General features: G+C 41.4%; 2 protein-coding genes across 6 annotated transcripts; one reads left to right on the top strand and one right to left on the bottom strand.

The window, feature by feature from the left end:
* Window positions 1-37,769: 37,769 nt before the first annotated feature.
* On the bottom strand, window positions 37,770-47,997 carry LOC105493943 (A-kinase anchoring protein 4). 4 transcript variants are annotated; one of them, XM_011761978.2, is made up of 6 exons: window positions 47,824-47,997; window positions 45,611-45,706; window positions 44,495-44,545; window positions 43,768-43,947; window positions 39,266-41,398; window positions 37,770-38,098 (listed from the first exon to the last, which is right to left on the bottom strand). In XM_011761978.2, exons 1-6 carry the CDS (start codon window positions 47,848-47,850, stop codon window positions 37,943-37,945), a joined length of 2,643 nt encoding a protein of 880 aa, XP_011760280.1. In that variant the 5' UTR covers window positions 47,851-47,997; the 3' UTR covers window positions 37,770-37,942. The 4 variants fall into 4 exon arrangements, with proteins under 4 accessions (XP_011760280.1, XP_011760282.1, XP_070945359.1 ...); XM_011761980.2 differs by having other exon boundaries at window positions 43,846-43,947; window positions 47,824-47,993; XM_071089258.1 differs by lacking the exon at window positions 47,824-47,997 and adding an exon at window positions 47,190-47,346.
* Window positions 47,998-51,586: 3,589 nt separating this feature from the next.
* Window positions 51,587-138,405, top strand: LOC105493944 (cyclin B3). 2 transcript variants are annotated; one of them, XM_011761989.3, is made up of 13 exons: window positions 51,587-51,886; window positions 73,950-74,023; window positions 74,534-74,666; window positions 78,008-78,115; window positions 82,158-82,288; window positions 87,377-90,299; window positions 91,344-91,439; window positions 92,662-92,754; window positions 125,872-126,009; window positions 133,178-133,333; window positions 134,156-134,305; window positions 137,733-137,863; window positions 138,099-138,405. In XM_011761989.3, exons 3-13 carry the CDS (start codon window positions 74,571-74,573, stop codon window positions 138,166-138,168), a joined length of 4,092 nt encoding a protein of 1,363 aa, XP_011760291.2. In that variant the 5' UTR covers window positions 51,587-51,886; window positions 73,950-74,023; window positions 74,534-74,570; the 3' UTR covers window positions 138,169-138,405. The 2 variants fall into 2 exon arrangements, with proteins under 2 accessions (XP_011760291.2, XP_011760284.2); XM_011761982.3 differs by having other exon boundaries at window positions 91,341-91,439.
* Window positions 138,406-144,179: the final 5,774 nt, after the last annotated feature.

Below are 144,179 nucleotides of genomic sequence, written 5' to 3'. Positions count from 1 at the left end.
GTGCTAGGAACAGCCACACAATGATCTCTAGAGATCACAATCTGGGGGATGAAACGGACAAGTAAACAGGCAACTTCAATACAATGTTAGAAGTGCTAAAATAGAGAAGCATACGTGGCCACGGAAACACAGAGAAGGATCCAATGGCGTCAAACTCTTGTTATGGGAGGTTTTCCATCAGAAAAAAAACCTAAATAGCATATTCCTGGGATTTTACATGGGTCTTTAATTTCAGGTGCTTAAGCAATATAAAGATGACTCACAGGCATTTTCAGACATAGGTCCCATGAGGTTCTGGAAGTTGCCCAATGTTGCACAGCCTCCATGAGGCATACCTCATTGGAAACCATATTCTGTTGTATGGCTGACTTCTGGGGGTCCTCAGTTTCTTCATCTGTAAAATGGGGATGATGACTACTCTGATTTCATTTGATCTGAGGACCAAACAATGTAATATCTTCATCAAGGCTCTTCTGGTTGCTAGCAACAGAAACCTACTTGAGCTAGCTTAGTTAATAGGAAGGCTTATTATAGGATATAAGGAGTTTCATGGAACACAAGGTCAGTAAGTGTAGCCATGTTTCAGGAGGGACTAAAGCCATGAACTGGAAACTCACCAGGAATCAAGGCACTTCTGTTTCTTTTAATCACCCTCTCAGTCCATGTGTTCTTTTATCTATCCATATCCACTCCAGTCTCTTCACGATCCTGATTTCTCTACTTTTCCATGACCTTGACCAAATACAGCTTCTCCACAGCTATTGGATTTATAAGTCCTGGGTTTAAGTGACCAAAAGTGGCTGACTGGCATCTCTGAATCCAATTCTAAATTTTCAGGTTGGAATCTGCTTGTCCCAATTTAGATGAGGGATGCTGTGTGGTTCAATCAGTTTCACCCGGGAGTCAGGGTTGCAACACAGCTGCCAGGAACCCACCCCTGTGGCTGGTGGCTGGGAGAGATCCGGTTCTTAGAGTAGGGGGATTAGGGGCTTGGCAGACCCCCCAAAGCAGATAATGTATGCTTTCAGTTTTGCAAAATATTTTGCAAATATTGCATGACAAAAGAAATAGTGGAGGATCCCAATAATGGCCATCTATTTTTTTCTGCCTGCCTGCTACCTGTTCTTTTTTTCTGGTAATAGATTTTATTCTTTGGGCTATGAGTGGTAGACACATGATCCACGCTGGATTCATCATAGTACCTCATACCCTGGCCAAGCTCACTACGCTTGTTCCATTTAGAATCATTTTGGAATCCTTCTCCCTCTCCATAATCTGGCCATCGAACTCCTCCCACCCTTTTAGGCTTTACCTCAGGTTTAGTAATGTTTATAGTCGATCCTACACAGTTGCAAGGATTTTATGTTCTTTACCGATTTTGAGCCACATATCCCTAATGAGATATACAGGGAAATCTTTTGGGAGGCCTCTGAGTCACCACCTGGGGACATAATCCTTTCCCAGAAGTTTCATAGCTGACCTCCCTTTATACTTTACTGACCGGACCTGGGATCAATCACTGTGAGGGGGAAGAACATTGCTGTAACTGTTGTAAACTGATTTTGGCCCATCTAGTGCTGACTCACCTCCTGAGATCAAGAGATCTCTGTCAAACACTTGATCAATGTTGGGCTGCTGTTAGCAAGAAAATAGGAGAAGGAAATAGGGCCAGTGTGGTGGCTTATGCCTGTAATCTCAGCACTTTGGGAGGCCCAGGTGGGAGGATTATTTGAGCCCAGGAATTTAAGACCAGCCTGGCCCACATAGTGAGACCCCATCTCTACTTACAAAAAAAAAAAAAAGATAGAAGAACGCTTGCTAAAAGTGTCCCTTCCAGACTGACCTCTCGGAAGACATGGGCTACTTGTGGTTTACTCTGTCTGCTATCGGTTTCCTTCCACTTGCAGCCCTTCTCACACAGCCTCTAATTTCCTTCTTCTGTCCTCCTCCTGTTGCATGCTTCAGGGGAATTCATGACTTCTACCCTATTCCGTAGAAGGAGAACATGTCTGAGACCCTGCAGCTCTGGTTATAAGGAATGGGTGTAGGAAAGGGTAAATGACTACTTTCAAGTCTCTTTGTACATGACCTACCTATCTTATTGCAAGAAGATCTAGGTAGTATCTGTCTGACACACTTGGCCCCGTAGCATAGGGTAGCAGAAGGACTCCAGGAGCAGCTCTCTTGCATTCCAACTCTTGTGTCAATAGTTGTAGTAACTTTGTACAAGTAACGTTAACTCTCTGTGCCTCAATTCATCAGGTTTGTTTGTTTGTTTGTCTGTTTTGAGACAGGGCCTCACTTTGTTACCCAGGCTAGAAAGCAATGTCAAGATCCTGGTTCACTGCAGCATCGACTTCCTGGGCTCAAGCAACCCTTTCACCTCAGCACCCCCAAATACCCATATAGCTGGGACTACAAATATGTGCCACGGCAGGCTTTTTTTTTTAAAGAGACAGAGTTTCATCATGTTACCCAGCCTGGTCTCGAACTCCTGAGCCCAAGCAATCCTCTCGCCTCGGCCTCCTAAGGTGCTGGGATTACAGGCATGAGCCACTGCACCCGGCCTAATTAATCTGTGTTAGCAAGTATAATAATGCTATATACCTACCTCACTGAGTTGTGAAGACTGCAATGAGACAGTAAATACAAAACCCTTAGTATAGTGCTTGCATATAGTAAGTACTCACTAAATATCATCACTTATTGGAGTAACTATTATTCATTCTGCTGGAAAAGTCTGGAAGGAAGCAATACTTGTGCCCAAATGGTGGATGCCAGAGGATTTAAAAATTTTCTTCCTTATACTGTTCTGTATTTTCCAAATGTCCTACAAGGAGCATGTACTGCTCATACAACCAGAATGTAACACAAGATATTTCATTTAAAATCTACATTTAAACTCTCACGTAAACGTGTGAAACTCAAGAATGGTCTTATTAAATTAGGACATCTGAGACTATCAAAAAGAATGTACCTGTTACTGCCTATCAGCACAACTGCAGCGTAGACCAGTGACTATGCCTCTTAGATTCCACTGAAGCACGGGAATGCCTCAGCTTGTATTTCACGGGATTCCTCAGACCAAGTGACGAAATGCTGGATGGCAAAATATTTTGCAAAACTGAAAGCATATAGAAATGGAGAAGATAATGATAATTAGGTTCAGATTCTTTGAATTTAGCTAGGCCAAAGAGGACTGAGGATGGTAACCACTGAGCTTTTGGAATGGGCAGGACTGGGTCTAGAGTTATCAGGCTGGAGGCTGGTTGGGCATTTTGAGACACAGTGCCGTACTGTGTAGAGCAAGGCCGAGGCTTGGATAGATGGTGGAAATAGTGGGCCTGACCTGAAGGCATAGGGCAGGTAGAAGGAAAGAAACTAGCATTTGTTAGGCACCTGGGACTGCCAGTTACTTTACATAAAATCTCAGGGAAGACCAGACGCAATGGCTCATGCCTGTAATCCCAGCACTTTGGGAGGCTGAGGCGGGTGGATCACCTGAGGTCAGGAGATGGAGACCAGCCTGGGCAACATGGTGAAACCCCGTCTCTACTAAAAATACAAAAATTAGATGGGCATGGTGGTGGGTGCCTGTTGTCCCAGCTACTTGGGAAGCTGAGGCAGGAGAATTGTTTGAAACCGGGAGGCGGAGATTCCAGTGAGCCAAGATCATGCCACTGCACTCCAGCCTAGGCAACAGAGTGAGACTCTGTCTCAAAAAAAAAAAAAAAAAAAAAGAAAAATCTCCGGAAACTTAATCCTCACCTCCATGACGAATGTCAGAGGGACTTTCTATCACTGGAGTATGGCCTTAGGACTTTAGCCCAAGTCATCAACCATTTTCTCACTCTTCTTGCCTAAGATGCCGCTTACCATGGTTTTCTCACATGGAAATTCCATTAAACAACTATCCTGATATTCATTCCATCTCCTTTCTAAGGTAAGTAGGTGGTATTCTTGGGGTTTTTAATGATTGGCCCACTCACAGGAGAGCCTTGGAAAAATAGAAGCAGCATTCTTCCCACTTGGGGAGAATTTGGTGAGAGCCAGGCAGAGGATCAGGGATCAACTCAGAGGCCGGAATAAGGTTGCAAGAGGGTCCCAGTTCCAGCATGCTGCTGGAGTATTGAGTGGAAAAACCAAGGCAAAAGACTAGGTCTTTGTAGCAAGTTGATACCTGGGGTCTGGTGAGAACTGCGGAAGAAATGAAGCCAATGTGAATGGTTACAACTGGAGGCCAGTGTCAGTTTGACTAGGAACGACTGAAGTAAGAAGAAAGAGGTAAGGGATGACAAAAAGTCTTTTTAGGCTGTGTGCGGCATTTCACGCTTTAAATCTCAGCACTTCGGGAGGCCGAGGCCGGTGGATTGCTTGAGCTCACAAGTTCAAGAGCAGCCTGGGCCACATGGAAAGCCCCATCTCACAAGACATACGAAAATTAGCTGACCATGGTGGTGGGCACCCTTAGTCCCAGCTACTCAGGAGGCTGAGATGGGAGGACAGCTTGAGCCCGGGAGGCATAGGTTGTAGTGAGCTGAGATCGTGCCACTGCCCTCCAGTCTGTGTTACAAAGCCAGACCTTACCTCAAAAAAAAAAAAAAAAAAAAGAGATCACCACCAACAAAATCTTTTCAGTAGCCTTACACATGGATTTCATATAAATAATCAAGAGTAACAGATACAAACACAACGGGCTGCACAAGTCTCAAGCTGAGAGCCAGGAAGAACTTAACTGTCCTCTTCCATCAGCAACAGCATCTACCTGATCTACAGAATCTACCTGCTACTATCGGCTATTAAACAGCTGTTTTTCCCTTCACCTTGCCAACCCCATGCCCTTCATATCCTGGAGAAAAGGATAGGGTATGTCCATTTGTCTTGACATGGGACAACAGGAAGTGCCATGTGTGGAGTCACAGTCTTATAGGCCACTCCCAGCGAATGTAGCTCTCAGCTCCCAGCTGTGCTCTGCTGCCCTAGGAGTGGGGATGCAGGTGAGAACTGCTGTCTTCCTCTGGGACAGGCCTCCTGCCTCTCTTCATCCTCAACTCTCTTCTTAGCCTTGTTCCCTCTGGACTTGAGGCTCTACATAGGCAGACAGGACAATGCTGGGCTTTCAGGATCTCGTACATTGGATTCCTGAGGGAGAGGTCTTGAGAAGGGGATCCACAGGCCAGCCCCAGTTGGTGGGCCTGGATGCTGGCATGTGAGCATCTGGACATCTTTTAGTTCTGCTGCTGGGGGCTCACAGTGCAGGAAGGGTGTGTGATCCAGTCGGGCTACTCTCTGCCTCCAGGCCATGAGCTTGATCACATGGCCAGATGGAAAGCCCCCAAATGATTGGGTGTCCTGTGCAGGAACTCTAAAGAGGGAGATGAGAAAGACACAAAGAACTCCTCTTAGTTCTGAGCTCAAAGATGTCCGACTGTACTACAGCATGTAGGCCAATCTTGAGTGACCAACACTTTGTGACCATACCCTTGAGAGGTAGAATGGGATGGAGGTAATCAGTGCAGTGATTGATGCATTGTATCAGCTGCTGGTTCATCAAAAAGGGCTCCTTGTCCTCATCCCTGCTACTGAAGTAAAGTGGACCTAGGAATACAGATAGTACTTGCCACCCTGGCTGGGCAGGAATGCCTCTCCCTGGTAGGTGAGATGAGGTTGTACAGGTGAGACAGCAGGTCTCAGGGCTCCCAGTTGTGCAGGAATAATGCTAGGACTGGGTAGCTCCTCAGGATGGACTAGAGTTTCTGGGGGGGAAGGAAGAGAAGCAGGTGGCTGTTAAGGATGAGGGAGATCATCAACCTACAATCCCATCGAATCTTCAGATTCAATTCAAGTCTTGGCCTCAGCTTTCCAAAGTCTCAAAGGTTCTATTCCAGGAGAGTGACTTGTTTAAATTGTGACAAGAACCAGAGAGCCTAGGTTCAAGTCTGGCCTGAACCGCTCACTAGCTAGGTAACCTTGAGCAAGGGGTTTTAACTTCTCTGGACCTGAGTCTCCTCAAAATGTAAAACTGGGAAGATAATCTCTACCTTAATATGGGCATTACATGAGAAAGGGCAGGAAAAGTGCCCAGGACAGAGATTGGCACACTGGAGACATTCAACAAGCAGATTACTACTATTATTACTGAAAGGAAGGCCATATACCTTAGCTAAGCTTTCAGGTCCCTCCATTACATGGCCGTTCCCTCTGCTTCAGCCTTATCTCCCACTTCTTTGTGGGGGCTTTCAGCTCCAATCCTGTGGGATCCTTTAGTCTCCCGGCCCATTCACGGTTCCACTTCTGTGCCTTTGATTGTGCTCTTCCCCAGCTTAAATTGCTATTTCCCCTCCTCTTTACCTAAGCAAATCCATCCCACCCTTCACATTCCCTCCCACCCAGAGAGGTGGAGCTGCAGGGCACCAGAGGGAGGTGAGCAGAGAGGAGTGAGGAATGGCAGCCAGCTGCCCCTCCGATGCATTGCAGAGTTCATCCTGGCTCTTGCAAAGGAAGTGGAAAAACAAGCCCTGATGGAGATGGGCATGGAGCAGAGGTGGGATAGTGGTGCAGGAAAACACCACTGGGAAGTTGTTTTTGAGAACTCTTGGACTTTAGACTAACACAAAGTGGGAAGGGATTGCAAGCTTGTTCAGTTAACGAGCCCATCCTCCCAAAAAGAATGTAAGTTCTCAGAGCCAAACTTGTGACAGCGTCAAGATCTATAGAAATGGAGAGCTTCTGAACCATAGAGTGAAGCCAAGTGGAGTTATATTTTACAGAAACTTGCTTGTAAATACTTCAAGAAAGAGAATTTAATGGGATGCATACACCACACATTTTCTGTCTTATATATATATAAATATACATTTACATTATATATAAAGATTATATTATTATATAGTATTTAATATATTAAGATGATATTATATATTATATAATATATAATGTAATGTATAAATATTATAATATGATATAATGTATTATATGTGATATATAATTATAATAGAAAATTATATATAAGTGTCATAACATATTATAGTATATTAATAATATAGTCTAGTATAAGATGATAGCTTATTATATTATTTATGATATATAATACATACATATTATAATATATTAATTACATAATATAGGATATCTATAATATTTTATAAATAATAGCATATAATATTATACATAATATACATTATATATACACTAACCAGTTATATTTATATCCTTGTTATACCTAAGCCTTGTTATCCAAGGCTTCTAGGGTGTTAACACTAACCAGATATCTGGTTAACATCCAAAATATCTTAATTAGGAATACACACTCCATGTGTTATTTCTTTGAAGAAGCCCATACTTCAGTGGGCTGCCACCAACACCAGAGGTTGTGAAATAGAATAAGGAAAATCACAAGTGATTTTTCCTTGGTGAAATGAATTATGCTCAACTGATGATGTTCAAGACATGTGGACTGGTTAGAAATATAATACAGACACTCCACATGTATATGCATAGACTACAAGAATTTAACCAGCCTACTAGATGGATTCCTCGTGGTTTAAGTTTCCCAAGCAGTCCAGTGTTCAGAGGCTTACTGCATGATGGTTGCCTTAATCCTACCACTAAAATACGTCACATGCATAGTGCTATCAGGGCATCTAAAGGGACAGAGACCTGGGATTTCATGAACTTATAGAAAAGGCCATATATTTGTAAGTGCTTGCTCTCTCCTTCACACTATATCTGGTCTGTCAGCGAGTCCTAATGTTCTACCTTCGAAATATTTATCCAGAATCAACCCACTTTGACCATGCCCATGGCCATTGCTCTGCTGCAAGCCTCCATGAATCACCTTTAACTGGATGATTGCAAGAGCCTGCCAACTGGTCTCCTTGTTCTACCTTTGACTCCTTTTAGTGTGTCTCTCCATAGAGCAGCCAGAGTGTTCCTTTTAAAGCATATGTCATGTAAGTTGACAAGTCACATCACTCCTCCACTCACAACCCTCTGATGGTTTCCTGTTTCATTTATTAGAAAAGTTGAAATGCTAACACTGGATTCCAAGACCCTCACTGATCTGGTGACCCTCACTGCTCTGTTGCTCCCTCACCTGCTGATTTCCATTGTTAGCCTTACTTTTTCCATTACTCGTCTTTTCCTGTGCAGTTCTCTCTGGCCACACTGGCCTCCTCACTGTCCCTCAAGTATTCATCTTTTCAAATTATGTGGATAGGTAGGTTATTTATCCACAGATTTCACTTCAGGATAACAAACGGGTGTTACAAAATATTTACTTTCAAAACACATTATTGAGTTTGATGGATCACTGTCCATCACAGTTTGGATCGTGTTTAAGTATCACTATCTTGGAGTTTCTTTCCTTTACAATCCTCCCTTCTTCTTCATGAGGCTATATCCTGGCCTCTATTTCTCTGCATTTCACTGCTGACACTCTCTATTTTATGGCTTAGGTTTCCCTAAAGATTTATGGATAGTCTGTGGTAGCCAGTTGTATTAGTTTGTTCTCACATTGCTATAAAGAAGCACCTTGGACTGGGTAACTTATAAAGAAAAGAGATTTAGTTGACTCACAGTTCTTCAGGCTGTTCAGGAAGCACGGCTAGAGAGACCTCAGGAAACTTACAATCATAGAAAGTGAAGGAGAAGCAGGCACATGAGACAGGGGAAGAGAGAGTGAAGCGCGAGGTGCTACACACTTCTAAACAACCAGATCTCATGAGAACTCACTATCACAAAAACAGCAAGGAGGAAATCCACCCTCATGATCCAATCACCTCCCACCAGGCCCCTCCTTCAACACTGGGGATTACAATTCGACATGAGATTCGGGTGGGGACACAAATCCTAAACTGTATCGCTAGCCTCCAAGATGGCCCCCAATAATTTCTGCCTCCCGGTATTCATACTATTGTGTATCCCTCTTCCATACTGTATAGAGTAGACCTGTGTAACCAATAGTATATTGTGGAAGTGATGGAGTGTGACTTCTAAAACTAGGTCATAAAAGACATTATGGTTTCTGTCTGTCTTTCCCTCTCGGACTACTCTTTCTGTGGAAAGCCTGCTGCCATGTGATGAGGACACTTAAGCAGCCCTGTGGAGACGTTCATGTTATGAGGAACCGAGGCCTCCTGCCAACATACAGCACCAATTTGTCAGCCATATGAGGGCGCTACCTTGGTAATGTATATTTCAGCTCCAGTCCTGCCTTCAGAGGATGACAAACCCCTCTGACATTGTCGCTACAATCCCATAAGAAACGGAGCCAGCATCACCTAGTTAAGCTATCACTTAGTTAAGTATCAGAATCACCTAGTTAAGTATCCCCAGATTCCTGACCAGCTTGAACTGTGTATGATAATAAATATATCTATGTTTTTTGAGACAGAGTCTCACTCTGTTGCCTGGGCTGCAGTGCAGTGGCATGATCACGGCTTCATGTAGCCTCAAAATCCCGGGCTTAAGTGATCCTTCCATCTCAGCTGATGTGGACCCTTATGATCAGGTAAGTTATTGTTTTTGTTTGTTTGTTTGTTTCTAGAGATGAGGTCTCTCTTGTTACCCAGGCTGGTCTTGAACTCCTGGGCTCAAGCAGTCCCCCTGCCACTGCCTCCCAAAGTGCTGGGATTATAGATGTGAACCATGGTTCCCAGCCAATAATAAATTTTTGTTGCTATTTTAAGCCACTGAGTTATGGAATATTTTCCCAATGGTGATTGACCTTTTTATGTGTTTCCTAGACTGTCAGTCTCTTCTGAATAGAGTGTAAGCTCTAGAGGGTGGAAAGCTTGTCTGTTTTGTATCCCCAGAGTGTAGAACAATGCCTGGGCCATAGCAGCTACCCAATAAATATCAATTGAATGGATAACTTACCTTTGTCCACAGAGATATCAATATTGAAAAGGAAAATATAAGATCATCATTATTTGCTAAAAATATCAGTATTTACATTAACAATTCAAGATAATTAACCAAGAAGCTATTAGAACCAATGAAGATAATTCAGCAAAGCAGCAAAATACAAGAGCAACATACAAAGAAATGGTTTTATAAATCAGCAATAATATGCTAGAAAATGTAATAGATAAAAATTCCAGTCACATTAACTTCCAGAACTCTAAATTGTTTAGGGAAAGAAACATAACAGTGAAAGTACAAAATCTAGATGAAGAAAAATATAAAACTTTACTGAAGTACATAAAAGAATATCTGAATGAAGTGATAGCTATGTTATAATCCAGCATGGTAACACTCAATATTGTAAAAATGTCAACTAATTTGAAGATCTATAGATTTAATCCCAATAAAAATCCTAATAATATTTTAATTGAACCCAACAGAGTAATCCTAAAAACCACCTGGCAGAGAAAATATTCAAACTAGTTGAAATGATTTTGAAAAAAGAACAGTGGGAGGAAACTCACCCTACCAGATACCAAAACCTAGCATAGAAGTATAGCAATTACAATGATGTGACAATGGAACAAACTCGACAAATAGATCAATGGATCAGAATGGAGTCCAAAATAGATCCAAATATGCATGGGAATCTAGTTTTTGACGAAGGAAAAAGGATGAATTATTCAATAAATTGTATGAGGATAACAGGTTATCCATTTTCAAAAAGGAAAGACAGATCTTCACAATTTTCATAAAAGTAAATTTTAGATAGATTAAAGGCCTACCTAAAATTTTAGATAGATTAAAATTTTAGATAGATTAAAGATAAACATAAAATATGAAATTGTATAAGTACAAAAGTAAATATGGGAGAGGGTTTTAATCCTTGATATAGGGTAGGCATAAAATATACCGATACAGGTAAATAATTTTGACTGCATCAAAAAAGCTAGGTATCTATAAGATAAAAACATGAAAAGAGAAGTATCTCATAATGGCCCAAAACCATCAGATTACCTAATATTTGTTTTTTTCAGACAGGGTTTCACTCTGTCACCCATGCTGGAGTGCTGTGGCACGATCTCAGCTCACTGCAACCTCTGCCTCCTGGGCTCAAGAGATCCTCCCACCTCAGCCGCTAGAGTAGCTGGGACTACAGGCGTGCACCACCATGCCCAGTGAATTTTTGCATTTTGTTTTTTCTAGAGACGGGGTTTTGCCGTGTTGCCCAGGCTGGTCTCGAACTCATGGGCACAAGCGACAGTCCACCTTGGCCTCCCAAAATGCTGCAATTACGGGCGTTGGGCACTGCCCCAGCCTCCTAATATTTGTCTTTAACGAGTTGAATATTAAAGAGAAATTTTGACAGATTTTGTTTTCTTTTGTGCTTTTAAGAAATGAAGAAACAACCTTTACCTTATAATTTAATAGACTTTATTTTTGAGAGCAGTTTTAGGTTTACAGAACAATTGAATGGAAGGTACAGAGATTTCTCATATTGCCTTAAGATTTTAGACAGCAATGCCCGTGTATTTTGGGGCTACTTGAAAATTACAGTATCTGTGTTCATGAAGAAAGAATCTTGTACAACAATTAATAAACAATTGTGGGGATTTTCAGAATGGCTGAGTGAGGAGCTTGGAAAATATTTTCCCTCCAAAAAACAACAATAAAACTAGGGAACGTGATCAAATACAACATTAGAGATGTGATTTAATGCATACAACAAATTGAGAAGCACTTATTCAAGAAAAACCATGAAGCCTTGGTTTGAACGGTGGGAGTCTGGCAAACATCACAGCTGATCTGAGGTTTCTCTACAGGCTGGGGAAAGCAACAGACTAACAGACTATTGAGAAATTTAACAAGGAGATCTGGGGAACAAGACAGGCATAGTGGGTTTTCACATATCCCTGGTGGTCTGTAAATCTATGTGCTTGCACAAGGTAGCACACTTGCTCAGGGGAGACAGGGAGGGCTCTAGCATCTACTGATTCCATGCTGAACATGAGGTCTTGCACATAAAGAAAACAAAAGCTTGGGTAGTTTTGTAAACTGCCTGAACTTTGAACACATTTACCAAACCACGCACAAAGCAATGGTAGAAGTCCTAGACGCTAAAAATGCTTAAGCACAACTTCTGATTAATCATAGGCTGACCATTAAGCTATGCTGACTCAGTGGTAATCCCTAGAAAGCCAGGCTTAAGCATATATATATTTTTTAAATGAGTGGACATCAGCAGCTACATACTGTAGACAATATAGACTCTACAAAATGAGTCCAAGCAAGCCACCAAATGAACAAACAGAAATGACAACCACTGGGGGCAGAAATCAGAATCCAGAATCCAGAGTTTGTACAATATATTATCTAAAATATCCAATTTTCAACCCAATATGAGATTTACAAAGAAATAGGAAATCGCTAACGATATGCAGGGGCAAAAGCAGGCAATAGAAGCTACCTTGGGAGGATCCAGATGTTGACTTAGCCAACAGAGATTTCAAAGCAGCTAATTTAAATATGTTTTAAAAACTACTAGAAACTATGTTTAAACAAAGTATGATGACAATGTCTCATCAAATAGAGAACATCAATAAAGAAGTAGAAATTATACATATATGTAATTTACAAATAAAGTATAAAGAAGTAGAAATTGTATATATAATATATATAATTTCAATTATAAAGAAGTGGAAATTATATATATAATTTAAAACACTACTATGGATTAATTATATATAAATTATATATGATATATAATTACATATATATGAATTGTATAAATATGTTCATATTCACAACATATAATTTACATTTAATTATATATCATATAAAATTTATATATAAAAATATATATGCAATTAATCCATACTAGAGCATTTTAAGTTAAGATGCATATTGCAATGCCTGTGGGAAAAACTCAGGAAAGCAACTTCAAAAATAGAGTAAGAAAAACAACAACAAAGGAATTAAAATGTAAAACTATAAAATATGTGTTTTGCACACAAGAAGACAGTAATGAAGGAACAGAGGAACAAAACAGACATGAGGTATGTTAAAAACAAATAGCAAAACTACAGAAGTAAACTCATCCATAGCAATAATTCCATTAAATTAATGAAATCAAATGACAGAGCTAGGTCGCTGTGGTTCTCAGAATCCTAAGATGGCCCCCAATATTCCTGTCCCGGGTATACACCTCTTGTACAGTTTCCTCCTCTTGACTGGAGGCACAACCTGTGAACATGATGGAAAACTACTTCCATAATTAGGTTACTCTGAATGGCAAAGGTGAAGGTATTCTGCCACTATAATTAAGGTTTCTAATCAGTTGACTTTGGGCTAACAAAAAGGAAGGTTATCCTGGGCAGGCCTGGCCCAGTCAGGTGAGTCCTTAGAAAAGAGAGTCTCGTGTTGAGGAAGTAAGCTACCATTTGTGAGAGGGCCTATGGAGGGAGCCACATGACTGGAGCCCCTGTTGGGAATGGCCTCTAAGAGCTGAGGGCAGTCCCCGGTAGACAGCTAGTAAGAAAACAGGGCTATCAGTCCTACAACTGCCAGGAAGTAAATTGTGCCAACAACTGGTGAGCACGGAAGAAGATTTCAAGCCTCAGCTGAGATCACAGCCCCAGTCAATGCTTTGACTTTAGCCTGGTGAGACCCTGAGCAGAGACCCAGGTTGATGGACTGGATGTTGTGTTTATGTTCCCCCACAAATTCATATGTTGAAACCCTAATCCCCATGTGATGGTATAAGAAGGTGGGGCTGTTGGAAGGTAATTGCTCATGGGGGTAGAGCCTTCATGAATGGGGTTTGTGCCCTTATAAAAGAAACCCCAGAAAACTAGAGTCTTACCCTCTTTCTGCCAAGTGAGAATATACTGAGAAGGCAGCAAGTCTGTAACCCAGAAGGGGGTCCTCCCCAGAAGCTGACCATGCTGGCACCCTGTGGTCAGGCTTCCCGGCCTCCAGAACTGTGAGCAGTAAATTTCTGTTGTTTAAGGCCTCAAATCTATGGTAATTTGTTACAGCACCCTGATCTGACTGAGATACTCAGTTAACTTGTACCCGGAGTCTTGACCACAGAAACTGTGAGATAATAAATGGGTGTTGTTTTGACCTGCTAAGTTTGTGGTCATTTGTTATGCAGAATAGAAAACAATACAGCCTTGAATTCAGGTCTTTCCTGTAGTTAATTCATACCCTGAGCTACTCTGCTCTATATCACCATTCAGAAATTGGCTGTTCATGTACCACAAAGGCCTAGTAGACACTTTTTGTTTAGCTTGGAAAGTATGTTAAAACGTTTTTTAAAAAATTAGCTGTCTTGGGAGGCCGAGGTGGGAGGATTGCATGAGCTTAGGAGTTCAAGACCAGTATGGGCAATATAGGGAGAACCAGTCCATAAAACAAAACAAAACAAAAAAAATAAACAAAAAATAGCTGCCTATATCTAAATGTCAGAGGATTTCACATACAAATTCAAATTTCTGGCTTTCCTAAAAAAAACTGGCAGACATGGCATCATTGGCCCATATTACCACCTAGGAAGAACTGGCTGGAGGTGAAAAGTCCCTGCCTTGTTGAGACAGGGTCTGAGCCCTGTAATTCAGCACAAGCCAGCTCCACCCTATAAGCTTCATTTATTTAGGTGACCCACATGGCTGCAGTTAGGCATTTGAGTATGTAAGTCCTGATATCTAACTTCAAAGTTGATCGCTGCTTGCCTCAGTTTTGTTTCTAGTGCAGTCACTGTTTCTATTCACTCTCTTCCTGAAACAATGCTACAAGAGTTTAGACCATAAATCCTTTGGGAATGGGTGCCCGGATCAGAGTTGGATATTAATTTGGGAAAGAAAATAAACTTTGGTATTACGAAAGCAGAGGCAGGGAAACTCTTCCTTTCACTAATTTCTTATTAGTGCAAGATTTTAGTTTGGTAAAAAAAAAATCTGCATTCTTTTGGCCTTCGAGGTATAGAAGTTGAAACAAGCAGCATGCTATGTTTTGTTTTCCTTTTTTACCATGGAACATGAGGGGAGAAAATGCTGTGAAGCCTCAAAAGGAAGGCTCCATTGAGGTTGTGTAGTACAAAGAATGAATAGTTAAGTTTTTAAAATTGATGCAAATTAATATAAAATATAAAGCAATTTTTGGAAAATGATATAAATAATGCCAATCGTATCCACTCGTGTAAAAGAGAACGTTTTTCTTTTACTCACAACACTTGTGATACTGAATATGTAGGAATTTTCCGCACACCAACTAATTCTCCAACATTCTGGACACCAACTGGGTATCCTACAATTCTTTTCTGACACTACCCGGTGTTAGCTCAGACCCCACAGGTTAAGGACTCAGTGCAACAAGACTGCCCTCACTTCACATGCCAATCACAAGTTCCAGGTTGTCACCTGTACTTTTGACCTATAAATAAGGGGTTCCCACAAGCCGCTACTCATGTTTGATACTTTGCTAGAATATCTCACAAAATTTAGGGGAATATTTACTTACATTTATCAGTTTATTGTAAAGGATATTACAAAGGATACATCTCTCACTCCAATCACTCAGGAAATTCCAAGGGTTTTAGAAACTCTGTGCCAACAACCAAGGATGAAGACCAACTATATATTTACAATTATATCACAATGTCACAGGCCACTCCCTGGTCTTTAAACATGGATCCCTTACAGCAAAACAATCATATCTCTCAGAGAATTTGTAACTTCCTAATGGGCTCTCTTTGCCCACTGCCCAGATAGAGCCAATTTATTAAGACAGGGGAATTGCAATAGAGAAAGAGTTTAATTACATAGAGCCTGTTAAACAGGAGACCAGAATTATATTACTCAAATCAGTCTCTGAAAATTTGGAGACTAGAGTTTTTCAAGGGTAGTCCGTGGGAGGGAAGAGTAGCTTGGGAATGAGTGCTGCTGATTGGTTGTGGATGTAAGCATAAAGATGTGCAAAATGGTTCTCAAGTTCACACTAAGTCTATTGCTGGGTGTGGCCACAGGACCAATTGGCAGTTTAGGGTGGAGCCATCTGCAGTCAGAAATGCAAAAACCTGAAAAGACATCTCAAAAGGCCAATCTTAGGTTCTACAATAGTGGTGTTGTCTGCAGGAGTAATTGGAGACGTTGAAAATCTTGTAGCTAATTTATTAGTCCTATAAAACCAGTGTTATCACCAGCCAAGAAGTTAAACTGTAAACTAAGTTTCTTCCAAAGTTACTTCAACCTATGCTCAGGAATGAACAAGGGCTGCTTGGAGGTTAGACGCAAGATGGACTGAGTTAAGTTCAGTCTCTGTCACAGTCATACTTTTCTCACTGTTATAATTTTTGCAAAGACAGTTTCCCATTTACATTTGGGGTAGCATTTATAGAACAGACATAGCACTAGTACCAGCACCCATATGCCTAGCCCTTGGGGAAGCCAGTTAATGTGGGATAAGGATAGTTTGAAAAAAAAACAAAACAAAACTAATTTGCCCTGTTTTTTTGTTGGTGTTTTGTTTTTCTGTTTTACTATAGGACATTAGGGAGAAAAAGCTTGTGGGCCAATAGAAAGAGAGGCTCCAATGAGGTAGTGCAGTATGAACAGTTATTGACTGTTAAGTTTTTTTAATTGGGGCAAATTAACATGAAATATGAAGTATATTTGGGAAGATGGCATAAGTAATGCCAATTGTGGCAACTCATGTTTTGTTTTAAAGTTTCAAAGATTTTTATTCAATAATGTAAATCACTTATGTGAATTTAGTGTACTCATGATCTCTGGACCTGGCTGTAAGGAAGTCTTTCAGAAAAACAAAAATGTGAGCCTATATGAAATATTTGTGTGTGCATGCACACGCCATACCTGACTTAGAAGAGAATTCCACATTTAATCAGTTTCAGAACTTGTCTTGAGTTTTTGAACCTGTAAAAGGTTGAAAATGTTTCATTGTCCATATTAAATGTTTTACTATGCTGAAAAGAACATTTAAAAATCAATAAGGAAAAGACCAACATCCTGTGTTGTCGAAGGACTGTATATGCAAAGCAATCCTGAAATGCAGAAGGAGCTGAGAAACCAAAGGAGGCAGACAAGTCTAGCTGGACAAGGTGAAATGATTTTAACAACTACCTACAGTAGCACTGCTAGCCAGATAGTTAGATAAAGCCTCCCCTTGACCTGGGAACCCCTTTATGGGCCGCCAGTCTTCTTGAAAGTCCCTTCTGCACATCTCCAGCTCTCTGTGTTTGAGGCTGTTTCCTGTCTACACTATCATCTTGAAAACAAGGCATGATTTGTAAGGTTTCCTATGAGACATGGATCTCAGCCAAGTGATGGAAAAAATAAGGGACTTGTGCCTAGATACATAAGGAGCTCTTACAACCCAATAATAAAAAGACAAATAACCAAATTCAAACACAGGCAAAGAATTTGAATAAAAAATTCTCCAAATGAGATGTAAGAATGGTGAATAAGCACATGAAAAGATGTTCAGACATCATGAGTCACCAAGAATGCTGCAAATCAAAGTCACAATAAGGTATCACTGCATACCGCGTAGGATGGCTAGAATCAGGGCAGATAACAAGTATTGGTGAAGATGTGGAGAAGTGGGAGCCCTCATAACCTTCTGATGGGAACACAAAACGGTCCAGATTCTTTAGAAAACAGTCTGATTGTTGCCCCCCAAAATTAAATATATGGTTACCATATGACTCAGGAATTCTACTCCTAGGTATATAACCAAGATTAATGAAAACATAAGCTCACACAGACATTTGTTCATGAATATGTATAGCAGCATTAGTCACAATAGTGAAAAGGTGGAAATAAAGCAAACACCATTAACAGAAGAATGGATAAACAAAATGTGGCATATCCATGCAATGCAATATTATACAGCTACCAAAGGAATGAAGTACTGATACATATGCTTTCACATGGATGAACCTTGAAAACATTATACTAAGAAAAAACTCCTCTCACAAAAGACCACATGCTATACGATTCTATTCATATGAATGCCCCGAACAGGGAAATGTATAGAGACAGAAAGTACATTAGTGATTACTTAGGGCTTGGGGAAGGGGGTGGATGGATAGAGAAATGATAGCTAAATTGTTTCTTTTTTATGTCTTAACTATATCTTAATAAAGCTGTTCTTTATTTAAAAATCAAGTATAAAGGTATGGAAAAATATTTAATTTTTTCCAAGTATATATGAGCAACAGAATGTCTTTTGTCCCATCCTACACACCTCCTACACACACACACACACACACACACACATGCGCACAAGCATACATGTGCATGCACACAGGCCCCCCCCCCCACACACACACCATACTTCCCACTCACCCATGGTCCCAGCATATATGGTGGGTGCTCAGGAAATAATTTTTGACTTGATGAATGTAGATTATATCTAAGAATGGATATACTTGGGGGAAGAACGGTGGATAGCTAGATGGGCGTGGGCTGTGGTGGGGGGTGGTCACTACAAGTCCTCTCTCTGCATACATTTTGTCAGCCTGGCAGATAACTGCATCCCTGAAATCCTGCGAAATACACCAGTTTTCAGTTGTAGCACCCTAGATTCAGTTGCTGCTTCCTCTCTAGTCAAATCCTTTTTCTTGCCAGCTGCTCCATCACAGTCTGCTCCCCCAAGGCCACCATCTCCCTTTCCCTCTCCCAATCCTACTACCTGGATGCCCGCAGTCCCACTAGGAATCAAGCAGACCCTATAGCAAAAGAGATGCCTTGTGAGCTAATGATCTTCATGTCACCAGAAATGCGAAGGCTGACGATGGAAATCTAATTGGGCGTTTTGGAGAGACGATTCCTGTATAAAATTCCATCACATCCTGTGTAAGCATGCTTGACTCATTTAACTTTATCAATTTCCAATTCCTTTCTGTAAAATGGGTGCATGCATGCGCATCCTCCCCAAACTGTCTACCAGAATGTAATTCAGATAGTTTCTGTTTTAAACAAACCCCAAAATAAGGACTTATGGATTTTAAGTCAATAACCTTTCAAAGATACAGAAAGGACAAAGAGGAAGAAATAACATAGTATTGGATTATAACCTAAAGTATAAAATACATGAGCCCGTGATTATATAAATAAATGATTGAGCAAATAAATAAATGGGGGAGAAAGAACGAATCTTTATAGAATGATTCTAAATAATATACGCAGATAATCCCTTCCTCCAGGAGGCGGAGCTTATTACCCTCCCGCTTGAGTGTGGGCTGGACTTAATAACTCACTTCAAACTAATGCATCCATAAAATAGAAATATATATATAGAAATGGAAACAGAGTAACTTTATGGTGGAGAAACCATACAAACACTACCTTGGCCAGGTGATCAAGGCTAACTCACCAGTGACAAGTCACGTGGATCTTATGTACCCAGTGACATGATTCGATGAGAAGGGCATTTCACCTCTCTGGTATTCTTCCCCAAACCCGTAACACTGGTCCACTTATGAGGAAAACATCAGACAAACCCAAATTGAGGGATATTTCACAAAAACCTGGCCAATACATTTTAAAACTGTGGAGGTCGTGAGTACCAAGGAAAGACTGATAAACTAACAGACCAGAGGAGAGTAAGAAGACATGATGACTAAATGAAATGTGGTATCCTGGATTGAATCCTGGAGCAGAAAAAGGACATTAGTAGCAAAACAAGTAAAATATAAATAAAGTCCGTAGTTGGTTAACAGTAATTCACCAATGTTGATCTCTAAATTTTGGTGAAAGGATCATGGTTATATAACAGGTTATGAAAAGTGGAAACTGGGTGAAGGGTATACGTGAATTCTCAGTGGTATCTTTGCAATTTCTATGTAGACCTAAAATTATTCTGAAATAAGAAGTTTAGTTAAAGAGAGGAATATTGGTAATTAAGTTGACCAAAAACAAAGAAGAAAGAAAAAGAAAAGGAATAGTGTCAAGATTCCATTAATAGGATTTAAAAGACCTTAATTCAACCATTCATCAAAGATTTTTGTAGAGAGGGGTGCTACAGTGTAACGGTTAAGAACTGACTGAATCCCAGCTCTACTGCTTACTACCTGTGTGACTATGAGTAAGCAAGTGACTCAACCACCCTGTGCCTCAGTTTACTCATCTCTAAAATGAGGACAATAATAGCAACTACCTTACAGGCCACTACAAGGTTTATTTTTTTAAGGCTAGTCAACGGAAGCGGTGGGAGTGAAGAAGCAACAAAGAAATCTGTGACTGGCTGTGGTCAATTAGTTGTAAACACCACTGCACTTGGAGCAGCCTAATTTTTTTTTTTTTTTTTTTTTGGAGACAATATCTTGTTCTGTCACCCAGGCTGAAATACAGTGGAGCGATCACACCTCACTGTGGCCTTATACACCTGGGCTCTAACGATCTAACCACCTCAGCCTCCTGAGTAACTGGGACCACAGGCAGCTGCAACCGTGCCCGGATAGTTTTTTTAAAAATTTTGTAGACATGAAGTCTCACTATATTGTCCAGGATGGTCTCTAACTCTTGGCCTCAAGTGATCCAACCACCTCAGCCTCCCGAGTAGCTGGACATACAGGTGTGTACCACCACACCCAGCTAATTTTTGTATTTTCTGTAGAGAAGAGGTCTCACTATATTGCCCAGGCTGGTCTCAAATTCCTGGTCTCAAGTGATCCTCGCACCTCAGCCTCTGAAAGTGCTGAGATTACAGGCGTGATCTGCTATGCTTGGCTAAGGTTGATATTTGAATGAGTTAATCTATTACAGTACTTAGAACAATGTCTAGCACTAATAAATGCCATGTGTTTGTATGTTTATGTTATAGATAAATATATAAGTGTTCGTTAAATAAAATATCAAGTCATACTGCTACAGACGCTCCTGGATAGGCACTGCCTGTGCAGCAGCCCATCATATACCTCGGTACACATCCACTGGACGCATACAACAGATCCAGAATACAATTTAGCGCTTCTTATGAAACTAGTGACCTGTGAACTGGCCTGCAGAATCCCCAAGTGGTGATCAGAGGAGCTACTTTTGAATAACAGGCTCCCTTGGGAACTCCAGGCATAGATCAGCAGTTAATTGTAGATGATGATATATCAGAGAGAAACCTACCAGACACCATTGTGTCCAAGGAAGTATTTCTATTCCTTCCTCCACATATTTGCTTGGGTTGCTTTTGTCCTCTAATACTCTCCCTACTTACCTGATAATTAATTAAAATCTTCCCTTCCTTTAACACCCAACTTAGATCCTATCTCAGCTCTGAGGCCTCCTGGGCCTAGCCCAGTCTTTCCTCGGAACTCAAACAGTACTTGGTCCCTTCATGTGGCCCTTAGAATACGCTGCCTTGTGCATTTCTCTTCTCTCCTCAATTAATCCTAAGTACCTCAAGGGCAGGCACTGCTCTTGTGTCCCTCGCAGGAATGAGCCCACCCTCCCCTGCCCCTGTGAGAGGAGAACCAACAAAGAGTGTGTGAGGGAAAACAGAAAGTCCACTCTTCCCATCATCCATCAAATACTGACTGAGCCCTGTGCCTGGCGTGGGGGATGTGGAGGGTGAAAGAGTTGAGTCCTTGTCCTCAGGAAGCCCACAGTCTTGTTACATGATGGGATATTACATGTGGGATGCCCAAAACATTTGCCTCTGGTGGGGTAGGGAAAATGCGACAGAGGAAAGAAGCAAATGAAGCTGTGTTCGTTTTAACATAGTTATCTACAGGATAAAAAAGACTCTCTAGAAGCTGTAAAATTGAGGTAAAGGTGGGGGTCAGGGGCAATTCTGATGAGAGAGAGAAGAATTTGGAGCTTGGGGCAGCCAGAGCATATAGCTCAGGAGAGAAACAGTAAGGGAGAGAGGAGAAAGTATGATGTTTCCTTCAGTCTCTCCATCTTCAAGAAATTCTACTCCCCACCACCAATTATTATTACTATTATTATTATTATTTTGAGTCAGGGCCTCTGTCTCCCACACTAGAGTGCAGTGGCAGGATCATTGCTCACTGCAGCCTTGACCTCCTAGGCTCAAGCGATCTTGCCACCTCAGTCTCCTGAATATCTGGGACCACAGCTGCGTACCACCATGCCTGACTAATTTTTAAAACAAATTTTCATAGAGTCAGCATCACCCTAGTTTGCCTAGGCTGGTGTTCAACTGCTGACCTTGAGCCGTCGCAAACCTTCTCCTCGCAATGTGTTGGGTTTACATGCGTGAGCCACCATGCCTGGCCCAGTTACATAAAACAACAACAACAATAACAACAACAAACTTGGATGCTATTTGAATGTGATAATTGCTAGGAAGAAGACACAGAGAGAAATTAACAGGGTAGAGGGTGCACTTTAGACTTGGCACGCAGAGAAGGCCTCTTTGGGGAGTAGATATTTAAATTGAGACCTAAAGATGAAGTTGCTAGAAGTGCAAAGACTGGGAATACGAGTTGGGGTGATTGTTCCACATGAGGGGAACAATGAAATAGAGAAATATCGTTTTCGAGAAAAGAAGAAAGCGTGAATGGAAATAAGCAGTAGGAGATATTACGTCCACTGAGATTTGGGATAAGTGACTTGCTCAAGATTACGCAGCTAGTCAGTGACAAATGAGATAATTCACGAACTCTATTTTGAGAAATAGAATTGAACAGAAGGCTCCTGGAGCTTCAAGGTAGCATCTAGCAGGAGCAGCACAGACAAAACTATAGGGACAGAAACTCAGGGAGCTTTCTTGCTTTCTTTTAAAAAAATACATGTGTCTATTTTCCCCTTTTCTATGCATCCAAACATCCATTATCTGTGTCTATTTGTATTGAATATATTTAAGGTGTAGGATGTGATGTCGAGACTTTTTATTATTCTGGAAATTTTGTCCAAATTCCAGTGTTACTGATTTTTGTGAATCCCTCTGTATTTTCTTGAAGGGGCTAACAGCCAAATCCTTGAATGAAAATGATGAAAAGTACTGGATTCGTCAGAATTTCCCATGTGCCAGGCCATAGCTGCTTGTGTTCGGGGGCAGCAAGGAAGGGGGGACCTTCAGGCCTGGATCCCACACTTCATTCAGTCTTGGGAAAGGTGAAGCCTGAGACTCTTTGAAGGAGAAAAAAGAAGCTGAATGAGGCCGGAAATGGTGGCTCACGCATGTAATCCCAGCACTTTGGGAGGCCAAGGCGGGTGCCTTACGAGGTCAGGAGATCAAGACTATCCTGTCTAACACAGTGAAACCCCATCTGTACTAAAAATACAAAAAATTAGCCTGGCGTGGTGGCACCTGCCTCTAGTGCCAGCTACTCAGGAACCTGAGGTAGGAGAATCGCTGGAACCCGGGAGGCAGAGTTGCAGGGAGCCAAGATCATGCCACTGCACTCCAGACTGGGTGACAGAGTGAGACTGTCTCAAAAAAAAAAAAAAAAAAAAAAGCTAAAGGAAGGCCTGGGTTTGGGAAAGAATCCAAAACAGGAGGGGCTACATGATTGGAGACATGGTGGGAGGTTGAAGGGATGATGGGGGCTTCACAGTTTAGAGGAAGGCCACATGTGTCCCCTAGAAAGCAGCTCAGACAGAGCGGTCATCTTGCTCAAGGTCACAGAGCTAGTGTGTGCAAAACCAGGAGTGGAGCCCATGTTTGATGGATTCCACAGCCTTTCTATTATATCACCCAAGATGATTTTCTCCACATCTCCCGTTTAATGTTGCCATTACGTTGGTTTTAGAATGTTATTTAGAAAGTATGAGTGTGTGTGAGAGCACGTGAGTGTGTGTTGAGGAGAGGCCTTGTTAGCATGGATGGACTTTTGCTCTTGTATGTGCATATTTCTCCCATGTTTACCTATGACTTGGTGGGATTCTCAGGTGAATGTATTTCTTCCTGTTGAGAAACCTAACTCCAGAGAACACAGGGAAATCCTGTAACCTGAAGAGAGGGGTCTGAGGCACACTGACACTCCCCTTCTTGCCAGACCCTTTGGATTCTTGGGACAGCTGAACAAGAATGGGGAGAAAGCATCCAAAAGCGTCCACCTGGAGTGCAGGCCGAGCTTCTAGATTGAGCTTTTACAGGACTAGAAACATGGAAGGAAGTTCAGCCAGTGACAGGGTTAATGATAGTACCCATCCCATAGGAATGCTAATGAGATTAAGTGGTATGGAAAGCCATGGGAACAGAGCCTAACACACAGTAGGCCACCAGTGCAGAGTATCTATCCTTATTTCCTCCCACTGAATGAAAATGCAAATGCAAATGACCACTGGATCATCCAGGCAACTGTGTACTTCTTTAAGACCAAATTATAAAACCACTGGGGTGAAAAGAATGTTCCAGATCTGTTGCTCTCTCTTAGTCTGACACATGAGGAACCCAATACCCAATGGAAACAAGTGCATTAGAGGAAAATGAAAAAGCTTGTGCAAAAGCAAACGTCATGAAAGGGAATTATAAGAGATTTTTGAGTGGCTGCAAGAACAGATGAGTTAGTGTGCATGTACACGCTTCAGAGCGAGAGGGAAAAAGAGGAAACTGGAGGGGAGATAAGGCTATCAAAGAAGGAAAGACCAGCATACAATGCGCTTTCCTGTGAAAGTCAGGAGTTTGAACTTCACCTACATCAGCATTGTCCGTTAAGATTATAATGTGATCCACATACACAATTTTGAATATTCTAGCAGCCTCATGAAAAAAATGGGTAAAATCAACATTAATATTGTAATTCATTTAACCTACTATATCAAATATATTATCATTTTAACATGTAATCAAAATGAATACTGATTAATGACATTTTGCACTCTTTTTTGAATACGAAGTCATTGAAATCTGGTGTGTAGTTTTACCGTGACAGCACGTCTTAATCTGAACTAGCCACATTTCAAATGCTCAAAGGCCACATGTAACTCAAGGGCCACATGTAACTAGGGACTAGTGTATTTGTCAGTGCAGACCTAGGCAATGCAGAGCAGAGCAAGAAAAGGAGCCAGCCACTCAAGATTGCTATGTGTATTTCTGCAGATCGTGTGTGGTATAATGGACGTGAATGTGGGCTGCAATGCAGCCCAATAATTCTACATATGAAGCCAAGCACCCCGGCACAACACTGCCAGCTCAGAGGAAAGTGAGCCTTTTCCTGATGAGTCAGCCCAGAGGTAGTTCCTTTCAGAAAAACAACAACAACAATAACAACAACAACAACAAACACAACTTTCACGAAGATGCTATATGTGCTAGCACTAGCCTTGGGGAAAAGCTAGGCCCATGTAGCAGGTACACGTATTAGTCCACCACTCAGGTAAGAAGTGGCACATCGTTTTACAAATCAGAGTGAATTCTACTTTGAGCTCCTAGCACCCACAGTCTGTAGGGAAACTCAACCTCAATTATTCTTGGGACTCTTCACTCAGAGTTGTGCCTGAGTTCTGACTTTTGTATGTACCAGGACATAGGGGTATGGCCCTCTCTGGTCATCAAGTCGTCTACTCACAGTGGCTAATGCTGAGATAGCTACTGGCCCCTGTGCAGGACCCTTCAGGCCCAACAGCACTCTGATGATTCTGCAAAAGTCCTCTGCTTAACATCCCACCCTCCTAGATTCCACCTCATCATTTCTCTCTGGTGTCTTGCTGCCTTCCCATGCACACTGCCCAGAAGCCAGCCCCGGGCTCTGCTGCTCTGGAACTTTCACTTCTCCCCTTTTATCAGGGAAATCACTTTTTTGATGTGGAAAAAAATCCTTTTCCCTTCATGTCTCCTCCAAGATGGTTTTTGTTTTGTTTCTTTACTGGCAAACTTTCCCCTCTCTGAGGCTCAAGACTGTTGTGATCCAAAATCAGAAAGTGCTGTAGGGTGCCAGGCCTAGTGACTTACCCCTGTAATCCCAGTGCTTCGGGAGGTTGAGGCAGGTGGATGGCCAGGAGTTCCAGACCACCCTGGGGGACATGGTGAAACCTCATCTCTATTTTTTTAAAGTGCTGTAGGAAAAGTCACTTTTCTGCCATATTTTCTACCCTGCTACAAACCTCCTGGTAGCCAAGAGGACCTGAACCAGCTATCCACTTGATGGAAGGAAAGAAAAGGAGGAATGTACAGGAAGAAAAAAAATAAATAAATATATTAATCTCCTAAAATATTATCCAGATATAGAGCAATAGAAACTCTCCTATACCACTGATGGAAGAGTAAATTTGTACAAACACTGTGGCAGGATTTGTCACGAACTATTAAAGTTGAATACAGTCATATCAGGAATATCACTTGTAGGTATGTATCCAATAAAATAAGTGCTTGTGGCTAACAGAAGTCATGCATAGGCGCATTCATAGCAGCACTCTTCCTAATAGGCTCAAACTGGAAACAACCTAAATAAATGTACATCAGCTATACAATGGATGATATATAATGGAATATTATACAATATTAGAATAAAACAACAAACAGCAGTACGGTTGAATCTCGCAAGCATAATGTTGAGCAAAGGAAAGCAAATGCACAAAAAATCATACAGTGTGATTCTATTTAGCTATGAAGTGTTGTAAAAGGCAGAACCCAGCCTGGCCAACATAGTGAAGCCTCATCTCTACAAAACAAAACAAAAATTACCCAGTGTGTTGGTGCATGCCTGTGGTTCCAGTTACTTGGGACGCTGAGGTGGAAAGAGCCCCCCTCACATGAGCCTTGGAGGTTGAGGCTGCAGTGAGCTGTGATTGCACCACGGCCTTCCAGCCTGAGCAACAGACTCTGTCTAAAAAAAAAAAAAAAAAATGGCAGAACCAAGAGGGGCTTTTGAGTGCTTTAAATGTTCTGTTTCTTGACCATGGGTGGGCTCAGTTTGTGGTAATTTATTGATAATGTGTTGAGCTTATAACTTTGTTCAGTTTTCTGTATATAGCCAATACAATATTTACGAAGTAGGAAGTCAACAAAAGAAAAACAATTTCCTACTCACACCAATTAACTGACAACAAGCAATAATCCAGGCAAGAAAGAATGAAGGCATGAATAATTTAAAGTAGTGGAAATAAGGAGAGGGAATGTATGATTGGATGTAGACATTAGACAGAGAGAGGAGTCCTCGACAATGCCCAGGATTCCAGCTTGGATAACTGGGTAAATGAGGATGGTGGGACTGGTTGATACAGGGAACACTGGAAGAGATAAGGCAGGTGAGTAGATGATGAATACAATTAGCACATGATGAGTTCATAGTGTCTATGGACATTCATGTGGAGAGGCGCAATGGCATGGGTTTAAAAGTGAGGGCTGAGTTTTATTCCGTACGTGATGGAATAAACACACACCTCCCTTTATTGCCTACTGAACTTGAGTACAAAGCCTGTACAGAATGCATGCCAAACTATTTGAGAATTCTGGAAAGTAAATATTAGCAGACAGACCAGAGGAGGCTAGAATTAAAAGTGCCACCAAACTGGTAGTGAGTTTACTATTTTTGTTCCTCCAGCATCCCCCAGCAGGACCTCAAGACAACCTGAAACTCAGAAGTGAGCTCTCTGGTGCAGACAGAGATTCAGTAGAAACCCTCTACTTCTGGTTAGAGGGGTGGAAAGGGGAGATCCAAAATGCTCAGAGAGAGTGGAGGAAATACACGGGTGCTGTTTTTACTTTTTCCCCTGTGGTCTGTCACCCCTGTCAGCAGGCAGTCCCACAGTTGAGGTGGTGGCAGAGGCAAAGAGTAACCGGGGATGGGAAACTGCAGAAGCCAAAAGTGAATGAAAAGGAAGAACCTTACTTTTCTGTTCAATGAAGCTGCAACTTTAAGAGGGAGGGGCCAAAACCCATTGCCTCCTCCCCGCCGCCCTGTATCCCCGCCCCCCTGCTCCGTCCCCGCCCCGTGCAAGGCATCTCCGCCCACGTGGCCTAGGCAACCTCCAACAATGAGAGCCTGCAGGGAACTGAAAAGTACTGGAAGGATAACGGAAAGTGAGGAGCTCAGGAAAGCGGCCCTAAAGAGCTGTTATGACCTTTAAGGTTCATCCTTGACCTCTGCGTCCGTTTTCTGATCCTAACTAGCATAACGAAGGCTGTCAGAACTGAGAACTGAGCTAGGCGGTCTTCCCAACGGAACCAACTGACCTACTGGTTGGTCACGCGAGAAAGAACGGATTAGCACTGCGAAATTTTTGAAAGCTTAACTGACATTGGAAATATAGACTGTAGAAGAAGAAAAGAAATAGCAACATTCTTTGTAGTTGGGGGTGGGGTGATGACTCTTAAAGGGACAGCAGAGGGAGTTTATTGGGTGTAATGGAACTGTTCTGTATCCTGATTATGGTGGTAGCTACATGAATCTATACATGTGTCAAAATTTCTAGAACTGTGAACCAAAAGGGTAAAAAGCCACTTCTACAGAATAATACTTTAAAAAATAAAATGTAAAAGTGTGAAGGTTCTGGCGTTCAATTTCTGGTGACACCACTCACTAGCTGTGTTGACCCCAAACAAGTTTCCACCCCTCTGTGCTTCAGTTTCCTCTCCCTCAACCAGAGACAATCCTAGTTTCTACCTCCTGGAGAGTTTGTTATGGTGGGGGTTAAATGAGATAATACACATAATGTGCTTAGACAGTGCCTGAGACATAGTGTTTGCTTAAGAAATGTCTGTATATGTCCAGTAGCCAGTTCAGTGTAAGGGCCTGGGGTTCAGGAAACTGGTGAGAGGATGGAAGAAATCACTGCGCCAGTCACTGCTGTGTATAGTTGCGTATTTAGAGCCATAGGACAAATGCTGTGATCTTATGTTTTTAAGCCATGCAACCTACCCAGCCACCAATCTTCCTCACTTCACTCCTGACTGCTTTCCAGTTTTCATGTAGTTCCTAACCTGTAGTGCCATCTCCAGTTTGGCCTTCAGTTTCCTGACTGGTCATGACCTCTCCAAGCTGTTCTTTAAGCTGTTCTCATTCTTCTTTGTGCATCAAAACCTCTTGGACACTTTGCAAAAGGCCTGGCCTAGACTCTTAAAAAAGTGACAATGTCGTTAAAGACCAGGAAAAAATGTCTGGAATCTTTCTAGATTAAAGGAGACTAAAGGGACATGATAACTAAATACAGTGCATGGATATTGGATAGAGCAGAGGGGAACAGCTATTGAGGCTAGTATTAGGATTTTTTAGGACAATTGACTATGAATTGTATGTGGACGAATGTCCTAGTTCCTAGGAGATACACACTGGTGTATTTAGGGTTGAATATCATGATGTCTTCACTGACTTTCAAATGGTTCAGCAAAATAATAATAATTTCATATAATAATTATATATATACATACAATTTTAGTTGTGTGACAGATAGATAAAGCAAGATGGCAAAATATGAACAATTGATGAAGCTAGATGAAGGGTATATGGGTACTCATGATGCTAGTGTTACAACTTTTCCATAAGTTTTAATTTCTTAAAAATAGAACGTAGTAATATGACATCACTTGCAGATTTGTAAAATATACATGCTTGTTTTGCAACCCCAAACAAAGGAATTGAGAATTTCTCTGGAATTGGGGTGGGACAGATGGGCTGGGAATCTGTATTTTAAAAGTTGCAGGATCCCAGCGAAGAAACACCACGGAGAGAACTTCATCTCACCCCCTCCTCTACCTCCTCTGGTCCTTGCCGTCCTCCAGGATCCAAACTCTGGCACGAGTTCTCTTTGGCAATGTCCCAGCGAGGCCTGTCCACCCACCCTCTGTAAAGTGGGTGCAGCTAGATAGTGGGGCTGGTGGGAAGAGCACCAAGAGAAAGATAGATCCTGGGTAGGTCACCAGTTATCAGATGGGCAGAGAAAGAGGGTTCTCTGAAAGAGCGTGGGAAGAAAGGGCCAGGGAAGTAAGAAGGAAACCCCAAGATTCGCCTCAAAGGAGGATGGAGAGAGATGAAAAGTCACTCTAGGTGTGCCTGCTTGGAATTTGCATCAGGATGGGGAGAGCTAAGTTCCACTGTCAGTTCAGAAGTGGACCATTTGATTCCAGAGGAGATTTTCCTGGCAAATCCTCCCTTCCCTTTAGTAGATGGTTTGTGCCACAGGACTCATTGACAAAGGCATCGAAGTCTCCAACAAGAGAAATTTCTTTTCCAAAACCAGGGTTTTTGGGAGCCAGATGCTGTCAACCCCCTAGAGGAAAGTTAGCAGATCAGGGTGTTTTATTTTGCTTTCCTCTCTTGCTGAGTTCTGGGACGTGATTTATCATCTTTTGGGAGGTGCAGTGTTAAACCACGTCAAGGTCATTGAAAATGTATGCATTTGGTATTTGGAGGTGTGGGAGAGTATGGAGTCTGCCTTCTACTGTTTCTGGCATCTGATGGTTGTGACAGTGGCAAATAAAGGCCTGGAGGTCAAGTGTAACCTTAGGGAAGGAAAATGAAAACCTACCACTCTCCTCTTCATCAATTGTCTCCATCACAGTTGGGGTTTCTAGGACACCCCTCACCTTCCCCATCTGCCCCGCAAGAGGTGTGTTGGTTCAGCTCTGGAATCTTTTAACATTTAGTGAAGTCCAATGAAGCTGGAATTTTAAAAAAGGAAAAATGAAAGGAAGGAAAAAAAGCAGAAATAAGCAAAGGAAGTAAAGAACAGTTAAGCAGCACATGGCTTGCTCCAATGTATCCTTCCCATAGCAGACTGAGTGAGCACTCCAGAACACAAAGCTTACTCTGAAACTGCGGGGCTCAAACCCTTCTAATGGTTTCTCCTTGAACTTAGCAGTGAATGCACATAGCACTCTGATGCCAGCTGACTTTTCTAGCTTTGTCATCCTTCACTTCCCCTTCATGCACCCTCTACTCCTGTGCTATGTCTCCTGGATTCCTAAGCAAGCCATGCCTTTATTCACCTCGGATGTTTTGCACATGGATAGGCACCCACCAGCCACTCAAGTCAAGTGTGGTGGTGAAGAGTACAGACTCAAGTCTCATTTTGCCTGGGCTTCATCCCAGATGTGGGCAACTTTCTGATCCTCTGTACCTTCATTTCCTCAGTTGCGAATTGGGGCTACCAACAGAGGCACCTTGAGGATTAGATGTGACAATCTGTGAGAAGAGCCTAGTGGAGGGCCTGGTTCAGCACACAATTAGCTGTTGCTCAACAAACGTTGATTGGCTGGGTGCCCAGTAGGTGGGAGGCCCTTATCTGTTCATTTATTACAAACTATTTGTAGTCTGGTGGAAAGGTAGACATGAAAACAAGACATTATAAGACAGTGTGATCCAGTGGCATTGGAACTATGTGGGTTTGTACCTTTTCTTCAGCTGGGCTTGCCCAAGGTGTTACCTAGAATTCAATTCTTAGCCAGGCCCGAGACTTGAGGAAGATAAGAGAAAGTAAAAAACTTCTACCCTGGGAGAGGCATTTCAAACTTGAGGCACCAGCACAGCCCCACAGCTATTCAAATGTTGAAATCCTTTCCTACTGATTGGCAAGTGCCCTGAGCACCCCAACTGTCTGTAACCCCTCCTTTCCTTCTACTTCACACATTCTGGTGTGCATTGGTCGGATACCATCAGGGACTGTCCTTTTCTCCTGCCAGGGTGCAAGGGAGCCAGCCTATCTTTTGTTGCTCTTTTGCTCTGCTTCCCCTCAACCCCCAACAAGCAGCAGCCCTGAGCCCTCTGAGCAAATGCAAACTCCATACCTTGTTCTGCGAGACTGCATTTTCAACATTACGTATGCTTCTCCTTGGGGATATTGCCTGCTCTGTGAGTCCCAGGAGCTGTGTCGGCTTGCTTTGGGGGATACCCCGTTCGGCCTTCTTCTGGGCCATGGTCTATGGCAGCAATATCCTTTGAAAACCTGTGCCTGTCCACCAGTGTGGATTCCTTCCAGCCAACCATCCACTCTACTCCAGAGGTTCCTGTCACCTCCTAGATGTTCCTACTTCATTCTATCAGTGTTACCTGAACTGTGCCAGGATTTATCCTGACTTATGATGTTATGGACAAGGTCCTGGTGTCCTGTGAAGTAGTATAGAGTGGAAGCTTTGGAGCCTATCTGTGTTTTTTAATCCCAGCTCTAACACTTCCTAGCTCTGTGACCTTAGGCAAGTTACTCATCCTTTCCAGGCCTCCATCATCTCATCTGCAAAAAGGGATAACAGTAATACCTACCTTATAGGGCTTTTGGGAGGATTATATAATACTGAAAAGCACTTAGAAGAATGCCTGACCCACAGTAAAAGTGCAACAAATGTTAGACATTATTATCATTGTTATTATTATTATTTTGTATTGAAGCTCTTTTTTTTTGAGAAAGGTCTTGTCACCCAGGCTGGAGTGCAGTGGTGCAATCTTGGCTCACTGCAGCCTGAACCTCCCGGCTCAGGTGATCCTCCCACCTCAGACTTCTAAGTAGCTGGGACTACAGGCAAGTGCCACTGTGCCTGACTAAGTTTTGCATTTATATAGATGGGGTTTTACCATGTTGCCTAGGCTGGTGTTGAACTCCTGATTTCAAGCGATCCACCTGTCTTGGCCTCCCAAAGTGCTGTGATTACAGGTCTGAGCCACCGTGCCCAACCACATTGAAGCTTTAGTGGGCACATTTAGGTATATTTTCAAACATAATTGCCTCTTTTGATGTACATAACAGTTCTAAAGAGGTAGGTATAAAAGACTATTGGTTAGAATCCCAATTTTTGAGGTAAGAAAACTAAGACTTGGCTATATGAAGTGAGATGGCCATGATTAATGAGAAGTTTTATGATTTCCCATGTAATGTTATTCTTGTCCACCAGAAGACACTGAACTAGATGGATTGTTATTTATTCAATAAAAGTTTATTGAATGACTACTGTGTGCCAGGCATTGTGCTGGGCACTGAGGGTACAGTGGTGAGCAAGACAGACAGGTCCCTCTGCTCCTGAAGTTACCATTTTAGTGGAAGGGGACAATCAATAAGCAAGTAAATAACAATAAAAGGTATATATCAGTTAGTGCAATAAAAATTAAACAGAGCAGTGGGATACAAAGTAATTATGGGCGATAAGGTAGTGAATAAAGGAGGGTTTTTCTGGGGAGGTGACTTTCATGACAAGCAGGAGATGAGCTGGAGACTTTCTCACTTTGGATATGTAGCTAGGTTCTGGGAGAGAAGTCCTCATGAGGAGGGGATTTCCAAGGTCCTACTCGGGGCCACCACAGACAAGTGGCTGTAGCAGGAAGGAGGATTGCAAGGTAAGGGTTGCTCAGAGCCCAAAGTCAGAAAGACTTGCTAAATTTGAGATTTTCTGGAAAGAGGCAGGAGAGCAAAGAAACTTTCAGCAGTGGAAAGGGAATTTTTTTCCTTATAGGTACTTATTAAGTTTAAACATTTTAAAATTAACTTTATTGAGATATAATTTAGATAGAATAAAGTTCACTGATTCTAAGCATACAGGTTAATGAGTCTTGAGAAACATAGACTCCTGTGTTAAACATTGCCTCTCTCAAGATATATAGAACATTTCCATCACCCTAAATTGTTCCCTTGAGACCTTCACAGTCACTTCTGGCTAGGTATTATGTAGAATGTCCCTCAATTTGGGTTTGTCTGATGGCTTCTCATTATTAGACTAGGGTTATGTGTTTTTTGCAAGAATACCACAGAAACGATATGCCCTTCTTATCACATTATATTGGGAGATACATTATATCATTATGTCTTTCCTGGTGATACCGGCCTTGATCATCTAATTAAGATGTGACTAACAGATTTCTCCATTGCAAAGTTACTACTTTTCCCTTTGCAATTAATAAGTATCTTGGGAGAGACACTGAAACTATCCCATAAATATTTGATTTAGCACTATATAAGACCTATATATTGAATTAGAGAGTGTTGTTTTGTTGAATTTAGTTTTACTAGTCAAGAGCATGGTCTATTTTTACTATTCGCCTGTTTTTATTTTTCTCATTCTTGTTTTATAGTTTGTTCTTTAATAAACATGGATCTGGATTAATGGGAAGACAGTGCGATAGGATGGAAACAGCATAGTATTCGACATGAGGCAAACCTGGATTTGAATCCCAACTTTCCCACTCACTGGTTAGATGACCTTGCAAAAGGCCTGATTCGCTAATTTCTCATCCATAAAACGCGGCTGGTAAGAAACCGTCTCACAAGGTTTTTGAAAACATTAAAGCACTGAGTAGTATCTGGCACTCAATAAGTGCTGTGTAAATGTCATTTCTTGCCTCCTTTAATACCCAAGTGTTTAATATTGTTGTCACAATTGTAAGTAGACTCCTCTTTCTGGCAGGGTGGCCTTAGGATATAGGAATTCAACAGATTCTTTTAGATTTATTTTATGTTCTGACACCACAGAGGCTTTGGCTCAGGAGAAGCAGTGAACTTTTTACATGTCTCTGAGTCACTGGGGAGAAAGCAGCTGGACCTGTTTTAATTGACGGCAAATTATTGCAGCTCACCAGTATCTCCTATTCTAATACCTTTGCAAAACTCCTTCTTTACCTTTGGTATTTGGGGATTTGATTTTCACTGATGTACAAATATACGATTTGCAAAAGTGGCATTTTTTTTCTCTCTCTCCTGTATTTCTACTTTTTGTTTATTTTTCTTCTTTCATTATTAGAATTGTTTTAAGGTAGAATTTTAACACGGGTAATCTAGTGTGGTTCCTGTTTTTACCCAGAATAAATCTGAGTTTTTATTTGTTTTTTTTTTTGGGGGGGGGGCGGAAGGCTGTACTCTTATCGTGTTAAACAAGAGAGAAAACACTGCAACACCCACCCTCCCCCACTCCGTCTCTGATTTCTGATTTCTTAAGACTTAAGCAAAACTGCCTTCCTTGTTTGGTCTTTTTCCTTGTTCCAAATTTTATTTCCCCTTTTCTAAACTTTTAATTTGTTATTTGACATGAGGCAAACCTGGATTTGAGTTTACACTGGATTTTAAACCTGGATTTTATTTTTCTTTAAAGATTTTAAGTTCTTTAGGCAGGATGTCACTGTTTCCTTTTTTATTCTGATATAGGCTTTAAGGGGAACATATTCTCTAAATGCTGCCTTGGCAATCTCCCAGAAAGTGTTACTGTTGTCAGAAAAAGGGGTCCTGATCCAGACCCCAAGAGAGGGTTCTTGGATCTAAGGCAGGAAGGAATTCAAGGCAAGTTGTAGAGCGCATGGAGAAGAGACAGTTTATTGAACGCTGCTACTCAGTTACAGAGTAAAGCCTCCTCAGCTCCTACTCAGAGTAGGGCGTCCTCAGGAAGCAAGAGGAGGAACGACTTGTCTTTAAGTTTTCTTATCTAGTGGTCTTGTTTTCTATGTAAAACTAAGTTATGTCTATGTGCTGGTGGGCTGACAGCATGACAATTTATTATTTTGCTGATGTAAAGAAAACTATTCTTGGCATTTTAGCGTGTAAGCACATCAAAGCATGACTATAATCAACTTAAAAGCATATATTGTTATGCGATATTGGGACATCTGGACATTCTGCTGTCGTGGGCATTTATCCTTACGGGTATTATTAAGCTGTTTTCTCAGCCATAAACATCTTATGACCACGGGCGGTGACTGGCAAGGAACGTGTCTTGCTAGTTTTAACATGGAATTGATTTTAAAATGGTGTCACCCTGGCTCTCCTAGGCTCCTGTTTCTCTAACATTACTCCCATGAACAGTTTTACAAATTAATTTTTCCTTTTGCCTCAGGCTCCATTATGGCTTGGCATGGCACTGTTACTGATCCTGTGTATAAAAATTTTTGATATTTTGTTCATCATGGTTTTTTGGCATTAATTTTGATTTATTAAAATATTATTTGATTGTGGAGTTTTTGATCCCTGAGGCAAGTACCTCTCTCACCTCATTCCAGTCTAGTCCTGGCCTTGTAATAACCTCCCAGACAAGTTTTGCTTATAATTTTCTTTTGAGATGGAAGCCTGATATCAGAGAGACTGAAACTGTTATTAAGCCAATTGTACCGCCTGCCAGGAGAGAATCGTGTTTTCCTTTTCTGCTCCTTTCGCCTCTTTCTTACTATATGCCAGACTCTCAGCTCAGCAGAAGTCCTTGTCCATTTCCAGCTGCTGGCATTGAGCACGGCCGCATTGCTATTGGGATGCCCGGGGTTACTTCTTCATTTAGAGAGGTCAAAGGCCAGGGTCTTATTCTCCAGAAATAAACCCCAAGGGCTATTGAGCTCCTTCAGACCCTTGTCAGGGTCCTTGTGGCCCAAAGCATTCCTTTCTCTGCTGGAATCTGTCAGTTAGCTCTGGCAAAAATCAAGTTTCCTCACCCTGAGCTTATTCCATCCACACAAGTTTCCTTTAGAAATTATGGAAAAGAAACTTGTTCATAAAATTCTCAAATGTCAGAACTGGAAAGGCCCTGAGAGACCATCTTGCCCCAACCCCTTTCATTTAACAGAACATGTAACTTCCTTTGCTCTATTTCCATGTTTCAAGGAATCCCCAAGGCTGCCTCATAATAAAAATCAGGAGCAAGGTAAGAGCCAAGTTAATCAAGGAAGTAAACTGCTATGGGACCCAGCTGTGCTCAGGGAGGACTGAGTCATTAGACATGTAGCCCTGGCCTTGAGATTTGTTTATTAAGGATTTTCTTCAAGGGCAAAGAGAAGGATCTGTGATGGCTCAACTCCAAAGATTTTAATGGAGTGGGGTGAGACTGAAAAACATTCGATGAGCTTTCAGCCGGGCTGGAGAGTTTTAAACATCCTGCTTTGAAGAAGCCTGCCTTTACTTCTTCTATCTGACTGGGTCAGGCATTGTGGAGAAGTTGGCAAAGTTTGTCTGTGTGCTTAACTTCTCCCAAAAAGTGTCTCTCTGGGTCCCATACTCAGAGGATATGCTTTCAGTTCTGAAATGTATCAAGAGGGCACTCCTGTGTTAGGACTAGCATTGAAAGTCACGTATCATTCACATATCTACATTTGCAACAAAATCCACCCTGTGCAAAACACCATCACATCCATTCCTCTAGTTTAACCTATAAACAACGTAAGGCAATTTTTAGCTACACTTTGCAGATGAACAGGCTCAGTCTGCAGGATTGCCTAAGGCCATGTGACTAGTAAGAGGTAAAGCTTTGACTGTTGAGTCCAGAAGGACACCCCATCCTGTGCTTGGTTCTACTAAGCCGCAACGCTTCAAGGGTGCCAAAACATGCCATGAGAGCACACACCAAACTAGCTAACAAGGTCCACAGGGTTGAAACCACTGTCTTGATCTGATTTGCAGTGAATGCTAGCACTATGATTGACTTATAGGACACATAGAACAAATCTGGGAACTTACTGTTATTCCCAGAGAAGACACTGGGACATTGGGCCCCAAAGGAATTTACCCATCTTAGAGGTTTATGTTCTTGGAAAATTTTTCTTTCAGACTGGAAGAAGATAAGGAAATCTCATCAATTGAAGGAAATTCCTTATAAGGAAGCTTTATTCACACACGGGAGAGGATCAGATCCCATTGTAGTTCTGGGTAGTATTTAGCTATGTGCGGTGAACACTTTTGAGGGATGTGTGTGTAGCGAGGCAGGGTAATGGTTATACACTTTCTTCAACTAAACTAAGAAAGCTGTATCCTTGGGATTAGAAAGGGGATTATCAAGTTAGATGTGCAGTTCAGGGAGAAATAGGAAGGCCACAGGTGGGAAAACTCTAGACTGTGAATTGAGATTATTTGGACAAACCAGATTACTTAGGGACCTTGACATGGATTATATCCCTGTGTCTTTGGTGCTCAGAAAATAATCCAGGGTGAGATCGGAATACAACTCCAACACTGTGTCACCATTCCTGGAAAATGGACCAATTCCCTTCCCTTGTCTTGGAAATAGCTGACCAAAAAAACGACACAATTTTTTTAATTTTTTTTTTATTCATTTTCTTTCCCAGTTTGTTGACACCTCTTACATTCACAGGCAACTGCTCAAGTGTATTGGGAAACACAGTTGTGCATTGTGCAGTTGACTGGCCTGATGGTGGTGGTGCTCTGGCTGGGATGGAATGCTGCTAGGGGGGCTAAGATGAAGACGAGTCAAAGAAATTGTCAGCTCACAGGTTAGCGAGCAGCCAGTCCAGCAACTGTTTCCTGGCCACCTTTCCCACGGCTTCATCCAGTTGCCGTTCCTTGGCAAACTTCATGACCTCTTGAAGAAGACCTCCTACACTGTACCCCTTCTCTGCTGCTTTAGCTGAAACCTGAGGAAGCTGTGGGGAAAACAGAGCTAGTGTGAGCTGCGTGACGCTTTTTAGAGGAAAGACCTGCTGGACAAAGTGAACTAACACCCTTCTACCAGCCAACCCCCTCAACTCCTAACCTCCTCACCCACACCCACCACCTTCCCGCCCATGATTCTAGGATTAGGGTACAGCATATCATAGATCCATGACTAGAGGCTGCTGACACATCTTTCCTTTTTCCTTGAACCTTCTCTAATGTCATAGATCAAAATGCCAAAGATACTTTATTTTTTGAGCTTCAAAAACACACTCTGAAATTAGTTGTGTTCATTAAATACTTTTCACCAGATGCTGGACCCTTCAGTTAGTCTGTGCTGATTGCTAGGTCAAGGTTTGGGGTTGCCATTCCCCCACCTCCCTAAAAAAGTGTGAGACTTGGAGTACAGAGGATTGTCTGGCCTTGGCTCCTGGACTGAAAATAAGTTGGTTAAGTATTTGATGTTTCTGGAATCCATATAATGCAGGAAACCCAGCTGTCAGGTAGGGGTGTGTGTGTGAGAGAGAGAGACAGAGACAGAGAGAATGTGCACGTGTATGTGTATGAATGTATGAATGCTGGCCTCCGTGGAATCTGAGGAGCAGGGCCAGGACTAGGGTCAGGCAAGTGAGGCAACTAGGGCATAAAATTTAAGGAGACAGGACTCTCAGGGCACTTGCAGGACCCATGAGTTTGGGGGAGGAGCATAGGGAAAATAGTAAGAGACAAGTTTCAAACTGTTTCTGGTAGGTCAAACACAAAATTAGTCTATGATACTTCCAACACCTCAAGAGGGAGGGAGGAACTCCATTTTCCTTTTTTGTTCCCTCCTCTCTAGAGTACTTTGGGGGATCTTAAAACTGAAAACATGAGACTTAATCATTCCCTAATGTTTTACCAGATAGTTTGTCAAAAGGGTCACTGATGAAATGCGTTAATCTCACTCTCCTCCTCTTGGTGGAAATGCACAGGCCTTGAGGTGCCCACTTAGCTAGTGGTTCACCATTTTTGTGTCTTTTTATGAGGTGAAAGTAATTCATGAAGCACACGGTAAAGAATAGACTTGAAACTGGAATGATCTTGGGCTCAAAGTACAATGCTGCCTCCCTGCCTCTGCCCATTCCAACTTTCTTTTTGTGCCTTAATACATTACTTACCTTTTCCAGTTGTCCATCCTTATCTCCCATGAAGTAGAGCATGGGCACGTTAAACTGGGAGGCTGCAATCCACTGCAGGACAGCCTGGAGCTGCTTCTGCAAGCTATTTGTAGAGCACTGATTATTGACAATTACTTCATGTCCAAGAGAGTCTTGATAGTTCTGTGGCATTGCACTGCTGTGAATGCATCTGGTGCCCCTGAAATTGGGCTTATCTGCCGAGGCTGCTTGTTCTTCCAACTCAGCAAGGGCTGCCCCATCGTTGCTATACTTAGCCATGATAAGGCAGAGCTTCATCACAGATTCTACCAGTTTATCTATAAATTGCCAGTTCACTTGCTTCATCCCACTGATAAAGTCAAGTTCTTGATGGTCCTGGCATTGTTCTTCCCCTTTGTCAGATCTCTTGGACATGTAAGTTGCTTTGCTTGCCCTGGGCTCAGAATGCTTGTTCTCACCTTCGCATGGATCCTCACATTTGAAGGGGTTCTCATTAAGCAGTTTCTGAATCAGCATTAGAACGATGTTTGACATATCCATTTTCTGGGAGTCCAGGGGTTGGTTCTCCTTTTGACAGGTGGATGGTCCAGGGGCTCTGTGAGATTCTAGGTGTTTCACTGAAAGTGCTTTGGCACTTTGGCCACCTCCACACTTTTCATATTGAGTACTCTGAGCCATATAGCCCATGGTGGAACCAGGACAGTCTTCTTCACATGTATCTTTGCCCTTAGTCTGCTGGGTCAGATGGTACTGGATCAGCTTAAGGGCAGAGACAATCAGGTCCTTGGCCAGTGAATCTGTGGAAGCATTGATCTTTTCTCCTTTCTCATCTTTATTGCTGCATGCTTTGGTAGCCACCTTGCATGGGTTTCCTTGCTTTTGGTTCCAGATGGTCAGGCCCTCCTTGAGAATGTGTTCACCGACTTTCTCAGCACTAGTCAGCGTCTTGCATGGGTCTGATTTCATTTTGCCTTTGTCCCTCCCTTTCATTTCAGCTTTCATGGTGGAGAATTCAAGACTCTGGTTCCTGCATTTGGGATCATGGGACCCAGCTTTTAAAGATGCATATGACAGACTCTGAGACTTAGTCTCCTTCTCCTCACCAATAAGTGCACTGACCAAGCGCTTCAGCATGGCCTCCATGATGTCTGCAGCATTTTGTTTCCATTGGTTGAACAGATTTCTCTTGACAGCTGAGACAAAGTCTGAGTCAGTCATCAGGACCCCAGTAATATTATGCAGGTTCTTCATGCAGGAATCAATCAAATCGGACACAATCTCCTTGGTGTGCCTTAGCAACACCCTCTTCAGGACCACACACGCTGGAATTGGCTTCCCAGAGCTGTGCACTTTCAAGGTCTTCATGACAGAGACCATCATGTCAGATGCCACCTGATTTGCATAAACCATGAGCCCCTTGCTGATGGAATCTGCAAATTCTTTGCTCTCTCTCTGGGACATCTGTTTGTCTCCACTTTTGCTCTTGTTGGATAATTCACTATATAGAAAGCTTTTCTGGCCACCTTCCCTGGACTCCTCCTCAGTGCCACGCATTTCTGCAGCGGTCAGTTCCACAGCTTCATGGGCCATTTCAGAAGCAATCTTGCTCACAGCAGTTCGGGGACTGATTCTCTCTTTGTTCCCAGGGGATGGATAGATTGAATGATGAAGGCATTTGCTTCTACCTTCCAACTTCTCCTTGATTTCCTTATGGGCCATCTGGATTACCAGAGAAGATAGTCGGTTGACATAGAAGGAAAGGTCATCTATAGAACATTCTCCATCAGGGGAAATGACTGCTCTCTGAGTGCTAGGAGGCTTGGCTGGAGGAGCTGAAGGACTTTGATTATTGTTGGTGTTTTTAGCTGCTGCTATTTCTAGGCGTAGGTTTTGAGGTCTGTTCATCAAATAATCTATGTTCACTTGATCAGCATAGACACTGTAGCAGTTCTCAGAGGATGCTGTGTGATATTCGCCCTCTGTGTCTCCTACTTTATGTTTACAGGTAGAGGTTGAGGGGCTCAATGCATGTTGGAAACCCAAGGCATACTTCTGGAGATCACTGAGAAGCCAGTTGAGGACACTGACGGGATCAGAGGGAGCTTGTTTGAAAAGGCACACAGATCCCTCCGTCTAAAAAAAGAAGAAGACCTATCCATAAGAGTTTGGGTAGGCTATTTATTTCCCTTATTTTATTTAGAAGATGTATCAGATTAGGGATTTGACCTTTTAGAGTTTGTATGGGAACATAACATCCAGTTATATCCATTAGTACACATTCAAGCAGAAGTGGCAGCAACAAAAGTTCAAAGTATATATATGTGTATACTTAACTATATACAAGTGTTATCAAAATATGTCTGCCAACTCATATGAATATGTTGTACCTCAATGGGTCAAAAATGTGTCAGTGTGTCTGTTGTGTGTGTATATATGCATGGAAATATAGCAGTTAACATGTGTGAACATCTCAATAGATGTGAGAATGTGCCATTCTGTATTGTTAGTGTGTGAAAATGCACCTCTGTGTGTGTGTGCATATGTGTGACTGTGTCTAAGCATGTGTAACAATGTGTTGACATCATTACCTATTGTATATGTCTATTGTATAGGCTGACATGTGCATGTTAGTATGCATATTTGTACATGTGTGAATGTCAAAATATGAGTGTCTATGTCCGTGTGTCTCTGAATATGTAAATGAGTCAATTTGAGTAATCTGCATATATGTGTGTATATAAATTCACCAGTATGTATCATGCAGCTATAAATGCATTTATATATGTTAAAGCATAAATTCATATATTAACACACACATTAATATAAGATACAATTTTAATATATTAATGTATATGTATGTTAAAATATGAGTATGTGTAAACAGGTGATTGTATAATGACTATGTATATTCATAAATTGGGTATCAATTTATGCTATATTTATATGTCAATGCTTGACCATGTGTATGTCAATGTTGTACATACCCTGGTATTTGAGTATGTGTGTGAATAGGTGTGTTATTGCATTTGTGTCAACAGTGTATGTATCAATGCATACAAACAAGTGCATTAGTAAATATGTGTCGCTTAGTGTAAGTTTGTGTGTATGTCAGCATGACTGTGTATGACCATATATGTCTTTGCATAGATATGTATATTTATAAGCATGTATACCAATAGCTGAGTCTGCATGGTCACTATGTTTTGATCAAGTCTTATGCATGTAATGTGTGTGAATGTATGCTCATGCATTGTGTAATATGGGTGTTTATGTGTGTTGTGTGTGGGCATGTGACTGCATCTGATGCTGTATGACTTTGTATATATTTGCATATGTGTGTCATTATTTATGATCAGATTAAGTTTGCTACATCAATGCTTATGTGTGTCAATATCAAATGTAGCCAAGCATGTATTTATCATTGCTTGTATAAATTTTTTTGTAAATGTATATAAATGTATATGTTGATGTGTGTATCATTTTGTATAAATTTATATGTGTATATCTATGCCTGTGACTGTGTATGCCCATGTCCAGATATGTGTATATGTACTATATACACATATTCCACCCAACACTAACTGCCAAGCCCTCTCCTCCTTCTATTGCTTCATCTCCTCTCTTTTCACTGAATTTCTAGAAATGTGAGGTCATGATAAAGTCAACTTTTTGCAAACGAGCTTAAGTTACAATCAAGCAGATCTGCACTGTATGTAGGAAACATGGGCTGCTTTTCCAAAAATCAATGCCAGGTATAATTTATCCCTTTCTTAAGACTCCAAAATTGAGTTGGCTATACCGAAATAAACTGAAAACTCTTTGGATACTGTAATGTAAACTTGTTTTTCCTTCCTTAGGGGCCACTCCTTTCACTCCAAAGGAGTCTGGGGTCAGAAATAATGTTTTGGTTATAATATGAGCCTAGAGACACAGAACAAGAAACATTTGATTCCTGTGCATTAAAGTCAAATATCCTGTCCCATTACCAGCCACTCCAGGCTTGTAGGCATGAGAGGGTGACTTGTTGTATGCTCCAGTGCCCTCCCAAAGCCAGAACCCTAAACAGATGTAATTTTGGATACTTAAACAAAACCAAAAGGAGTTTGTATGTCACAGTGGCATGCAAGTCTAATTGCTTCTAACTTTAAGCTACTCAACAGCCTAGGTAATCTCTTAGACAACAGGGTAAGGACGAGGCACTCAAATTCTTGCTGGTTACAGATTGTCTCTGCTCCATACCCCTCTTTCTTCCTTGCTGGATGCTGGGCAATGTGGGGCACACAGGTCCATTACCAACCAGCAAAGAACATTACAAATAGTCTTGCGTGATTCTGATTGGACGCGTAGCTGGAAATCAGGAGAGGGCATTCTGAGCCTCTGTGATTAGTGCCATTATTAAGTACCTGTGTGTTGAACTTACTGTGGTCTTGAACTTAGGCCTGTGTTCTCTAGAATGTCATAGTATTCAAATTGATGAGCCTGTTTGACAGTAGTTGTCTTACCATGTCTGATCCAGAGTCTGCAGACTCATCATTGAGCTCTGAGAATAGAAGTGGTGGAATCTCAGAGGCTAAGTGTACCTTAGACTGGTCTTTCTTCTCAGTATCCTTGATCACGATAATCTCTTTTTCTTCCAGATTTCCCAGGTTTAAGTTGCCTTCTGAGCTGGAACCAGCAGCATCCTATGGAATTAAATGGTGAGATTCTTAGACAGTTGCTTTTGGAGATTTCTCCAAGCTGCCCCACCTAGGCTATTACTTCAAATTGTGAATGTTATGACTTCCTTTATCTTTTTTCTTTCTGCAGGAGAGGTAGGCTTCTGAGGCTATCTAGTCTTTGAAGAATGAGATGACTTTCCCTCCACAAATTACTACTCCCCACTCTGAAGATGCTCACAAAGCCATCAATCTCAAGAACCATATTCATCACCCTTTGGATGGGTTTTTTTTTAATAAAAAATAAAAAACAACTTTTCTGACATGCTGTCTTCCATGTTTTATCTTTATCAGCCCTACCAGCAACTTAAGTGGTTTCTAAAATGAGACTTGATATCAAGAGTGACAGTAAATTCAGAACCAGGGATCTTGGGCTCATGAGAATGCTGGCTTTCCCCCTGAGTCCCCTCCACCTTTCCCCTCTCTCCCCCAACATTTTCCATTTTTCATATTTCACTGATAACCCTTCTCAGCAGCTTCTGACCGATTCCGACTCTGAGCAGAGAATACGCACCTTGTAATCTTTATCTTCTACATTCAGGGTGGACACATCGACAAAACATATCTGCATCAAATTAGAAGGGTGAATTTAGAAAAACTCTAGAGAAAGGGGCATAATTTCTTTCTTGGAGATGATAATAGCACCTACCTCAGAGGGTTCTTGTGAGGATTAACTGAGACACTATATGGAAAGCATGTAAAAGCAGATTTCCTGGCACATAGTAAGTATCCAATAAATGTTAATACTGTGATTATTGTTAGGCAGACAGAATCTTAGCATTAGTACATTTCTTAAAGGAGAATACCAACCTCCTGTCAGAATGAGGCCCAAGGTACAATATCCACATGTATTAATTGAGAAAACTGAGAAGAGAAATGGCTTGCCCAACTGACAAACTTAAATGTGGAGCTTATATTAGAACTCAATTTTCCTGGCTTCCAGTTTAGGGCACTTGCTACTACACTAGTGTTTCTCAAAATTTATTTTATTATCATTAATATAGAATATTTTAAGTAGTATATGGATAAACATTTCTGCATTTAATACGCGAATTTTATTGTGCATTAGGGAGAATATATACTAGAACATCAAACCTGGGATATTATAGATAATATTTCTTAGCATGATTGCAATTTTTAAAATGTAAGTCAATTTTTAAAACATTGTAAAAATACAAATTAATTAAATAATAATATGTGTGGCATTTGAACATGATTGAAGACTGTGAAGCCCTATGAAATTACTCGAAGTTTGGGAAATAGACCATGAAGCATTTTGCCCTCCTGAGGGGTCCTAGGGTAACATTGTTAGCTAGGCAATATTATTATGACTTAAGAGGTCTTAACTAATAGGGGCTGGTTGCTAGGCAACCACCACTCCTCCCTCCCCTCAGGCTCCTCCCCAGCCTCCCCTCCCTAGGTCCTTTACATCACACCACACCCTGCCCCTCCCTTGATTTTTATCTCTGTGTGATGTATGAGCACGCTGGCCCCTGACAGACCTTGTTCAGCTTGGTTGCTTGGAGAAGTCATGGTATCATCGTCCATTAGTTTATCTTGGGTCCCAGGGATATGTATACCCATATGCCAATTTTTCCTACTCCTCGGCATGAGTCATTTTTTATCTTACCACTTTCCGGTCCTGATCTTGTTGTCCTGCTGGGTTGTAGAGATCTACCTTGCACACACCCCTGTGGCTGCGTAACCAGTCAATATCATCAGACATCTGGAAAGAGAAAGAAAAGAAAGCTGAAATGCTTATATATGGTTTTTGGAAACCGGATCAGTTTGGATAAGAATCTCTGGAGGGGTTCTGAAATCCATTTTTGTGTTTCATATATAGGTTTAGGTTAGGGACTGGTGGGGCGAGCAGTGGGGGACACATTAAGATGTTTGAACTTGATGCTCAGGATCATTATCTTTTAGCAAAATCCATAGTCTCCTTTAATTTAGACTCCCCACACCAAGTACTTGGAATCATGAGAGTATGATGACCTGGGAATCAAATTTAAAAGGAAATCTAGTGACTTTGGGGATTACATTTAGTGATTTACTTCTACCCAACTCTACTAACTAAATCTCTCTGATCTCCACATTTCTTTATCCCCTCAAGTACCTTCAAAAAACTCCAGCTCACGTTACCCCCTCTAACTTAATTCTAGCTAACTCCAGTTCAACCAGTCTTTCCCATTACACTAAAGAAAGTGAAATTAGATAAACAGCTATAACACATCACTCAAAGCCATTGGAAAAGACTAAAGTCAATAGCAGTAAATAAATAGCCCTTTTATTAAAACAACATATATAATTTCAATATATGGAACAAGATTCTGAATGGTGAGAAAACCCAGTCTAATAACCATAAATATAACACCAAGAGACAGAAATCTGAGAGAAGACCAGACCCTGATCCAATAGGATCAAGTTTAATTTATTTTAGAAAGAAAAAATAATCTCTGCCAACTTCCTTCCACCATCACCCCACCCCGGCCACCATCTCCCAACCCAGTCTGGAACTAAAAGTAAAAAGGAAATGACAGAAGCCAGTGACTGATTTTTGCTACGTAAGACCTGAGATTTATACTCAGAACACACAGTTAAGAGCTCAGTAGACTTGTTTTGGTATCTGGGGCTTGAATTTGATTTCTTTTCAAATTTTAACCAGAGAAATCGTTTTTGCCAAGTATTAGAGGGCTGTTGAATTCCCCTTCCCACCCTCCCCACTCCCACTCTCCCTTCTGCCCCTCCCCTCCCCTCTCTCCCCACTCCTCTCCCTCCCTCCCCTTCCCATCCCCTCTTTCTCTCCTTCCCCTTTCTCCCCGTTCCCTCCCCCTCCCTCCCCTTCTCTTTCTGCCTTCCTCCTTCTTTCCTTCCACCTCTTCTCTATTCCCCCACAGCATGTTAATAATAGCTATTCTCTAATGGCTATCCTTTCACATGATAATACTACATTCCTGCTCTTTACCATCCCTGCCCCAACCAAGATCTTTTTGAACTCTTCCTTCAGGAATCTCTGTGAAACCTTGAAAAAGTTACAGGAAAAGACTCCTACACACTCTGAAGAGGGAGTTTCTTTTTTTCCAAGAGCTAGATAGAGAACACTAGCCTAGTAAAAAAAGAGGTGGAGGCAGAGTCCCTCATGTGATTCAGAAACAGCGTACGTCCAAGTCCAACAGAACTGTGAAAAACAAAATTTATCAACTCATTACCTTGATGATGAAGTTCTTTTAGACGTTTGGCTGAAAACGTGACACCCAGAAGGGAGATGTGCCCCTTTAGATGGAACTGAGAAGTGCCAAGTTCTTGGGCACCTGCAGTTGGCTGCCACCCCTGCCAGCTGTTGGACCAGACTGAGGGGCCAGGCTTTCCCCTGCTGCCTCTGACCCTGGGGTGTGGCAACAGAGTTTGTTGGGTCACAATGCCTGAAACTGTCACAACCTAGGCAAAGGTGGGCATGTTGGCAAACTCAGTAAACTATTCCCATCAAAAGCACATCAGGCTGCCTGCTGTGGGACAAACTTTTTCTGGTATCTCTATGAGGGTACACACCATTTTTCTCACATTTTCTCCGGCTCACAGTCCATCAAGATAGCCCTTCTCGTTTCATTTCCTGCTAGACCTCCAGAACAATCTAATCATATCCCTACTAGAGAATCAGAGTTATGTTGCAAGAGATCTTTAGATTTACAAAGAAACAGAGAAATGTTAATCAAAATATTTTCTGGGTATCCCAAATAAAAGTATGAAAATAGAAACTTGGAGGCTGCCTTAGCAGCTTCTGTAGTTTCACGTCACCATTAAGATGCCCCCCTAGCTAGTCAAAAAGAAGTTAGATGTCCCTACCGTTGTAGTATCAGAGTAGGCCATCATGTAGGACCCTGGAATGATGTTTTCTTGTCGATTTGGATGCTGTGATGACTCTTCCAGTCTGCCTCAAGATACTGCTCTTTTCTTCAACTCTCCATGCCCTCCTACAGCCTTGACTGCCAGCTGGTACCAGAGTTACTTCTTCGTGACATCACTGTTTCTATAGAGAACAGTGACAGCACAAAGTTGGAGGGCTCTGAGGATTCTGTGTGCTCTAAGTGGTCTAGCAGGCTCTGACCTTCCCTATGAGAAATAAGTTGTCCAGAGAAAGGCTGATCTAGTTGAGACAGGGTCTCTTTTACAGACTCCTTAGGCCATGAAAAGACTTAAGCTCCACTTAATCTTTTCAATCTGGTCAGTGCTGGTTTGTTGGCTACAGTATGTGTTAGAGGTTTATCCATCACACTTTGAGATGCCTTCATCTCATCTTACTGAGTTTAGCCCCAGTTTGGAAATATTATCCCACAACCAAATGGCTCTCACTGTGCCCAAGTCTCGTCTTTCCTTGTCTTTCCTCCACATCTCCACCTTAATACTGCATGCATGTAAATAAATGTATCTGAATTAACAATCAGTTGAGATGATCCCCTAAAAGAGTTCCATATTCTTGGTTCTGCCTCCATTTATTCTTTTTCCTGTTGCCCCTGAGATTGCATCTTCTAACTCTGCTATATGATTTTGATCCTGTTAGCTCACGGTGTCAAAGAGAAACAGAGCCTGGAATTTGTTAGGGGTGGCAAGACAGATTTTATTCAGGCCACTGTGGTAGAGGAGAGAGACTTCTGATGAACAGATGTCAACTCCACTGAAACAAAAGGCAGGGTGTGCTAAGGAAAAGTACCGAAGGACATTGAGTGGGGGTGAGCTTGGTCAATGTATTGAGGCATCTGTGTTTGCTAATGGGTGCTTATTAAAGTTAGGTTCTCTACGTTCACAATGTCAGGTTTATAAAGAAAAACATAATTAAGAACTATAAAAAAAGAAATGAAGTAAACAGAGTAAAATCCAAAAAAGAAAAGAAGAGAAAAGAAAGCTAAGCTCCTGCCTTCCCATAGAGACAGGGAGACATGGACCTTGTTTTTCTTGATCATTACATTACAAAGGGATGGCTTCCAGGTTGTTGAGAAAGACAGTCCTGGGTTGTAGAAGATACATCTTAAAAGAAGAGAGAAAGAATTTACAATTGCAAGTTTTCTAAAGTACACGCTGTAAGGAAAGGGAGTCAGGGGCTGTAGTCAGGTTTTGGTCTGAACAAACAGTAAATTCTTTTGGCAGCAATGAACTGTCTCAGGAAGGCATTTTAAGGGGGGCTAGGATTGTCATCCTAGGGAAATGGCCTTTTGGCAGCATTGAATAGTCTCAGGAAGGCATTTTAAAGGGGCTGAGGTTGTCATCCTAGGGAAATGGCCTTGAGCTGATAGAAACTATGCTAGTGTTTGTTCAAGTCTCTAAGTGTGTGTATGTGTTGGGGGCAGGTGGATGAAATTGTGCTGAAAGTTGCAGTTCTTACAGGCCAAAGTTGAGGCCTAGTTGAGAAATGGGCTCAGAGAAGCCTGACTAAAGTTTGGTCATGAAGAGGGTCTTTATTGCTTTTTCCTATACCATCCTTTTGTCAAGGGGCAACTTTCGATGATTAAAGACAAAGTTGGAGCTCCTGTGTCTGGCTCATCCCTGTGGAATATGAAGCAAAGGAAGAAAATGTTTACATATTCTCCAAACACAAGAAATCATATCTCTAAGAGATTAAAAACAAAACAAAACAAAAACAAAAATTCTGTGTCTCGCAGCCCAGAAAGGAACAACCATGATTCATGCCTAGAAAATGTCTTAGTAATCCCCAAATGACAAAGAGAGAACTACTATGGATGATTAGAGCACTCTCCCAGAGCACCTGAATCCTGTCATCCTGGAGGCTAACCAGGAGCAGGTAAGAGCAGCATTTGGATGTGAAACCAATGAGCAAAATGTAAGGGAAGAATCAAGGCAGACCTGGCTCAGTCATAGGTCACAGTACATTTACTGCCTCTTCTTTCTCTTCATGAGGCTCTCAAATTGGTCTGTACTGAGTAGAGGGGGTGGAGGGCAGGTGAGGGATAAGGGATGTTCAAACAGTCAAAGTAAGGAATATATTGTATTAGTGTGTGAATACATGTGAATAGTCTGCACTTAGGTTTGCCTTTAAGAGCCAAATATAGAGATATTAAACACAAAAGCCTTGGTCATCATTTTTTTTTTCTAAGCACCATCATCTATTTTGTAACCTTGTTTATTCTACCCAAACATCTTCTCTTTCACACAAACTTGTGAATAATTGTGCAAATCAACACTTTACACTCTCAGTTTGCATTTGGCTAGAAAAAACTATGAAGATAATAAAAATGGGACCTGTGTTTATAACATTACCATGAATAATGGCAAAAGGAAATTGAATGAAGTGAACCATCAGCCTTCATGAAATCACTGTCTGGTAGTCTTGCTGGGTATCTTCCAGTCTCAGATTTACCCTACCTTTTACGTGATGACACAATGATCATTTAGAAAATGGGCAGTGATGCCAATGATTATCAGACATCATTTACTGTGGACCAATATAATTGGGAACACCACTTCTTTTTCTCCTGATTTGTTTTCCTACCATGAGAGTGCACACTGACATTCAGAGCAGCTTCATGCAACCAAAGTGAAAAATTAGTCATTTTGAACATCTTGGCAATGGTACTGTATAATTACTTCTGTCAAGTATTTGTGTTTTGTCTGCATTGTACATATTTGTTCTTTCCTATGAGTGATTGGAGGAGTGGAGGGGGAAAATAAAGGACTTTTAAAGGCTATAAACATTATCATAAAAAAATTTCAGGGGGCAACTGCTAAAGATAAGTGGAGTCTTAGGTATGTTAGGGGTTCTTTTATAGGCAGGGGCTTAATTAGGCAGCTAAAGTTCTGTTCCATAACCTTGTGGTAGAAAATGACTTATGGCTAATTTTGAGGTGTGGGCTTGGCTTGGCAGTGGCTATTTCTGGTCAGGCTTTTCCCCTTTATAATTATGAAATTTCCTTCCCCTGATTTCCTAGAACATTTGCTTATTGTCGGGATAATTCATCTGACATTTACTAAATCTGACCTTGTGGAGTTAATTACCTTTTCCTATTCCTAGATTACTTACATTACAAGCCTAGAAGGTTATCTATCTCTTTTCCATTGCATCCACCACAATACTGGGCACACAGGTGGGCTCAAGACACAAGGTTCTGGAATTTTTAGGGCAGGAAACATAATTCGGAAATCACAGCGTCATGAGAACTGTAAAAATGACCAAAAAATTTGGTTAGCTATCTGAGTGGGCAGGCTTCTTTCCCAGAGCAATAATTGTCACACTTTGGTGTGCATCAGAATCACCTGGAGGGCTTCGGTTTCTCATTCTGCGGGTTTGGAGTCGGGGCTGAGAATTTACCTGGTACTTTGTATTACATGCATTATCTCATTTAATTCACGCACAGCCTTATGAAATGCCTACCACTTTAATTATAAACGACTAGCTCGCGCGCAGAGGCCACGTGACTGGTGGGGTGCTTGGGCGCACTGGCCACTTCCATCGTCTTGGGGGTTGGGGGGCGTGTGTCTGTGTGTGTGATGATTAATATGCCTTTTATTTCATTCAGGGTCTGGAGATAGAAGAGAAATTCCCTGAGAAAAAGAAAAGTAGAAAGGTACCTACTCTGATCTTCTGGCCCCATCTGGTGGTTTCAAGTCAGACTTTAAAAAAAAAAAAAAAAAAAGCGCTGATTCGTGATCTCCCCCTGCTGGTGAGAATGGTGGGGTCAGTCCGGCAGCCTCTTGTATCGGTTATGCTGATGTGCGTTTCTGTGGAAGCTTTTCCGTTACTCTGAGGCAGTTGGGCTGAGGCGGTTGGTCCCCTCTCCCTCCGCCCCTCATCTACATTTTGATTGGCTTATTTTTGTATTGTTTTCTTTCAGTTTCCGATTGGTGGAGAACTTTCTGCTAAAAGCTTTTGTTCCAGTCCAGCTGTGGCGTGTTAAAGGTACAGCGTGTATTGTCAGTCGTGACGACAGCTTTTTGCCTTGTATATTGATTATGTATTATAAATATAGAAATATATCCTGTGTCAGGCTAGAGATGTGGGAGGAAAACTGGCTGAGGGAACTAGCCTTTAAGTAGTTTATTTCCTCCCTGTCAAACCAATAAACTTGTCTGGAACATCTGACAAAATAACCTTTAAAAAGTACTTCAGGCCAACCGTGGTGGCTCGCGCCTGTAATCTCAGCACTTTGGGAGGCCGGGGCGGGCGGATCACCTGAACTCAGGAATTCGAGACCAGCTTGGTCACTATGGCGAAACCGCGTCTCTACTAAAAAGACAAAAATTAGCTGGGCGTGGTGGCACGCGCCTTTAGTCCCAGCTACTCGGGAGGCTGAGGTGGAAGAATCGCTTGTAACTGGGAGGCGGGGGTTGCAGTGAGCCAAGATGGCGACACTGTACTCCAGCCTGGGTGACAGAGCAAGACTGTCTCAAAAGAAAAAAAAAAAAACTTAAATATACTATTACTTGGTGACAAAATCTTTATCCTGCCCTGCAGATAGTATATCAGTGAATGAATGTTTTAAACATTACAGTTGGGCGCAGTGGCTGCAGCAGGAGGATGGCTTGAACTGGGAGGTGAAGGTTGCAGTGAGCCAAGATGGCGCCACTGCACTCCAGCCTGGGTGACAGAGCAAGACTCTGTCTCAAAAGAAAAAAAATATATATGCTATTACTTGGTGACAAAATCTTTATCCTGCCCTGCAGATAGTATATCAGTGAATTAATGTTTTAAACATTATAGCTGGGCGCCGTGGCTGCAGCAGGAGGATGGCTTGAACTGGGAGGTGAAGGTTGCAGTGAGCTAAGATGGCGCCACTGCACTCCAGCCTGGGCGACAGAGTGAGACTCGTGTCTCAAAAGAAAAAAAAAAAAATTAAATAGCCAGGCGCGGTGGCTCACGCCTGTAGTCCCAGCACTTTGGGAGGCTGAGGCCGGTGGATCATGAGGTTAAGAGATCGAGACCATCCTGGCCAACGTGGTGAAACCCGTCTCTATTAAAAATACAAAAATTAACTGGGCATGGTGGCATGCCTCTGTAGCTACTTGGGAGGCTGAGGCAGGAGAATCACTTGAGTCCAGGAGGCAGAGGTTGCAGTGAACCGAGATCATGCCTCTGCACTCCAGCCTGGGCGACAGAATGAGACTCTTGTCTCAAAAGAAAAAAAAAAAAAAATAGCCGGGCGAGGTGGCTCACTCCTGTAGTCCCAGTACTTTGGGAGGCTGAGGCAGGCGAATCACAGGGAAAAAAGATCGAGACCATCCTGGCCAACATGGTGAAAACCCGTTTCTACTAAAAATACAAAAATTAGCTGGGCATAGTGGCACGTGTCTGTAGCTACTTGGGAGGCCGAGGCAGGAGAATCACTTAAGTCAGGGAGGCAGAGGTTGCAGTAAGCCGAGATCGCGCCACTGCATTCCAGCTTGGTGACAGAGCGAGACTCCATCTCAAAAAAAAAAAAAACAAAAAAAAAACGTAAATAAAAAATAAAAATATTAAATATACTATTGGTGACAGCTGGGCGCAGCGGCTCACTCCTGTAACCACAGCACCTTCGGAGGCTGAGGCGGGAAGATAGCTTGAGGGCAGGACTTTGAGTTTGAGACAAGCCTGGGCAACATAGCAAAACTTCCGTGTCTACCAAAAAATAAATGAAATAAAATAAAATTAGCAGTGTGTTGTGGTGCACGCCTGTAGTCCCAGTTACTCGGGAGGCTGAGGTGGGAAGATCACTTAAGCCTGGGAGGGGGAGGTTGTAGTGAGCCGAGATCATGGCACTGCACTCCAGTCAGGACGACAGAGCAAGACTGTCTCAAAAGAAAAAAAAAATTAAATATAGTATTACTTGGTGACAGCTGGGCACGGTGGCTCACTCTTGTAATTCCAGTACTTTGAGAGGCTGAGTCGGGAGTATTACTTGAGGGCAGGAGTCTGAGTTTGAGACCAGCCTGGGCAGCACAGCAAAACCTCTGCCTCCTGGGTGAAGAGGTTCTCCTGCCTCAGCCTCCTGAGTAGCTGGGATTACAGGTGCCCGCCACTACGCCTGGCTAATTTTTGTATTTTTAGTAGAGATGGGGTTTCACCATGTTGGCCGGGCTGGTCTTAAACTCCTGACCTCAAGTGATCCACCCGCCTTGGTCTCCCAGCATGTTGGCATTACAGGCATGAGCCACTGAGCCTGGCCCAATACTATATTGTTAACTATAGGCACTGTGTTGTACAGCAGATCTCTAAAATTTATTCATCTGTGTCATTTCTGATATTGCTAATTTGTGTCTTCTTTTTCTTTGTCAGTCTTGCTAGAGGTTTGTTAGGTTTTTGATCTTTTCAGAGAACCAGACTTTGTTTCATTGATTTTTACTCTTGGTTTTTCTGTTTTTAATTTCATTGATTTCTGCTTTTGTTGTTATTATTTCCTACCTTATGCTTGCATTGGATTTACTTTTCTCTTCTTTTTCTAGTAGGAGGTGGGTGCTTAGAGTATTGATTTTTGCCAAACAGAAATTTAAAAATTTTTAGCTACTAAAAAATTTCTCATCCTGTTTTGAAAGTTTTTCTTCCTTTTGCAAGATTATGGAAATATTCTTTTATAGCTTGTCTGGTATTTTCATGGTTTCATTTTTATATTCAAATCTCGGATCCATCAGTAATCTATTTTCATGTAAAAGTAAGGTAGATAATAACAGATCTTTTCTCTTAGGCTTTAATGCAGAGGTATAGGGAGGAGAAGAAAGGAGACTTTATGAGAATGTTGTATACCTGGGAGGAGGGAAATATTGACAAATTGTGGAGTCGAAGGGCTGTCTTCTCTTTCCTCAGTATCTTCTCAGAATGGTACCCAAAGAAAAGTTTAAGTCAACTGGAGGTATGCCAGCTAAGGGAAAAATACGTTTAAAAAATTTTGGAAAAATCACAACGTTTACTGAATAAGTTTTTTTGTTGTTGTTGATGTGAAAAGCTAGAAAAAAATAGAATGAAATTGCTTGTTTTGTGATTTTTGTGTTGCTGTTGTTTTGGTGGATAGACCTTTTCCTCTCATGACTAAAAACTTAGGGTGACTTGTGTTAATGCTACGTTTCCCTTATGTACATCCCAGTAGGATACTGTCTACAATGATGACCTTTACAAGAAGATACTCATTTACTTAGCGAACAGGTATTTTTTCAGTTATCTATCAAGGAGGCAGATACGGGGTACTGGTCATGTTTGTTTTCTGGAATCAGACTGCTTGTGTTTAAATTCTGACTGTAATATTTAAAACATTCATTCACTGATATACTATCTGCAGGGAATGATGAAGATTTTGTTTTGTTACCTGTGACAAGAGCTTTTTGCCTTACATATTGATTATATATTATAAATATAGAAATATAAGGTATCAAGCTGGAGATGTGGGTGGAAAACTGACTGAGGGAATGTAGCCTTTAATCAGATTTTTTTCCTCCCTGTCAAACCAACGAACTTGTCTGGAACATCTGGCAAAATAACCTTTTAAAGAGTACTTGAGGCCTGACATGGTGGCTCACACCTGTAATCCTAGCTTTGGGAGGCCAAGGCAGGTGGATTGTTTTGAACTCAGGAATTCAAGACAAGCCTGGCCAACATGGCAATATCTCGTCCCTACTAAAAATACAAAAATTAGCCGGGTGTGGTGGCAGGCACCTGTAATCCCAGCTACTCTGGAGGCTGAAGCAGGAGAATCACTTGAAACCCAGAGGCGAAGGCTACAGTGAGCCTAGATCGCACCACTGCACTCCAGCCTGGGTGAAAGAGTAAGACTGTGTCTCAAAAGAAAAAACAAAACAAAACAAAACACAAAAACCTTAACTATAGTATTAGTTGGTGAAAAAATCTTTATCCTGCCCTGCGCGTAGTATATCAGTGAATGCATGTTTTAAACATTACAGCCGGGTGCGGTGGCTCACACTTGTAATCCCAGCACTTTGGGAGGCTGAGGCAGGAGGATTGCTTGAGGACAGGAGTTTGAGTTTGAAACCAGCCTGGGCAACATAGCAAAACCTCAGTCTCTACCAAACAAACAAACAAAAAAGTAGCTTGGTGTTGTGGCACGTGCCTGTAGTACCGGTTACTCAGGAGGCTGAGGTGGGAGGATCGCTTCAGCATGGGAGGTTGATGCTGCAGTGAGCCGTGATCTCACCAACTGCCCTCCAGCCTCCTGTGCCTCTTGCTCTCAAGCCAGGATGATGAATCGGGGTAATGACTTCATGTGGCCACTAGGAGGTCGCAGCTGTTGGAAAACGTTTTCCCATGCAGTAGAAGAACACCCTGTACAAAAGGCGTCTTGAGAAGGCATCCCTCCAATTAAAAGGGAAATTGGTGATTTCTTTTGACAGAAGCACTCCCCATCCTAAAAACTGCATTTTTGTGTATGTCGTATTTATTGATACATTTCCTTAATATTTCCATCATGAAGATGTGTATAGGTTCAAGGAAGGCAGTAACTGTCTCTTTGTACAACCTAGCAGTGGCTCATGTGTTTACACACTCAGTAACTTTTGGTGATGTTGAGATGATTATGACAATAGTGATGGTGTTGATAATAAGAGTGGACTCAATCATACGTGTCTTCTGAAATTCTCAACAGTTTTACATTCACCTAGTGAGTTTATAATTCACATATCACATTCTGCCTTGTGGTGTATTTGTTTCATTGTGAGCTTTATCTTTCCAAAAAAAGGACTTCTTGAGGAGAATTACTGTGTTTTACCCATTTTCACTTACCCTGCTAAGGGTAGCGAATTACTGTGTTTTACCCATTTTCACTTACCCTGCTAAGGGTAGCACAGGTTCATATATATTAGTAAATGCCTCTTCAAATCCAAGTTCCCAGATGCTAGCCAAGGGCCAACCTTTGTAAGCAGGATTTTCAAATGACAATATTCTTAGGTCTAATATATTATCTCTGTTCCACACAGATTTTGATAGGGATTGTCTTGAATCTGTAGATCAATCTGGGCAGTATTGCCATCTTAATATTGAGTAAGCTGATCAATGAACATGGGACATCTTTCCATTTATTTAGGGGTCTTTCTCTTAATGATGTTTTGTAGTTCTCAGTGTACAAGACAATGTCTATGTTGGATTACATGGATTGATTTTTCAAACTAGCCTTGCATCCCTGGGATAAATCCCACTTGGTCATGGTATATGTTAAATAATACTTTTAATATGTTGCTCAAATTAGTTTGCTAATATCTTGCTAAGAATTTTGTTTCTATGTTCACGAGGGATATTGGCCATGGAGTTTTCCTGTTTTGTATTATCTTTGGATGTTTTTGGCAGCACTATAAAAGTGTTCTCATATAAGAAGTTGAGAATTGTTCCGTTTTCTATTTTATGGAAGAGACATATGTAGAATTGCTATTAATTTTTCTTTAAATATTTTGTTTAATTCTCCAGTGAAATCATCTGGGCCTGGATATTTTTCTTTTGGGAAATTTTAAAATTAATAATTGAATTTATTTAAAACTGGGGCTATTCAAATGATGTATTTACTACTGGGTGTGTTGTGGCAGTGTGCTTTCGAAGGAATTTATCCATTTGTTTTAAGTTGTCAAATTGATGTGTGTAGTGTTGTTTAAAGTATTCCTTTACCCTTTTTATGTCAGTAGGGTCTGTAGCAGAATCCCCTGTTTTATTTCTTTTAAAAAAACTTTTATTGAGGTATTATTGATATATTAATACAAAGAACTGCATATATTTAATGTGTACAATTTCACAAGCTTGTTCATATATAAACACTCATGATTCCATTACCATAATCAAGGTAGTAGACATATCCAACATCAGCCAAAGTTTCCTTGTGTTCCTTTGTTGTTGTTGTTGTTGGGTGTTTTCTTGGTAAAAACACTTAACATGATATCTACCCTCTTAACAAATTTTGAAGCGCCCAATACTGTTAACTTTAGGCACTCTGTTGTATAGCAGATCTGTAAAATTTATTAATCTATGTCACTTCTGATATTGCTAATTTGTGTCTTCTTTTTCTTTGTCAGTCTTGGTAGAGGTTTGCCAGGTTTTTAATCTTTTCAAAGAACCAGACTTTGTCTCATTGATTTTTACTATTGTTTTTTCTGTTTTTAATGTCAGTGATTTCTGCTTTTATCATTATTTTTTCCTAAGTTATGCTTGCATTGGATTTATTTTTCTCTTATTTTTCTAGTATTGAGGTGGGTGCTTAGAGTATTGACTTTTAAACTTTTCCTCTTTTCTAATATTAAATAGTGTTATAAATTTCCCTTTCAGATTTAGCTGTGGCCCATATATATATGTATATATTTTAGCTGTGACCCCTGTATATATGTATATATGGGTATCATCCATTCTATATATATCATCGGTCTCTCTCCCTATGTATATGTACAATATATATTGTATTACATATAGTAGTATATATGATATTATATTTTATGTATAATAAAATATATAATGAAATATAATATATAATATATTTTTTATGTATACAACATGTATATTTCATATATGTAATTTAAAAATGAATATATATATTTTAAATAGAGACAGAATGTCCCTATATTGCTCAGGGTGGTCTTGAACTCCTGGCCTCATGTGATTGTCCCCATGTTTGCCTCTCAAATTGCTGGTATTACAGGTGTGAGCCACCATACCTGACCCACAAATTTTGATGTGTTGTATTTTCATTTTCATTTAGTTCAGTGTTTTGTTTTTATTTTGATTAAAACTTCATCTTTGATCCATGAGGTATGTCGTTTCATTTCCAAGTGTTTGGAGATTGTTCTGTTATTATTTATTTATTTATTTATTTATTTTGAGATGGAGACTTGCTCTGTTGCCCAGGCTGGAGTGCAGTGGTACGATCTCAGCTCACTGCAAACTCTGCCTCCTAGGTTCAAGCCATTCTCCTGCCTCAGCCTCCCGAGTAACTGGGACTACAGGCGTCCGCCACCATGCCGGGCTAATGTTTTGTACTTTTTGTAGAGATGAGTTTTCACCGTGTTAGCCAGGATGGTCTTGATCTCCTGACCTCGTGATCCACCCGCCTCGGCCTCCCAAATTGCTGGGATTACAGGCATGAGCCATGGCGCCTGGCCCGATTGTTCTGTTATTCTTGTCACTGATTTCTAGTTTGATCCCATCATGGTCAGAGAACATACTGTGTTATGAGTTCAATCTTTTTTATTTGCTGAGATTTGTTTTACAATTGAGGGTATCATCTATTTTGGTGAAAGTTCCATGGGCACTGGAAATGAATGTGTATTTTGTTTTTTCTTGGGAGCGGGGAAGTGTTCTATAAATGTCAATTAGATTCTGTTTGTTGCTGTTGTGGTTGAATTCTTCTATACCCTTGATGATTTCTTTATCTAGCTGGTTTTTAAAAATCAATTATTGAGATAGGGATGTTGAAGTCTCCAACTGCAAATGTGGATTTGTCTATTTCTCCTTTCAGTTCTGTCAGTCTTTGCTTCATGTATTTTGCAGATCTGTTGGTTGGTACATACACGTTTGAGATTGCTGTATCTTCTTGGTCGATTGACCCTTTTATTATTATGTAATGTTTCTCCCTGACCCTGTTAATTTACTTTGCTCTGATATTACTTTAACTGATATTAATATAGCCACTCCTGTTTGTTTAAAATTAATGTATGCATGATATATCTTTTTCCACTTTTTAATTTCTACCTGCTTATATCATTGTATTTGAAGGGGGTTTTCTTGTTGACAGCGTGTCACTAGGGTGTGCTTTTTTTTTTTTTTCTTTTCTTTCTTTTTTTTTTCTCTGGTTTTTTTTTTTTTTTTTTTAGATGGAGTCTCCCTCTGTCACCCAGGCTGGAGTACAATGGTGCGATCTCGGCTCACTGCAACCTCCATCTCCCGGGTTCAAGTGATTCTCCTGCCTCAGCCTCCTGAGTAGCTGGGAATACAGACACGCACCACCATGTCTGGCTAATTTTTGTATTTTCAGTAGAGACGGGGTTTCACCATGTTGATGTTGGTCAGGCTGGTCTCGAATTCCTGACCTTGTGATCCACCTGCCTCAGCCTCCCAAAGTGCTGGGATTACAGGTGTGAGCCACCACACCAGGCCTTTTGTGTGTGTGTGTGTTTGTGTGTGTGTGTGTACGTGTGTCAGAGTCTCACTCTGTCGCCCAGGCTGGAGTGCAGTGGTGCAATCTTGGCTCAGTGCAACCTCCGCCTCCCAGGTTCAAGCATTTCTCGTGCCTCAGCCTCCCAAGTAACTGGGAATACAGGGGCAGGCCACCATGCCCAGCTAATTTTTTGTATTTTTAGTAGAGATGGGGTTTCACGGTGTTAGCCAGGATGGTCTCTATCTCCTGACCTCATGATCTGCTCACCTCGGCCACCCAAAGTGCTGGGATTACAAGCATGAACCACTGTGCCCAGCTTGAGGTGTGCTTTTTAAAATTCACTTTGCCAGTATCAGTCTTTTAATTGTTTTACTTAATTTATTTACATTTAATATGATTATTGATATGTCATACCTTAAGTTTGCCATTTTTATTTTTTGTTCTCTGGTTATTCCTTCTAGTTTTCATTTTTATATTTTATTTTATTTTTCTGCCTTCCAGTCAGTTACATGAACATCCACTGTAATTCCATTTGGATGCATCTGTAGTGGTTTTGAGTGCCTCTCTTCATATGGCTTTCATAATGGTTGCTCTGGGTATTACTGTGTGTGTGTGTGTGTGTGTGTGTGTGCGCGCGCGCGCGTATGTGTGTATTTTTTGTGTATTTTCAGATTCTACTGGAGTTATCATTTCCCAGTTTGCAAGAGGTATAGAAACATTTCCTTCCTTTATATCTCTTTATCCTCCTTTATTTTTTTATATTACTGTTTTTAACATTTCCTGTACCTACATTGAGAACCACATCAGACAATGTTCTAATTTTTGCCATAACTGTCAAACATATTTGAGAAAACTCAGGATCAGAAGGAAAGTCTGTTGAATTGACCCATACTTTGCTCTTTCTATTGTTCTTTCTTACTGATGTTTTAAGATTCCTTCTTTTATACCTTTTATTTTTTTTTAATTTGTGAATTTTCTATTCTATTGGGGTAGATTTACTGGCAACAAATTCTCTTAATTTTCCTTCATCTGAGAATGTCTTGATTTTCCCTTTACTCTTGAAGGATATTTTCCCTGGATATAGAATTCTGAGTTTAGAGCTGTTTTCTTTTAGTTTTTGGAAAATATTGTGTCACCTCCTTCTGGGCTGCACAGTTTCTAATAAGAAATCTACTATTACTCAGAAATTTTTACTTCTATTAGAAATATTTCATTCCCCTCTTTCTGCCTTCAAAGTTTTTTTCTGTGTTGTTAAGTTTCAGAAGTTTTATGATGTGTTTGTTGTGTTAATTACTTTGGGTTTATCCTGTTTAGGATTTGCTTAGCATCTTCAGTCTAGATTTATATCTCTCCCAGATTTGGGAAATTTTCAGTCTTATTTCTGAGACTTAAGTATTTTTGTGGTAAAGATTAATGGAAGTAGAATCTCTGGGTAAAAGGGTTCAAACATTTGAAATCCAATAGATATTTTCAAATAACCCTCCCAAAGTTTATGGCAGTTTTTATTTCCATTGACAGTGAATACAAATGACTGTTTACCCACCCCCTCACCAACAGAAGTTATTATCAATATATTAAAGCTTTGTCAGTGTCCTAAACAAAAATAATCTATTGTTGTTTTAATCTGCATTTGTTTTTAGTGAAATTGAACATATTTTCATGGTTATTGGTTGTTTGTATTTCTTTTTTAATTTTTCATCTTCTTGCCAACTTTTTTGATGGGAAGTTCATCTATTTTATTGATCATAGAGTTCTCATTGTACATTTTTTCTTTTTTTTTTTTTGAGACGGAGTCTCACTCTGTCGCCCAGGCTGGAGTGCAGTGGCGCGATCTCGGCTCACTGCAAGCTCCGCCTCCCGGGTTCACGCCATTCTCCTGCCTCAGCCTCCCGAGTAGCTGGGACTACAGGCGCCCACAACCGCGCCCGGCTAATTTTTTGTATTTTTAGTAGTGACGGGGTTTCACCGTGGTCTCGATCTCCTGACCTTGTGATCCGCCCGCCTCGGCCTCCCAAAGTGCTGGGATTACAGGCTTGAGCCACCGCGCCCGGCCCATTTTTTCTTATACTTTAAGTTCTAGGATACATGTGCAGATGGTGCAGGCTTGTTACATAGGTATACATGTGCTATGGTGGTTTGCTGCACCCATCAACCCGTCATCTACATTAGGTATTTCTCCTAATGCTATCCCTCCCCTAGGCCCCCACCCCCTGACTGGCCCCAGTGTGTGATGTTCCCCTCACTGTGTCCATGTGTTCTCATTTTTCAACTCCCAGTTATGAGTGAGAACATGTGGTGTTTGGTTTTCTGTTCCTGTGTTAGTTTGCCTAGAATGATGATTTCCAGCTTCATCCATGTCCCTGCAAAGACATGAACTCATCTGTTTTTATGGCTGTATAGTATTCCATGGTATACTATATGTGCCACATTTTCTTTATCCAGTCTATCATTGATGGGCATTTGGCTTGATTCCAAGTCTTTGCTATTGTGAATACTGCTGCAATAAACATACATGTGCATGTGTCTTTATAGTAGAATGATTTATAATCCTTTGGGTATATACCCAGTGATGGGATTGTTGGATCAAATGGTATTTCTGGTTCTAGGTCCTTGAGGAATTGCCATACTGTCTTCCACAATGGTTGAACTAATTTATACTCCCACCAAGTGTAAAAGTGTTCCTATTTCTCCACATCCTCTGCAGCATCTGTTTCCTTTTTAATGATTGCCATTCTAACTGGCATGAGATGGTATCTCATTGTGGTTTTGATTTGCATTTCTCCAATGACAAGTGATGATGAGCTTTTTTTCATATGTTTGTTGGCCACATAAATGTCTTCTTTTGAGAAGTGTCTGTTCATATCCTTTGCTCATTTTTTGATGGGGTTGTTTTTTTCTTGTAAATTTGTTTAAATTCTTTGCAGATTCTAGATATTAGCCCTTTGTCAGATGGATAGATTGCAAAAATTTTCTCCCATTCTGTAGGTTGCCTTTTCACTCTTATGATAGTTTATTTTGCTGTGCAGAAGTTCTTTAGTTTAATTAGATCCCATTTGTCAATTTTGGCTTTTGTTGCCATTGCTTTTGGTGTTTTAGTCATGAAGTCTTTGCCCATGGCTATATCCTGAATGGTATTGCCTAGGTTTTCTTCTAGGGTTTTTATGGTTTTAGGTCTTACGTTTAAGTCTTTAATCCATCTTGAGTTAATTTTTGTGTAAGGTGTAAGGACGGGGTCCAGTTTCAGTTTTCTGCATATGGCTAGCCAGTTTTCCCAACACCAGTTATTAAATGGGGAATCCTTTCCTCATTGCTTGTTTTCATCAGGTTTGTCAAAGATCAGATGGTTGTAGATGTGTGGCATTATTTCTGAGGACTCTGTTCTGTTTTATTGGTCGATATATCTGTTTTGGTACCCGTACCATGCTGTTGTGGTTACTGTAGCCTTGTAGTATAGTTTGAAGTCAGGTAGCATGATGCCTCCAGCTTCGTTCTTTTTGCTTAGGATTCTCTTGGCTATCCGGGCTCTTTTTTGGGTCCATATGAAATTTAAAGTAGTTTTTTCTAATTCTGTGAAGAAAGTCAATGGTAGCTTGATGAGGATAGCACTGAATCTATAAATTACTTTGGGCAGTATGGCCATTTTTACGATATTGATTCTTCCTATCCTTGAGCATGGAATGTTTTTCCATTTGTTTGTGTCCTCTCTTATTTCCTTAAACAGTGGTTTGTAGTTCTCCTTGAAGAGGTCCTTCAAATCCCTTGTAAGTTGTATTCCTAGGGATTTTATTCTCTTTGTAGCCATTGTGAATGGGAGCTCATTCATGGTTTGGCTCTGTTTGTCTCTTATTGGTGTATAGGAATGCTTGTGATTTTTGTACATTGATTCTGTATCTTCAGACTTTGCTGAAGTTGCTTATCAGCATAAGGAGATTTTGGGCTGAGACGATGGGGTTTTCTAAAGATACAGTCATGTCATCTGCAAACAGAGACAATTTTATTTCCTCTCTTCCTATTTGAATACCCTTTATTTCTTTCTCTTGCCTGATTGCCCCGGCCAGAACTTCCAATACTGTGCTGAGTAGGAGTGGTGAGAGAGGGCATCCTTGTCTTTTGCCAGTTTTCAAAGGGAATGTTTTCAGCATTTGCCCATTCAGTATGATATTGGCTGTGGGTTTGTCATAAATAGCTCTTATTATTTTGAGATACATTCCATCAATACTTAGTTTATTGAGAGTTTTTAGCATGAAGTTGTGTTAAATTCTATCGAAGACCTTTTCTGCATAATCATGTGGTTTTTGTCATTGGTTCTGTTTATGTGATGGATTACGTTTATTGATTTGCCTGTGTTGAGGTGAACCATCCTTGCATCCCAGGGATGAAGCTGACTTGATCGTGGTGGATACACTTTTTGATTAGCATTTACAATTTGGTATATTTTTGCAGTGGCTGGTACTGGTTTTTCCTTTCCATATTTAGTGCTTCCTTCAGGAGCTCTTGTAAGAGCTTTTTGATGTGCTTCTGCATTTGGTTTGCCAGTATTTTATTGAAGATTTTTGCATCGATGTTCATCAGGGATATTGGCTTGAAATTTTCTTTTCTTGTTCTGTCTCTGCCAGGTTTTGTTATCAGGATGATGCTGATAACTCATAAAATGAGTTATGGAGGAGTACCTCTTTTTGTATTGTTTGGAATAGTTTCAGAAGGAATGGTACCAGCTCCTCTTTGCACCTCTGGTAGAATTCAGCTGTGAATCCGTCTGGTTCTGGGCTTTTTTTGGTTGGTTGTCTATTAGTTACTGCCTCAATTTCAGAACTTGTTGTTGGTCAATTCAGAGATTTTATTTCTTCCTGGTTTAGTCTTGGGAGGGTGTATGTGTCCAGGAATGTATCCATTTATTCTAGATTTTCTAGTTTATTTGCATAGAGGTGTTTATAGTATTCTCTGACGGTAGTTTCTACTTCTGTGGGATCAGTGGTGATATCCCCTTTATTGTTTTTTATTGTGTATGTTTGGTTCTTCTCTCTTTTCTTCTTTATTAGTCTGGCTAGCGGTTTATCTATTTTGTTAATGTTTTCAAAAAACCAGTTCCTGTATTCTTCAATTTTTTGAAGGGGTTTTCATGTGTCTATCTCCTTCAGTTCTGCTCTGATCTTAGTTATTTCTTGTCTTCTGCTAGCTTTTGAAGTTGTTTGCTCTTGCTTCTGTAGTTCTTTTTTGTTGTTGTTGTTGTTTTTCTTTTAATTTTTTTTATTATACTTTAAGTTCTAGGGTACATGTGCACAATATGCAGGTTTGTTACATATGTATACATGAGCCATGTTGGTGTGCTGCACCCATTAACTCGTCATTTACATTAGGTATATCTCCTAATGCTATCCCTTCCCCCTTCCCCCTCCCCACAATAGGACCCGGTGTGTGATGTTCCCCTTCCTGTGTCCAAGTGATCTCATTGTTCAATTCCCACCTATGAGTGAGAACATTCGGTATTTGGTTTTCTGTTCTTTTAATTGTGATGTTAGGGTGTTGATTTCCTGCTTTCTCCTGTGGGCATTTTAGTGCTATAAATTTCCCTCTAAACACTGCTTTAGCTATGTCCCAGAGATTCTGGTACATTGTGTCTTTGTTCTCATTGGTTTCAAAGAACTTATTTATTTCTGCTTTAATTTTGTTATTTACCCAGTAGTCATTCAGGAGCAGGGTGTTCAGTTTCCATGTGGTTGTGTGGTTTTGAGTGAGTTTCTTAATCTGGAGTACTAATTTGATTGCACTGTGGTCTAAGAGACTGTTTGTTATGATATCCGTTCTTTTGTATTTGCTGAGGAGTGTTTTACTTCCAATTATGTGGTTGATTTTATAATAAGTGTGATGTGGTACTGAGAAGAGTGTATATTCTGTTGATTTGGGGTGGAGAATTCTGTAGATGTCTATTAGGTCTGCTTGGTCCAGAGCTGAGTTCAAATCCTGGATATCCTTGTTAATTTTCTGTCTCGTTGATTTGCCTAATATTGAGAGTGGGGTGTTAAAGTCTCCCACTATTCTTGTGTGGGAGTCTAAGTCTCTTTGTAGGTTTCTAAGAACTTGCTTTATGAATCTGGGTGCTCCTGTATTGGATGCTTATATATTTAGGATAGTTTGCTCGTTGCATCGATCCCTTTACCATTATGTAATGCCCTTTTTTGTCTTTTTTTTATCTTTGTTAGTTTAAAATCTGTTTTATCAGAGACTAGGTTTGCAACCCCTGCTTTTTTTTTTGCATTTAATTTTCTTGGTAAATATTCCTCCATCCCTTTGTTTTGAGCCTATGTGTGTCTTTGTACGTGTGATGGGTTTCCTGAATACAGCACACTGATGGGTCTTGACTCTTTATCCAATTTGCCAATCTGTGTCTTTTAATTGGGGCATTTAGCCCATTTACATTTAAGGTTAATATTGTTATGTGTGAATTTGATCCTGTCATTATGATGCTAGCTGGTTATTTTGCCTGTTAGTTGATGCAGTTTCTTCATAGTGTCAATGTTCTTTACAATTTGGTATATTTTTGCAGTGGCTGGTACTGGTTTTTCCTTTCCATATTTAGTGCTTCCTTCAGGAGCTCTTGTAAGGCAGGCCTGGTGGTGACAAAAATCTCTTAGCATTTACTTATCTGTAAAGGATTTTATTTCTCCTTCACTTATGAAGCTTAGTTTGGCTGTACATGAAATTCTGGGCTGAAAATTCTTGTCTTCAAGAATGTTGAATATTGGCCTTCACTCTCTTCTGGCCTATAGGGTTTCTGCAGAGAGATCCGCTGTTAGTCTGATGGGCTTCTCTTTGTGGGTAACCTGACCTTTCTCTGGCTGCCCTTAACATTTTTTTCCTTCATCTCAACCTTGGTGAATCTGACGATTATGTGTCTTGGGGTTGCTCTTCTTAAGGAGTATCTTTGTGATGTTCTCTATATTTCCTGAATTTTAATGTTGGCCTCTCTTGCTAGGTTGCAGAAGTTCTCTTGGATAATATCCTGAAGAGTGTTTTCCATCTTGGTTCCATTCTCCCTGTCACTTTCAGGTACACAAATCAAACGTAGGTTTCGTCTTTTCACATAGTCCCATATTTCCTGGAGGCTTTGTTTGTTCCTTTTCTTTCTTTTTTCTCTAATCTTGTCTTCACGCTTCATTTCATTAAGTGGATCTTCAGTCTCTGATATCCTTTCTTCCTCGTGATCGATATGGCTATTGATACTTGTGTATGCTTCACGAAATTCTCGTGCTGTATTTTTCAGCTCCATCAGGTAATTTATGTTCTTCTCTAAACTGGTTATTCTAGTTAGCAGTTCCTGTAACCTTTTATCTAAGTTCTTAGCTTCCTTGCATTGGGTTAGAACGTGTTTGTTTAGCTCGGAGGAGTTTGTTATTACCCACCTTCTGAAGCCTACTTCTGTCAAATCATCAAACTCATTCTCCATCCAGTTTGTTCCCTTGCTGGCAAGGAGCTGTGATCCTTTGGAGGAGAAGAGACATTCTGGGTTTGAAATTTTCAGCCTTTTTGCACTGGTTTTTCCTCATCTTTGTGGATTTATCTACCTTTGGTCTTTGATGTTGGTGACCTTTGGATGGAGTTTTTGTGTGGACATCCTTTTTGTTGATGTTGACACTATTCCTTTCTGTTTGTTAGTTTTCCTTCTAACAGTCAGGCCTTTCTGCTGCAGATCTGCTGGAGTTTGCTGGAGGTCCACTCCAGACCCTGTTTGCTTGGGTATCACCAGCAGAGGCTGCAGAAAAGCAGATTGCTGCTTGTTTCTTCCTCTGGAAGCTTTGTCCCAGAGGGGCAACCGCCAGATGCCAGCTAGAGCTCTCCTGTATGAGGTGTCTGTCGACCCCTGCTGGGAGGTGTCTTCCAGTCAGGGGGCACGGGGGTCAGGGACCCATTTGAGAGGCAGTCTGTCCCTTATCAGAGCTTGAGCACTGTGCTGGGAGATCCGCTGCTCACTTCAGAGCCAGCAGGCAGGAACGTTTAAGTCTGCTGAAGCTGTACCCACAGCTGCCACTTCCCCCAGGTGCTCTGTCCCAGGGAGATGGGAGTTTTATATATAAGTCCATGTCTGGGGCTGCTGCCTTTTTTTCAGAGATGCCCTACCCAGAGAGGAGGAATCTAGAGAGCTTGTTCTACATTTTGGGAAGTATTCTTTTGTCATTTGTATTGTCAATTTTTTTTTCCCCATTTGTTGTTAGGTTTTTTTTTTAACCTTGCTTTGCTGTTTGTTGTGCCAAACATGAATTTTTAAATTTTTAGCTACTAACAATTTATCATCCTGTTTTGAAAGTTTTTTTCCTTCTGCACAATTATAAAAATGTTCTTTTATAGTTTGTCTGGTATTTTCATGGTTCCATTTTAAATTCAAATCTTGGATCCATCTGTAATATATTTTCATGTAAAAGTAAGGTACATTTTAATAGATCTTTTCTATTACACTTTAATACAGAGGTATAGGGAGGAGAAAGGAGAGTTTATGAGAATGTTGTATACCTGGGACGAGTGAAATATTGACAAATTGTGGAGTCGAAGGGCTGTCTTCTCTTTTCTCAGTGTCTTCTCAGGATGGTACCCAAAGAAAAGTTTACGTCAACTGCAGGTATGCCAGCTAAGGGAAAAATACGTTTAAAAATTTTTGGAAAAATCACAACTTTTACTCAATAAGTTTTTGTTGTTGATGTGAAAAGCTGGGAAAAAATAACATAAATGAAATTGCTTGTTTTGTGATTTTTGTGTTGCTGTTGTTTTGGTGGATAGACCTTTTCCTCTCATGACTAAAGACTTACGGTGACTTGTGTCAATGCTACATTTCCTTTATGTGCATCCCAGTGAGATACTTGTCTACAATGATGACCTTTACAAGAAGATACTCATTTACTTAGTGAACAAATATTTTTCAGTTATCTATCAAGGAGGCAAATATGGGGTGGTGGTTATGTTTGTTCTCTGGAATCAGACGGCCTGTGTTTAAATTCCAATCTGATCACTTACTAGCTGTGTGATCTTGAGAAAGTTACTAAACTTTTCCATGTCTCAGGATCCTCATCAGCAAATGGGGATATTAATACCTTATAGGATTTTTGTGAATGTTAGAACAGTTTCTAACATATAGTAAATAATTTATAAACGTGAGCTTTTGTTAATGCTCACTACTGAAGATAGAGCACAACATGTATGGTCCTACTCTTTATGAACTTTGCATTCTTGAGAAATTAAAAATTACAAATAGCAGTATTACTCTTTAAAAAGTTAAGGGGCTGAGTATAATGGAGTGGGAGAAGAATCCTTTAAATAACATGGGCAGGGAAGGCCTCTCTGAAGAGGGGCATTTAAGCTGAGACTTGATCCTTGAGAAAAAACTTGCAATTTTAAAAATAGAGGGAAGAATGTTCCAGGCTGGGGGAACATCTTGTACAAAAATACCAGGTAGAGAGAGTTTGGTAAGTTCAAATATTTGAAAGAAGACTATTATGGTTGGAGAGCAGGGAATGGGAAATGCAGTCTATGAAATGAGGTTGATGAGGTAGGCAGGACCTTGTAGACCAGGGTAGGTAGTTAGGATTTTTATTTTAAATTCTGTGGGAAATTACTGAAGAAGGGAGGGACACAATACCACTTTTCTTTTTTTAAAAAGATCACTCTTGTTGTTGTGTTATATTTGTATCAGAGAAAGGTAAATTTTGGAAATGGGAGAAACAGCTTTGAGGCTCTTGACAGTGAGCCAAATGAGAGCCTAGGTGGCAGTGGAGATGGAGAGATGTTGATGGATATAGATATATTTTGAGGTCAAATCAACAAAGGTGATGGAAAAAAGTTAGAATCATAGATGATACCCAGCTTTCTGGCTTGAATAACAGGTTTGATGTGGTATCAATTTCTGAAATGGGGGATACTGAGAAAAGGATCAGGTTTGGGGAGGGGCTTGACAATTCAGAGTTCTATTGTGAACATATTGAATTTGAGTTGTCTATTAGACATCCAAGTGGAGATGTGGAGTAGTAATTTGGATTCATGAACGTGGAGTTTAGGGCCAGCTTTTAGATAATATTTAAAGTCATGTATCTGGATGAGATAACCCAGGGAGATTAAAAAGAGAAGAGGGCCTGGGATCATACATATAGAATATATATATATATTCTAGTTCCTGGCACAAAGCAGGTGATCAATAAATATTTGTTAAACAATTGAACTAATGTATGAATGAAATGAATGAGACATTGAGCTATTAGCAAACTACAATTTTGTCATGTGTAAAATGGCAATAATACGAGTATCTGGTTTTTGGACAGGATTTAAAGCAATAAAAAATTTTATAGCAGGTAGCACATGCTGAATTAACTTAACTACTATTAGCTCTCTGCACTTCAGGTGCTCATTCATAAAATAGGGGCAGTAACTTCTGCCTTGCTTCCTTCACAAGGCTATTTGTGAAGCCTGCAGGAGTTAAGGCTTGACTCTATAAGTGGTTATTAATATTAATGTTTTAATAGGCCTGTGCCTGCATTATACACCTGCTCTGCTCTTCCCATCCTCTGGCAAGATTATTTAAATGAAAACACGTCGTTTATTTTATTTTATTTTATTTTATTTTATTTTTTTGAGACAGGGTCTTAGTCTGTCACTCAGGCTGGAGTGCAGTGGCACAATCATTGCTCACTGCAACCTCTGCCTCCCGGGCTCAAGTGATCCTACCACCTCAGCCTTCCAAGTGGCTGGGACTATAGGCACACGCCACTATGCCCTTACTAATTTTTTATCTTTCATAGAGACGGGGTTTTTCCATGTTGCACAGGCTCATCTCCAACTCCTGTGCTCAAGCGATCCGCCCCAACTCGCTCTCCCAAAGAGCTGGGAGTACAGGAGTAGGCCACCGCTCCTGGCCAAAAACCCTTCTTTAAAGAAACCCGATACTCCCTGCGTGTCAGCCCAGCCTGGTCCAACCAATTATACTAGAAACAACACCCTACTGCGAGGTCCCCAGTGACAGAGTTCGATTTTTTTTTTTTTTTAAACTACCCAGCTCCACCCCTTCCTGTTAGGCTTTCGCGTGTTGCAGCTGTGCACGCTGATTGGTCCTCTGCTGGCCAATCACCACTGCACTTAGTGACGACTGTAGTTTTCAAAATCCCAACTGGGCTGGTGGAGGGGCGCAGGAGCCAGGTTGAGAGGAACTCGAGCCGCTATAGTAAGGAGCTCAGTTCATTTCCCTGGCCTCTCCTGGTCCAGGGGTGCGTCCATGGTCTTTGCTGTCTGTCCTCAATCTCGGTGTGAGGTAGGCGCCTTTGGGCAAGTACTGCTGGCTCCAGTGTCCGGCTCTGTCGCCTACCAGTGGGTCCTTGGGCATCACTCCAGCCCCTTGCTGAATTCTGTTACTGGGATGCGCGGTGTTCCTGTAAGGAAACTTTTCAATCTCCTGTCGATCAGCAGCCTGTGGAGTGAGCCCTGTACAAGGTTGGGCAGGGGGAGTGTTTGTTAAGGAGTGAGATGGCAAAGCAAACAAGACTGGGTCCCAGCTTTTAGATGGAGCAATTAGTACACGTGCCTGAATCAGAGTACTTTTACAAAACGTCTTTTCACAAGTGAAAGTGTGCAGGATTAATTTCATCTACAAGTGTAGAGGGATCAGACATATTTAAGTCATAGAATGCTCCTTGCAGGATGTCTTTTGAGCTACAGGTTGAAGGACATGAAGGGAGGATGGACACATGTGTCCTCACTCTATTGCTAACCCTTTATCTTCACTGGCTCTTTTCTGTTCCCACCTGCAACCCCCTTCAGCTTTGGCTTTCTCACCACCCTCTGCTACGGCCCACTTAGAATCGTAGAAGATCAGAGGTAGAAGGGACCCTAGAACAGCGGGGCTTAAATCTTAACGTGCATAGAAATCACCTGGGGACATTGTTAATTTGCAGATTTTTATTTGATAGGTCTAGTTTGGGCCCTGAGGTTTTAAATTGCTAACAAATTTCCAGGTGATGCTAATGTTGCTTGTCCATTGACCACACTGAATAGCGAGGAGGCTCTAGTTCCACTGCTTCGTTTTATTGGGTGGGAAAACTAGGGCCCAGAGAGGGAAAGGGACTTGCCTCTTTGCCACTTGCCACTTGCCTCAGTGTCACCCAGCCAACTAAGAGCAGGGCCAGAACTAGACCTTAGCCATCCTTCCCAGCCCAGTGCTGCTTTATTGACACAGTGCTGTGTTCTCTCCCCAGAGCCTTGCTGTCTGTAACCTGTCTTTATATAAAAAATGAAGTTGCTACTACTTCCTGTAGACTATTTTGATCAGCTTAGCCCTGCTGCCCCTGTGTTGGTTTCAGCACCAGCCCTGGGAGGTCCAGTGGAGTCTGCAACACTTGCCAGTGTGTATATAGGGGACATGGAAAGTCTGAAAAGGGGAAAGGATTCTAATTTTCTTGCCCAAGGCTCAGGGTTCTGTAGGTGGCAGAAGTTGAGAGTGTTCTGCAGAGAGTGTCCTTTTATGAAAGGATCTTTTTGATGATGTCAATCCCTTCTCCTCCCCTTCCCCCTGGGAAAATTAGTTTACCCAAGTCAGTGCGTCTTTCCCTCAATGCAAATGATTAGTGTTCAGGATAATAAATGGGGTATATGACCATCATTTAAGTAACCTTATTTTCTCTGAGATTTAGTTAACCTGTATGTTATCAACTGAGAGTTTTCTAGCCTGTGGACTCCATATTTCTTTTTCCTTTTTAAAGGTAAAGGTTTCAGAGTGTGAGTCTTTGGTTGTCCATTAAAAAAAAAAATTATGAGGTGTAAATAATAGTAGTGGAGTAAGTGATTTTCATACAGTGCAGTTAAGGGTGGGTGCACCCAATTTAACTTTATTGCTGCTTGGCTGAGGTTTGAGGAATGAGATGGAATATAGGTTTGGATTTGATAGAAGAGGGGAGTAAGACAGCATTTATTAAATGCCTGCCATGTATCAGGTTTCGTACATGTAAATTTGCATTTGAGCCACACAAGTCCTCTGCAAGTAAGTGGTGTTATAGCTGTTTTGAAAATGAGGAAACTGAGGCTCAGAAATGCTAACTTGTTTGGCTTAGAAGTCCAGTTATTCAGACTCCAAGACCTGTGCTCATTCTACCTCCTCACACTATGGCCTTTCACTGTTTTGGAATGTTTTTGAGTGTGATCAAAGAGACTTCATGGTATTTTAGAAATTGCCCTGGAAAAAGCTGGGCAGTCTATGCTCCTTAATAGTTTGTCCTGGTAGTAAGTTACTTAATTCATCTGAGACTGTAAAATAGAATTGTACCTGCCTTGCTTAGCCTCATGGTTTTGTTGTGAGAATCAACTGAGGTAATATATGTGAATGCATATACTTATACTGGCTTTTCCTCACCTACAAAATGTTTCATCCTTCTCCATCCAAAACAAAACCCAAGTCAGCCTTTCCCCTTTCTTAAACTTTCCCCTCAAGCTGCAGAATTTTCTGTTTCCTTTTCTTACCAACCTGGCCCCAGCCTAGCTTTTCAGCCTCATTCTAACCCCTCCCCAACATGTTATTTACGCTCCCTACTCCAGACAGCTAGGACATCCCTGAACTCTGTATGTTCATGCCTTTACCTGGTCTCAGGCTTTCTTTGCCTGGAAACCTCCCAGTCAACTTGGGAACCTGTTTGTCATTTTAAGTCCTGATCACATGTTACTTCCTTTGTGAAGCCTTCCTCCAGCCCCTGTCCCCAACAAGATTACTGACTTTCCATTATGTTTCTATAGCACTTAGTTTGTGCTGCTATAATAAAGTGCCATGGACTGGGTGGCATTAGTTCTCACAGTTCTGGAGACTGGGAATCCAAGATCAAGTTCTTATGTCAAGTGGTTTTTTAGTAAGTTAGTTTATTTTGCTATAATCTCATCTTTTGAATTTTTTGTTCCTTCCAGGTGTCTGGAACTGGATTACAGTTTCTTCTGTTGAATGCAGTCTTTGAATGCTGCCTGGCCTATCGCGAATACATGTGTGTGCAGTTATTGTTTTCTCTGTAGGGTCATAATTGCTCTGTCAGGACCCCATGCCTTTTAAAGAACATTAGCTCTACCAGCTTGCCTCCATACTATATGAGCCGTCATGTTCTTCATTGTTTTCAATGCAAAACTCCTATGTAATTTGTTCCCAGTGCTGCTAGGCCTAAACTAGGGGCTAGACAACATCCCAGTGTTCACAGAGGATGGTAGGCACAGTGCTCGGCTTTTTACATAAAGTATCTCATTTAATTTGAAAACACCCTGCAGAGGTAGGTATACTTATCTCCATTTTACAGATAAGGTAACTGAAGTCCAGAGATTTTAAGTCAGTCACTTGCCTGAGGTTAATTGTGATAAAACCAAGATTTTAATCCAGATCTGCCCAACATCAAAGTCTGTTTTCTCCTAGGGATGCTATAGATAGACTGAGTTTTCTCAAGAATTTTCAGAGAATTCATGGTGTTTCTGGTGAATGGTGTTAAAGAGCCTCTTTCTAATTGCAGCCCTGCCTTGGACAAGACACAGCTGAATCTGTAAGAGATGCTACTGCCACTACCACCCCAGAGCTCCAAACCTGAGCCTACGAAATCTCAGTCCAGCAAAATTGTGCCCAGCCATCATGACCAGTCTGAAAAGGTTAGAGCAAGCTGTATTCCCTGACAATATCTTTGGTAGTTTCTTCCTGTGTTGGCTCAGTACCTATCCTCACCTGTGAGTCTTTTGAAATATGTCTGGTTTAACCTGAGAAAATGGGGAGGGGTGGCAGCCCTTGTAGTTGGAGAATGCCAGCAAATGAGAACTTTGGACTCTTCTTTCTCATAAATGCAGGGCTCGAATGAAGGCCACCCTCCATAACCCTCAAAACTGAACAACACTCAGTCCTCATTAATGATCATGTCTATGTCCTTACTTTCTCTGAGAAGCTCCAAGCACCTTGCTGAAAGACTGGTACATTCTGGGGAGAGTATGAAGATTATATCAGCACATTTATTATTATGCTTTTTATAGCTATTAAATTTGAAGAATGGGTATATTTTGACTCTGCTGTTTTGACTTTATTGATAGTTTGATGTTCTAACCTTAGGATATTCTGTGTTCATCATCATACATATTTTAATCAGAATTATACTAGCACTGATGAATTGGCATCAAGAGAGTATTTCCTGGAGCAAAACATCATTAGGTGAATTTAATTTCCTTGATTGGTTTTCTCTGAGCACAGATAAACATTTTCTAATCTTGTTTATTTTACTAAAATGATTTTCACAGAGGTGCCAAATTTTTTCCTATGTAAATTTTTCAAGAAAGATTTGATATATTGATTAGATTTTTGTCGACATCAAATTTTCGGATTAGTGTTCTGCCATTGTAACTTTCCTTTAGTGGCAATTAGTTTTCCAAAACCAACTTTCTTGGAGTACATTTTGCAAATCTAAGTTTTATTGAGTTCAGTTTCAGCTGTAATTTTATTTTGGGTCAATTATTTCTACCAGTAATATTAAATAGGAGTTGGATAACAGTTTATTTCTTAGCTAATTTCCGAGAAAATAATGTTTCATTTTTGGCTAATTTCTAGTAGGGTTATTTATCATCAGCTAGATGAAAGGCTAATAGCTTGCTTATGTCTTGGCTTAATCAGTTAGAAAATGGAAGTAATTTTTCTCAGCTTTTTTTGTTTTGTTTTGAGATGGAGTCTTGCTCAGTCGCCCAGGCTGGAGTGCAGTGGCACGATCTCGGCTCACTGCAACCGCCACCTCCTGGGTTTAAGCAATTCCCTGCCTCAGTGTCCTGAGTAGCTGGGATTATAGGTGCCTGCCACCATGCCTGGCTTATTTTTGTATTTTTAGTAGAGACAGGGTTTCACCATCTTGGCCACGCTGGTCTTGAACTCCTGACCTCGTGATCCACCCTCCTTGGCCTCCCAAAGTGCTGGGATTGGGATTACAGGCCTGAGCCACTATGCTTGGCCCTCAGCTCGTATTTTTTTTGTTTTTGTTTTTGTTTTTGAGTTGGAGTCTTACTCTGTCACTAGGCTGGAGTGCAGTGACATGGTCTCGGCTCACTGCAACCTCTGCCTCCTGGGTTCAAGCAATTCTCCTGCCTCAGCCTCCCGAGTAGCTGGGACTACAGGCATGCGCCACCATGCCCAGCTAATTTTTATATTTTTAGTAGAGACGGGGTTTCCCCATGTTGGCCAGAATGGCCTCAATCTCTTGACCTCATGTTCGCCTGCCTCAGCCTCCCAAAGTGCTGGGATTACAGGTGTGAGCCATCGCGTCCAGCCTCAGCTCTTTTAAGATTGCTCTCTGTGCTGGAGTGGTTTATTGTGTCATGAATCCAATTCTGATAACTCACTGTGCCGTGTATTAACTGTTAATGGTACAGCTGGAGAACAGAGCAAATGGTCTGATCCCAGTGTCCTGCTTCACATTACAACAACTCTCTGATATAAGTAGGGAAGGTTTGTTCTCAGAATTTCATAAGGGCAGTCTGAGACTTAGGAGATTTTTACCACGTAAAGCTCTTAGAGGGTAGAAGACTCCTATAGTGTGATTTGCCCTAACCTCTAACCCTATAGAGATGGTCTTACTCATTTGGGAATGGGTTAAGGCAAGCACAGATACAGAATATGTGGAAAGAAAGCCCCTTCTGCTTCAAAATATTCATCCCCCTTCCCTTCCCCAGCCCCTCCTTTATGTATACTAATAATCAGAGATTAATCTGGATTACTAAACTTTTTTTCTTAATATAAAATTTTCCTTTGCGGTTTACAATCATATCAGACTTCGTTATTTTAAATACTATTTCTGCCCATTTACAGTTCATACAAACTTTTAAAAAACATGTGTTGTCTTATTTAATCTTCAAGGACTGTAAGGCAAGTTATCCAGTTTTACTGATAAGAAAACTGAGGCTCAGAGATTAAGTGACTGGTCCAAGGTCAACAGTTAGTAAAGAACTGATCCTGGAGCAGTATATAGATGTGTGTGCTATTATCCTTAGTGGTAATGTCTTTTAAAATGTGTCCCCAACCTCTGGGCCATAGACCGGTACTAGTCTGTGGCCTGCTAGGAACTCAACCATACAGCAGGAGGTGAGCAGTGAGTGAGCAAAGCTTCATCTGTATTTCTAGCCATTCCCCATCACTCATATTACTTCCTGAGCTCCACCTCCTGTCACATCAGCAGGGGCATTAGATTCTCATAGAAGCATGAACCCTGTTGTGAACTGCGCATGTGAGGGATCAAGGTTGTGTACTCCTTATGAGAATCTAATGCCTTATGATCTGTCACTGTCTCCCATTTCCCCCAGATGGGACTATCTAGTTGCAGGAAAACAAGCTCAGGGCTCCCACTGATTCTACATTATGGCGAGTTGTATAATTATTTCATTATATATTACAATGTAATAATAAATATGCACCATAAATGTAATGTGCTTGAATCATCCCAAAACCAGCCCACCCCAGTGTCCGTGGGAAATTTGTCTTCCATGAAACCGGTCCCTGGTGCCAAAAAGGTTGGGGACTGCTGTTTTAAAAGCTACTTAACATAAGAGACACGTAGATATTTGTTAAATTATTAAAGTGATCTACCTGAAAGCATCTATATTAAAGGAATGACTAGGAATGGTAGGGGTGGTAGTGGCCCACCTTGGATAGGATAACCATAAGTATGAGAGAAGTAAGAGGAAAAATGAGCTTTACTGAGCTACATTTTGCTCATTTTGTGAGTTACACTGAAGGTCATCTTGCCTCTTCATAGACTTACCCATTATCAATGTCTACCACCTTTAGGGACTTAATAAACAGCTCTGAGTGCCAGAATTTCCTTTTGTTACAGTTTATTGGGGGTTATTATATGCATCCCCAGTTACTTTGAGATTCTGGAGTTCCCCTGAGCCCTAAAGAGGACCCAGAGTCCCTGAAGAGACTATTCACAATTGGATATACTCATTTACCTCTTTTACTTTTTTAGACAGGGGAGAATTGCCAAATGAAGATATCTCCATCTTCACTTCAGGAGTCTCCATCTTCACTTCAGGGAGCACTCAAAAAGAGATCAGCTTTTGAAGATCTCACTAATGTGAGTATGCTAGTCCAATCCTTTGCTATGGTTTTGCATAAGGCTTAGACACCCTCTTTCTTGAGGGACCTTTCCACTTTACCAGACCCTCTCGGGAATGTCGACAGCAAATTTTATTTGGGATCAATGACCCAGTTTCAGAAACTGCAGGGGCTCTGCTCCTGGCACATACCATCTGGAGCAATTGGTGGAGTTCTCGGGAAGCAGCAGACAGTGATTATCAGATATGAAATTGCAGATAACTATGAGAACTATGGAACTGCATTTAGATGAAGTCCAGAGGTGACTGCCCAGGCCCTCGAGGTAAGTATTTCGGTGGAATCATTGTAGTCTAGTGCAGTGTTTATCAATTCACACAGGACAATTTTTCTGTTGTGCAGGACTGATCTCAGCTAGCATCCCTGGTCCTCAGGCATTAAATTCCACCAGCAGCCCAGTCATAGTGAGAATCAAAAATGCCTCCAGATATACAGAACTGTTGAGAACCACAGTTCCATGATCCAGTCTTTAACTATGAGGATCTAGAAATTCAATTTTGGCTAGAATTCTTTCAAGTAACCTCCCTTCTGGTGTTACTAAGGTGCCAGTAAAAATCAGAATTAATAGAATGTTGTTAAATGAATATAGAATCAAGCCAAAGGCAATCTTTGTCTTAAAAAATAATAATAACTGATATACCTACTGGGTGCTTACCATACGTCAGGCACTATGCTAAGCATGTTATCCTGTATTAGCTCACTTAATCCTCATGTAATCCTATGAGGTAGATACTATAATCTCTTCTTGATAGATGAGGACTTTGCCAATGTTGGTTTTGAAGTCTGTGTTATCTAGGCTATAGATAATCCTGGTGAACTATTCTTGCCCTGCATTATATAGTGTACTTATGTAGCTACCAGAATACTTATATCTACTAAATAGTGTTTTACTCCCTTGGGCATAATTGGATAGGCATTGGCAAAGTTCTTTCCTTTAGATCCCTGCCCTTTAGATTCTGTATGACCACCTTTCTGCAAATACAGTCTCTTCCCTATACAGATTACAACATAGTTTTTTTAAGTTATAACTTTCTGCATAATTTCAGACCTACTATCAATTGGTAGAAAGAGCCCCTTCCCACACACACACACTTGTAAGGTTAGATTCATCTCCTGACTTATTTAACCATGGATGCGGAATTTGGCTGAAATAAGGTAGCCATGAATCAGGAGCAGATGCAGCCTATCTTAGTGTAACTTCCCTTGGTCCCTCCAAGTCCCTGACGGGGGTACAGTGACAATAATGCAAGGGAAGTGTCTTAGTCCATATGGGCAATTATCACAAAACACCTTAGACTGGGTAACTTATAAACAACAAAAAGTTATTGCTCACAGTTCTGGAGGCTGAAAAGTCCAAGATCATGGTGCTGGCAGATTTGCTATCTGGTGAGGGCCCATTCCTCATGGATGACATCTTTTGCCTGTGCCCTCACATGGTGGAAGAGGCAAACAAGCTTCCTCGGGCCTCTTTTATAAGGGCACTAATCCCATTCACAAGGGCTGTGCTCTCAAGACTTAATCACCTCTCAAAATGCCTATCTCTTAATAGCATCACATTGGAGATTAGGTTTCAACATAATGAATTTCAAAGGGACACAAGTATTCAGATCACAGCAGTAAAGTATCACAGCATATGAGAAACTTTCTTGTGACATCTGAGTCCCTTTTTCATGAGTTTATCTTACCATTCAGAAAGAACAGACATACATGAACTGTATCAATAATGGGAAATCCATGCAGATATCTAGGACCCTCCTGATTCTCCAACTGAATTGAGCATCCATTTGGCCATATTTGCATGGGGCTAGGGGGCAGGGGAGCAAGGCATCATTAGCAGAGTTTCTGCCTCTAGCTCTCTAGCTGCTCAGAAAGCCCATTTCCCTTTTGCACTCAAGTTCTGAAGATTTACCTTGGTTACCTTGAATGGTCTTTGGTGCCTTCCAGAGACAGTTCCATCATTACAATGTACCTAAGCCATTCCTAAGGTTGGGCATTACTGCAGATATCCGAACTCATCTATTTGACAGTTGAGGGCTCCTTTCGCTCTGGGTTTTGGAGGTTCCCTATATGATAATTTGCTTCTTAACAGTCAGTATTATTAGGTCTCCATGTCTTCATCCCTGTGTTCTTCTCAACATTTGCCACAGTGAGATCCTGGCCTGCCAAAAAGAGTTAATCTGTTTTAATTAGTTAATCTGCTGTGAGTTTTTATTTTCCTCTCCCTTATCATTTCTAGCATGGGAAGGACTTGTGATATTTAAGAGCTGGTGCTAAGCCAGTAGACAGGGAGATAGGGCCTATATCCATGTTTGCCTAAATGGTTTTGTGTAGGTAGGACTTTTGTTTATTTATATATGTTATTTTATTTCATTTTATTTTATTTTATTTTTTGAGATAAAGTCTTGCTCTTTTGCCCAAGCTGGCATGATCACAGCTCACTGCAGCCTTAGCCTCCTAAATAGCTGGGACTACAGGTGCTCACCACCATGCCCAGCTAATTTGTGTATTCTTTCTGTAGAGATGGGATTTTTCCATATTGCCCAGGCTGGTCTTGAACTCCTGGGCTCAAGCAATCCTCCTGCCTCTATTTGAGATCTTTCTAGCTTTTTGATGTGGGCATTTAGTATTTGTATACACATATACCTATTTAGGAAATCATGAATTCATGCAACTTCAATTTCAATACATAAAATTCTTTCTTGGGTTCACTAATCCTTATTTGTATGTTCTATAATGAGAACCCTGGCTCCTAAGAACATCAACACATTTATTTAATACTGTAATACAGCTAAAAGAGTTTCAAAATGGCTTCATCCAAACCACTGTAATAAACAAACCTACTAAAAAGAGTTCCAGATTTATTAGCAATATCTACACCCCCCTGCAGAGCTATCCTAATTGAGGATGTATACTTTGAAGGTGGCAGTCAAATACTATTTATAAGTGACTTGGATTGGTTATTTCTGATCTTTTCTTGTGCTTTCTAAAAAGAAAGGAAAAATCATTTAACATAGTTATGGTACTTATTTGAAATATAATTAGGTTCATTTGTGTCATTTAATTTTTTAATTTAAAAAAATTTTTTGAGACAAGGTCTTGCTCTGTTGCCCAATCTGGAGTACAGTAGCGTGATCGAAGCTCAATGCAGTTTCAACCTCCCAGACTCAAGCAGTCTTCTTACCTCGTTCCCCACAAGTGGCTGGGACCATAGGCATGTGCCCCGACACCGAGCTATATTTTTTTTATTATTATTTTGTGGTAACAGGGTCTCCCTATGTTGCCCAGGTTGGTCTTGAACTACCAGGCTCAAGTGATCCTCCCACCATGGCCTCTCAAAATGCTGGGACTACAGGCAAGAGCCACTGTGACTAGCCTGTTTGTTTCATTTTAAAGACATAACTTTAAGTGTATTTTTACTGACATTATTAACAGTCCCATGATCTTTCCTACTGTTAAAAGTGTTAGTCAGGATTAGAGTCTGTATGGAACTCCCCAAAGCCATGTGTTAAATGAATGCCACTTAGTGAGATGGGATAGATATATCACAGGTAGTATTGTGTTAGAGGTGTATCCTGAAGAGGCACACCCAGACAGCAAAGTCAATCATACTGCCTTTTTTCCCCTCTGAAAATCTTATGAGGTCAAAGTGGAGTATGATGTTAACACAGCATCTTTTCAGTTGTGGGCCAGCTAGTAGGCCTGGCATAGAGCACAGAACTACATCCTGTATCTCTTAGAAACACATAGGGCTGCTAGTTAGCCAACACATACCAGTACTGCCGCACTGGTTGTTTGATGCTAGCTTCCACTGTGATTGGTTGGCCCAGTGCCATACTGGTTGTGAGATGTTTGGATTATCACTCCTGGGAACACCCAACCAACTTATGTGGATCAGGACTTTCCTATGAGAGCCACCTATTAGGTAATTTGTGGTTTTCTTCATTTTCCTGCCTCCTCCTTCCCCCGTCCCGCACCCATTTTTTTTTTTTTTTTTTTTTTTGCAGGCTTCTCAATGTCAACCTGTCCAGCCCAAGAAAGAAGCCAATAAAGAGTTTGTAAAAGATGTTTCTAAGAAGATAAGCAGGAGTACACGTGCTCTTGGATTGGCCAAAAAGAATAAGCGGAATCTAAAATGGTGAGTGAGAGGGGACTCAGATGGCATTATTTTAGATGGTAGAGTATGTGACATCCTTTTGTCCCCATTGAGAACATATTTAGCAAGCCACAATGGTGACTACCACATTAACCCTGGGTGCTGAGGTGGGCTCAGCTGTGGTTGCTGAAGTGTTATAGGCCTCTTCTGTTTCTCCTCTTTCATTATGTGTGTGCATAATGAAAGAGCTGTTGTCATTGGAAAATTTACCAAAAGACTTCGTGCTCGTTTTTTCCTGTCTTCTAGTAATTCAGTACCTGTTTGAGCTAGTCTGTGCTTTATAGTGTGGAGACAACTTAACTTTTCAGGGATTCTCAGCAGCTGACTGGTAGCTTGCCAGTCTGCTTATTCCATTAGAAGCTTTAGGGGAGGTTTGTACCTTGTTACTGGAGATAAATTACTATCTCCCTAGAGCAAAAACATGTGTTTTTCAGCTGTTACAGGTACCGGTCACAGGTTCTACAAGTACAGATGCACATTCCCATTTAGGACTGAAAAAAGAATTTACCTCTAGGAAGACTGTTATTGAAAGATGACTTAGATAGTGGAATGAGACCTTTCTATATCCCCTCCTCATTCCAGTGAGAATTATTCTTCAGGGACTGACTAATCTACATCTGAATAGATTAGATAGATGCCTATTACCTATTACCGGGCTAAAGTCAATTATACTGCCTTTTTTCCCCTCTGAAAATCTTACGAGGTCAAGGTGTAGTGATATTAACACAACATCTTTTCAGTTATTTGCTAGCCAGAAGGCCTGGCATAGAGCACAGAACTACATCCTTTGTCTCTTGGAAACATGTAGGGCTGCTATTTAGCCAACACATACCAGTACTATTGTACCGGTTGTTTGATGCTAGCTTCCACTGTGATTGGTTGGCGCAGTGCCATACTGGTTGTAAGATGTTTGGATTATCACTCCTGGGAACACCAAAGGGTAAGCTAAAAAGACTGAGTAACTCTAGAAAATAACATGCACAGTCCACAGGATATTTTGCTAATTACCCAGCAGAAAGAAGATTAGCATTTAGCTTTACTTGGTTTCCTGCTAAAATGGAATTCTGGAGTTTGCATGCATATTTTGACCTTAATTCTCTGCATTATTTTGAGTTTCTTTTATCATTCTGACTTTAGCAGGGTAATCCTCACAAATGCCGTAAACATTCTTCTCTTCACTCAGGGTTCAGTGGAAAGGACCCTAATAATAGTAGGAAAACTAGTAATAGCTGCCATTTATTGAGAGCTCACTGTAATCACACAAGTATAATCATTAAGTCTTTTTTTTTTTGTAACAGCTTTATTGAGATATAATTTGCATACCATACAGTTCACCCATTTAAAGTATACAATTCAATGGTATTTAGTATAGTCACAGTTATACAGCCATCACAATCAATTTTTGGACATTTTCATTAACTCCAAAGAAACCCTGTACCTTTGGTTATCATCTCTCAATACCCCCAACCTGCCCAGCTTTGGGCAACCGCTAATCTACTTTCTGTCTCTATATAGATTTCCCTATTCTGGATGTTTCATATAAATGGAGTTAGACAATGTGTGGTCTTTTGTGTCTAGCTTCTTTCACTTAGCATGTTTTTGAGGTTATCCATGTCATAGCAGGTTATTAGTACTTCATTTCTTTTTATTGCCAAGTAATATTTCATTGCATATATACAACACATTTGGTTTACCCATCCATCAGTTGATAGATATTTCTATTTGTTCTACCTTTTGGTTATTGTGAATAGTTCTGCTATGAACATTTGTGTATACCTTTTTGTTTGAACACTTGTTTTCAGTTCTTTTATGTATATACTTAGGAGTGTGGTTGCTGGGTCATATGGTAATTCTGTGCTCCATGCATTGAGGAACTGCCAAACTGTATTCCATAGTGGCTACACCATTTTACATTTCCTCCAGTAGTGTATTTACTTGAGGAAATGTAAAATGGTATAACCACTGTGCAATGGTGGCAGTGTTTTGTTTTTGTTTTTGTTTTTCCTTGAGACAGAGTCTCACTCGTGTCACCCAGGCTGGAGTGCAATGGCGTGATCTCGGCTCACTGCAAACTCTGCCTCCTGGGTTCAAGCAATTCTCGTACCTCAGCCTCCCAAGTAGCTGGGATTACAGGCGCCCACCACCACACCTGGCTAGTTTTTGTATTTTTAGTAGAGATGGGGTTTCATCATGTTGGCCAGGCTAGTCTCAAACTCCTGACCTCAGATATTCCGCCTGCCTCGGCCTCCCAGAGTGCTGGGATTACAGGAGTGAGCCACCATGCACAGCTGACAGTGTTTTTTTTTTTTTTAAATACGTATATGGCCATCGTGGTGGGTGTGAAGTGGCATCTCATTGTGGTTTTTAGGTTTGCATTTCTCTGACTAATGATGTTTAGCATCTTTTATGTGCTTATTGGCTATTTGATACTTCTTTGGAGGAATGTCTGTTTGGATCCTTTGCCCAGTTTTTATGCTTTTATTTCTTAATTTTTAAAATTTTATTTTTAATTGACATATAATAATTGTAAATAGTTACTGGTCTTTGTATTGTTGAGTTGTAAGAGTTCTTTATATATTTTAGATACAAGTCCCTAATCAGATATGAGTTGCAAATATTTTCATCCATTTTTTGCGTTATCTTTTTCACTTTGTTGATGATGTCCTTTGAAGTACACAAATTTTTAATTCTGAAGAAGTCTAATTTATTTTTTCTTTTGTTTATGATTTTGATGTCATACCTAAGAAACCACTGCCAAATCCCAGGTTAAGAAAATTTATACCTGTTTACTTCTAAGAGTTTTAAATTTTTAGCTCTTAACTTAGGGTTTTGATCTATTTTCAGTTAATTTTTTTGGCGGTGTGTATTAGGAGCCTTAACTTCATTGTTTTGAGTGTGGATATCCAGTTTTTCCAGCACTATTTGTTGAGAAAACTAACCTTTCTTAATTGTCTTGGCACCCTTGTGGGAAATCAATTGACCATAAATGTGTTTATATATGGACTCTTAATTTTATTCCATCAATCCATATGCCTCTCATTAACTATCATTATGCCAGTACCATATTGTCTTGATTATTGCAGCTTCATGTTGTGTTTTGAAATTGGGAAGTGTATTTTGGGAGGCCAAGGCGGGCGGATCATGAGGTCAGGAGATCGAGACCATCCTGGCTAACACGGTGAAACCCCGTCTCTACTAAAAAATACAAAAAAATTAGCCGGGCGTGGTAGCGGGCGCCTGTAGTCCCGCCTACTTGGGAGGCTGAGGCAGGAGAATGGCGTGAACCCGGGAGTCGGAGCTTGCAGTGAGCCGAGACTGCGCCACTGCACTCCAGCCTGGATGATAGAGCGAGACTCTGTCTCAAAAAAAAAAAAAAAAAAAAAGAAAAAAAAGAAAGAAATTGGGAAGTGTGACTCCTCCAAACTTTGTTTTTGTTTTTCAAGATTGTTTTGACTATTTTGGGCTCATTGCAATTCTATATAAATTTTAGAATCAGCTTGTCAATTTCTACAAACAAGCTAGCTGGGATTCCTGTATAAATTGCCTTGGATCTGTGGATCAACTTGGGAAGTATTGATATGTTTTTTTTCTTATTTATTTATGAGACAGAGTCTTGCTCTGCCGCCCAGGCTGGAGTGCAGTGGTGCAATCTTGGCTCACTGTAACCTCCACCTCCCAGGTTCAAACGATTCTCATGCCTCAGCCTGCCCGAGTAGCTGGGATTACAGGTGTGCGGCCACCACACCTGGCTTTTTTTTTTTTTTTTTTTTTTTTGTATTTTTGTAGAGACAGGGTTTCACTATGTTGGGCAGGATGGTCTCAAACTCCTGACCTGAAGTGATCTGCCCACCTCAACTTCCCAAAGTGCTGGGATTACAGGCATGAGCTACTGTGCCCAGCCTGACATCTTAGCAATATTAAGTTTTCTAATTCATGAATATGGATATCTATCTATTTAGATATTTAGTTTTTTCAGTGGTTTTTACAGTTTCCAGAGTATAAGTTTTATGTTTATTTTGTTAAATTTATTTCTAAGCATTTTCTTCTTCTTGACACTATTGTAAATGGAATTGTTTACTTAATTTCATTTTCAGATTATTCATTGCAAGTATATAGAAACACATTTGGTTTTTGTATATTGATTTTGTGTCCTGGAATCTTGATGAAGATGTTCATTCTAATAGTTTCTGTGTGTATTCCTTAGGATTTTGTCTGTATAAGATCATGTCATCTGTGAATACAGATAGTTTTACTTTTCCAAACTGGATGCCTTTTATTTAGTTTTCTTGCCTACTTTCCCTGGCTACAACCTCTAGTACAATGTTGAATAGAAGTATCAAGAGTTGGACAGTCTTGTTTTCTCTCTGATCTGAGGGGGAAAGTATCAATCTTTCACCATCAAGTACGATGTCTGAAATTCTCTTTCTTCTTATTCTGATCTTTAGTCTTCCTGTGATTTGGTTTCACTAGATTCATCACTCTAATTGAATATACAATCCTATTCAAAACAAAGCTTTGCATCTGACACATGTGACAAGTTTCTATTTTGAGCTTTTTATTACCTCCATTGGGAAAGCATCTCCTTAATAGCCCAGGGTGAGGGGAATGTAGTTAGATACTACCAATGTTAATTATCAGCCCACCTCTCTCATTAGCCTTCAAACAATGTTAATTTCAACCTGAAGTTTACCAGATGCCTTGGGTTGATAGACAAAGACAAATGCAGCTAGTGAAGGAGACTGATGTATGAACAGATAACTCATACAATGTGATAAGTATTATAATAAAAGCCTTTGTATGTAAGGTAATGAAGCATATATAAGAAAACGTAACATGAATTTCAATGGAAAAATTATAGAAAAGTGTAGGAATCTAGGCCATAGAAACTATACAGTGTACTATTTAAGTTGATTCACCATGGTACCTATTGATTTTGTCCCTCTAATCTGTCTTATGGGGTTGAAGCCTCTTCCCCTTTCATACCTTTAGTAAATATAGCAACAAAAGGAAATGGTAGGTGAGGACTCTAGGAACTAAATTTTTCTTACCCAGACATTGTTTTCTTCACAGGCATAAGCTGGAAGTCACACCAGTAGTAGCCTCTACTACCATGGTACCAAACATTATGGAGAAACCACTCATTCCAGACATATCCACCACCTCCAAAATACCCAACACTGAAGAGGCATCTCTCTTCAGAAAGCCATTAGTTTTAAAAGAGGAACCCACTATTGAGGATAAAACCCTTATCAATAAGTCATTATCTTTAAAGAAGTGCTCAAATCATGGGGACTTGTCCCTGTTGGAAAAGCCACAGCCCCTGCAGGAGGAGAGTGGCAGTGATGATGAGTTTGTTATAGAGCCAATGACTTTTAAGAAGACACATAAAACTGAGGAGGCAGCCATCACCAAGAAGACATTATCCTTAAAGAAGAAGATGTGTGCAAGTCAGGGGAAGCAGTCCTGCCAGGAAGAGTTGTTGGCTTTGCAGGATGTCAATACTGAAGAGGATTTCTTCTTTATGGAGTCAATGAGTTTTAAGAAGTCTAAAACTGAGGAGTCAATCCCAATCCATAAGCTATCATCTTTAAAGAAGAAATGTACCATTTATGGGAAGATGTGCCACTTTAAGAAGCCACCAGTATTGCAGACAACCATCTCCGGAGCGATGTCCTCCATTAAGAAGCCATTGTCCTTTAAGAAGAAGCCTACCAATGAGAAGGCGACCCTTTTCCAAGAGCCATCTGTATTTCAAGAGAAGCGCACCACTGAGCATGAGATGTCCATCTTAAAGGAATCATTGACCTTGCAGAAGACCAACTTTAAAGAGGATTCCCTTGTTAAGGAGCCATTAGTCTTTAAGAAGAAGCCTAGCACTGAGGAGGCAATCATGATGCCATTAATATTAAAGGAGCAGTGCATGACTGAGGGGAAGAGGTCCTGCCTGAAGCCATTAATATTGCAGGCGATCACCTCTGGAGAGAAGTCGCTCATTACAAAGCCATTGTCCATTAAAGAAAAGCCATCTACTGAGAAGGAGTCCTTTGCCGAGGAACCATCTGCATTGCAAGAGAAGCACATCACTCAGGAGGAGGTTTCCATCTTAAAGGAGCCCTCATCCTTGTTAAAGTCTCTAACCGAAGAGTCACTTTTTGATGAGACTTTGGCTTTTACAAAGAAGTGTACCATTGAGGAGGCACCCTCTACCAAGAAGCCTTTAATTTTAAAGAGGAAGCACACCACTCAGGGGACAATGTCCCACTTGAAGAAACCACTAGTATTACAGACCACCTCTGGAGAGAAGTCACTTATTAAGGAGCCACTGTCCTTTAAAGAAGAAAAAGTGTCTTTAAAGAAAAAGTGTACCATACAAGCGATGATGTCCATCTGTCCAGAACTGTTGGACTTTCAGGATATGATTGGTGAAGATAAGAATTCTTTCTTTATGGAGCCAGTGTCATTTAGGAAGAACCCTACAGCTGAGGAGACAGTACTTACCAAGACATCATTGTCTGTACGGAAAAAGAAAATTACTCAGGGGAAGATGTCCCACTTAAAGAAGCCACTGGTCTTGCAGAAGATCATTTCCAAGGAGGAGTCACTCTATAAGAAGCTGTTGCCCTTTACAATGAAATCTACAACTGAAGAAAAGTTCCTCTTCCAGGAACCATCTGCATTGAAAGAGAAGCACACCACCTTGCAGGAAGTGTCCCTCTCAAAAGAGTCATTGGCCATCCAGGAGAAGACTACCACTGAGGAGGAATTCTCTCAGGAACTATTTTCATTGCATGTTAAGCATACCAACAAAAGTGAGTCCCTCTTCCAGAAGGCTTTGGTCTTGCAAGAGAAGACTAATACCAAAGAGGATTCCTTGAAGAAGCTGTTGGCCTTGCAGGAGAAAAGCACCATGGAAGAAGAGTCCTTTATCAATAAGCTATTGGTTCTGAAGAAGGAGCTTTCTGCTGAGGCAGCCACAAACATAGAGATGCAATTATCTTTAAAGGAGCAGTCCACTGCTCAGGGAGAAGCGTTCCTCTTGAAGAAGCAGTTGGCTTTGAATGAGAACACCAGTGAAGAGGAGTTCCTTATTAAGCAGCCACTGGCCTTGGAGGGATATCCCAGCATCGAGGAGGGGGGAACCCTCTTCAAGAAGCTTTTGGCCATGCAAGAGGAGCCCAGCATTAAGAAGGAGGCTGTCCTCAAGGAGCCCACTGTTGACAAAGAAGCTCACTTTAAGGAAACTTTGACCTTGCAGGAGAAGCCCAGCATTGAGCAAGAGGCCCTCTTTAAGCAACACTTGGCTTTGTGGGAGAAGCCCAGCACTGAGAAGGAGGCCATCTTCAAAGAGTCTTTGGACTTGCAGGAGAAGCCCAGCATTGAGAAGGAGACCCTCCTCAAAAAGCCATTAGCCTTGCAGATGTCTACCATCAATGAGGCATTCCTCTTAGAAGATATGATAGCTCTGAATGAGAAACCCACCACTAGGAAGGAGTTGTCCTTCAGGGAGCCATTAGCCTTACTAGAGAGTCCCACCTACAAGGAAGACACCTTTCTCAAAACATTCTTGATTCCCCAAGTTGGAACCAGCCCAAATGTGTCTGGCACTGCCCCTGAATCCATAACAGGCAAGTCCAGCATTGCTACCGTGACCAGCATGGGCAAATCTGGTACCATCAACGAGGCATTCCTCTTCGAAGATATGATAACTCTGAATGAAAAACCCACCACTGGGAAAGAGTTGTCCTTCAAGGAGCCATTGGCCTTACAAAAGAGTCCCCCCTGTAAGGAAGACACCTTTCTGGAAACATTCTTGATCCCCCAAGTTGGAACCAGCCCATATGTATCTAGCACCACCCCTGAATCCATAACAGGCAAGTCCAGCATTGCTACCATGACCAGCGTGGGCAAGTCCAGTACCACCACCGAGTCCAGTGCATGTGAATTTGCTTCTGATAAACCTTTCTCACCACAGGCCAAGGGACCACCAAAGGAGGTATTCATCTCTCTTTCTTCTTAAATTAGATAAAGTGTTCTTTGATATCCTGGACGTGGCTGCTAGCAAAGTGTTTTTTTGTTTTGTTTTTTTTTGTTTTTTTTTTTGTTTTTTGCCTTCCTAAGCAGTTGAGCCATATACAGTAAGTTATTGAGAGTATCCCTCTACCTAGTGAGAGGGTGATATTTCTTGGGTTTACTTCTGGTTTTATTTAATGATACGTGATGCAGAATCATCTCTTCTCACTGTTTATAGCCTGAGGTTACCCATGATATGGAATATATTTCCCAGGTTCTTTGGCATTTTTCTCTTAAATCAAGTTGGCCTTGTAGAATCTCTTGACTTCCTGATTGGCACAGTGATAGATCTAAGCAATCAGAAAGTATTTATTCCAGTAATACCACAAGGGTCTGGACTACTGTGCTGTATACTTGGGCTTTGCAGTAGTGGCCAGGTAATTTCATTCAGGAAATTGCCTTTCTTAATAATTGTAATTTGCATCACAATGGGCTTTGGTTAAAAAAAATGGGCAAAGTTCATAGGAGCATCTCCCAAGAAAGGTGGTCTTTACATTGTAAATTTGAATAATGAAGGGATGGTATTTAGCAAGCAGGAGGAGAAATGTCCTTTTTGTAGCAAAACAACCTGGGTAAAGGTATAGAAGGGAGGAAAAGACTACCAAAATGAATTGGGCCAGATCAAAGCATTGACATAATTAGGGACCTAAGAAGACAGGTAACACAGCTGAAATAATAAAATAAGAATGTCCATCTTGGAGAATCTTGAGCTTACCTATAAAAAGGGTCCCTTGTTCCAAGGGCAGCGAAGGTATATACAACAAAAACTAGGCATTTCTTGATCACTGGACCATATGAGGATTGCACGGCCAAGGAGTACTGTGTTGTGGCCCAACATATACAAGGCTTGAGACACCTTAGCAGAAGAAGACAGTGGAGAGAAAGGACTAATCCTTGATATGTATGTGCTAAGTCTTCCTTGGAATAATTCTCCTCATAATATATCTTTTTGGTGATTTCTAAGCAGATAACCCCATGGGAAGATATTGACGAGGACAGCAGTGATCCAAGTTTCAACCCAATGTATGCCAAGGAAATCTTCAGTTACATGAAGGAGAGAGAGGTATGTAGGTTTCTTGGATTTGGGGGTGGGCAATGATTTCTAGTTTTCGTTTCCTCATCATTCCATCCTTCAGTATGCAAGTTGAAAGGGTTGGTAATAATGATGATAAAAATAATAATAGCAACAACTAACAGTAGCTTTCTGTGAGTTGGATATTATACTAACAGATTTGTAGATATTATCTTAATTCTCTTAGTGACTTCATGATGATAGGCATTATTATCTCCCTCTTATAGATAGAGGAAACTGCCCAGAGTCATGTAAGTGGTATATGGTAGAGCTGGGATATGAGCTAAAATCTGATTACCTTGAAGACCATAATCCTGTACATCTAATTGCTAAGAAGACAGTCTTAGACATAAAAATGGTCAAGTAGTCTCTGAGTGGCTGTTCTTAGAGATCTTTTTCCTTCCCTATGCATGTTTCTGGCATTGTATGCAAAATCGTATTCTTTATTTCATCTCTCCAAACTGGTGAAATTTTATTTCTCCTTTGAAATCTGCCAGTCTCCTTTACCACTAATATTCATCAATTCCAAAGTTTCTTCTATCTCTCTCAACAGAATAGATGGGACCAAGATTATCTACCAAGTAGAATTTTTAGCATGTCATGTATAAGAGGGTGGGTGGATGGAAACCCACCTACAGATCCACCTATCCTCTTTATAGAGAGAGTGCAATTGATTGACTCCAAAGCCCACACTTTTTCTGGCATACCTAAGTAAGGGACATCTTTGTTATAATAAAAGTGTGAGCCTTGGTTCAGCAGTATCAGTTTCACTTGAGATCTTGTTAGAAATGCAGATACCTAGCCCCATTCCAGACCTTCTAAATCAAAATCTGAAGTTTTACATGATCCCCAAGTAGTGCATATGTATGTTAAAGTTTGAGAAGTGCTGTTCTACATAGCATGGTATTGTGCTTTAGATTGAATTGCAAAGAAGGGGCAGAACCTTTTTGGCATTTGTCTACAGCTATAGGTATGTTTCTGCCCTTATTCCCCCTGGATTCTTCAATATCCACTCTGACACTTGAATATCACATGTGTCTATTTCCCAAAGGATAACTGCAACTTGCCTGGAAAAGGATACTTTGATCTGCCCCTATCTAATACCAGTTGAAAATAAGGAGTTAGAACTATGAGGGAGAAGTTAATTGTTAAGTTACAATTTTGAACTACAAGAAGAGTTTATTTATTAACATTTCTTTCTCATCAATGCCAGGAACAGTTTATACTTACAGATTACATGAACAAGCAGATTGAAATCACCAGTGACATGAGGGCCATTCTTGTGGACTGGTTGGTGGAGGTGCAGGTAAGCCTGACAACTCCTGCTTTAAGGAGCTGCTGTTCTCTTTCTCATTCAGGGCTGCCAGGCCAGAAGCATGGTAAAAATGTACTGGGTCTATAGAGTTGAATAAGCTGTGGTTCCTGCCCTCAAGGAGCTCATGATTTAAGAGGCAAGATAAGATATGCCAACAAATTAGTATAATAGAAAGTGGAATATACTAAGTACTCTAAGAGTGTTTCAAATAAAATACTGTGAGAACTAATTGGAAGGAGAGACTTTCTAGAAAAGGCAGTGACGGTATGGTCGTTTTATCATTCTTAAAGTCTTGTAAAAGTATATCTAGTGATTTGGATTGGAGTCGATGACAAAGTCTTTCAAGCTTTGGGTGGAATGGATAATAGGAAGTACAGTGTGGCACAGGACATCGCAGGTAGCTGTTTGTCCAAGGTTAGACATTGAGGGAATACTGCTATGAATACTTAGTTATTATTTTATACTAAGGAAGGAGAGCCCAGAGTAGTACATAGCATATAGTGGGGGTTCAGTAAGTATTTGTTGAATGAATGGAAGTGAGAGAATTGCTATGTAGTTTGCAAGGAAACATACAGCATGGTCAGTCTATGCCCAGCAGTCTTAGTATGTAATTAGGAAGAAAATACAATATAGTTTTATATCCTTTGTTAAATATCAGAGGAGTGGTTCAGGCTCATTTTGGAGTGACAGACCAAGGAATTGTGGTGGACACAGTATATCTGAACATCAGAAAAGCATGAAAATGTCTCTCGTCTTATGAAAATGGTAGAGAACAGTAAATCAGATAAGAGTAAAATTTGGGTAGATCTTAAATAAGTGAAATAGAACCCAAAGATTGCTTATCATTGCCAAGCTGGAAAGAAATTTCTAGTGACTGCCATTGGACTTTATTCTGCTTAACATTCTCATTAGTGATGTAAATGGGAACAGAGAAGATGTATTCATTAAATTCCTGGATGGCATGAAACTAGGAGTAGGGATAGGAAATAAACGGCTTACAGAGAAAAAATATCTCTGCCAGCTGGAATGATGAACTAAATATTTTTTATTTAAAGTTTTTGTTATTGCATAAAAATGTACATTATAGCAAAAAGAAATTATAATTACCTGTGATCCCACAACCCTAAACTGCTGTTCTCATTTGTTTGCATATATTATCTCCCCATCTTAAACAGTGGTTATCCATTAGGGGTGCACCTCAGAATCAGATGCCCAGGTCCTATCCCGGACTTATCCAATCAGAATTGTGGGGATGTGGCCCAGGCACACATATTTTTATAAAGCTCCGCAAGTTATGTTAATGTATACCCTTGAAAGAGAATCTCAGTTCTAGAAAATACCATATTGTTTTCATAACTGTAGTTATATGTAGTACTTTTATAACTCTTTGGGTTTTTTATTTTAAAATAACCAAATAACAAAAATGACTTTTTGGATATACAGTTCCATAAATTTTTTTTTTAAATTTATTTATTATTATTATACTTTAAGTTGTAGGGTACATGTGCATAACGTGCAGGTTTGTTACATATGTATACTTGTGCCATGTTGCTGTGCTGCACCCATCAACTCGTCATTTACATCAGGTATAACTCCCAATGCAATCCCTCCCACCTCCCCCCTCCCCATGATAGGCCCCGGTGTGTGATGTTCCCCTTCCTGAGTCCAAGTGATCTCATTGTTCAGTTCCCACCTATGAGTGAGAACATGCGGTGTTTGGTTTTCTGTTCTTGTGATAGTTTGCTAAGAATGATGGTTTCCAGCTGCATCCATGTCCCTACAAAGGACACAAACTCATCCTTTTTGATGGCTGCATAGTATTCCATGGTGTATATGTGCCACATTTTCTTAATCCAGTCTGTCACTGATGGACATTTGGGTTGATTCCAAGTCTTTGCTATTGTGAATAGTGCTGCAATAAACATACGTGTGCATGTGTCTTTATAGCAGCATAATTTATAATCCTTTGGGTATATACCCAGTAATGGGATGGCTGGGTCATATGGTACATCTAGTTCTAGATCCTTGAGGAATCGCCATACTGTTTTCCATAATGGTTGAACTAGTTTACAATCCCACCAACAGTGTAAAAGTGTTCCTATTTCTCCACATCCTCTCCAGCACCTGTTGTTTCCTGACTTTTTAATGATCGCCATTCTAACTGGTGTGAGATGGTATCTCATTGTGGTTTTGATTTGCATTTCTCTGATGGCCAGTGATGATGAGCATTTTTTCATGTGTCTGTTGGCTGTATGAATGTCTTCTTTTGAGAAATGTCTGTTCATATCCTTTGCCCACTTTTTGATGGGGTTGTTTGTTTTTTTCTTGTAAATTTGTTTGAGTTCTTTGTAGGTTCTGGATATTAGCCCTTTGTCAGATGAGTAGATTGCAAAAATTTTCTCCCATTCTGTAGGTTGCCTGTTCACTCTGATGGTAGTTTCTTTTGCTTTGCAGAAGCTCTTTAGTTTAATGAGATCCCATTTGTCAATTTTGGCTTTTGCTGCCATTGCTTTTGGTGTTTTAGACATGAAGTCTTTGCCCATGCCTATGTCCTGAATGGTACTACCTAGGTTTTCCTCTAGGATTTTTATGGTATTAGGTCTAACATCTAAGTCTCTAATCCATCTTGAATTAATTTTCGTATAAGGAGTAAGGAAAGGATCCAGTTTCAGCTTTCTACTTATGGCTAGCCAATTTTCCCAGCACCATTTATTCAATAGGGAATCCTTTCCCCATTTCTTGTTTCTCTCAGGTTTGTCAAAGATCAGATGGCTGTAGATGTGTGGTATTATTTCTGAGGACTCTGTTCTGTTCCATTGGTCTATAGCTCTGTTTTGGTACCAGTACCATGCTGTTTTGGTTACTGTAGCCTTGTAGTATAGTTTGAAGTCAGGTAGCGTGATGCCTCCAGCTTTGTTCTTTTGACTTAGGATTGTCTTGGAGATGCGGGCTCTTTTTTGGTTCCATATGAACTTTAAAGCAGTTTTTTCCAATTCTGTGAAGAAACTCATTGGTAGCTTGATGGGGATGGCATTGAATCTATAAATTACCTTGGGCAGTATGGCCATTTTCACGATATTGATTCTTCCTATCCATGAGCATGGTATGTTCTTCCATTTGTTTGTGTCCTCCTTTATTTCACTGAGCAGTGGTTTGTAGTTCTCCTTGAAGAGGTCCTTTACATCCCTTGTAAGTTGGATTCCTAGGTATTTGATTCTCTTTGAAGCAATTGTGAATGGAAGTTCATTCCTGATTTGGCTCTCTGTTTGTCTGTTACTGGTGTATAAGAATGCTTGTGATTTTTGCACATTAATTTTGTATCCTGAGACTTTGCTGAAGTTGCTTATCAGCTTAAGGAGATTTGGGGCTGAGACAATGGGGTTTTCTAAATATACAATGATGTCATCTGCAAACAGGGACAATTTGACTTCTTCTTTTCCTAACTGAATACCCTTGATTTCTTTCTCTTGCCTAATTGCCCTAGCCAGAACTTCCAACACTATGTTGAATAGGAGTGGTGAGAGAGGGCATCCCTGTCTTGTGCCAGTTTTCAAAGGGAATTTTTCCAGTTTTTGCCCATTCAGTATGATATTGGCTGTGGGTTTGTCATAAATAGCTCTTATTATTTTGAGGTACGTTCCATCAATACCAAATTTATTGAGCGTTTTTAGCATGAAGGGCTGTTGAATTTTGTCAAAAGCCTTTTCTGCATCTATTGAGATAATCATGTGGTTCTTGTCTTTGGTTCTGTTTATATGCTGGATTATGTTTATTGATTTGCGAATGTTGAACCAGCCTTGCATCCCAGGGGTGAAGCCCACTTGATCATGGTGGATAAGCTTTTTGATGTGCTGCTGAATCCGGTTTGCCAGTATTTTATTGAGGATTTTTGCATCGATGTTCATCAGGGATATTGGTCTAAAATTCTCTTTTTTTGTTGTGTCTCTGCCAGGCTTTGGTATCAGGATGATATTGGCCTCATAAAATGAGTTAGGGAGGATTCCCTCTTTTTCTATTGATTGGAATAGTTTCAGAAGGAATGGTACCAACTCCTCCTTGTACCTCTGGTAAAATTCAGCTGTGAATCCATCTGGTCCTGGACTTTTTTTGGTTGGTAGGCTATTAATTATTGCCTCAATTTCAGAGCCTGCTATTGGTCTATTCAGGGATTCAACTTCTTCCTGGTTTAGTCTTGGAAGAGTGTAAGTGTCCAGGAAATTATCCATTTCTTCTAGATTTTCCAGTTTATTTGCATAGAGGTGTTTATAGTATTCTCTGATGGTAGTTTGTATTTCTGTGGGGTCGGTGGTGATATCCCCTTTATCATTTTTAATTGCGTCGATTTGATTCTTCTCTCTTTTCTTCTTTATTAGTCTTGCTAGTGGTCTGTCAATTTTGTTGATCTTTTCAAAAAACCAACTCCTGGATTCATTGATTTTTTGGAGAGTTTTTTGTGTCTCTATCTCCTTCAGTTCTGCTCTGATCTTAGTTATTTCTTGCCTTCCGCTAGCTTTCGAATGTGTTTGCTCTTGCTTCTCTAGTTCTTTTAATTGCGATGTTAGAGTGTCAATTTTAGATCTTTCCTGCTTTCTCTTGTGGGCATTTAGTGCTATAAATTTCCCTCTACACACTGCTTTAAATGTGTCCCACAGATTCTGGTATGTTGTATCTTTGTTCTCATTGGTTTCTAAGAACATCTTTATTTCTGCCTTCATTTCGTTATGTACCCAGTAGTCATTCAGGAGCAGGTTGTTCAGTTTCCATGTAGTTGAGCGGTTTTGATTGAGTTTCTTAGTCCTGAGTTCTAGTTTGATTGCACTGTGGTCTGAGAGACAGTTTGTTATAATTTCTGTTCTTGTACATTTGCTGAGGAGTGCTTTACTTCCAATTACGTGGTCGATTTTGGAGTAAGTACGATGTGGTGCTGAGAAGAATGTATATTCTGTTGATTTGGGGTGGAGAGTTCTATAGATGTCTATTAGGTCTGCTTGCTGCAGAGATGAGTTCAATTCCTGGATATCCTTGTTAACTTTCTGTCTCGTTGATCTGTCTAATGTTGACAGTGGAGTGTTGAAGTCTCCCATTATTATTGTATGGGAGTCTAAGTCTCTTTGTAAGTCTCTAAGGACTTGCTTTATGAATCTGGGTGCTCCTGTATTGGGTGCATATATATTTAGGATAGTTAGCTCTTCCTGTTGAATTGATCCCTTTACCATTATGTAATGGCCTTCTTTGTCTCTTTTGATCTTTGATGGTTTAAAATCTGTTTTATCAGAGACTAGTATTGCAACCCCTGCTTTTTTTTGTTCTCCATTTGCTTGGTAAATCTTCCTCCATCCCTTTATTTTGAGCCTATGTATGTCTCTGCGTGTGAGATGGGTCTCCTGAATACAGCAGACTGATGGGTCTTGACTCTTTATCCAGTTTGCCAGTCTGTGTCTTTTAATTGGAGCATTTAATCCATTTACATTTAAGGTTAAGATTGTTATGTGTGAACTTGATCCTGCCATTATGATATTAACTGGTTATTTTGCTCGTTAGTTGATGCAGTTTCTTCCTAGCCTCGATGGTCTTTACATTTTGGCATGTTTTTGCAATGGCTGGTACCGGTTGTTCCTTTCCATGTTTAGTGCTTCCTTCAGGGTCTCTTGTAAGGCAGGCCTAGTGGTGACAAAATCTCTAAGCATTTGCTTATCTGTAAAGGATTTTATTTCTCCTTCACTTATGAAACTTAGTTTAGCTGGATATGAAATTCTGGGTTGAAAATTCTTTTCTTTAAGAATGTTGAATATTGGCCCCCACTCTCTTCTGGCTTGGAGAGTTTCTGCCGAGAGATCTGCTGTTAGTCTGATGGGCTTCCCTTTGTGGGTAACCCGACCTTTCTCTCTGGCTGCCCTTAAGATTTTTTCCTTCATTTCAACTTTGGTGAATCTGGCAATTATGTGTCTTGGAGTTGCTCTTCTCGAGGAGTATCTTTGTGGCGTTCTCTGTATTTCCTGGATTTGAATGTTGGCCTGCCCTACTAGGTTGGGGAAGTTCTCCTGGATGATATCCTGCAGAGTGTTTTCCAACTTGGTTCCATTTTCCCCCTCACTTTCAGGCACCCCAATCAGACGTAGATTTGGTCTTTTTACATAATCCCATACTTCTTGCAGGCTTTGTTCATTTCTTTTTCTTCTTTTTTCTTTTGGTTTCTCTTCTCACTTCATTTCATTCATTTGATCCTCAATCGCAGATACTCTTTCTTCCAGTTGATCGAGTCGGTTACTGAAGCTTATGCATTTGTCACGTATTTCTCGTGTCATGGTTTTCATCTCTTTCATTTCGTTTATGACCTTCTCTGCATTAATTACTCTAGCCATCAATTCTTCCACTTTTTTTTCAAGATTTTTAGTTTCTTTGCGCTGGGTACGTAATTCCTCCTTTAGCTCTGAGAAATTTGATGGACTGAAGCCTTCTTCTCTCATCTCGTCAAAGTCATTCTCCGTCCAGCTTTGATCCGTTGCTGGCGATGAGCTGCGCTCCTTTGCCGGGGGAGATGTGCTCTTATTTTTTGAATTTCCAGCTTTTCTGCCCTGCTTTTTCCCCATCTTTGTGGTTTTATATGCCTCTGGTCTTTGATGATGGTGATGTACTGATGGGGTTTTGGTGTAGGTGTCCTTCCTGTTTGATAGTTTTCCTTCTAACAGTCAGGACCCTCAGCTGTAGGTCTGTTGGAGATTGCTTGAGGTCCATTCCAGACCCTGTTTGCCTGGGTATCAGCAGCAGAGGCTGCAGAAGATAGAATATTTCTGAACAGCGAGTGTACCTGTCTGATTCTTGCTTTGGAAGCTTCCTCTCAGGGATGTACTCCACCCTGTGAGGTGTGGGGTGTCAGACTGCCCCTAGTGGGGGATGTCTCCCAGTTAGGCTACTCAGGGGTCAGGGACCCACTTGAGCAGGGAGTCTGTCCCTTCTCAGATCTCAACCTCCGTGTTGGGAGATCCACTGCTCTCTTCAAAGCTGTCAGACAGAGTCGTTTGTGTCTGCAGAGGTTTCGGCTGCGTTTGTTATTGTTTACTGTGCCCTGTCCCCAGAGGTGGAGTCTACAGAGACAGGCAGGTTTCCTTGAGCTGCTGTGAGCTCCACCCAGTTCGAGCTTCCCAGCAGCTTTGTTTACCTACTTAAGCCTCAGCAATGGCGGGCACCCCTCCCCCAGCCTCGCTGCTGCCTTGCCGGTAGATCACAGACTGCTGTGCTAGCAATGAGGGAGGCTCCGTGGGTGTGGGACCCTCCCGGCCAGGTGTGGGATATGATCTCCTGGTGTGCCTGTTTGCTTAAAGCACAGTATTGGGGTGGGAGTTACCCGATTTTCCATGTGTTGTGTGTCTCAGTTCCCCTGGCTAGGAAAAGGGATTCCCTTCCCCCTTGCGCTTCCCAGGTGAGGCAATGCCTCCCCCTGCTTCAGCTCTCGCTGGTCGGGCTGCAGCAGCTGACCAGCACCGATCCTCCGGCACTCCCCAGGGAGATGAACCCAGTACCTCAGTTGAAAATGCAGAAATCACTGGTCTTCTGTGTCGCTCGCGCTGGGAGTTGGAGACTGGAGCTGTTCCTATTCGGCCATCTTAGTTCCATAAAATTTTAACATTTGTTTTGAAATAATGGATCCATAAGAAATTGAAAAAAAAGGACAAAGAGAGCTTGTATACCTTTCACCCTAGTTTATCCCGAAGATGACATCTGATATAACTATAGTATAGTGTCATGGTCAGGAAATGGACTTTGTTATAATCCACAGACCTTGTTTAGATTTCAGCAATTTTACATGCACTCATTTGGGGGTGTGTATAGTCTATTTGATCACATGTGTAAATAAATATTTAGTTTATTTTCTTCACGTGTTAATTTTGTAATCACTACCATAGTTAAGGTACAGAACTGTTCCGTCGCCACAAGGATCCCTCATGCCACTTTTGTTAGCCACAACTATCTCCCTTCCCTCTCCTTCCTGTCCCTGACAAATTATTTGTTTTCCATCTCTATAATTTTGTCATTTCATGAATGTTATATAAATGGAATCATACAGTGTATAGCCTTTTGAGCTTGATGTTTATTACTCACCATAATTCCCCTGAGATCCATCCAAGTTGTGTGTATGAATAGTTCATTCCTTTTTGTTGCTAAGTAGTATTCCATGGTACAGATGTACCATGGTAATATGGTTTGGCTGTGTCCACACCCAAACCTTATCTTGAATTATAGTTCCCATAATCCCCATGTGTTGTGGGAGGGACCCAGTGGGAGGTAAGTGTATCATGGGGGCGGGTTTTTCCCATGTTGTTCTTGTGATAGTGGATATGTCTCACGATATCAGATGGTTTTATAAAAGGCAGTTCTCCAGCACACACTCTCTTGCCTGCCACCATGTAAGATGTGCCTTTGCTGCTCCATCACCTTTCGCCATGATTGTGAGGCCTCCACAGCCGTGTGGAGCTGTGAGTCCATTAAACCTCTTTTTCTTTATAAATTACCCAGTCTCAGGTATTTCTTCATAGAAGTATGAAAATGGACTAATACACATGGTATGTTTAACCATTCACCTACTGAAGGACTTTTGGGTTGTTACTAGTTTTTGACTATTAAGGATAAAATTACTATGAATATTTGAATACAGATTTTTTGTGACTATAGTTTTTATTTCTCTGGGATTAATACTGAAGAGTGTGACAGTTCTATTAATTTTTAGCATATGTATTGATTTGCGTAACCACCACTAGGATTAGGAAATAGAACAGTTTGATCATGCCATAAAAACTTCCTTATGTTATCTGTTTAGAGTCACACCCACCTCCCACCCCTAACTTCTGGAAACCACTGATCTATTCTCTATCTTTGCCTTTTCAAGAATATTGTATAAATGATTTGCATTATATGTAACCTTATGAGACTGGCTTCTTTCATTCAGTATGATGCCTTTAAAATTTATTCAAGTTGTTGCAGATATCATTAATTCATTCTTTTTATTGCTGAGTGGTATTCTGTGGTTCAGATATATCACAGTTTATCCATTCTCCTGTGGAAGTGTATTTAGTTTGTTTCCAGATTTTGATAACTGTGAAAAGAACTGTACATTAATGTACAGGTTTTTATGTGAAGATATGTTTTAATTTCTAATGTCAGCACACAGGAGTGGGATTGTTGGGATGTACGATAAGTGTATGTTTAACTTAATTAGAAATTGCCACAGAGTGGCTGTACATCTTATATTCTCACCTCCAGTGCATGAGAGTTCTGGTTACTCTGCATTCTTGTCAGCACTTAGTTTTGCTAGTACTTTATTTTACCCATCTAATAGGTATATAGAGGAATCTCCTCATAGTTTTAATTTTTATTTCTTTAAGTTCTAATAATGTTGACAACCATACTTACCATGCATATATCCTCTTTGATGAAATGTCTGTTCAAGTCTTTTCCCAGTTATAAATAGGTTAGTTCATTTCCTTAGTGTCAAGTTATGAGAGTTCTTTACATATTCTGGATACAAATCCTTTGTTGGATATGTGATTTATAAGTATATTCTCTCAGTCTGTAGTTTTTCTTTTTCTTACCAGTGTCTTTCCCAGAGCAAAATTTTTTAATTTTGATAAAGTCCAGTTTATCAATGCTTTCTTTATGGATTGTACTTGCTTCTAAGAACTCTTTGCCTAAACCTAGGTCAGGAATATTCTCTCTCTCTCTCTCGTGTGTGTGTGTGTGTGTGTGTGTGTGTGTGTGTGTATTTAAATTTATTTGTTTGTTTGTTTATTTATTTATTTATTTATTTATTTATTTATTTTTGAGACAGAGTTTTGCTCTTGTTGCCCAGGCTGGAGTGCAATGGCATGGTCTCAGCTTACTGCAACCTCTGCCTCCTGGGTTCAAGCGATTCTCCTGCGTTAGCCTTCCAAGTAACTGGGATTACAGGCGCCTGCCACCATGCCCAGCTAATTTTTTAATTTTTAGTAGAGATGAAGTTTCACCATGTTGGCCAGGCTGGTCTCAAACTCCTGACCTCAGGTGATCCGCCTGCCTCGGTCTCCCAAAGTGCCAGGATTACAGGCATGAGCTACTGTGCCCGACTTCTTTCCTATATTTTATCTAAAAGGTTTATAGTTTTACATGTTACATTAAATCTATAGTCCATTTTTAGTTAATTTTTGTATAAGGTGTGAGATTTAGGTCAAGGTTCTTTTTTTGCATATGAATGTCTAATTGTTCTAACACCATGTGTTAGAATTAAAAACTATACTTTCTTCATGGAATTGTTTTTGCACCTTGCTAAAAACAGTTTTTATGGGTCTATACCAATATTCTGTTTCCTTTATCTCTGTGTCTCTTCCTTCACCAATATCACACTGTCTTTATTTCTGTAGTTTTATAGTTAGTCTTAAAACTGGATATTGTGATATTTTCAACTCTTTTTTTTTAAAAAAACTGGCCGGGAATGGTGGCTCATGCCTGTAATCCCAACACTTTGGGAGGCTGAGGCAGGTGGATCATGAGGTCTAGAGTTTGAGACCAGACTGACCAACGTGGTGAAACCCCCATCTCTACTAAAAATACAAAAATTAGCCAGGTGTGGTGGCACGCACGTGTAATCCCAGCTACTCAGGAGGCTGAGGCAGAAGAATCGCTTGAACCCGGGAGGCGGAGATTACAGTAAGCCAAGATCACACCACTGCACTCCAGCCTGGGCAATAGAGCGAGACTCCATCTCCAAACAACAACAACAACAACACAAAACAAAAAAACACCTATTTTAGCTATTCTAGTTCCTTTGCCTTTCTATATAAATTTTAGAATCAGTTTATATCTTAAACATATTTCTAGGAGTTTGATTGGAATTGAGATATATTTTGTGCAGAAAAGAGTTAAAATAATAGGCCTGATACTGCTGTCCCTAGAAAGGTCTATTCTCAAGGTTGGCCCTTGGCTGGTAATCTGGAAACTTGGCCGGTAAGCAGTCCGTACACTAATGTAAAATTTCCCCGAATGATAATTGTGGCTTACTGTGCTTAAACTCTTTATGCAAACAATGTGGTTTAGGCTGAACACCTTTCCTTTTGGGAGTCTGGAACTTCAGAACATGCTAGGCACAGAGTGTTTACTTGACCAGTTCCCAGTAAAATTTTGGGCACTGAGTGATAGTAAGCTTCCTGGTAGACAACACTTTCCACGTATTGTCGCAACTCATTGCTAGAGGAATTAAGTGCATCCTGACGTGACTACTGACAGGATTCTTAGAAGCTTGCTTGTGGCTTTGTCCAGACTTTGCTCCATGCTTCTTATCCCTTTGCTGATTTTGCTTTGTATCCTTTCACTGAAATAAATCATAGTCATGAGTATGACTATATGCTGAGTCCTGTGAGCCCTCCTAGGAAATCATTGTGCTTGAGGGGGTCTTAGGGAACCCCAGTACACATCTATAGGTGAATTCAGATAGAATTGACATGTTACTATGTTGAATCTTCCAACCTATGGTATGTCTCTACATTTATTTAAATTTTCTTTGATTTATTTTTCTCATCATACAGATCCTATACATGTTTTGTTAGATTTAGAAAAAATATTTTCTTTTATTGAAGCTATTGTAAACGATGTTTTTTAAATTTAGCTTTCTATTTGTACATTGCCAGTGTGAAATACGGTTGATAATTGTGTGTTGGCCTTGTATTCTGTGACTTTGCTAAAACTCGGGAGTTCTTTTTTTGTAGATTTCTTGGGGTTATCTACATAGATAATTGTGTCATCTGCAAATGGGGACCGTTTTATTTCTTCCTTTCTAATCTCCATGCTTTTTATTTCATTTTCATGTTTTATTATACTGCCTGAGACTTCCATTATGATGTTGATATAGAAGCAATAAGAATGGACAGCATTGCCTTGCTCCTGATCTTAGGAGGAAAGCATTGACTTTAACTATTAGTGTGATTTTAACTGTAGGACTTTTGTAAACACCTTTGATCAGGTTGAGAAAGTTACTCTCTATTTCTAGTTTGATGCTGTATAATATATTTTTTATCATGAATAAATGTTGGACTTTGTCAAATGCTTTTTTCCTGCATCTATTGATATGATTTTTTTTTTGTTTTAGACTAATATAGTAAGTTACATCAATTGATCTTCAAAAATAGAAGCAACCTTATATTTATATTCCTGAGATAAGCCCTATTTTGTCCTGGTATATTTTTCTTTTTATGTATTGCTGGATTTGATTTGCAATATTTTGTTGAGGATTTTTACATCTATATTTATGATGGATGTTGGGATGTTGGTCTGTAGTGTTCTGGTTGGGTTTTTTATTTGTTTGTTTTTTGTTCTGGTATCAGAATAATAGTGATCTTGTAAAATAAGTTGGGAACTATCCGCAACCCTTCTGTTTTCTGGAAGGGATGTGTAGAACTGATGTCATTTCTTCTTTAAATGTTTGGTAGAATTTGCAAGTGAAAACATTGGAGCCTGGAGGGTTTTTTCCCCCAAAAGGTTTTCAGTGAAGAATATCATTTCTTTAATAGTTATAAGGTTATTTAAGTTATCTATTTCATATTGGTGACTTTTGGTAGTTTGCAGTTTTCAAGGAGTTGGTCCCTTTCATCTAAGTTGTCGAATTTATGTGCATAGAGCTGCTCATAGTGTTCCCTCTTTCATTCCTGATACTGGTAATTTGTGTCTTCTCTTGTTTTGTTTGTCAGTCTTGCTAGAGGTTTGTTAATTTTATTCATCTTTCCAAAGAACCAGATTTTGGTTTCATCCATTTTTCCTTATTTTTCTTTTTAGTATTCTTCATATCTGCTCTAATTTTTATAGTTTTAAAAATAGTTCCCTTTCTTCTTGCTTATGTCTTAATTTCTTTATTATCCATGGTGATTTTCTATGTACTAACTCTGTTACTGACACAGGAGTACTGAAGTCTTCAGCGATAATTGTGGATTTGTCTATTTCTAAGTTTTGTCATTTTTTGGTTTGTGTTTTTTGAAGTTCTGTTGTTAGGAACATACACATTTAGGATTATTATATCTTCTTTATATTTATTTCTGACTTTTTCTTCATATAACAATGGTTATATGATTGCAAACATCTTTCCAGTCAAACTGACATATTTCTATATCCATTTTGTTTGCAGTATGGTATTTCTCTTCTGTCGTACCCATCCTGCTATTAATGGACATTTAGGTTATTTTCAAATATTGCTCTTTGAAATAACCCTGTAGTGAATATACATATATGTGCATTTTTTATAATTTTACTATTGTTTCTTTGGACCAAATGACTAGGAATAGGGTTATTAGATCAAAACATGCACATGAAAAATTTTTGTACATGTTGACAACTGTCCTTCTGAAATGTCATGACCACTTATGCTTTTACCATTACTGAATGAAAATGCTTATTTTCCCATAATCTTATCAACACAAGAACTTATATTTTTTACCATCCGATAAGTGAAACATTTTAATGTGTTATTTTAGTTAGATGTACAGAAGCATTGGCATTTTAAGTAGTCAGGTTTATCAGTTCTTTCCCTTATAGCTTTAAGATTTGTTTCTTGCTTAGGAAAGTCATTAGTCCAGAATTATATAAATATTTCTCCAAATTTTTTTCTAGAATATTTATAGTTTCATTTCTACTTCTAAATCCTTAGTCTGTTTGGTGTCAGAATCTAAACACCTTTCTCCAATGATTATCCAGTTATTCTAACACCATTTATTTTCATTATACACTGGTTTGAAATGACACCTTTATCATATATACTTGAGTTTGTTTGTAGTCTTTCCAGTTCTCTTCCATTGATCTATTTGTCCACTCCAACATCAGTAGTATGCTGTTTTTATTATTATGGCTTTGTAATACAGTTATTGCCTCTTTACTCATCTTTTATAAAATATTCCTGGTTGTTCTTGCATATTAATTTTTCCAGGTGAGCTGTAGAATAATTTTGTCAAGTTTTCAAAAATAGCCCGTTAGGATTAATTCAGGAAAAATTCGCAGACTTTATAATATCGAACTTACTAAGTCAGTTATGTTGTGTCTATTTACTTCCCAGGTATTTTAGAATTTCAAGTTTGAAAAAATTGTCTTCATATTGGTCCCACTAACTTAAAAATGTTTTTCTTGAGTATTGAGAATTTTTTAAATGTTATGAGTGTTATCCTTTTTCCAAGATTTATTGCTAGTATATTGGGAAACAGTTGATTTCTTAATGTATTTTATGTTCATCTACTTTGCTGAAATTAGTCATGATTTGTTTAATTTACTCTTGGGCTTGATATGCTTATAGTTTATTTAGAATTTTTGCATCTTTGCTCATAAATCAGATTCCTTTTTAAGTTTCTATTGAAGGATGCTGTCATTATTAAGTGTGGTTTAATAAAGATTTAATAAAAGTCTTTATAAAGGATTACTCTAGCTTTTTAATTTAATTAGGGAAATGTTCTGGCAGTACTAAATTTAACACAGGAATTGTATTTTCCTTGAGGAACTTTTCCATGAACCCATCAATGTGTATAGTGCCATTTTTGTGTGTGATTCTTTGAGAAATTTTTCTAATAACAATGGCTATTGGCCTAGTAAGGCTTTCTTGCCCTTCTTGTGTCGTTTTTATAGTTTATATTTTCCTGTTTTGTTTTGTTTTGTTTTGAGACAGGGTCTCACTCTGTCACCCAGACTGGAGTACAGTGGCGCAATCTTGGCTCACTGCAATCTCCGCCTCCCAGGCTGAAGCTCTTCTCCTGCCTCAGCCTCCAGAGTAGCTGGGATTACAGGTGTGTGCCACTACTGCCCAGCTAATTTTTGCACTTTTAGTAGAGGCGGGGTTTCACCATGTTGGCCAGGTTTGTCTCAAACTTCTGACCTCAAATGATCCACCCACTTTGACCTCCCAGAGTGCCGGGATTACAGGTGTGAGCCACCGCGCCTGGCCTTGTAGTTTATATTTTCCTAGAAATGTATCCATTTCTTGGATATATTGTTATTATCGTAGATTGTACATAATATTTTATAACCCTTTATAATGATTTCTTTTCTCATTGTATGATGTGTTATCTTCCTCACATGTGCTTGCATTCATATCTACATGTTCTTTTCCTCAATGTTCCTCACAAGCAGTTTTTTAAAAATCCTCTAGTCTTTTCAAAGAACCAGCTCATGGGTAAATAGATACCTTTTCTGTAAACCAAACACCGCATGTTCTCACTCATAGGTGGGAACTGAACAATGAGATCACTTGGACTCAGGAAGGGGAACATCACACACAGGGGCCTATCATGGGGAGGGGGGAGGGGGGAGGGATTGCATTGGGAGTTATACCTGATGTAAATGATGAGTTGATGGGTGCAGCACACCAACATGGCACAAGTATACATATGTAACAAACCTGCACGTTATGCACATGTACCCTACAACTTAAAGTACAATAATAATAAATAAATTTAAAAAAAATAAAAAAATAATAAAAATTCATTTAACATCTGCTTTTATTTTTATTTTATTCTTGTTTTACTAAGGTTTATTTTGTTGTTTTCCCTAGCTTCTTGAAATGAATGCTAAGTCTGTTTTAATTATTCTTGACTTCATAACAAAAGATCCAAAGCTATACATTTTCTTCTTAGTTCTGAGTATATCCCATTAATTTTGAAAAATAGTTTTGTAGCTATCTTGATTTTTCTCAATAATCTGCAGTCGCAATTTTTATTTCCTCTTTGACCCTGTTTTTTGGTGTTTTCAGTGCTTAACATTTTAAAAATATGTTCCTTTTCTTTATTTGATTTATCCTTTTATTATAAATTTCTAGATTTATTTCATTGTGTATTGAAAATGTGACCTGAATAATTTCTTTCTTAAAGTTAATAAGGTTTTCTTCCTGGTTTCAGGTATAATAATTTTGTATAAATGATTCACTGAAGAACTGTATTCTCTATAGGGCAATGATCATTATATCAATTTTGGCTTAATAATTACATAATTCATATGCTAATTTATTTTTTCTAATTTATCAAAGCCTAAGAGCAGTATGGTAACTACCCACAAATACTATTGCTTAGTTAATTTCTCCTGGCATTTCTTCACCTCTGCCATCCTACCTTAACCTCCTTGATTTATACAATATTTTAACTGAAAAATTCTGAAAAGGAATTTTGAGGAAAGAGACTTTATTCCAGTGAACAGTTTGCAAGCCAGGAGATACAGCCTTCAGTGTAAAATAAAGGTGTGCTCCTGAGAAAAAAATTAAGGGTTTAGGTTTTCCAGCAAAAATTCCCACCCAGATTGCCAATCAGGTCTATTTATGCAAACGAAAAATTCAAACTTGCTTAGTTCTGATTGGTATATGGTATACACAGCTGAGTTCTGATTGGTTGATACAGTGGAACTTTCATTGGCTGGTAACTCTGATTGGCCAAGGCAAGTGAACTCCGAAAGTCTCAAAATTAAAAATGTGTGAGTTTTACACAGACCTCTGAGCACCTATGTGACCTCTAGTCAGCAAATGGTCACTTGGCTGTATTTCAAATTTTGACCCAGGTAGTTACTGAGGATCCATCCTGAAAGATTGGCTGTTTCAGGTTTACATTTGTTCACAGTGTATATGTGTAAGTGTTCATATATATATGTGTGTGTGTGTGTGTGTTTGTGTGTGTGTACATAATAACACTTTTCTCCTAACTCTGTGGGGTAACAACTATAAATTGTTTGGGTGTATTCTTACAGATCCTTTATTGTATGTCTTACCACTTTTTTTTAAAGTTTTTTTTATTATCCTTTTAAAATCCTAGGTTATATGAGCAATACATGAAATATAGCTTTTAATTGTGTGGGTTACATATTTTTGTTGTATGAATAATATGAATAGGTTATGCTGTACACATTGCTCTGCACCTTGCTTTTTTAGGAATAAGTCTTAGTCATCTTTCCATATAAGTATAGATCTACAACATTCTTTTAAACTGTGGCATGATATCTTTTTATGTGAATATAGTCTGTATTTAGTTAACGAACTCTTTTGATAGACTTGGTCTGTTAATTTCCCCTCAAGTAAGCTGAGATAATTTGCATAGTTTAGTTCATTCCTTCTTCTGATTTTAGTTAAAATAGTCTAGGCTTTTAGATCCAGATTATATGTAATATATTGTCTTCCCTATGGATAATTATTTTTGACATTTCTGGATGTGAGCCTGTTTTCCTTAATTTTGTCTGGTATATTGTGAGTCCTTTCAATCTAAAAGTTCATTATTTCTTTGACTCAGATAAATTTTTATCTTTTGTTTTTTGACATTATTACCCTTCTGCCTTTTCTCTTCGTGTGTGTGTCTCCAGAATTTATTCCCTCAAGTTTTTATTCATTATCTTCAATATTCTTTTATCTCTTAATTCTGGGAGAATTTCTTAAGGTAGCCATTGGAATAACTGATTTGGTTTTGGCAGTATCTAATATGCTGTTCATTGCCTCCGTTACATTGTTTAAATTAGTTCCTTTTTTCATCAGAAATCAGTCTTTCTGGATCCCAGAATGTCCTCTTTTTATAGATTCAGTGTCCTCTCAGACCTTGTTGAGGGTGTACTCTTTAAAAGTGTATTTCAGTTCTTTGGAATAAAAAGATTGCGTAGATAGACACTTACTCTGATTCTTCAGGATTTTTCTCCTTTAAAAATTACTTGTTCTTTTTTTTTATACATCTGGTTGATTTTCTCTGTATTTGTAGAAGGTGGTAGATCTTTGAGTTTTGGAATTTGAGGCGGATTTTATCAGATTTGTCTCCTAGTTCAAGACTAAGAGTATTCTTTATATGTTCTATAGTTTTGATTTATTTGTTACTTCCCTTTTGTTTCTTCTTACCCATCTCTAGATAGGGAGAGCAGTTGTTTCTGAAGAATTGGGAGAGTGTTACATAACCAGAGGCACTTGTGAGGAAAGGAGAGAACCTTGCTAATGTGCTGAAGGGCTTCTTGTCCATATTTGTTGTAGCTGCTTGAAGTTACCTGCAGCACTACCCCTGTTTTCTGACCAGCACAGAGACGCTTGTTTGGAGCCTGATGCTAAGAGGGCCGAAAACCATTATCATGTGAAGAATAGTTAGACGAAGTCAAGTTATTTGTTTTAGAATGGGAAAGGTTTATAGGAGACATAATAACTATCTTCAGTAGTTAAAGGGTTGTCACAACAAGGATTAGACTTGTTTTATGTGGTTCCAAGTGGTAGAATTATGTTAGAAGGGTATCATCTTATATTCAAGGAAGGAGAATTGCTATAACTGACACAGCTGGTGTTTTAAATATTTATTGCCTCTAGATTTCAAACATTCATTCAGATATAACCCACACACTTTGATGTTACCACTTGATACCAACATGCATGAATGCATGCATAAGTGGCCAAGTGCCTATGTGAGGTAGTAGGAGGCTATGCAAGCACTGGCTGTGCCATTTGCTCACAGAGGCATTATCCTTAGAGAACTGCTGCTTTCCATTCCTATGCTCTTTTTATTTTTCATAATCACCTTACTGTAATTTCTTGATACTTAACATGGTAGTCATTACTTTTCACATGCATGAGCTCGTTCCATCCCTTTCTCCTGACATTCCTTTAGACAATGTGGTAGGCAGAATAAAATGTCCATTTTCTAATCCATAGAACCTGTACATATGTTACCTTACCTAGTAAAGGGGAATTAAGTTAGCAGATGGAATTAAGGTTGCCTATCAGCTTAATTTAAGATAGTGCAATTATCCTCCATTACCCAAGTGGGCCCAATGTAATCATAAGGATCCTTAAATATAGAAAAGGGAGGCAGAGAGTGATATAATATGAGAACAACTTGGCTGGCTATTGCTGGCTTTGAAGGTGGAAGGGCCCACAGAACAAGGAATGCAGGCTGCCTCTAGAAGCTAGAAAAAAAAAAAAAAACAAGAAAATGGATTCTCTACTAGAACCTCCAGAAAGCAACACAGCCTTGATGACACCTTGATTTTTAACCCAGCAAGACTCATTTTGGCCTTCTGGCCTCTAGATCTGTAATATAAAGAATTGGTGGTGGTGTAAGGCATTACGTTTGTGGTAATTTATTATAGCACTGTGTTAGATCATTCTCACATTGCTATAAAGAAATACTTGGGACTGGGTAATGTATTTAAACAAAAAAGGTTTAACTGGCTTACAGTTCTGCAGGCTGTATAAGCATGATGCTGGCATCTGCTCAGCTTCTGGGGAGGCCTCATGGAGCCCTCATGGAGCTTTTTACTTATCACAAAAGGTGAAGCAGGAGCAAGCACATCACATGGCAAAAGCAGGAGCAAGTGGGGGAAGTGCCATGCACTTTTAAACAACCAGATTTTGCAAGAACTCACTATGATGAGGACAGCATCAGGCCATGAGGGATCTGTCCCCATGACCCAAACACCTCCTACCAGGCCCCACCTCCAACACTGGGGATTACAATTCACCATGAAATTTAGAGGGGACAACATCCAAACTATATCATTTCACCCCAACCCCTCAAGTTTCACATTCTTCTCACGTTGTAAAATACAATAATCCCCTACCAATAGTCCCCCCAAATCTTAACTCATTCTAGCATCAAGTCCAAAGTCTCATCTGAGACAAGGCAAGTTCCTTTTACCTATGAACCTATAAAATCAAAACAAGTTATTTACTTCCAAGATACAATGGAGGTACAGGTATTGGGTAAATACTCCTATTCCAAAAGGGAGAATGAACAAAAGGGGGTCTGAAACCCAGTAGGGTTTAAATCTTAAGCCCTGTCATTTAATCTTAAATGTAATAAAGTCATTACATCTTAAAGTTCCAAAATAATCTCCTTTGTCTCCGTGTCCCACATGCAGGGCACACTGCTGCAAGGGGTGGGCTCCTAAGGCTTTGGGCAGCTCTGCCCCTGTGACTTTATGGGGTTCAGCCCTGGTAGCTTCTCTCATGGGCTGGAGTTGAGTTCCTGTCGCTTTTCTAGGCTCAGGATGCAAGCTGCCCATGGCTCTACAATTCTGGGGTCTGGAGGATGGTGGCCCCCTTCCCACAGCTCCACTAGGCAGTGTCCCAGTGGGGACTCTGGTGAAGGGGGTTCAACCCCGTATTTCCCCCCCTAACTGCCCTCATAGAGGTTCTCTGGGGGGGTTCCACCCCTGCAGCAGGATTCAGCCTGGACATCCAGGTTTTTCCATACATCCTCTGAAATCTAGGTGGAGGGGGCCAAGCCTCCTTCACTCTTGCACTCTCTGTGCCTACAGACTTCACACCACATGGAAGCTGCCAGGGCTTATGGCTTGCACCCACTGGAGCAGTGGGCCTAAGTACCTGGGCCCCTTTGGGCCCCTTTGAGCTGCAGCTGGGGCTTCAGGGATGCAGGGAGCAGTGTCCTGAGGCTGCACATGGAAGCCACCCCCCACTCACCCTCCTAGGCCTCTGGGTCTGTGATGAAAGGGCTACCTTGAATATGTCTGAAAAGCTTTAAATGCCTTTTTCTCATTGTCTTGTCTATCAGCACTTGGCTCCATTTTAGTTATGTAAATCTCTCTAGCCATTGGTTGTTCCCAAGCCTGCTTGGATTCTTCCCCTGAAAACAGTATTTTCTTTTCTACTACATGGCCAGGCTGTAAATTTTCCAAACTTCTGCACTCTGCTTCCTCTTTAAATATAAACTTCCAACTTTAAGTGATTTATTTGCTCCTGCATCTTAGTGTAGGCTTTTAGAAGCAGGCAGGCCCCATCTTGAACACTTTTCTGCTTAGAAATTTATTCTGCCAGATACCCTAGGTTGTTACTTTAAGTTCAAACTTCCACAGATCCCTAGAGCATGGACACAATGTGGCAGGACAAGCCACAGACAAGAACCCCTCAGATACGGAGTTGTGGAAGGAAAGGACTTTATTCAGCTGGGAGCATTGGTGGACTCAGGTCTCCAAAATCTGAGCTCCCGGAGTGAGCAATTCCTGTCCTTTTTAAGGGCAAGGGCTTACAACTCTGAGGGGTCTGCATGAGAGGGTCATGATCAATTGAGCAAGCAGTGAGTACATGACTAGGGGCTGCATGCACTGGTAATCAGAATGGAACAGAACAGGACAAGGATTTTCACAGTGCTTTTCCATACGATGTCTGGAATCTATAGATAACATAACCGGTTAAGTCAGGGGTTTTTAACTACCAGGCCTGGAATGCAGTGCCGCGCTGTCTGACTACTGATTCGCTTCTGTCTTTTCTTTAACTCCTACTTTTTCTTTGAGGCAGAAATTGGTCATAAGACAATATGAGGGGTGGTCTCCTCCCTTATTCCCCCGCTTTGAGAACCTCACTCATTAGTGGGAGTTCTCACTTTCATCCTCACTACCTGTGTCTTTTTGCAAGACAGATTGATAGTGATTCATATAGTACACTTGTGCTGAAGCATTTTGGTGAACTAAGGTAGCGATGAAGCTTTTTATCATTTGAAGAAGTACAGGTAGCAAACAAGGGAGTAGTAAGCAGGTTCCTATTACTATTATAACTCCTGTTATAAGAGTTTTAAATCCTCCTAGCGCTGGGAACCATTTTCCAAACATGACCCCAAGATCAAATCCATGCCACACTTGCATGGGCATATGTGCCAGTTTTGTCATATCTCTATGTCTTCAACTACTTGCCCTTGATCATCTGTATGTAGACAGCAATTAGTAAGGTTAAATTGCCTATAGACCTCTCCTTCAGCTGCTAGCAAGTAGTTGAGAGCCAATCTATTTTGATAGATAGCATTTCTCATCTGAGTTTCTTGCCAGGCCAGAATAGTCAAGGCTCTGCCAGTTTTATTAGTGATGATTTCTAAGACAGCTTGTAACTGTATGATTCAGTTGAGCATGTAAATGGGGGGGTCCAGTATCCCCACAAGCTGTCTTGTGCCCAAGTAGCAGGCCCATAATATTGTATGATTCTCTTGGGACCATTCAACATCTTTCTAATTTCCTGTAGCTATGCTTCTCTTTTTGCAGGAAGCATGGACATGGCAGCCCAGGAGTTCGCCTGTTTTTATAGGCAGTAGGAAGAAAGATGGTTTAATAGTGCCAATAACACAACTGCCTGCCCACTGGTTGGGTAATTTGGTGTAAGCTCTATGCCCAAATATCCAGTATAATTCAGTGGGGGCTGTCCAGTCCTGGTGGGACTCTGGGTGGGTCCACACGGTTTGCAACTTCGGGAATTTACTAAATGGATTCCTTTCTGTGTGATTTGAACTCCACCAAGTGACTGTTTTTGTGGTACCATTATACAGTTTCTGTCCCAGACAACTAAGTCGTCCTACGGGGTGAGTGAATTCTTTTCCTTCTCTAGCTATGCAATATTGTCCAATAATTGAGGCTTTTAGGATGCAGAAATTATCAGGGTGATTCTTTTGAGCCGGGAATTCATCAGGAACTGGGTCTGTAGGTACTAATTCTCGGGCTTCCTATGGCCATTGATCTCCCATTACAGTTCCTCCACATACATAACATGAAGTGACATTGAGAGACTGGGCTACATACTTGGCTAATTGCAAAAACAAATTTCTTGTTTTTCCTGGAATTTCTGGTACTGGCACATGTAGTTCATCATAGAAAGTTTGAAACACTGACTCAGGAGAGCATTTGTAAACTTCTCCTCGAACTAAGATATTTACTCAAGGATCCAGTCTGGCCCCACTGATTCCTAAGGCCACATGCTTCCCTTTTTTCCAGCGAGCATCAAGGGGATTGGTTATTACCAGCTCTAAGGGTTACATTGTCCCTTAGTATAGGAAGGGCCACTTTTTCCTTTCTGAAGGTAGACTGGATCCTTTTCATTTTTTATCCAAGTGGCGCAAATGACACAAGACCAGTATCTACATTCATTTCCACACAGTCTTAATTCATGAAAAATGTACTTATTTTCAGTCATATAGCCTTTTTCCCAATCAAAAGAGCCACATCGCCTTCCTAACTCTATTATTAATGACAGCACAGGCATCAAATTTCAAGATTATGCATTTGGGCACTCCTTTTTCTTCTGTTTTGGCTAATACTTTACTTGTATCATTTACGAGTCCCCACCAGGCTTCAGTCCTTAATCTTATTTCAAAAACTCTGGATATGAGAGGCTCAGAGGGGTCATAACACACATCTAGGTGGTCGTTTCCTGGGCTACATACCGTGTACTGGGTGTCATTTTATAAACATGTTCCTTTTAAAGTTCCTAGGCATTCATAGTAACTATAGAACAGAAAGATTGTTTTAACTTGTTGCACTACCTCAGTAACCTGATGTATATACACTGAGAGCAGTCCTCCATGCAGGGAAAATCGGTGGAAGTTTTTACTATACAAGTCCAAATTATAAGGAAAATGAGTCCCACGATGATTCCCCTCATGCTTTGGCCATGCGTAGACCAGTCAGCTTCTGGGTGTGACTAGAGCAAGTCTTGTTGTCCTCCTCAGAGTCACTTTGCAGGGGTTGTCCGGGCTCGGTTTTGCCTCCCAGGTTTCAGTGGCTGCAGGTTTCACACAGCTGTGGTGGATCCAGGCTGGGATTCCTTCTACCTTTACAGCCATGGGAGTGGTTAGGATTATGGTCTGAGATCCTTTCCACTGTGGCCACAAAAGGGCTACGTTCCAGTCCTTGATCCACACGTGATCACCTGGAGAGAAAGGGTGAACTGGGGAGAATAAGCTGACAGGACACCTCTCATTTACTCAAGTTGAGATTGTCTGTGTAATTTTTCCCAAAGCCTGTAGCTGTTGCTGTAACTCAATTTCACCTACCTCTCGGGGAGTGCCTGGAAGCTCCCATAGTATAGGAGGAGGCCTATGATACAGTATTTCATAAGGGGATCATCCTGTTTTCTTAGAAGGGGTGCATCTAATTTTAAACAATACCATAGGAAGGGCCTGCACATTTTAAACCTGTTTCCTGACATACTTTCCCTAAACTATTTTTGATGGTCCGATTCATTTGCTCTACCTTTCCAGAACTCTGAGGTCGGTAGGTGGCACGTAGCTTCCAAGTGATTCCTAATGCCTTTGCTGTCTTCTGTACCAAGTCAGCCACAAACACCAGCCCGTTATCTGAGCCAATTTGTGAGGGCAGTCCAAACCTAGGAATAAGATCTCAGAGAAGCACACGGGTTACTTCGTAGGCCTTTTCAGTTCGTGTTGGATAAGCCTCCACCCACCCAGAGTAAGTACACACAAGAACCAGCAAATACTTGTTACCTCCACATTTCAGCATTTCTGTGAAATCTACCTGAAGATCCTCAAGAGGAACTGCTCCATAAGCTTGTGTGCCAGGTGGAACAGTGGGGCCTTGCCTCGCATTGTGCTGTCGGCAAGTAATGCACTGTTGTGCTACTGCTTTGGCAAGGGCTGGCAAGTGTGAGATGTAGTGGCCTACATCTCACTGTACTGGCCTAACAACTTTTCAAGTGACTCTTGACCTAGATGAGTGGTTTCATGCACAGCCAGTACGACTGTGGCTCCCAGCAACTGTGGCACAGCTACCCTCCTATCTGGCAGTCTGATCCATACTTCTTTTATTACTTGCCCCCATTCTGTGTGGAAAAAGTCTTTTTCTTCCTTACAATAGGTAGGTACCAGGTCAGGTGTTTGAGGGAGTAAGGGGGCTGCTACTGATGTCTGATAAGGGGTAGATGCTGCTTTTAGAGCTGTTGAGTCAGCTTGGGAATTTCCTAAGGCCACTGAGGTGGAGGCTCGCTGGTGTCCCCTGCAGTGCATGACTGCCACCTTCTAAGGTTTCCACACTGCCTCTAATGATTGTAGAATTTCGTGTTGATATTTTATGTCCTTTCCCCCAGAGTTTAAAAGGCCCTTTTCCTTATATAATGCTCCACGCATTGGAGGGTTAGCAAGGCATATGGAGAGTCAATGTAGATGTTTACAGTCTTACCTTCACTGAGTTCTAGAGACCGAGTTAAAGCAATGAGCCCAGGCTTCTGGGCTGAAGTGCTCTGTGGCAATGGTTTGGCTTCAATGACAATGTCCAAAGTTACCACCGCATATCCTGCACATCTTTCTCCTTGTGGGTTGATGAAGCTGCTCCCGTCCATGAATAACTCCCAGTCTACTGATGCCCATGGCTGGTCCCAAAGGTCAGGTCTGCTAGAATAAACTGAGTCCAACACTTCTACACAGTTATGCTCAACCGGGCTCTCTCATACTGGGAGCAGGGTGGCAGGATTTAGGGTGTTACAGACTTCAGTGGTTATGCGGGGATTTTCACATAGCAACCTTTGGTACTTGGTTAATCTAGCATTTGTTAGCCAATGATATCCTTTGGTATTCATCAAAGTTACCACAGCATAGGGGGGCCTTTATGTTGAGGTTTTCCCTAAGGGTTAGTTTATCCGCTTCTTGTGGTAACAGGGCCGTCGCTGTCAGTCCCCTTAAACATGGGGGCCAGCCTTTGGGAACCCCGTCTAGTTGTTTTGAGAGATAGGCCACTGGCCTTGGCCAGGGCTCCACAGTCTGGGTTAAAACTCCAACTGCCATTTTTTCTCTTTCTGACACATAGAGTGTAAAGGGCTTTGTCAAATCTGGTAGTCCTAGGGCTGGGGCTGACATAAGTTTTTCCTTTAACTCACAAAAGGCTTGCTGTTGTGGAGGCCTCCATTCAAAAAGCTCCTGGTTGCCCCTCTTTGTAACCCTTTACAAAGGCTTGGCTAGTACTGCAAAGTTTGGAATCCATAATCTGCAAAACCCCACAGCTTCTAGGAATTTCCTTACTTGCCTTCTGGTTTTGGGTTCCGGTGGGCTGCAGACAACCTGCTTTCTTTCTGACCCCAGGCTGCCCTCCCCTTTCCGAATAGTGAATCCCAGATAGTGTACCTGCTGTCTGCAGATCTGAGCTTTCTTCTTAGGCACCTTATACCCACAGTCCTCCAGGTGCAGAAGCAGGGCATCTGTCCCTTTTGTGCACCCAACTGCTGTGGAGTGTCCCAGCAGAAGGTCGTCCACGTACTGGAGCAAGCCTAGGTCTTTAGCAGGAAACTTTTGCAGGTCTCGAGCCAGGGCCTTCTCGAAGATAGTAAGGTAGTTCTTGAATCCTTAGGGAAGCCGGGCCCGAGTGTACTGAGTAGTGACACCTGACTCCGTATCTTTCCACTGAAAGGCAAACAGCTTCTGGCTCTCAGGAGCTAGTCTGATGCTAAAGAAGGCATCTTTTAAGTCCAGACAGGTAAACCAGCTGTCCTCAGCTGGCAGCAGCCCTAACAATGTGTAAAGGTTAGGAACTGTAGGGTACAGAGTCACTGTAGCCTGGTTGAGCAAGCACAAGTCCTGTACTGGCTGGTAGTCCTTGGTCCCTGGCTTAGGGACAGGGAGGAGGGGGGTGTTCCATGGAGACTGGCAAGGAACTATAATTCCAAAGGCTTTCGAGTGCTTGAGATGAACCTGGATTCCTTTGAGAGATTCTCTGGGAACCGGATACTGCTTTTGTCTAATTGACTGGGCCCCAGGCTTAACTTCTATGAGTACAGGGGCTTGGTTGACCGCCAGTCCCAGAGGATTATCCTCCGCCCATACTTGGGGCCATTGCTTAGCTAGAGCTGGTTTAATCTCTTGGCCTGGCTCGGTCAGCAAAGTCTCCATTCTTCTTCCCTGGGGACCGTAAGGGCCATGATAACTCCTGTTCCTGGTAACTTTAGCTTGTAAAAAGCCCTGTTTTGTAAAGGAGATGGTGGCTCTCAGCTTGCTAAGCAAGTTTCTTCCCAGCAAAGGCAAGGGACAGTCAGGCATATATAAGAACTGGTGAACTATTTCATGTCCCCCCAGTGAGCAGGTCTGAAGTAGACAGAAAGCCTGCTTAGTGGAAACTCCTGTTGCTCTGATTACATCAGTGGTTTCTTGTTTTTTTCTAAGGGGGCAACCAGGGTGGTCACTACTGAATGTTCAGCACCAATATCAACCAAAATCTTAATGTCCTTGCCCCTAATTGTAATCCTGACTGTGGGCTCCTTGAGGGCACTTGAGCCTGGCCCCCTTCAGTCTAATAGCCCTTCAGCCAGATTGAACAAAGCACCCTCGTCTTTATCTGAGGTCTTTTGCTCCAAATCACCTTGCTTTTCCTTCAGTTGGGGACACTTATCTTTCCAATGTCCTATTTCCTTACAATAGGTGCATTGGTTTTATTGCAAGCGTGGGCAATTAGATTGGGTATTCTTCCTAGAACCCCCATTTCCCTGTCCTTTCAGGGGAATTCCCCTAATGGCCGTGGCCAGTAAGTCAATGTTTCACCTGGCCTGGCGTTTGTCTTCCTTGTGGCTTTCTCTGGGACTTGTTGCATCTCTATTCACAAACACTTGATTGGCTATTTCCAGTAACTGTGAGGTATTCATACCTGCAAACCCAGCCTGTTTCTGCAACTTTCTCCTGATACCTTCCGCGCTTTGACTAACTAAGGCCGTATTAATCATGTGCTGATTTTCAGGGCTATCTGGATCAAAAGGAATGTACATAGAGTAAGCCTCACACAGTTGTTCATAGAATTGCGCTGTACTCTCCTCTTTTCCTTGGATGACCTCAGAGACCATATTTACATTTGTAGCCTTTTGAGTCTTTTTCTTTAGACCTTATATCAATGCCTCACGGTACTGCCTTAGCCTCTCCATGTCTGGCCCCTCGTTCAGGTCCCATTGGGGGTCTGTTCCTGGCAGCTGAATTCTTCTATATTCTTGGGGGTTTTGGTAATTGACTGGGATGTGCTCCTCTAGCCACTTAGTTGCCGCCTGGAGCACCCTTCGCCTTTCATCTGTATTAAAGAGGTACATGAGCAGCTGGTGGCAATCATCCCAAGTAGGATTATGAGTCTGTATAATAGTTTGGAGCAAGTCAATTAAAGTTTGAGGCTTTTTGGTGTAAGATGGAGTATTATTTTTCCAATCGAGGAGGTCAGCAGAGGTGAAAGGTTGATACACAAAGGCTGCCTTTTCACCATGTGTCCATCCTCATCTACCCCAGTATATCGCTGTTCTCTCAGGGGCATTTGGATTTCAGTTTTGGGCCGTAAGTGAGCTGCCAAAGGAGGAGTTTCTCCCACAGCTTCACTTCTTCTTTTGTCTACTCTGGGTGGTCTGGGAGTATGGATATCTCGTGGAGGTGGAGGTGCTGTGGGCTCAGGAGTGGGGAGCCCTTCCTCTCAATAAGGAGGAGGCACTGCTGATACCAATTCCTGCCATGATTCTTCTGGTGTTGGCTCAGACGGGACTTTTGGCGCCAACTTCCCTCGGTGGGTGGACTGACAACCTTCCTTAACTAACTGTCCCTTTGCTACTAGTACTGCTGCTGCCTGTCCTCTTAACCACTATGGGGGATCTAAAACTAGCTGTAACCAAGACTTTATATACAGGAACTGATCTGGGTGCCCTGGCTTACAGGTTACCCTGTGCCATACCTTCGAGACAAAGGATCTGTCCAGGCTTCCTTCTGATGGCCAACCCACCTCTAATGCTGGCCAGTCTATCTCACACAAAGTTCTAAGTTTTCCTGGTGTCATAGTAACTCCATAGTCTCCCTTAAATCCCTTTTTGAAATTTTTCAACATAGTTCCTAGTGGGATAGGCTTACTTTGTGCCTGACCCATGTTTCCTTGAGACAAAACACCACGCTCACACCACATGCACACCACAAAACAAAGAACGGGTAAAGAGGGCACACACACACTTTTACAGTTTGCACCAAACCAGAATCAAAACCAAAATCAGAGTATCAAGAAATCCAAGCCAGGTCAAAACCAAAACCAAAGTATCAAGCAATCCAAGTCAAGTCAAAAACAAAAACCAAAGTGCCAGTACAGACACGTCATGGGTGATTAGGCCATGCTTCCACTCAAATGGAGTGGCCAAGTTCCAAAGACCAGTCTTACCAAATTTCAGATGTCCGGACTCTTAAGTGCCAGTTCCTTCCTGGTATTCAGCCACTGCATTGATCCTCCACAGGGGCCTGCCATGCACTGCTCTGGTGAGGCGTTCCACTGGGGCAATTGCCTACCCGGGAGCACTCTCAGGATCCACGTCGCTCAAACTGACTGGAGTCCCCCACAGGGATGTTCCACAGGGCAGGCCTAAGCCACCTAAGGGGCTGCCTCGACCATCCATTAATCACCTCGCTTCCCGGTCAGGGAACCAAGAAATGTAGCAGGATGAGCCGCGCACAAGAACCCCTCAGACACCAAGTTGTGGAAGGGCTTTATTCAGCTGGGAGCGTTGGTGGACTCATGTCTCCAAAAACCGAGCTCCCTGAGTGAGCAATTCCTGTTCCTTTTAAGGCTTACAATTCTGAGGGGGTCCATGTGAGAGGGTCGTGATCGATTGAGCAAGCAGTGGGTATGTGACTGGAGGCTGCATGCACCGGTAATCAGAATGGAAGAGAACAGGACAGGGATTTTCACAGTGCTTTTCCATATGATGTCTGGTATCTATAGATAACATAACCGGCTAGATCAGGGGTCAATTTTTAACTACCAGGCCTGGAATGCATACTGACTACTGATTTCACTTCTGTCTTTTCTTTAACTCCTACTTTTTCTTTGAGGCAGAAATTGGTCATAAGACAATATGAGGGGTGGTCTCCTCCCTTAACAATATAGCCAAGTTCTTTGCTAAGGCATATAACAAGGGTGACGTTTGCTGTAGTTCCTAATAAATTTCTCATTTCCATCTGAGGCCTCTTTAGCCTGGACTTCACTGTCCATGTCAGTATCAGCATTTTGATCAGCATTTGGCCATTTAACCAGTCTCTAAGAAGTTTCAAACTTCCCCTCATCTTCCTCTCTTCTTCTGAGCCCTCCAAATGTTTCTATCCTCTGCCCATTTCCCAGTTCCAAAGTTGCTTCCATATTTTCAGGTATCTTTATAGCAGTACCCCATTCTTTGGTACCAATTTTCTGTGTTAGGCAATTTTTGCACTGCTGCAAAGAAATACCTGAGACTGGGTAATTTATTCTAAAAAGATATGTTAATCCAAAATCTCTGAGACAGGTCTCAGTCAATGTAGAAAGTTTATTTTGCTTCCATGACACAGCCTCAGGAGGTACTGATGACATGTGCCCAAGGTAGTCAGGGCACAGCTTGGTTTTTTACATTTTGGGGAGAAATGAGACATTAGTCAATGTATGTAAGATGTACACTGGTTCACTCTGGAAAGGTGGTACAACTCGAAGTGGGGAGGGGGCTTCCAGGTCATATGTAGATAAGAGACAAATGGTTTGCATTCTTTTGAGTTTCTGATTAGCCTTATCAAAGGAACCAATCAGATATTCATTTATCTCATTAAGCAGAGGGATGACTGAATAGAATAGAAGACAGACTTGCCTTAAGCAGTTCCCAGCTTGACTTTTCTCTTTAGCTTAGTGATTTTGGGGTCCCAAGATTTATTTTTCTTTTGCAGAGGCTTAGCTGGGCATAGTGGCTCATGCCTGTAATCCCAGCACTTTGGGAGGATTGCTTGAGGCCAGGAGTTTGAGATCAACCTGGGCAACGTAGTGAGACCCTGTCTCTCAAAAAAAAAAAAAAAAGAAGTTTAATTGATTCACAGATCTGTAGGGTGTATAAGCATGGCACTGCTATCTGCTTGGCTTCTGAGGAGGCCCCTTCAGGGAGCTTGTACTTTTGGCAGAAGGCAAAGCAGGAGTAGGCTGTCACATGGCAAAAGCAGGAGCAAGAGGGTGGGGTAAGGTGCCACACACTTTTAGACAGCCAGATCTCACAAGAACTCACTATTGCCAGAACAGCACCAAGCTGTGCAGGCTCCATTCCCATAACCCAAACACATCTCACCAGGCCACACCTCCCACATTGGGGATTACAATTCAACGTGAGATCTAGAGGGGACAGCATCCAAACTATATCAGGCACCAATAGGAAACTAACATAGAACAGGTTTCTGAGTAGATCCAAGGCCATATTCCAGAAACAATAAGAACTGTTTCTTAGTATTTCTGTTATTCAGAAATTTAATGTGTGTATTGCTGAACCATTGTATTTGACCATCTTCAGACAATCATTCATCCATGAAAATACATGTCAATTTCAAGTGCTTCTCATTGACTATTTTTTGGATCATCTAGGTACTAGATGTACTAGATTTGGATCATCTAGGTTACTCATCAGTCATTAAGAGTAACCTATACAAGGGGAGGTCCAATTAAGTGAAACTTACAGGGAGGGTAACGTCACTCAATATAAGGGAGAATTTTCTGTTAAAGCCATTCAAAAAGACATTGGGCTATATTTGGAGGTTTGTATGGCAGGATCTAAACAATTACTTGGTAGAGATGTTAAAGAGAATATTCATGCATTGGTTGAGTTGTTGGATGAGGACAGATTTTATTCTTGAATCCTAAGCACCCAAGGGGTTGTGAGGAAGAAGCATCACTGAAGATTGGGTGGGACTCTTGTGTATAGATGTGCAAATTATTCCTGTACAGCGTCTCTAGCCAAGACTGAAACCGCCAATAGAATCTAGCTCACACTTTGTTTGCCAAGCTGTGCATTCTGGCTATGGGGCTGCTGTGCCCTGAGGTAGCAGTAGCCTTTGGCTAATTCATATAAAGGTATTATCTACTTGATAAGATGTATGCTTGAAGGGCTGCATTCACCCAAAGAAGGCACTTTTTTTCTAATTTGCAGAAAGGTACTGCACGGGCCAGCACAAACCATGGGACTAGGGCTATAGGAGATGGTTTCTTGGAGTTGGTGAAGGCAAGACAAGGATACATAAGAAAAAGAAACTAGAAATCAATAGCAGGAGGAAGTTGGGAAACTGTACAAATACATGGACATTAAACAACATGCCCCTGAATAACAAATGGGTCAATGAAATTAAGAAGGAAATCAAATTCTTGAAACAAATGAAAATAGAAATACAACATACCAAAACCTATGGGATAAAACAAAAGTGGTACTAAGAGGAAAATTTATAGCAAAATTTTATTTAAAAAGTAGACAAATATCAGCCGGGCGCTCACACCTGTAATCCCAGCACTTTGGGAGGCCAAGGCGGGCGGATCACGAGGTCAGGAGATTGAGACCATCCTGGCTAACACGGTGAAACCCCGTCTCTACTAAAAATACAAAAAATTAACCAGGCGTGGTGGCAGGCGCCTGTAGTCCCAGCTACTCAGAGGGCTGAGGCAGGAGAATGGCATGAACCCGGGAGGCGGAGCTTGCAGTGAGCCGAGATCATGCCACTGCACTCCAGCCTGGGGGACAGAGCCAGACTCCATCTCAAAATAAATAAATGAATAAATGAATAAATAAATAAATAAATAAAATTTAAAAATAAATTTTTAAAAAGTGGACAAATATCAAACAATCTAACAAGGCACCTTAAGGAACTGGAAAAGCAAGAACTGCTTTAACCTAAAATTAGTAGAAGGAAAGAAAGAATAAAGACCAGGGCAAGACTAAATGAAATAGAGACTAAAAAAAAAAAAAAATGCAAAAGATCAGCAAAATAAAACGTTGTTTTTTGAAAAGATAAATAAAATTGAGAAACCATAAGCTAGACTAAGAAAAAAGCGAGAGAGAAACCAAATGAGTCAGAAAACGAAAAGAAGGGAAGGGGGTTATATTATTAATACTTTAATCCCAGTCTGACTTCTCCAGTCCCTTAGCTCACTTCTGAATTGTGCTACTCCCAATTGATATATTCTAATAGCATATCTAGTTGGGAAGAGAAAGTAGTACATGAATAAACTAATAAATGAGTTTCCATATTTCAGAGCTAAATAAACATCTCCTTTGGGAGGTCACTGTACAAGTTGGCAGCAAATGGAGAAAGCAAGAATCTAAGTATCAGAGATCAAAGGGAGAGGATGTGTCCACTCAAGGCTTTTATAGAGAAGGCAGAGCATTTCTCTCTGATTTGTAAGGCTGGTCAACTACCCAAATGTGTAAGGATAGATAATGCCAGTGTCCTCAGAGGCACAGGAGATATACACAGGAATCTAGCTAAAGCAGTTTCTGTATTCGTAGAAGAGTCCCAGCTAGCCAGGACTGTTCTTGATGTTGCAGACAGTCCAGGCAGCTAGATCTGTCTGGAGGTGACTTTGGAGCTGGACAATATGCAGATCTGTGTCGTGTGTGTATTCCTCCAGGTGTCCTTTGAGATGACCCATGAGACCCTGTACTTGGCGGTGAAGCTGGTGGATCTCTACCTAATGAAGGCAGTATGCAAGAAGGATAAGTTACAACTCCTTGGAGCCACTGCCTTTATGATTGCAGCAAAATTTGAGGTGAGCCTGAGTCCCTATGGCCTGGAGAACTAATCAAGTTTCCGTCCAACCCAGTGAATGAATATATATTCATATATATTCATTGTTATGTGCTGCATAACAATGTTTTGGTCAATGATGGACTGCTTATACTATGGTGGTCCTGTAAGAGTATAATGGAGCTGAAAAAGTCCTATCACCTAGTGACATCTTATCTTTTGTAACGTTGTAATGTAATGCATTACTCATATGGTGATGCTGGTGTAAACAAACCTACTGCACTGCAAGTCATAAAAGTATAGCACATACAATTACATACAGTACATAATGCTTGATAATGATATAAACTGTTACTAGTTTATGTGTTCACTATACTTTTAATTGTTTTATTATTATTGTATTAGAGACAAAGTCTCGCTCTGTTGCCTAGGCCGGAGTGCAATGATGTGATCATAGCTCACCGTAACCTCAAACTCCTGGGCTCAAGGAATCTTCCCACCACAGCCTCTCGAGTAACTAGGACTATAGGCATGCACCACAGTGCCTGGCTAAGTTTCAGAAATTTTTTTGTAGGGGTGGCGTCTCATTTTGCCCAGGCTGGTCTTGAACTCCTGGCCTCAAGCAATCCTCCTGCCTTGGCCTCCCAAAGCACTCGGATTACAAGTGTGAGCCACTGTGCCTGACCCGCTTTACAGTATACTATTACTTATTTAAAAAAAAAAAAAAAGTTAACTGTAAAATAGCCTCAGGCATGTCCTTAGGGAGGTTTTCCAGAAGAAGGCATTGTTGTAGGAGATGACACCTCCATGCATGTTATGAGCCCTGAAGAGCTTCCAATGGGACAAGATGTGGAGGTAGAAGACAGTGATATTAATGATCTTGACCGTTTCTAGGCCTAGGCTAATGTGTGTGTTTGTGTCTTCATTTTTAATAAAAAAGTTTAAAAAGTAAAAAGTAAAGCTGGACATGGTATTTCAATGCCTGTAATCCCAGCACTTTGGGAGGCTAAGGCAAGAGGACTGCTTGAGCCCAAGAATTTAAGACCAGCCTGGAGAACAAAGTGACACCCCATCTCTACAAAAAAATAAAAAAGATTAGCTGGGTATTGTGGCACATACCTGTGGTCCCAGCTACATAGGAGGCTGAGGCAGGAGGATCCCTTAAGCCCAGGAGGTTGAGGCTGTAGTGAGATTTGTTCAAGCCACTGTATTCCAGTCTGGGTGAGAAAACGAGACCCTGTCTCAAAGAAAGCTTATATAATAAGGATATAAAGAAAGCAAATATTTTTATACAGCTTTATACTGTGTTTGTGTTTTAAGCTGTTATTACAAAAGAGTCAAAGTTTTATAAAATAAAGTTACAGTAAGCTAAGGTTAATTTATTATTGAAGAAAAAATATTTTTTATAAATTTAGTGTAGCCTAATTGTACAGGTACAGTGTTTATAAAGTCCATGGCAGTGTACAGGAATGTCCCAGGCCTTGCCATTCACTCACCACTCACGCACTGACTCACCCAGAGCAACTTCCACTCCCACAAGCTCCATTCATGGTTAGTGCCCAATACAGGTGTACTGTTTTTAAATCTTTTATGCTGTATTGTTACTGTACTTTTTCTATGTTTAGATAGGCTAAACAAATACCATTGTGTTATAATTGCCTACAGAATTCAGTAGAGTCACGTGTGTACAGGTGTGTAGCCTAGGGGCAACAGGCTTATATACCATATAACCTGGGTGTATAGGCTGTACCATCTAGGTTTTTGGAGGTACACTCTTATCTGTGATCTTCCCACAATGATGAAAATGATGCATTTCTCATAACGTATCACTCTTGTTAAGTGACACATAACTGTGAATACATACATTTATATGTACATATATACACATGTGTATACACTTGTGTATATGTGTACTGATGTGTGTGTATACAGTTACATACATACAAATAATTTTTTTCTGCCACATTTTTTGTCCCTCTTCCCAAAGCAGAAAAGCTGGTGTTGGTTGGCAATGGTGGTGTATTTGTTTCCTGGCATCAGCAAGGTTCTTCCATTTTCTATTTGAAGATGTATTATGTGGGCATCCACCTAATTAAATGGGCAGTTCTTTTTACAGCTTCCTTCTGGTCCATGATTCTCTGCCTCCACCATTTTCTTGTTCTACCAACTCCATTCCCATCTGGTGGAGTCTCAATCTGCTTATATAACAAAGCATTGCCTAACCAGGGTGCTGGAGACATTTAAGAGAAAATGGCCTGGTGTTGATGGCAGTGAGTCTAAATGGTCCAGGTGAAATAGTAATTTGGGAAGTAGCAGTATAAAAGTGAGTAGCTGACCTTTTCTTCATGACCATTATCCATCTAACTAACCTCTCTGATTCCCCTTCCCTAGGTGCTAACTGATCTTGTTCAACTTTCATTTTTCCTTCAGCTAGGCTAGTTGTAGGAAGCCTTAGGGTTTGGGTGCAGAGAAGTGGCAACTTTTACCAAGGATTTCAAAGAACTTTAGAACTGTGGCCTTGTTTCTGTGTTGGTTCACTCCCCAGCTCCTGCCTCCCTCTCCTCCCCAGACACATACTGACTCTTACCCTCTCCCTCCCTCCCTGCCTCATTCTCTCCCTCCTTAACTTGCTCCCTTCCTCCCCTCCTTCTTTCCCTGTCACCTGCCCTCCAGTGATTTTTTTCCTTCACTCACCACCCCACCCTCCTTCGTTGCCCCTTACTCACCTGCTCACTTGAGCCCTCCCTCCCTCACTCTATCCCTTCCTCCTATGCCAGCTTGCTTGCTCCCTCCTCCCTTCCTCCTGCTTTTCCTCCCTTGCTCACTCCTTCCCTTGTTTCCTCCCTCCCTCACTCACCTGCTGGCTCCCTCTTTCTTTCCCTCTTGCTTCCTTCCCAGGCTCCCTCTCTTACTTGGTGGATAGATTCCTCTCTCCCTGGCTAGTCTACACCCTCCTTCCCTCCGTGGCTTGCTCTCTCCTTTCCTCTCTTTCCCTTGCTCCCTCACCTGCTCTCTCCCTTCCTCACCTACTTTCTTCCCTCCCAGGCTCCCTCTTTTTCTTCCTTGCTCACTCTCTCCCTTCCTCTTTTACTCCCTGTCCTGTTTTTTCCCTCCCTCCTTCTCTTACCCATTCCCTCCTTCCCTCTCTCCTTCCCTCGCTTGCTTTCCCTCCTTCCTTTGCTCCCTCCCTTCCTCCGAATTTCACAGGACCCCTCTTCTCCTCCCCTTCTATTCCTTTCCCCCTTCCTCCTTCCCTCCCTCCTTTGCTCTCTCCCTCTTTCCCTATGTGGCTTGCTCACTCTCTGCTTCTTTCCCTCTCTTCCTTTCCCTGGCTTGCTTTCTCCCTGGCACACTCCCTTTCTCCCTTGCTAGCTCCATCTCTTCCTCCCTATCCCACAGGACCTCTCCCTCCCTCCCTCCTCCTTCCCTCTTTCCCTTCCTCCCTCCTTCCTTCCTCTCCCTCCCTTCTTTCTCTCACCCTCCCTCCCTATCTTCTTCCTTGTACCCTCCCTTTCACCCTCCATTCTCCTATTCTCCCTTTCATCCTCCTTTGTGCTTCCCTCCCTCCCTCCTTCCTTCTTCCCTCCCTCCTTGCCTCCCTCCTTCTCTCCTTCCTCTTTCTCTCCTTCCTCTTTCTCTCTCTGTCCCTCATTCCTCCTACCCTTCCTCCCTCATTTCTTCTTCCCTCCCTCCCTTCTTTCTTCCTCCTACCCTTTCTTTCTCCCTTCTTCCTCCATCCTTCCTTCCCTTTCTCCTTCCCTCCCTCCCTCCTTGCTTATCTCCCTTCTTCCTCCTACTCTCCCTTTGTCCCTCCTTCCTCCTACCCTCCCTCTGCACCCTCCCTCTGCACCCTCCTTCCTCCTTCCCCCTCCCTTTTTCTACCTTCCTTCTCTCCCTTCTTCCTTTCTCCTTTTCCTCCTTCCCTTCTCCGTTTCCTCCTTCCCTCCCTCCCTTTTTTCTCCTTCCCTTTCTTCCTCCCTTTTTCCTCCCACACATCTTCCCTCCCACCTTCCTCCTACTTTCTTCTACTCTCCTTCTTCATACCCTCCTTTCCTCCTTCCTTTTTTCCTCCTTCCTTCCCTTACTCCTTCCTTCCTCCCCTTCTCCTTCCTTCCCTCCTTTTCTCCTTCCTTTGTTCCTTCTTTCTCTCCTTCCTCCTACCCTTTTTCTCCTTCCTTCCTCCTACCCTCTCTCCCACCCTCCTCCTGTCTACCCTTCCTTCGGCCCTCCCTCCTTCCTCCTCCCTTCCTTCCTCCCCTCCTTCCTCCTACACTCCTTTAGTCCCTAATTTCTCCTACCCTCTCTTCCTCCCTCCTTTTCCCCTCCCTACTCTTTTCCTCCCATTCTCCTTCTTCATCCTATCCTTCCTTCCTCCTACCCTCTTTCCTTCTGCACCCCCCTTTCCCTCCATCCCTTCCTCCCTCCCTCCCTTCTTTCTCTTTTTCTCCCTTCCTCCTTCCTGTCCTCCCTCCTTTCTTCTTCCTTCTCTTCCTTTCTTTATCCCTCCCTCCCTCCATCCTTCCTCCTACCCTCTCCCCCCGCTTCTTTCTCCTTCCCTTTCTTTCTCCCTCATTCCTCCTACCCTCCCTTCCACCCTCTTTCCTTCCTTCCCTCCCTCCTTTCTCTTTGTCTCCCTCTGTCCCTTCTTCCTCCTACCCTCCCTCAGTCCCTCCTCCCTTCTTCCCTCCTTCCTCCTCCTCTCCCTCCCTCCTTTCTTCCACCCTCTTTCCTATACCCTCCTTCCTTCTGTTCCTCTTTTCTTCTTCCCAACCTCCATTCCTCCTTCCTCTTACCCTCCTTCCTCTTACCCTCCTTCCTCTTACCCTCCTTCCTTCCCTCTTTTCTCCTTCCCTCTTTTCTCCTTCCCTCTTTTCTCCTTCCCTCTCTCCCTCCTTCCTTTTTCTCTCCCTCCTTTCCTCCCTTCCTCCCTCCTTCCTCCTCCTTTCCTCCCTCCTTCCTCCTACTTTCCTCCCTCCCTCCCTCCTTACTCCTCCTCCTCTTCTTCCTCCCTCCTTCCTTCCTCCTCCTCCTCTTCTCCCTCCCTCCTTCCTCCTCCTCCTCTTCTCCCTCCCTCCTTCCTCCTCCTCCTCTTCTCCCTCCCTCCTTCCTCCTCCTCCTCTTCTCCCTCCCTCCTTCCTCCTCCCTCCTCCTCCTCTCCCTCCCTCCGTCCTCCCTCCTCCCTCTTCCTCCTCTTCTCCTTCCTCCTCCCTTCTCCCTCCCTTCCCTTCTCCTCCCCTTCTCCCTCCCTTCTTCCTCCTCCTTTCCTCCCTCCTTCCTCCTCCTCCTCCCTCCCTCCTCCTCCTCTTCTCCCTCCCTCCTCCTCCCCTCCCTTCCTCCCTATTTTCCACTTCCCTCCCTCTGTTTCTCCTTCCTTCTATCCTACCTCTCTCCCTCCTTCCTCCTTTCCTCCTTCCCTCCCCTTTTCTTCCTACCCTCCCTCCTTTCTCCTTCCCTCCCTCCCTCTCTTTTTCCTTCTACCCTTCCTCCCTCCCTCCCTCCCTGCTTTCTTGCCTCCCTTCCTTTCTTCTTCCTCCTGCCCTCCCTTTCTCCCTCCTTTTTCCCTCCTTCACTCCCTCCTTTATTCTCTCCCTGCTTTCTCCTTCTTTCCCTCCCTCCTTCCCCTCCTCCTTTGTTCTTCAGTCTCTCCCTTCCTTTCTTTTCCTTCTTCCCTCCCTTCTTCCCTCCTTTTTTCCCTCCCTTCTTTTTTTCTCCTTCCTTTACTCCATTTTCCCTTTGTTCTCCCTCTCTACTTCCTTCTTCCCTCCCTCCTTCCTACCTTCCCTCTTTCCTTCCTCCTTTCTTCCATCTTTCCTCAACTGATCTTTTCTTTCCTCAGTTACTCAATCTTTTTCTTTTTCTTTTTCTCTTTCTCGGTGGCTTTTCTCACTCAGTTCTTGCCCCTCCCTCCCCACCCTGTGCCCACCTCCCCTCCTCTTTCCTTACCTCCCTTGTTCCCTCCCTTTGTTTCCTGCTTTCTCCCTGGCTGGCTCTCTCTGTGTCTTGGAGAGCTGTGCTGTGCCTTAGCTTCAGTGGTGTTAAGAACACTGCGGGTGGTCCCTGGCTGACAGAAAGGGAAAGGGAGGGTGGAAGTGAAAGAGAGGGAGGGAGGGAGTGGTGGGCACTTCTTAGCAAATCCTGGGAGTTGGAGCACCCCTCCTCTGTTGGCTAGGACAGAGCGCCCCTACCAAGTCCTATGGAGGAGGGGTGTCTTCCTCTCACAGGATTAAGAAGTACAGAAAGCCTTTTGTTTAGGGGAGGTGTGGAGATGGCATGAGGAGAGAAAGGAGACAGTAGCCGTTGCACAGAGCAGTGGAAGAGAGAGGTTCTTGCCCTGGTGTTGCCATTAGCTTGCTGTGTGAACCTGAGCACATCACTTTTCTCTGAGCCTAGCTTTCTTTGTCTGCCAAACCAAAGGGTTGGTCCTGTCTGTGATCCAAAAATAGGGAAAAGGTGGGGGAAGAAGGCTGTGGTGGGCAGTAAGCTGCAGGTAGGGAGAAGAACTAGGGGCCTTCCTGTGTCCTCATTGTTTCTCCAAACCAATGTTTGACCTCCAGAGGGCAGAGCACTGGAAGAACCTCCTGGGACAGAGGTTCTTCTTACCCTCAGCCTGGCCTGGCCCTCCCTTGTCTGACCTCTGGGTACCTCCGCACACTCTGCCCACTGCAGACCTTTGTTTCTGCTTATGTTTCCTCTGTGCCTGTCTGCCTCTCCCCCTCTCTCACTGCCGGATACCTTGTATTGCCCTCTTCAAACATCCTTACTCATTCCTTACCCTAGGACACAAAATACAGGCTTATTTTCTATCTCTAGCTCCCCTTTCTGTGGCTTCCTTCTGTTCCTCCCTCCAGAGCAGGCCTTAGATTTCCCATTCGTGGTTCTCAGAGGGCAGATTGCTACTCCTAGATCCTGTGCCCCATTATGTTACTTCTGGCACTGTAAGAATCCACCCCCAGGAGGTCCTATCCTCTGTCTGGTGGTGGTGGTACAGTTTTGGGGCAGGCCTCTTCTGTCCTTTCTTTGGTTTACTTTTTCTGATGAGCCACTCACATCAACCAGAAGCTGAGTCTCAGAGCTACCCTGAAGATTTATGCCAGGAAATCCTTCACCCTTCTTCCCGCTGGCTTTTACCTCTAAGCAGAAAGGATGGGGCTGTCTGCCTGGTTGTCACCTCCTCTCCTCTCCACCCATAGGAGCACCACCCACCTTGTGTGGATGACTTTGTGTACATCTGTGATGATAATTATCAGCGATATGAGATGCTCAACGTGGAAATCGACATCCTGAACGTCCTCAAATTTGACATTAACATTCCGGTCGCCTATCATTTTCTGCGAAGATATGCTAGGGTAAGAGAGAAGAGACACATCTTCATTCTCCCACTGCTGAGTTAGTCTCCTTTACACCCAGAGTAGCTGCCTGAGTGGTAGGAAAGGGGAAAGGGACAACAGGCAGCAGGGAGCATTCTCCTTCCATCCAACCTCCTAGGTTAAAGCTTGGCAATCTTTGTGAAACAATGGGAGGTGGGGGGGGGGTGAGTTGCAGATTTCCACAGTGTGTCTATAAGGTTTTGAGGTGAGGCCGGAGTTGGGGAGGGGAAACGTTTCTTTGATCGGTGGGGGGGACACGTGGAAAGCTTTGTGGGGGGACACTGGCAATATTCTCGTTCTTTGCCTGAGTATTGGTTACAAGGGAGGTCACTTTATAATTCATTGTATTGTGCAAATGTGTACAATGTACTTTTCTCTTTGTGTGTGTGATAGGTTGTAATTAAAAAAAAAATAAGTTTAAACAAGAAAAGGGAAAATGTTGTTTTGAAGTATGGAACACCTTATAGGGAGGACCGGGAACAGAGTCACGGTGGGAGGAACTTTGGCTCTTTAAAGAATGACCCATATAGCAAGGGGGGATGTAGGCCAGTACCATACATACAGTTGATAATATGATTAAAATCCTAAAGGTGGCAAATCCCACTGACTGTTTCAGAATGCCCCCTAAAGAGTCTGTTTTTGTGGGTAGGGAAAATGAGGTGAATTATGGTTGCAGGAGAAAGGCACATTACTCAAACAGAGGGCCACTGAGGCTCGGGATGATGTAACTGGAGAGGGAGTCCTCTGCTTGGTACCGGCTTTCTAAATTGATTTCTGAGCCAGTCTTCTCATTGCCTTTAGTGTATCCACACCAACATGAAGACACTGACCTTGTCCCGCTACATCTGTGAGATGACCCTGCAGGAATACAACTATGTCCAGGAGAAGGCTTCCAAGCTAGCTGCTGCCTCCTTACTACTGGCCCTCTACATGAAGAAGCTCGGATACTGGGTAAACGCTTGCAAGATAGGGGTGTGGGGGCAGAGATTTAAAAAGCACAAGGTCAGCTCGGGGGAAGGTGTAAATTAGGGCCATGGGAAACTCTTGGGGACAAAACTGACACATACTCACAATTATGAACTCTTAACACCTGGACAACCGGACAAGGGCTTCTATAGCAATAGTTTTGAATTATGTCATTTTTCATAATCAAAGTACCCTTTGTTCCAAAGAAAGCTCACCTGAAAGCCAAATATTACACACCAGATTACTGTGAAGGTATTCTGGTTGTCATAGGGAGTAGTGTGATCCTACTTCTTATCCCCAGCCCTGTTCCCCTCTTGTCTCTTGCAATCCCCTCAGCAAGGCTGGCCCCTGAGGGAGCTTGTTGGAACAGGGTTTGAAAAGCACTGAGCCAGAGAAGAGTAGTGAAAGCAACTGTCTGTGTCTATAAAAGTGGCACTTGGGCATGACTATAGTGTTCTTCTGTGAAGAAGGCCCTCACAAAGCCTCCTGCTCCAATACAAATAAAACTCATATTTGATGCTTTCTCAATTGTATGAAAAGTTGGGGGTAAAATCAACTTTAGTGAATTTTGCATTCTTACTGATGATATGTATAATATGTAATCCAAGTAGCAGGAGTATGCTCACAAATGCAGCCCCTCTGCTCAACCACTTCTGAGCTCCTCCTACCTAAAAATCCTGGAGCCACTGAGGGAAGAACCTCTGTGTGCTGAGAAAGAACCACATAAAGTACTTATGTGAACTTGGACAAGCCATATTAAAATTTCTTGAAACAGAGAAAGCATTCAATAGATGATAGTGATGATGAAAAAGAAATAATAATTATGACTGGCATTTATTGAGTGCTTAGACAGTGATCTAAGCACTTTGCATATTAACTCATTTAATCTCCACAATAACCCCACACGATAGTACTGTTATCCCTGTTTTGCAGATAAGAAATAACTCCCATGTTTACACAGCTGATGAGAGGTGGAGCTAGGCTTTGGAAACTAGGAGTGTGTTCACAATCTAAACCAACTGTGTAATCAGAATGGGCATGGCCACAGCTCTGGAGCTAAGGGCCTGGAGGCCCCATGCTGAACCAAGCTTTGACCCTTGGATCTCATGGAAATCCAGTGGGCCAAGAGGGGGACAGCTGATGGGTCCAGGGCAGCAAACTGTGTGCCAACTAAGATAGAAATATTTCAGTGTTTTCACACTTGGTGACTAAACCAGGGCTTATCAGCTAAATGTCATCCTGAATCTGAACTCGGGTAGTCTAACTCCACAATCCTCTATGTTAGTATACTGCCTCTCCTATAGATAAGGAAGGCTTCACAGAAGAGGTGACTTTTGAGCTGGGTCTTGAAAGGTGTGTAGGAACTTGTGAGAGGAGACATTCTAGGTAGAGGGAGCAATAATTAAAAAGACACGAAGGCATTGAGGAGGGAGTATGTTGTGTTTAGGGCAGAATAAGACATCCCCTGTGGATACAGCAGAGAGTATTGTAAAAGGAGAGGTGCTAATGATGTTAATAGTGACAGATGAGACCAGAATGGTAGATCATGGTCCGATTGTGAAAGAAAGGCCTTGAAGGCTACACTAAGGCATTGAAGGTTTTTTAGGCAGGGAGGTTGACCTGCTCCTGTTTGTGTGTTTTAGAAACAGTAGTGGTGTAGCAAAATAGAAGGTAGAGTAGATGAGAGAGAACACCAGTGAGCAGGCTATTATAACATAGTCAAGGTGAAGCATTTGAGAGTCTGAACTGACACAGTGGCACTGGGGCCTTTTAATCTTATTTAACACATCCAGTCTACTCCATTACCCCCTTGTGTTACTCCCCTACTCAGCACGCCAATGACCGCCCTTTGCCTGTGGTGGTGGTAGTTTCCAAACAGTATTTGGGGGAGTCCTGGGTTTCCTGCAGAAGTGTCTCAGGTACCATGTGAAAGATAAAGGGATCCAAATTCGTGGGCTTCTTAGCTCCCACCCTCACTTCCAGGTAAGCTATTTTGGGCTTCCAGGTAAGATACTTGAAAAAGAGGAGTTCAAGGAAAATAAGACATTTTGAGGAAACCACCAAATCCTCTTCCTTTCTCTGTCTGTTGAGCTCCCCACTTCACCAACCATTGTGGACATGCTCTCCTCTGTGAAGCTTTCTGTGACTCTCCCCACAGAGTTTGTGGGTCCTGCTGCTGTGTTCCTCCAGTGTCCTATGCTCACTTCCATTCTAGCACTTACCACATTTTTAACTCTGTTTGCACATCTGTCTCCTTTACTAGACTACAAACTCCTCAAGGGCAGGTCCCTCGTTCATTTTTGTGTTCCCAGGATCCTACGTATAGGGCTTGGTAATCCTAGTTAGCATTGTTTGGGCACTTACTATATGCCAGACTCTGTTCTATGTATGATAAACACACATATACACACACACACACACACACACACACACACACACACACACACATATTTAACCCTATGATGGAATTACTGTAATAATCCCCATTTGGCAGATTGGGAAACTGAGGCCCCAAGAGGTTAATTAACTGGCTCCAGGCCAAGCTGTTAGGGGAACTGAAATTTGACCTGAAGCATTTTGCCTCCAGGACCTCTGCCCTTAAACACTGCTATACCGCTTCTGTCACATAATAGGCATTCTTAGCTGAGTGAGAAAATGAACCTGTGCAATGATAGCTGTTACAGTCGGAGAGGAGGATCAGCCTTAAGTTCACGTTGGCAGTTGAGTTGGCACCTAAACTTTGTTCTAGGGTTTACCTGGCCATTAGCTCTGGACCTGAGAGTGAGTAAATTACAAAATCAGTCCTATTCCTTAGGACTGGTGGATTTCTGCTTACATGAACATCTGTGACCAGGGCTAATATCTTTTTTGTTGTTGTTGTTAAGAGATAGGGTCTTGCTCTGTTACCCAGGCTGGAGTGCAGTGGTGCGATCATAGCTCACTGCAGCCTCGAACTCCTGGGCTCGAGTGATCCTCCTGCCTCAGCCTCCCAAGTAGCTGGGACTACAGGTCCACACCACCATGCCCAGATAATTTTTTAATTTTTTTATAGAGATAGAGTCTTGCTGTGTTGCCCAGGCTGGTCTTGAATTCCTGGGCTCAAGCAGTCCTCCTGCCTCGGGCTTCTAATGTGCTGAGATTACAGGCATGATCCCTACCACACCTGGCCAAGAGCTAATATCTAAATGGTACGTATGGATATAGCCATCTCAGTAGTTTGTGGCTGGAACCTATTCTTCTGTAAAGCATAGTATAATTATTGATCAGCATCCATACTATGTGAGTCTTTGAAATGTTTTGAATGTCATCTCTGTTTAAACCATGTGTGGGAAGCTTAGACTTGGGATAGCAGAGATGGAGGGAGGATTGTGCTTCCTATAGTAGAAATCACTATTCATGCTGCTTCTTCCAGGTTCCCTTCCTGGAGTATTACAGTGGCTACAGTATCTCTGAGCTTCACCCCTTGGTCAGACGGCTGAACAAACTGCTGACTTTCAGTTCTTACGATAGTCTCAAGGCTGTGTATTACAAGTATTCTCACCCGTAAGTACCAAGCCCCGGATGAGGTTGGGTTTGTGTTCATTTATGGGGAAGCTTTAAAATACTAGACCCAGACTAGCCTCACTTAGGAGAAAAAGATTCAGGCACTTTTCACCTTCCTTTCTACTCTAGGGTTAAAGCAAGATAGGGAACTAAGGGCCATATGTCCCACTTGTTCCATGGAGCCTGATTGTATTTGCCCTATTCTATACTGAGGAGACCCCTCTTCCTTTTGCAGGGTCTTCTTTGAAGTCGCCCAAATCCCCGCCTTGGATGTGTTGAAGCTGGAGGAGATTTTGAACTGCTGATTGTGAGGCCAAGGGCGTGGTACTCTAGCAGCAGCCACAGGACTAGGCATGCATGTTAATAGGGTATATTTATTCTGTGTTTGAATTTGTCTTTTGATTGCTTTTATTCATTTTTCCTCTCTTTGTCTTTTCCCAAACTGATAATGTTATAAATATTTATGTTGTTTGTTTTTATGAAAGAAAAAAATATTGTCATATTTGACTACAAATTTAATAAAAAATTAATAGTTATTGTTAAAATGGCTCATCTCCCCTCTTATTGTTCAGGAATCCCATGCACAGCTGAATAATTCTTTTCTTCTTCCTAGTCAAGGCTGGGCCCCAGGGCCTAGGTTACCCAATTCCCTCCTCTGTTTAGAAGCCTTCTCCTCATGGGAAGAGGAATTGAGCTAACTGTGAACTGATGGATGGTGCTACAGAAGGAGGTGCCCAGTCCAAGGAGAAAGCTCCTTACCTGACAGGCAGGCCTCTCTGTTCAGAGCTGGGCAGCTGGCAGTGTAGGCTAATACCCTTTGGTCTCAATCTCAGGTATTTTGCTTTCTTTGCTTCTTCCTAGATGATGAAAAGTTGGGGATCAGGATTTTAATCCAAATGTAGCCTTGCTTTCAGTTTGGCAGCTTTTGAGAGTCCAAATTTGAAAACACTCTTGGAGTGGTGTGTGCTGAAATCATTTTTGGCCCTTGTCTTCTGCCAAGAGAAGAAATTCCTACCTGTGAAATTGGCAAGGTGTCCCATAAATGCAAGCATCAACGACTTGCCCAGTCTTTAACTCATATAGCATCAAGAGGTTCTGCTTTCTTTTTCACTGTGCCCTACCTTTGGGGTGATGTGTACTGGGACAGTTACTTAAGTTGTTAATGGAGGAGTGGAACATCCAGTATGCCAGTTGTTCAAGAGCCGCTCCTCAGTCTCACCCCAGGACCTCCCCACAATCCAGCATGTAAAGTCTACCACAGCAGGAGACCTCTAGTACTCTATTCTAGTATTGTAGCTGGCAGTTATGCTGATTGGTCTGTGACCATTTGTTACCACTTGTCAAATATTTTGAATATCAGTCCTGGAGGGTGGACATTTGGTGGAGAGGACAATCAAGGAAGCAGTTACGGGGAAAATGCCTCTTCAATTCTGTCCCAAGACTCTCCATGCTATTGTAATTACATCACCTTTTCTGATGGGTTAAAGACAGATGGATGAGCATGCCAAGCCCTTAGGTGTCTCAGCGCTTTCCTTCCCTTTGAATCAGTTTCCCATTCTTCTCCTGACTTGCTTTGCCTTGGAGACCAGACATCACTAGGTTTCCTCCTGCCCCATTCCACTGTGTTGCAAGATGACTAAAGGTACAGCCAGAGAGGTCCAAGCTGCTCAGCAGTGATTCTGCGGGCACAGCCAACTTTGCATGAACATGCTAAAAGCATTAGGCTGGAAGCCATCTTGCAAGTCTCCAGCCTTACTAGAAGGATGTGTCGTGTACCTGCTTTTGAATTCTGGAGCTTTACGTCAAGGGAAAAAAAATTAACCGGTTGAATTATTTCCCCCTTTTTACCAACCCTGTTCTTTAAAGGTGCTAATGAAACCATCAGTAATTTTTGTTGTTTTTGCAATGCGTCAACATTTATTTTGCACACACTCATCACTACTTCAAAATTAAGATAGCTGTTAGAACTGGATCTTGTTAAAAGTGGGTGCAAAAGTTATCGTGGTTTTTATGGCAAAAACCGGGATAACTTTTGCACCAACCCAATATTTAGTGCCTTATTAAATAAGCATATCTATTTCTTTATCAGGAATTTGCTGGCCCAGTGAGGTGGCTCACACCTGTCATCCCAAAACTTAGGGAGACCAAGGAGGGAAGATCACTTCAGCCCAGGAGTTCGAGACCCACCTGGGCAATACAGTGAGACCCTGTCTCTACAAAAAGTTAAAAAGTTAGCCAGGTATAGTGGCTCATGCCTGTGGTCCCAGCTACTCAGGAGGCTGAGGCAGGAGGATCACTTGAGCCCAGAAAGCAGATGTTGCAGTAAGCCATGATCATGCCACTGTACTCCAGTCTGGGCAATAGAGCAAGATCCTACTTCAAAAAAAATTTGCTTTTATATTTTGATGACTCTCTCTCTATATATAAATAAAACTAGCTTTCTTTGTAACCTTATGTATTTTTAACAGTTTTATTTTCTTAACTGGATGCAAATTATTTTATTTCTGTATGTATATATAACTTTATATCTGCCTATATCTTTAAGATCATAACAGTTTAAAAAACAAAACTAAAGGCCGGGCGCGGTGGCTCAAGCCTGTAATCCCAGCACTTTGGGAGGCCGAGACGGGCGGATCACGAGGTCAGGAGATCGAGACCATCCTGGCTGACACGGTGAAACCCCGTCTCTACTTTAAAAAATACAAAAAACTAGCCGGGCGAGGTGGCGGCGCCTGTAGTCCCAGCTACTCGGGAGGCTGAGGCAGGAGAATGGCGTGAACCCGGGAGGCGGAGCTTGCAGTGAGCTGAGATCCGGCCACTGCACTCCAGCCTGGGCGGCAGAGCGAGACTCCGTCTCAAAAAAAAAACAAAAAACAAAAAAAAAACAAAACAAAACTAAAAAACGCTAAAATTTTAAATAAACCACAAAATCATCTATATAGGTCATAAAAACACTCTGGTAGAGAAATGTGCCCAGTAATTCATAAGTAAAACAAACATAGCCTGTGAAATAATGTGACATGCTTAGAAAAATGCCTGACACATAGCATAAATATCTAATAAATGGTGGTGGTACTCTCTGGTAGCAGAAGGGGCACAGAGTGGCTACAGAGGTAAGGAGGGGTGAGACTGTTAAAAAAAAGAAAAAAAAAAAAAAAGGCCTGGCTGGGCACGGTGGCTCACTCCTGTAATCCCAGCACTTGGGGAGGCTGAAACGGGTGGATCACAAGGTCAGGAGTTCGAGACCAGCCTGGCCAATATGGTGAAACCCCATCTCTACTAAAAATACAAAAAGTTAGCCAGGTGTGGTGGCAGGCGCCTGTAATCCCAGCTACTTGGGAGGCTGAGGCAGGAGAATCGCTTGAACCCGGGAGGCGGGGGTTGCAGTGAGCTGAGATCATGCCACTCACTCCAGCCTGGGTGACAGAGTGAAACTCCTTCTCAAAAAAGAAAAAAAAGAAAAGGCTTAATCGGTATGTCGAAGGTTTTTATGCTAAGAGTTTTGATTTGGGAGACATAATCCATCAAGGTTCAGTCAGAAAACAGAAACCACTCCAGTTATATTTCAAACAGAGGAAATTTAATACAGGGAATTGGTTACTCAAGGACAGAAGAGCTAAGAAGTCACACGCACAGCGTGAAGCTTCTGTTATACTTAGGGCTGGAGGAACAGTAGCCAAGAGGTGGTGTCACCAGAGCCCCAGATGCCAGGGATATAAGCTGAATTTGGAACCGGTGATCAGTTGGGACCAATGAGGGTAGGACTGATGAAAGAAGGCTGGAGCCAGGAAGGAAACAAAATTACTGCCAGACCTATTGCTGGAGGCAGAGTGAGAAAGGAAATAGCCTGACTTCTTTATATTTCAATAGTTTTTGGGGAACAGGTGGTTTTTTGTTACATGGATAAGTTATTTAGTGGTGATTCCTGAGATTTTGGTGCACCTGTTACCCAAACAGTATACACTGTACCCTATGTGGGTAGTCTTTTGTCCCTCACCCACTCCCACTCTTCCCCCCAACTCCCCAAAGTCCATTATATCATTTTTGTACCTTTGCATCCTAATAGCTTAGCTCCCACTTATAAGTGAGAACATATGCTATTTGGTTTTTCATTGCTGAGCTACTTCACTTAGAAAAATGGTCTCCATTTTTCTCCAACTCCATCCAAGTTGCTGTAAATGCCATTATTTTGTTCCCTTTTATGGCTGAGTAGTATTCCATGGCGTATATATACCACATTTTCCCTGTCTACTCATTGGTTGATGGGCATTTAGGTTGGTTCCATATTTTTGCAATTGTGAATTATGCTGCTATAAACATGCGTGTGCAAGTGTCTTTTTCATATAATGACTTATTTTCCTTTGTGTGCATACCCAGTAGTGAGATCACTGAATTAAACGTTAGTTCTACTTTTAGTTCTTTAAGAAATCTCCATACTGTTTTCCATAGTAGTTGTTCTAGTTTACATTCCCACCAGCAGTGTAAAGGTGTTCCTTTGTCATCACATCCACACCAGCATCTATTATTTTTTGACTTTTTTGGAGTAAGGTGGCATCTCATTGTGATTTTAATTTGTATTTCCCTGATAATTAGCAATGTTGAACATTTTTCCATATGTTTGTTAGCCATTTGTATATCTTCTTTTGAGAATTGCTATTCATGTCCTTTGCCTACTTTTTGATGGGGTTGTTTTTTTCTTGCTCATTTGAGTTCCTTGTAGATTCGGGATATTAGTCCTTTGTCAGATGCGTAGTTTGTGAATATTTTTTCCCACTCTATGGGTTGTCTGTTTACTCTGCTGATTATTTCTTTTGCTGTGCAGTAGCTTTTTAGTTTAATTAGGTCCCATTTATTTATTTTTGTTTTTGTTGCATTTTCTTTTTGGTTCTTGGTCATGAATTATTTGCCTAAGCAACGTCTAGAAGAGTTTTTTCCGATGTTAACTTCTAGAATTTTTATGGTTTCAGGTCTTAGATGTATGATTTTTGTATAAGGTGAGATATGAGGATCTAGTTTTATTCTTCTAATTCTTCAAATTGGCTTGCCAGTTATCCCAACACCATTTGTTGAATAGGGCGTCCTTTCCCCACTTTGTTTTTGTTTGCTTTGTTGAAGATCAGTTGGCTGTACATATTTGGCTTTATTTCTGGGTTCTCTATTCTGTTCCATTGGTCTATGTGCCTATTTTTATACCAGTAGCATCCTGTTTTGGTAACTATACCCTTATGGTATGGTTTGAAGTCGAGTAATGTGATGCTTCAGATTTGTTCTTTTTGAACATCTTGCTTTGGCTCTGTGGGCTCTTTTTTGGTTCTATATGAATTTTAGGATTGTATTTTCTAGTCCTGTGAAGAGTGATGGTGGTATTTTAATGGGAATTGCATTGAATCTGTAGGTTGCTTTTGGCAGTATGGTTGTTAAGTATATTCCTAAGTATTTTATTTTTATTTTTTGCAGCTGTTGTAAAAGGGATTGAGTTCTTGATTTGATTCTCAGCGTGGTCGTCGTCGTTGTACAGCAGTGCTGTTGATTTGTGTACATTGACTTTGTATACTGAAACTTTACGGAATTCATTTATCAGATCTAGGAGCTTTTTGGACGAGTCTTCAGGGTTTACACATACCATATGATTCACCCACTTAAAGTGTATAATTCAGGCCGGGCTTGGTGGCTCATGCCTGTAATCCCAACACTTTGGGAGACTGAGGTAGGAGGATTGCTTGGACCCAGGAGTTCAAGATCAGCCTGGGCGACATAGTAAGACCCTGTTTCTACAAAAAATTTAAAAATATTTAAAAAAACTAAAAGGTATGTAATTCAAGTTTTCGGTATATTCAGTTTTGTGGTTGGGCACGGTGGCTCACGCCTGTAATCCCAGCATGTTGGGAGGCTGAGGCGGGCAGATCACTTGAGGTCAGGAGTTTGAGACCAGCCTGGCCAACATGGTGAAACCTCGTCTTTACTAAAAATACAAAAATTAGCCAGGTATGGTGGTGCATGCCTGTAATCCCAGCTACTCAGGAGGCTGAGGCAGGAGAATCACTTGAACCCAGGAGGTGGAGGCTGCTTGAACCCAGGAGGCGGAGGCTGCAGTGAGCTGAGATTGTGCCACTGCACTCCAGCCTGGGTGACAGAGCCAGATTCTGTCTCAAAAAAACAAAAAACCTAACTGTTTTGTAATCATCACCACAATCCAATTTTGGAACATTTTCATCACCCCTCAAATTAAACCTCCAACCTATTAGCAATCAATCTCCTTTCCCACACCCCATGAGCCCTAGGCAACCAGAAATTTACTTTCTGTCTCTATCAGTTT

Source organism: Macaca nemestrina, chromosome X (genome assembly GCF_043159975.1).
Source record: "Macaca nemestrina isolate mMacNem1 chromosome X, mMacNem.hap1, whole genome shotgun sequence".
NCBI lineage: Eukaryota > Metazoa > Chordata > Mammalia > Primates > Cercopithecidae > Macaca > Macaca nemestrina.
This window is presented reverse-complemented; position numbering and strand designations above follow the sequence as displayed.

Excerpts from the sequence above, each read along its gene's own strand:
- LOC105493943 (XM_011761978.2), bottom strand. The coding sequence starts at position 47,850 with ATGATGGCCTACTCTGATACTACAACG. Across the intron at positions 45,707-47,823 it reads CCTACTCTGATACTACAACG|ATGTCTGATGATATTGACTG; the intron begins GTAGGGACATCT and ends TTCTCTTTCCAG. Across the intron at positions 44,546-45,610 it reads AAGATCAGGACCGGAAAGTG|ATATGTTTTGTCGATGTGTC; the intron begins GTAAGATAAAAA and ends AATTTGATGCAG.
- LOC105493944 (XM_011761982.3), top strand. The coding sequence starts at position 74,571 with ATGCTACTGCCACTACCACCCCAGAGCTCCAAACCTGAGCCTACGAAA. Across the intron at positions 92,755-125,871 it reads ACTGGTTGGTGGAGGTGCAG|GTGTCCTTTGAGATGACCCA; the intron begins GTAAGCCTGACA and ends GTATTCCTCCAG. Across the intron at positions 134,306-137,732 it reads TGAAGAAGCTCGGATACTGG|GTTCCCTTCCTGGAGTATTA; the intron begins GTAAACGCTTGC and ends TGCTTCTTCCAG.